Source organism: Anomaloglossus baeobatrachus, chromosome 2 (genome assembly GCF_048569485.1).
Source record: "Anomaloglossus baeobatrachus isolate aAnoBae1 chromosome 2, aAnoBae1.hap1, whole genome shotgun sequence".
In the NCBI taxonomy this organism is placed as follows: Eukaryota; Metazoa; Chordata; class Amphibia; order Anura; family Aromobatidae; genus Anomaloglossus; species Anomaloglossus baeobatrachus.
Window position 1 is genome coordinate 150,649,926 of NC_134354.1, and position 144,179 is coordinate 150,794,104.

Sequence of the window (144,179 nt, forward strand, 5' to 3'; positions counted from 1 at the left end):
TACCGTTGGGCCCAGAAATCGAGGAGAGGGAAAGGAAGAAGGCGGAGTTGGTGGCCCGTGCAATCCGGGAGAAAGAGAACCTCCGTCAGGCAACCTTCCGTGTCCGGGGCCCGCTGTATGAGGGGCAGGTGAGGCGGTTTGATGTCCGCCGGGGCTATGGTTTCATCTATGAACCGGGCCTGGAGGCCGAAATCTTTATAGCTCGGCGGGATGTTAATGCCCACCTGCCTGAAGAGCACCCAGGCCGTAACCTGATGCCAGGAGACCTGGTGCAGTACACCCGGCACTGCGGGGAGAGGGGGTGGTTTGCGTTGGATGCCAAGCTGAGGGGCAGCAATGAGGCCCGAGTGTGTACCGCGCCCCCTCCCCCAGCCGATGCAGAGGACTCAGAGTAAGGGCAGCGGAATGCCGTTGTCACCGTCCCCGTTGGGACCACCAGAGAAGAGATTTTATGTGTGTGTTAAAGTTGAAGAGTTTGGAAGTTTTGAAAATGATAAGTGAATGAAACCGTGAAAGAATTACCTGATTGGCAACTCTGATTGAAACCAGTCGTAGCCGGCAACTGGTCCCCGTTGGGACCCCCTTCACCATTTTTACATAGAAACTACTCTGAACATGCCTGAGAACTTGCAAGGCAACCACAAACTTGTGGCCTGTAAATAAAAATGTTTTGTTACAGCTTCCACCGTTACCGCCTCCGGAGAGGCAGATTGGAGGAAGGGCCCGCAGTGGAGCAGGCTGGGGCCCAGCCACCACCGGAACCGGTGACAATCCTCTGGGGGTTTCAGAGGGTCCCCATGGACGTGGGTCCCCTGAAAAGGACAGAACCCGGTCGGGCAACTTGTGCTGGACTGGGGTCAAGGGGTGCTGCCCATTTGCTTAGGGGCAGCATCAGGGCCAGGTTGCTTGGGTGGGAGAGAGCGGAAGACGTAACCGTTTACGCAACGTTTAAGTAAGAGTACCTCCCGCTGTGGGAAGAAGTTATTATAATTGTATGTGTGTTACCGTTTTTTATATTTTTCAGTTGGTAAAAATAAAACCGGTGATGGACGAGCAGCCCGCGGACGGTCTGCATTTAACTAAGGGGGAATGTGGCGCCCTGGACAACCCAAGGGCCACAGAGAACAACACCACACACCCCACACTCCCAGCAGGCACATCAAAGTCAGACACAAAACCCTTGTTGCCTTCCTCCAGGGGCTGATGTCCACACCAGGGGGTGGGCCAGGCGGTTGGTCCCGCCCACCAAGGAGTTCACAGTCCTGGAGGCGGGAAAACAGACAGATCAGTTTTGACAGTGACAGTGGAAGGAGGAAAGTGTAGTAGTGGAGCAACTGACTGACAACGTCCGGGTGTGTGGCCCGGGCGGACAGCAAGGTTGGCAGACGGTGGTGACCGTCTGCAGGAGTGGCCGATTGGAGTCTACCGTAAGGACCGTGGATGGGCGGTGGCCCGGCGGTACCGGACCGGTACACGAAGAGAAACCAGCACCATCTGGCAGGGGCTTTTTGGACCCCGGCAAGGCTAGGAGTCGCCGTGAATTTGCCGAATCCATTAGTGAAGGGGACCTCCTGGGTTTCCAAACAGTCAAGTCCCGATAGAAGGCAACAGTCCAACCAACAGAGGGAGACACCGCCACCGCCAAGGCAACCGTTTCTCAGGGCCAGCGCCTGCGGGCAAAAGGGGCTCCTCCGGCCCATATCCAAGCCAGGGAGCGGGTTACCGGTGGGAACCCATTGGAACCGTATAAGCAACGTAGGTGCAGGGAAAGGCAGTTACCACCAACCTGCCGGGAGCAACAACACCGCAGTCGTCTGTGGGACCCGTCCATCCAGCCGAGTGTTTTACCGAGAACTGTGTCTTCATCATTGGGCTGAGTGAGTACACCCGTGCCGTGCGGCACAGCGCTGCCCCTGCGACCCTGCACCTCACCAGGCCCTGCAACCCACCTGCCATTCATCCCTACCCCATCACTGGGCCCCGGGACAACCAACCCCCTACCCACGGAGGGGAGAAATAACAACTAAGCTGCTCCCTGTCACCGCTCCCGGGATCCCCATCCAGAGCAGCGGTGGTGTCACCAAAATCACCACAACCGTGGGTGGCGTCACGGACAATATCCCTAAACCAAACCACCCCCTTTTCACTCACGGACGAGGAGCGCCGCTTGAGTCCCCGGGATCCGGCCCATCGCTCGAGCCACCGAGCAGCAGCAGCGGCAGCCGGACCCGAGCAGTGGGAGAGCGCAGCGTCCCCTCCTCCGCCCGCGACAGTTGACACGTCACTCCAAATCATAATGTCGCTGGTGTCTCATTGCGCAGGTTGTTCGTCGTTCCTGCGGCACCACACATCTGTGTGTGACATTGCAGAAACGACGAACATCATCCTACCTGCGTCCATTGGAAAGGAGGAAGGAAGGAGGTGGGCGGCATGTTCCGGCTGCTCATCTCCTCCCCTCCTCTTCTATTGGGCGGCCGTTTTGTGACGCCGCTGTGACATCGCTGTGACGCCAAACGCACCTCCCCCTTGAAGGAGGGATTGTTCCGCAGCAACAGCGACGTCGCTGAACAGGCATGTGCGTGTGACGCTGCCGTAGCGATATTGTTCGCTACGGCAGCGATCACCACATGTGGCACGAATGACGGGGGCGGGTGCTATCGCTCGCGACATCGCTAGCAATCGCAATCGATGTCGCAGTGTGTAATGCACCCTTAACACTGAGAGAAATGAAGCAGGAGCAGTGAGGAATCGGAACAAGGAGCAGGTGCTCTGATGGATTTGTATCTGTTTTACATATGTGCTCAGCCTCAGCTTGTTATAGGACTTAGGCTTTGTGCCCACATTGCTTTTTGTGTGCGTTTTTTCTGCACACAAAAAAGCAAGGAAAAAAGCAGCTGAAAAAACGTGCATTTTTATTGCGTTTGCATGCTTGTCACTTGCGTTTTTTCCTACTTATTTGGTATTTTGTTTTTTACTTATGTTGATCGCGGGGGCTCAGGTGCTGCACCCCCGCAATCGCCTCTGGGTCTCCAGCTGATCTTACAGTCGGCACCTGGCTCTCACTGCCCGGAGTGGTGCCCGAGCCGCTCCTGGCAATTTAATGCCCTGAATGCTGTGATCAGTGCGATCGCAGCATTCAGAAGGCAGGAAGAGGAATCACTTACCTCTTCCTGGCGATTGGGTCCCTGTAATGAGATCACAGGGACCTGATCGCTGCCATGGTAACCCTGGGTCATCACCATGATGACCCTGGGTTACTGAGCTACGAAGAACCTCACACACCATGCTGTGTGCATGGTGTATGAGCAAAGTGCTGCACTATAATCCACTGTAGTGATAAAGCATTGCAAGGAATTATAGAAACGCAGAAAAAAAAAATTGCAGAAACAATTGACATGCTGCTTCTTTTTTCAGCAACAAAATCTGCAAGGAAAAAAGAAGCAGCCTGTGCACAGCAAGTCATGATTGTCATAGACTTTGCTGGGATGCTTTTTCCTTGATTTTATTGATTAAAATAACAAGGAAAAACGTATGAAAAAAACACAAAAAAAGCCAAGTGTGCACATAGGCTAAAAAACACTCTATAGCAAAATGGTAGAAAATTTTTCAGAAAGACTATTCAGAAACATAATCAACTTACATTTATGTAGCAAATTAACTATAAATAAAGTGGTTTGTGATTAAGCACATAGCCATTAAACTCATAGCAAGGTGGTCCCGTGAATAGAGCTGCTGTTATGCATCTTTATGCCCATTGGTTCAAATCTAGCATGAGTATGAAGATTATACAGTCATGGCCGAAAGTGTTTGCACCCTTGAAATTGTTCCAGAAAATAAAGTATTTCTCCAAGAAAATTATTGCAATTACACATGTTTTTTCCTTTGTGTGTATTTGAACAACAAAAAAACAGAGATAAATGGCAAATTGGACATAATTTCATGCAAATCCCCAAAAATGGGCAGGACAAAATTGGCACCCTCAACTTAATATTTGGTTGCAAAAAAACCTTTTTACACCTCTCAACTGGAATTTTGGACCACTCAACATTTGCAATCTGCTCCAAGTCTCTGATATTTGAAGGCACCTTCTCCCAACAGCAATTTTAAAATCTCATGGGACTCATTGCTGCCACTTCAGAACTCTCCAGCACTTTGTTTCCATCCATTTCAGGGCACAACATTGCAACCCAAAATCCTTTGACAATACCAAAACACCTTTGAACCTTCACCATATTTGACTGTAGGTACTGTGTTCTTTTCTTTGTAAGACTCATTTTGTTTCTGGTAAACAATAGAATGATGTGCTTTACCAAAAAGCTCTATCTTGGTCTCATCTGTCCACATTACACTTTCCCAGAAGGATTTTGGCTTACTCACGTAAATTTGGCAAACTGCATTCTAGCTAATTTATGTCTCTGTGTGAGGAGTGGTGTCCTCCTATGTCTCCTGCCATAATGTTTCATTCAATTCAAATATCGACAAATAGTTCTCACTGATACTGATGCACCCTGAGCCTGTAGGACAGCTTGAATTTCTTTGGAACTTGATTAGGGCTGCATATCCACCATCCGGACCATCCTTCATTTCAACCTTTCATCAATTTTCTCTACCGTCCACGTCCGGGGAGATTAGCTACAAAGCCATTTTTTGTAAACCTCTTGATTATGTTGCGCACCGTGGATAAAGGAACATCAAGATCTCTGAAGATGGACTTATAACCTTGAGGTTATTCAAATTTTTCAATAATTTTAGTTAACAAGTCGTCAGAGAGTTCTCGTCTTCTCTTTCTGTTAGACATGCTCAATGTAGCACACAAAGACACACAATGCAACGACTTAGTCAACTTCTCCACTTTTTATCTGGATTCGGGTGTGATTTTCATATTGCCCACACCAGTTACTTGCCACAGGTGAGTTTGAATGATTTTTCTTTGTGTTGTTCCAATACTCATAAAGGAAATAAACCATGTGTATAACAAAACGTATAATAGCAATAATTTTCTGGGAGAAATACTTCACTTTCTGGAATAATTTCAAATCTGCCAAAATTTTCGGCCATGACTATATATGTTGCTTGCATAAGGGTTCTCCCTGTATGCATTGGTTTGATGTTACACTTCACAAGCATACAAATAGCTACAATGACCATATAATTTGTATAAATAGAGACAATAAAATTATAGGTAGATGGTAAGCTCCCCTGGAAAAGAGGCTGATGAAAGAAAATGCACACCTTATACACAGTTTATGAAAAGCAATAGAAACAAAACACAATTCCACTAACCATATAGGAAGCCATGCGCCATACCGGATATATTAAACAAAGGTAGGCAATCCTTAACTAAAATAAAATTTTAGCATGGATTTTTTTCATTCGTTTAAAGTAGTGAATTGTATCTATTTTACATATAAAAAGTATTAAAAGTATAAAAAAAAGTCTTAGAAAAAGAAGATACAAAAATCACTAAAATAGTGTGAAAAAGTAAAATAATAGGCATTAAATCTACTCAAGTGTAAAAGTTTTATGTCAAAGATCTAACCTCTGGTATTAAAGAGTAAATACAAGAGCGGACATACCATTGGTGCAACCTGTGTAGATGCACATGGTACCATGAGGTAAGGAGGCCACTACTACCTCCAAAGTAGGTGGAATTCTGCATTATGATAAGATACTGGACTGCAAAGGGCTCATAATTGCTCTTGCACAGGGGTCCTCTTCTGTCTGTGTGTAAATATATGCCTTTTTGTAGCTGGTGGGACTTTAGTTAGGTTCACTGGTTTAACTTCACCCTTAAGACGGCTTTACACGGAGCGACATCGCTAGCAATATCGCTAGCGATGGTACCCGCCCCTGTCGTTTGTGCGTCATGGGCAAATCGCCACCCGTGGTGCACAATCTCGCTTGTCCGTGTCACACGTACAGCCCTCCCTAACAACGTCGCTGTGGGCGATGAACAACCTCCCCTGAAAGGGGGAGGTTAGCTCGGCGTCACAGCGACGTCACAGAGTGGGCCGCCAATAGAAGCGGAGGGGCGGAGAGCAGCCGCATCTCGGTGATCGTTGAGGACACAGGTACGCTGTAGTTCGTCGTTCCCAAGGTGTCACACATAGCGATGTGTGCTGCCTAAGGGAACGACAAACAACCTGCGTCCTCAACAACCAACGATTTTTTTAAAATAAACGACATGTCAATGATGGACGATTTGGTGAGTATTTTCCATCGTTAATGGCCGCTCGTTGGTGTCACACGCAACGACGTCGCTAAAGATGCCGGATGTGCGTCACGCAATCCGTGACCCTGGCGATATATCGTTAGATACATCATTGCGTGTAACGGGGCCTTAAGAGGTAATTTTGGAATTTACTTACACCTAAAATTATAAATTGGAATCAAAGTACAGAAAAAGTAAAAGTGCAAAAGTGATTGGAGTCCCCCTGGTGACTGTATCTGTTACATCGTCTATTACAACTATTAAATGAGTCAGAAACAACCCAAGTTTGTGTACTACAGCTAGATAACTGATTTACAACCTGCTTTTATCTCCTCTGGTTGATGTTTAGCTGAACTTGCCTTGGCTTTAAGACTTGTACAGCCAAGTATAAGAAGCTCAGAGCAGCAGGAGAGTCCGCCCCAACTTGGTAAAACTTTGTTTTCTTTTGCTATTTCTTTAGACAATCTGCCTGTTGTACAACACAGACTTCCTCTCGAGAAACCAGAGAAGCATTGTCTTTTAATCGGACGTCTCACAGAAGAGAACTCTGGACTGTCAGATTTGGCACGAGGAAGGCAAGGAGCAAGAAGGAAAAAAAAGTGTGTAGGATCTCCAGAAAATGGAAGACAACATGGATGTAATAGAAGGAACCCAAGAGGTGATCTCAACGGAGACTCCAGCTGTAACTCTTTTCAACCCAATCTGTAGGAGCAGACAAGCACCATTCGCACATGAAATTATTGCACGTAAGTACAGTTCATTCTACTTTAATAAATTTTAGGCATACTACATGTGATACATAGTTGTTGTTTTAGAAGAGGGATATTTGTTTAATCCCAAACAATTAGGATTTACAGTCATTTTAAACTTGTGTTACCACCAGATCACCCTATTGCTTTTCTTAAGGATATTCCATTCACACAAGGAAACAAATATCAGAAGATGAGTCATTGAGACGAGCAGATAAGTTTATCTCAGCTAAAGACAGTTCACATGTATATACATGACTAATTAATATAGGCATGGAAACTGAAAATCACTACACTTCTGTATCATACAGTGGGTACGGAAAGTATTCAGACCCCTTTAAATTTTTCACTCTTTGTTTCATTGCAGCCATTTGGTAAATTCAAAAAAGTTAATTTTTTTTCTCATTAATGTACACTCTGCATCCCATCTTGGCAGAAAAAAACCCCTAGAAATGTAGAAATTTTTGCACATTTATTAAACAAGAAAAACTGAAATATCACATGGTCATAAGTATTCAGACCCTTTGCTCAGACACTCATATTTAAGTCACATGCTGTCCATTTCCCTATGATCCTCCTTGAGATTGTTCTACTTCTTCATTGGGGTCCAGCTGTGTTTAATTAAACTGATAGGCCTTGATTTGAAAAGGCACACACCTGTCTATATAAGACCTCACAGCTCACAGTGCATATCAGACCAAATGAGAATCATGAGGTCAAAGGAACAGCCCAAGGAGCTCAGAGACAGAATTGTGGCAAGGCACAGATCTGACGAAGCTTACAAAATAATTTCTCAGTACTCCAGGTTCCTAAGAGCACAGTGGCCTCCATAATCCTTAAATGGAAGAAGTTTGGGACCACCAGAACCCTTACTAGACCTGGCTGTCCAGCCAAACTGAGCAATCGTGGGAGAAGAGAGTGAGAGAGGTAAAGAAGAACCCCAAGATCACTGTGGCTGAGCTCCAGAGATGCAGTATTGAGATGAGAGAAAGTTCCACAAAGTCAACTATCACTGCAGCCCTCCAACAGTCGGGCCTTTACGGCAGAGTAGCCCAACAGAAGCCTCTCCTCAGTGCAAGACATATGAAAGCCCACACAGAGTTCACAAAAAAACACACGAAGGACTCCCAGACTATGAGAAATAAGATTCTATGGTCTGATGAGACAAAGAGAACGTTTTGGTGATAATTCTAAGCTGTATGTGTGGAGACAACTAGACACTGTTCATCTCCTTCCCAATACAATCCCAACAGTTAGACATGGTGGTGGCAGCATCATGCTATAGGGGTGTTTTTCAGCTGCAGGGACAGGATGGCTGGTTGTAATTGAAGGAAAGATGAATGCAGCCAAGTACAGAGATATCCTGATAGAAATCTTCTTCCAGAGTGCTCTGGACCTCAGATTTGGCCAAAGCTTCACTTTCCAACAAGACAATGAGCCTAAGCACAAAGCTAAAATAACAAAGGAGTGGCTTCAGAACAACTCTGTGACCATTCTTGACTGACCCAGCCAGAGCCCTGGCCTAAACCCAATTGAGCATCTCTGGAAAGACTTGAAAATGGCTGTCCACTAACGTTCACCATCCAAGCTGACGGAACTGGAGAGGATCTGCAAGGAAAAATGGCAGAGGATCCCCAAATCCAGGTGTGAAAAACTTGCTGCATCATTCCCAAGAAGACTCATGGCTGTACTAGCTCAAAAGGGTGCTTCTACTCAATACTAAGCAAAGGGTCTGAATATTTATGATCATGTGATATTTCAGTTTTTCTTGTTTAATAAATTTGCAAAAATGTCTACATTTCTGTTTTTTTCTGTCAAAATGGGGTGCAGAGTGTACATCAATGAGAAAAAAAATGAACTTTTCTTAATTTACCAAATGGCTGCAATGAAATAAAGAGTGAAACATTTAAAAGGGGTCTGAATACTTTCTGTACCCACTGTATATGTACTGTATATTTTTTTCTTCTTCTTCTCATGACTTGATTAATGAAAGAAGAACAGGCTCTGTTCCTAATTTTGTACCATGTACATGGAATAAGAAGTGTTCAAATGTGTGAGAATATGTGCAATATGCTTTATCTGTCATCACTTTTATGACCCTACACATCGTCAGCCTCTATGTAATTGCTTAGACTGTAAAAAAACAGGCATCTGTTGAGTTGGTTTATATACGTGACATGCTATGATATTATACCACATCCTCCATCTGAAACATTCCAGTGCTGCCTTTTCATGGGGACCTATCAGGCTAACAACATAGGTTTCGGCATCTGAAAGTGCTGAGAGAGCCTCCAATATAATTGTAGATGTACCCTGAAATATTTTTTTCTGATAATCTTCTTATTGGGAGTGTTGGAAGCACAAAACACAATCTAAATTGTGATATAGAAGCTATGTTTGTGTTTATTACGTACTATCCTATGGTAATTTTGATGCCGTAAATCCCATAGTGACCAGGAAAAAGTGAGAAAATGAAGGGGTGTAATGGTTAATTATGTATTTTTATGAATAATACTCATGTTCAATGACCACATGTGATTAATACCAGTATATACAGTATTTCTAATTCTAATGTATATGGGTGCAAACTGACTATCCATTAACATCTGCTCTCCATCAGTAGCACTGACATTGGGGGTCCACTACGCAGCTACATGCAAATATTACATTAGCCTCATTCACACATTTTTCTGTAAAGAATAGGAGCTGTTTGACATTACTTGGCAGCGGCCAGTTTACATTGAATGAAGTGTGTAGTGCAGCCCCATTCCATGTTTTTACATCCAGCTGCCAGCAAATCATGTAACAGTTGATCAGTGGGACTGTCAAGTGTTTGATCGCAACTGATCTGACAACTTAGTGATAGGTCATCAATGTATATTTGCCCTGACAACCCTATAAATAGTCCTATTAACCTCTTTTGTCATAGAGCAGGGTGGTAACAACCGTGGTCGTAGAGGGCGCCATTGCGACCGGGCCTGGCAGGTTAGTGGCCCGGCGGCCGCCCTGCATATCAGCAGCCAGCTCCTTTCTGTGAGAGAGGCGTTGCGCTGTTCTGTCGCAGATCACGCTGCCGCTATATGAAACGGTGCTGCCGCTGACATCAGGCCCCCCTGCTCGGTGTCAGCGGTGGCGGCATGCCTCCCTCCCCCGTTATCGCACACAGCAATAATAAAGCATCGAGCGGCCCGCGCAACTCCATGCTCCATCATTCTCCCCCTGTGCCTGCTTGGTGACGTCACTCCTGTGCGACTGCTGTGCTGAGGCATGCAGAACGCAGGACAGGAGGATGTTGACTGGAGCAGTGTGGGAATGGAGGAGAGAGGTGAGGACAGAGCAGCGGTGGAACAAGGAGAGAGGTGATGACAGAGCAACAGTGGACCGAACGAGAAGAGAGGTGAGTTCTTGTTTTTTTTTTTTGTAAATCAGTGAGTACACGGTGGCTAGAGGCCTGCAATATATATGGAAGCTTGGTGAGCTGCATTATACATGGATAACTGGGGGCTGCATTATACATGGAGGCCTGGGGGGGCTGCATTATACATGGAGGCCTGGGGGTGCTGCAATATACATAGAGGCTGGGGGGTGCTGCATTATACATGGAGGCATAGGGACTGCTTTATACATGGAGGCTTGGTGGGCTGCATTATATATGGAGGCCTGGGGGGCTGCATTATACATGGAAGCCTAGGTGGCTGCATTATATATGGAGGCCTAGCGGGCTGCATTATACACGAAGGTCTATAGGACTGCATAATACAACATGAAGGACACCTTATATATGGACTATAGGGGTGCATTATACATGGAGGTCTATAGGGCTGCATTATACATGGAGGTCTATGGGGCTACATTATACATGGAGGTCTATGGGGATGCATTATACAACATGAAGGACACCTTATACATGGACTATAGGGGTGCATTATACATGTAAGAGTATGGGGCTGTATAATACAAAATAAAGAAAAAGGCTCTTTCCCTCAGCACCCAACTTTCCCATGCTCTGCTATACATCTTCTCTCAGCACCCAGCTTCCCCGTGCTCTGATATGGGAAAGTTGGCTGCTGAGGGAGACACTATCACGTGTTTCTCAACGCAGTGATTCTAGAACAATGCCCCCTGGGAAATATACAAAACAAGAAAGCCGCGGAGACATTATCACATGTTTCTCAACGCTGGCAGGAAACTAGCCAGGTCTTTCACCGGGAAGGAACAACCAGGGAAGGGCAGTCTCCAGTCAAGGAAACCGCCTCCACACTGATGAGGGGCAAATACCCTGAAACAGCTGTCTGTGGATGGATACCATGTTTGGCATAGGCGGTTTCCTTGACTGGAGATGGTGATGGTGTCTCCGCGGCTTTCTTGTTTTGGCTGCTGAGGGAAAGATGTATAGCAGATCATAGGGAAGCTGGGTGCCGAGGACAAGATGGATATCAGAACATAAGAACGCTTGGTGCTGATAGAGGGATTTCAGATCATGGGAAACTTGGGTGCTGCAGGTAAGAGCCAAGTGTCAGTGTCATTATCCCATACCCCGAGTGTCAGTGTCATTATCCCATACCCCAAGTGTCGGTGTATGTGGAGGGGGGCCCAGATCTGAATTTTGCACCGGGGCCCATCAAACTCTAGTTACACCACTGTCATAGAGGGACCAGGAAGCCTGATCACTAGTTATGAGAATGCACTAAAATGCTTGAGCGCTCGTTACATGGAGAGACAGAATATGCCGGACAGGAAATCAAGTACATTTTTCACCCGAACGATTCTCGATCAAGCACTCTGAAACTTGTACGAGCACCGAGCAGTGCCAAGCACACTGATACTCGATTGAGCACCCTGAAACTTGTACGAGTACCGAGCAGTGCCAAGCACAATGATACTCGATCGAGCACCCTGAAACTTGTACAAGTACCGAGCAGTGCCAAGCAAACTGATACTCGATCTAGCACCCTGAAACTTGAACGAATACCAAGCAGTGCAAAGCACCCTGATACTCGATCGAGCACTCTGAACTCATACTAACAAACAGTGCCGAGCACCCCGATACTCAATCGAGCACCCAGAAACTCGAACGAGTACCGAGCAGTGCCAAGTACACTTGCTCATCACTACTGAGCACCAGTTCAATGTGTGACTTTGGAATGATGGAAAGGAATCTGACTACAGAACAAACATGATCTCACTTCTTCAATAAGATCAATAGTATTTTACTTCTATATAGCCATAATTCTTTTAGAATGCATTAAATGTTGGCATTTATGGTATTTATTACCATTTCTGCTAACCTTTGTATAATATATCTGCCATTTTTGGGGGCTTATTATTAAGCCTGCTTTACACCTTACGATCCAGCATACGATATCGTATGCGATCGTAACCGCCCCCATTGTATGTGCGGCACGTTCAATTTGTTGAATGTGCAGCACAAACGATTAACCCCCGTCACACGTACTTACCCGTCCATACGACCTCGCTGTGGGCGGCGAACGTCCACTTCCTGGAGTGGGAGGGACGTCCGGTGTCACAGCGACGTCACGCGACAGCCGGCCAATAGAAGTGGAGGGGCGGAGCTGAGCGGGACGTAAACATCCCGCCCACTTCCTTCCTTCTGCATTGCTGGCCGCAGGGCGCAGGTAAGATCTGTTCATCGTTCCTGGGGTGTCACACACTGCGATGTGCGCTACCCCGGGTACGATGAACAATCTGACGTACAATTCATGAGGAATGTACGACGTGTGTGCGATGAACGTTTTACCATTCAATCGCAATCGCACGTACCTGTCACACACTGCAATGTAACTTACAATGCCGGATGTGCGTCACTTACGACGTGACCCCGCCGACACATTGTAAGATACATTGCAGCGTCTAAAGCGGGCTTAATAACATCAATATTGAATTAATGGGGTCCATCTCCCAGAAACCCTGTTAATGGGCAGAATGTTTAGAATTTAGAATTATGTCAATTATGCAGCCGAAGGGAGACTCAGTATGTACTGCTTTAACTCTTTCGCTTCCTTCTTTTTTTTTTTTTTTTAATAGTGGGCAATCACAGTATGCCAATACTTGACAAGGCTGTGATGGGCAGGGAGAGAATGGTTTTTGCCATTTCTTCGTCTTTTTACGGTGAATGCTCAAATATCCAATCCCGAACTGATGGGGCCAAACACTGTACGATTTTAACATTTTCCGATCTTTCCCGATCAGGTTCGCTAATCTCTATTCATGTACCTCTGAAAGATCTGTATATGATACAATGCACATTATAAAGCGACAGTCATTCTAATTTATATTTCTGTAAAAATCTGTACTCACTGAATACAGATTATTTTTATTACTGAGATAGGAGATAACAGTCAGCACTATTCAATTCTATGAAGAGATTGGAGTAGGCAGAAAGAGCTAGATAAAAGGGTACTTTATACGCTGTGTATCCGCCCCCGTCGGTTGTGCGTCCCGGGCAAATCGCTGCCCTTGGCGCACAACATCGCTTACCCCCGTCACACGGACTTACCTTCCCTGCGACATGACTGTGGCTGGCGAACCGCCTCCTTTCTAAGGGGGTGGTTTGTGCGGCATCACAGCAACGTCACACGGCAGCCGTCCAATAGCAGAGGAGGGGCGGAGATGAGCGGCTGGAACATGCCGCCCACCTCCTTCCTTCCTCATTGCCGGTGGACGGAGGTAAGATGTTCATCGTTCCTGCGGTGTCACACATAGTGATGTGTGGTGCCGCAGGAATGAGGAACAACATCGCTACTTACCTAACAACGATTTTTTATAATTAAACGACCTCTCATATACCAACGATTTTTATCTTTTTTGCAATCGTTTTAGGTCGCTCCTAGCTGTCACACGCTGCGATGTCGCTAACAACGCCGGATGTGCGTCACAAACACCGTGACCCCGACGATATATCGTTAGCGATGTTGCAGCGTCTAAAGCACCATATAGGCTAGAAGGAGCTAGAGGCAGACGCAGGCAAATTGCTGCAAGTTCTCCTGAAATGATAGCTACAGTTCTCCACAGAACCTTATAAGTACCAACTGTCCTCTCCTACCTCACTCATGGGAAAGTCTGTATTAACTCAGAATTAACTGGAGACAGATTTTACCAATGAGAATTTTTGAGACTGAGTCAGGAGGAGAAAGGAGCAGATTTCTCTTACATTTATTAGAAAGTTTCTTCACTTGAATTATTGATTTCTGATAACAAGTTATAACAATGGTTACTCTTTAAGCTCAAGTTATGGAATCTATAACCTCTATGTTTTCGTTACATTCAGGTTTCGTACAGAAGTCATTTAGGGGTTGATGTATTTTTTATTCTGCATTGGTACTGACTTAGCTGTACTTAGGGAGAAAGATGGAAAGGTAAATAACCTGTGATGACAGAAGAACGCACCGTCACACCTCTTTATGGTGTTCTTCAGCTCTATTAAAGGTGATTGACACATGCAAAACTTAACTTTCACCTTTCTCAATGTCAGTCACCAGCTATTACACATGATAAATATTCAGAGAGTTTATGATACATGTAATGCTGTGATGTGCTCAGTACTCTGTGATATTGTCAAGGTAGATGTAATTTGTTGGCTCAAAGCATATTAAAGTAATATAATTCTAAATCTAATTTATTTTTTACACAACATATGACAGGACTGAATAATTACATATAAATATACAGTACTGAGGAAAAGTACAATTTAAAAAAATCAGTCACCATCGCACCTGGGGGATTTCTTGAGAAAGAGAATATAAATCAATCAATTTTGGTGAGACCATCCTTTACCTTCAATAGTTGAGTCAGTTGGCCTTGTTTCCATGTCAAAGAAGTGGCTTTTTGGCAGAAGATTTTCCATAAAAACTACTTCCAGCCAGACATCTTAACTGTAGATGGGTGCAGCTCGTTACTATTGGTTGCTGCCAGTTCTGAGCTGATGGCACTGCTGGACATCTTATGATTTTGAAGGGAAAAGTAAGTATGATGTGTCTTTCATCTGCTGCATCAAGTTTTCTTGGACAACTCTTGCATCTCAATTTTGCCCATTTCTTGGAATTTTTTGAAAAGAGTTTGAAAAGTAAATTTTGAAACCCCAGTTTCCTTTGAAATCTTTGCCTGGTAGAGACCTTGCTAATGCAGTATAACTACCTTGGGCATTGTTGCTGTGTTCAGTCTTGCTATGGTGCATGACCTGTAGCAGAGTTGGGCTGTTTCTTACCTAGTTTTAGAGAGGTACTCTGGGAGATAAAAAGTGTTTGTACTGTCCCTGCACTCATACAGAATAAAGCTGTTGTACCGCCCTGGTGTCGAGCTGCTCAGATCTGGGATCGTGGCTCGAGGGGGAGGTCCGGACCCGACTTGGCGGACACTTTGATACGTAAAAGGGGATATTTACAGAGGATATGTTTGTGACGCCCCCTGCGGGTTGCGGTAATGGGAGTACCGCCGCTGCTGAAGGAGTACCGGGGCAGATGGTGATAAGCAGCAAGATGTCAGTCCCTCCACAGGTAGGGAAGGCCCCGGGCTCAGGGGGTTGGTAGTTATTTGGGAGGACAGGGTGCAGGGAACCAGGGTACTCACTGTGGGTAGTCGTGGTGCTGGATGAGGTTTAGAAAGGAGACACACGCTGTCAGTAAACCGAAATCTCTGTGTACAGCTGCCGCTGCCGGGAGCTCGTCCAAGTACCCGGTCCCACCGATGTCACTTATTGATCTGGAGCCTGCCTCCATGCTCAATTTATTGTCCATTGGTGGTCCCCGTGGCTTGAAGCTGTTGGGTGCCCTGCTCACTATGTGTAGTGTAGCTGTGCTCTTGAGGGCTGGCACTTGGGACTTTAATGGGTAACTGTGTCTGGAAACACCCCTGTCCCCCTCGTTGTGCTGATGTCCTCAACCTCTAAGCGTCTAGGGAAGTCCTTGAAGATCCTCTCCCTTTCAGGTGAATTGCCAGGACGTTGAATCGTCTACTGACCTACGGTCCTGTACCCCGTCGTGCTCGGTACCGGTCAGTTCTGTTGGGTGCTTCTGGTGCCGACAGTCCTGCAAGACTACATTCGTCACACCCTTGTCCAATGTCCCTGCTACTGGTCCCCGACTCCTCTGGACCCGAATCACCGCTTGCGACCCAACCAGTCCTCCTTACCTCCCCAGGAGCTCACTTCCCAGCTCCTCTCTCTTTGGAGCCTACTTCTCAACTCTCCCTCTCACAGTCTGTTCAGTCCCCCAGTGGCTGGCCCATTTCCATTTAGTCCAACCCCCCTGGTGTGTCTGGCACTGACTCATGTGAGGTGATTAGGTTTTGTGGTGCAGATGGGAGTGACATCGGTTTCTTGGGTACCTGGAGCCTTGGGGGGTAGGCCCTGCACCCTGGGTAAGGATACAGTTCCCTGTGGCACCCTGATGTATTCAGTGGCACCACACTGTGATACCTAGTATACTTGTATTATCTTTAGAACACTTGTAATTCAGTTATACAGGAGCTTCTCCTCACCCCTCCCATCTGGGACGTTACATCACACATCATTGAGCAGCTCCATGCTGCATCAGTCTCCTATAATAGCTGCTTTCACAGTTCAAGAACAGGGGGTGTGACGTCCCAGAAGCTCTGTGTTGTATCAGTCTCCAAATGCTTCCGCAGTCTGAGAAGAGAGACATGACATACCATAAGCTCCGTGCTGTATCAGTCTCCTGATACTTCTGCAGTCTGAGAAGAAGGGGCATGATGTTCCAGAAGCTCCGTGCTATATCAGTCTCCTTATGCTTCCGCAGTCTGAGAAGAGGTGGGCAGGCCACGCTTCCTGTTTTCCGCATGGAAGCAGATATCAGGAGACTGATACAGCACAAAGTTTCTGGGATGCCACACCCTCTGTTCTTGAACTGCAGAAGCAGCTATTATAGGACAGATACAGCATGGAGCAGCATAATGATGTGTGATGTAACGTCACAGATGGGAAGAGTGTGGAGCAGCTACTGCATAACTGAATTACAAGTGTTCTAAAGATAATAGAGGTGTACTAGGCTTTGTAGTGTATGAGTGCAGGGAAAGTACAAAAATGTATTATGTCCCCGTAGTACCCCTTTAAACCTCCTATAAAGCTGTTTGATTCAGTTAAAGACTGTGTTTAAACTAAAATATGAAAATGATGATCATTATCACCTGTTTGGTATAATTGATTACTCCTACACTTGACTATACATCTGCAAAATCCATGACTGTGCAAGTGTTCGTCTGTGACCTGCACGCCTTCTAAGCGCCACCCTACTCACTGTCTGTTTTGCTCTGCTCCACCCAGTACCTGACTATTGTTCTAAGTTGCCTTGTGCTGGTTGTGAGTCATAGGGTGGCACAACTAAACCAAAGGAATTTGTATGTACCCTATCCTGCAGAGATTTGCCTCCTTAGCCTATCTGTGGTTTCCTGGTGCTATGTAAGACAGCTCCTCCCCTCACACCTTTGCCTGATTATAGGTACTTGTCAGTTCCTATTTGCACTCTGTCTTCCAGTATCTTTGTTTGACTTTCCTGATAGCGACCCGGCTTGCCCCTCGTTTATCCTGACCTCTCCTCTCCTGATGACAGCTACATTTCTGAAACCTGTGCTGCCTGCTTCGACTTCAGTTTTCTTGACTACGTCTCTGTTTTTGCCCATGTACTTTGCATGCCTGCCTTGACCTGTTGGTCAGCTGCTGCATGCCCATGGATTGCTTTGAGACTAGTGTGAAGCCCCGCCGGTGCAGTTGATGCAGTGTTGGTGCATTACCTTCAGGGACTCCACGGTCAGTCTGGATCCTGTCACAGGTAGGAGATCTTCTTCTAGTCGTGATGCCACTCTCAGATTTGCGGTCAGTGGAGACCGCCACTGCAGGTTAGGGTGCCTGGGGCTGATGGTGGGTGCAGTCAGATGTAGTAGCCTCCTGAGAGTGAGGCAAGCCCCAGGGCCCTGTATAGATGTGTAGTACCACAAGGCGCAGAATGACTCCACACAGGCAGGATGTCTTTTAGGGTTTTTACTCACATTTGATGGCAGGGTGAGTAACCCGGGCGTAGCTGGGATGAACCAGGTGGGAACCAGGTATCCTTCAGGCTGACTTTTTGAGGGTGACTACTGACTCGCCTTCCTTAGCCCTTGGTGGTTTGGGGTAACCCCGACTTTTAGTCCCTATGGGGGTCACCCAGGGAAGATGCTGCAGCCTCTCTCCCCTTCGTTCGCCGTTTGCTTGTTCCCCGGACCAGGCCACTCCAGCTGCTTGCCTCCTGTGACCTATGGGCCCTAACTGTGGTTACGTGGCTGCGGCTTTTGTGGTGTTGTGGTGTGGGCTTTGAGAGCCCCACACCGGCAGGTTTAGCAAAAGAAGCTGGATCTATCTTCGCTTCGGGATCTGCCGCCCGTTTGGGCCTGGTACTCTCTAGCAGTCTCCTTACTTCCCCACCCTGCTCTCTCTCTAGCTGAGAGGGGTTTCAGGTAGCACTCCTAGTTGACCGTTCTCCCCCGTCTGTAGCCACTGCGCGGGCGCTGTTAGACAGCAACTACCCCACAGGTCTGCTCCTCACTGAGCCCTAAGGAGTTCTGCTCTAACTGACTCACTGCCCCTCCTCTCCTGTTCTTGCCTACGCCACCTAGCAACCAGACTCTCTTACCACACCCCTTGAGAGGAGATGGAGGCCGTGCTCATGCTTCGCCCCCTCCTGGGTTCCCCAGGGGTCCTCTCATAGGTACATGTGTGAGACCTGATCACTATGCGCCTGTGTTCCACACCCCGGTCAGCCTTCTGGATTACCTGTATTGTACTGTCCCCAGCATGGGTGCAGTACTCAGTGGTGCCTGACCAGGTCAGGGGCGCCACATTCCCCCTTAGTTATCACCAGCACGTCCTCGGGCTGCAAGACAACATTTTAAAATGCATAAAACATTAAAACATGTAAAACTTTTAAAACCACCAGGTACTATACATCACCACCCTCCACCCACAAGTCCGTTAACCCACCCAAAACCCTTTCAGGAGGCAGGTCACCGGTCCTGTTGGTAACCAGGTCTGGGCCATCCACTTCCCCAGACCTTTCCTCCAATCTTCCTCTCCCGTTGGCCGCGCCTTCAGCCACTTCTGGCAGGATGTAGAGGCGGCTTTCAGGGTCTGGTGGTTTCAGGGTATACCTGGCCTGGTGGATCCGCGCCTTCAGCCTCTTCTGGCAGGATGTAGAGGCGGCCTCCACAGTTGGTGCTGACCAGGTACCCTCTTTGTGGTGGAGAGCCAGGCCCCATAAACAGGCATGCTCTCTGGTCGCAGGTGAGCCAAGGCCCTATATACGGACGGGCCCCTCCTGGTTGCAGACGAGCCAAGCCCCTAAACAGGCTGGCTCTGGTGGTGGTGCCTCTGGTGTAACTATTTACACTGCAAGAGTTTGTGGCTATAGCCAGTTCATAGCCTTAAGGTTTATGGTTTTCTCACAATAGTTTTTGTGGGCACATTACTTGAACTTGAGAACGTTGCAAAACAAACTTTTTCAAAACTTTAACTGATAACTTCTTTCTTTACTTTACTTTACTCCTCTTTACCAGGGCTTTGGCCTGTTGGGCTGCGGCACCTGCTGCTTTCTTGCTCTTTGTCGTCGTCTGAGGTAGTTTCATCTGTAGGTTCCTTGTCTTTTCTCTCTTGATCTTCATCTGTGTCTTTATCTCTGTCTTTTCTTTCTTGTAGCATGGGGTGGCTGTAAGGTTTGCTGGTACATAGTGCTACGTCAAGCGCGTACAGTCCTCTTTCGCCTTCATGCATAGTGAATTGTACTGAATCCCCCATCTTTAGGTTTCTGCCAGGGTGTCCTCTAGGCAGATGAGCGCTCACATCTCTTCTGTTGACAAATATCCCTTCTTTGATACCAGGGGCTACAATAAAGCCATATCCGCTTTTCAAGTTGAAATCCTCCACTACTCCTCTGCAAAGGGGTCCTCTGGCCTGTGCTTTGGCTCTTCTCAGGAACCTTTTTTCTTGTAGGTCTCTGGCCGTGACTTCTCTCTGCTCTGGAGACTGTGGTGCAGGGGACAGCGTTGTTCTGTTGCGACGCCTGGTCTTGCGGGCTGGGTTCTGCTGGGCTGTTACCTCAATGCCTGCAGGGCCCCAGGTGAGGTTTCTGGGCTGGTCTTCATCAGCAGACGGTGTCAAGTCCTCCTCATCCCAACGGGAATAGGGTAACATCTCCGGCTCTGAGTATTGCTCCACTGCCGGTGGCTCCGGAGTCAGCTCCTCAGCTTCCTGGCCTCCTCTCCCCCTTAGTTCTTCTTGGCACTCCTTTGGTGGCAGTGCTGGGGATGGGCTTTCTTCAGCAGGCCCAGGCGGGGGACTCTTTGGCGTGGTTGCTGCAGGGGTTGCCGGAACCCTCTTGGGGGTGTGCGGAGGGAGCAGATACCGATCCACCATCTCTTGTGGGAACTGGGCCTCTAGGTCAGCCTTCAGCTTCCAGTATTCGGGGTCCTCTCCTATCAGGGACTTCCTAGCAGGGACCTCTTTGGACTGGGGAGCGGTGTCTGCTCTGGCCTTGCAGGCCGGGGTAAATGGTGATGCAATCTCTTTGCGGGCCGCGCCCTGTATGGCGGCGGCCTGGTCTTGGCGGGCCGCGCCCGGCATGGCAGCGGCCTGGTCTTGGCGGGCCGCGCCCGGCATGGCGGCGGCCTGGTCTTGGCGGGCCGCGCCCTGTTTGGCGGCGGCCTGGTCTTGGCGGGCCGCGCCCTGTATGGCGGCGGCCTGGATCGGCGTCGCAGCTGTGATGGGATCTGTGCAGGCTGGGCTGGGCGTCGCTGCAGGGACCGGGTCTTGGTGGGCCGAGCAGGGCATCGCTGCGGCGGCCGGGGCTTGGCGGGCCGAGCAGGGCATCGCTGCGGCGGCCGGGTCTTGGCGGGCCGCACCTGGCGTGGCTGCGGCCTGGCTCAGCGTCGCCGCGCCGGGCGCCTCTTCAGGGACCGCGGGCGTGGCAGCAGGGGTCGGGGCACTTGCGCTGGCCGGGGCATCACTCGACTCACCCACCGGTGGCAGCATCGGGGTCTGCGTCATCGCCGTCCTGTCTGGCACTCGGCGCGCGGCTCTCCTTTCATAGGCCCGAACCGCCGCGGTCATCTCCAGCATTTCCATTCGTTCTTCCCGGATCTGCTCCACAACCCGGGTCTCCAGTCGGTCGCAGAACTGGGCCAGCTCCCGATACCACCAGGCAGCGGAGCCCGGTTCTGGATTTCTGCGGTCAGACGCCATTTCTTCTGCGCCCTCTTCTGCACGACTCTCCAGCTGTGGACTCGCCGTTGCCTCTGATAGCAAGCTGTTCAGTTTCCGCTCTGCCTCTTTCAGCAGCTCCTCTCCCAGCAGCAGGCTTCTGGCTCCCTTTCTGTCCCGACGTCTCTGGACGCTTCCGCTCTCTTCACAAGCGAGGTCAGAACCCTGCAGGGGATCTCTGGGTAGCCACACCTCTTCGTGGGCGGTAACTTCTTCCAGCGCGGGCTGCTGTTGTTTTTCAGCGCGCTTTTCATGGTGGCAATATGGCGGCGCTTCCAATTTTTCAAGCGGACCGCCCAGGCACATGGTCACCTGTCTGAACAGGTCTAGTCCTTATCCTGTTCGTGACGCCAGATGTGAAGCCCCGCCGGTGCAGTTGATGCAGTGTTGGTGCATTACCTTCAGGGACTCCACGGTCAGTCTGGATCCTGTCACAGGTAGGAGATCTTCTTCTAGTCGTGACGCCACTCTCAGATTTGCGGTCAGTGGAGACCGCCACTGCAGGTTAGGGTGCCTGGGGCTGATGGTGGGTGCAGTCAGATGTAGTAGCCTCCTGAGAGTGAGGCAAGCCCCAGGGCCCTGTATAGATGTGTAGTACCACAAGGCGCAGAATGACTCCACACAGGCAGGATGTCTTTTAGGGTTTTTACTCACATTTGATGGCAGGGTGAGTAACCCGGGCGTAGCTGGGATGAACCAGGTGGGAACCAGGTATCCTTCAGGCTGACTTTTTGAGGGTGACTACTGACTCGCCTTCCTTAGCCCTTGGTGGTTTGGGGTAACCCCGACTTTTAGTCCCTATGGGGGTCACCCAGGGAAGATGCTGCAGCCTCTCTCCCCTTCGTTCGCCGTTTGCTTGTTCCCCGGACCAGGCCACTCCAGCTGCTTGCCTCCTGTGACCTATGGGCCCTAACTGTGGTTACGTGGCTGCGGCTTTTGTGGTGTTGTGGTGTGGGCTTTGAGAGCCCCACACCGGCAGGTTTAGCAAAAGAAGCTGGATCTATCTTCGCTTCGGGATCTGCCGCCCGTTTGGGCCTGGTACTCTCTAGCAGTCTCCTTACTTCCCCACCCTGCTCTCTCTCTAGCTGAGAGGGGTTTCAGGTAGCACTCCTAGTTGACCGTTCTCCCCCGTCTGTAGCCACTGCGCGGGCGCTGTTAGACAGCAACTACCCCACAGGTCTGCTCCTCACTGAGCCCTAAGGAGTTCTGCTCTAACTGACTCACTGCCCCTCCTCTCCTGTTCTTGCCTACGCCACCTAGCAACCAGACTCTCTTACCACACCCCTTGAGAGGAGATGGAGGCCGTGCTCATGCTTCGCCCCCTCCTGGGTTCCCCAGGGGTCCTCTCATAGGTACATGTGTGAGACCTGATCACTATGCGCCTGTGTTCCACACCCCGGTCAGCCTTCTGGATTACCTGTATTGTACTGTCCCCAGCATGGGTGCAGTACTCAGTGGTGCCTGACCAGGTCAGGGGCGCCACACTAGTACCTGATGGCTGCTTGTGTCCCAGCCTAGCCTCACTACCAGAGACTTTAGTGAAGACCAGGTAGTCACTTAGCTATGCCATTCTAGAGTAAGCCCAGCCAGTGGCACAGTGGTTAAACATCCACCATTGGGACATTACATTTGGACTATGGAACCTGCTGACAGATCAGGACCTAGTAATGCAAGGTCAAACGTGAAAAACCTGTATGACGAAGTCCATTTGCAACAGGAGTGTCTGTCCTAGCTGATGCAGGCAACTAATGTCACAGTTACCCAGATACAGGATTTATCTACCTCGGTTTCCACCTTGTCCTGTGCACCTGTTGTATCTGGTCATCCTTGCTCTGAACTGGCTCCCTCTCCCACCAAACCACCAAAAGCTCTAGAGTCTGGTGGCGCAAATAAGCTTGAGCTGCGACTTCTGTCCCGCTCCGATTGAGATCCCAAAGAGAGGCACGGCTTTATTAACTAGTGCTGGATCCATTTCACTCTCCATGCTTATCTGTTTCCTTTTGATCAAGCTATGGTTGCACTTGAAGTTTCTGCCCTGACCCTCACCTCGGCAAATTCTACTTGGGAGCATGGAGGTCCAGAGACTCACGATTTCGAGTGGTCTCTGGAGATATTCCAAGTATTGTTCAAGGCTACTGGCTGCCCCTCCTCTGCTGCCTTGTCTCTTTTGACTCTTTTAAGACAAGACGAGTACTCTATGTTTTATGCTTTCGTACCCTATCTGCGGAGATGGCTTGAAATGAAGAAGCCCTGGTAGCAACCTTTTGGTATTGCCTGTGCAGCCGTAATAAAGATGAATTGGCAGACAGAGATCTACCTTCTTTACTTTATGCCCTGATACACCTGGTTTCTAAGATTGACCTCCAATTCCATGAGTATGGCCTGGAACAGTCTCAACAACCTTCTCATATTCTAGAACCACTGAGGCAGGCTTTCACCTTCTTGCACTCCTTGCTGTCACAGACTGGACCTCTTGATTAGAGTTGAGCGCGGTTCGTGGTTCGTGGTTCTCCAGTTCGCGGCTCGAGTGATTTTGGGGCATGTTCTAGATCGAACTAGAACTCGAGCTTTTTGCAAAAGCTCGGTAGTTCTAGAAACGTTCGAGAACGGTTCTAGCAGCCAAAAAACAGCTAAATCATAGCTTGGTTTCTGCTGTAATAGTGTAAGTCACTCTGTGAATCAAACTATTATCACATTTCAGTGTATAGTGTGCGTGAACAGCGCCTTCAGATCACTGCTGTTTCTATAATGGCGATCGCCATTTTTTTTTTTTTTTTTTCTTGTCTTCCTTCCCTAAGTGCGCGCGTCTTGTGGGGCGGGCCAGCATGTCAGCCAATCCCAGACACACACACAGCTAAGTGGACTTTGAGCCAGAGAAGCAACGGCATGTGTGATAGGATCTGCATGTCACATGTCCCTGCATTATAAAACCGGACATTTTCTTCACGGACGCCATTATCTGCCTTCTGCGTCTTTGGTGTCAGACATCACTGTCGCAGCTCCGTCTTCCTGAGTCCTATAGCCGATACAGCTGTATGCGCTGCATACACAGCGTTAGACAGCTTAGGGAGAGCACTTTATAGCAGTCCTTTTAAGGGCTCCAACCGGCAGGGTCAGAGAGCCATAGGTGACAGGTCCTGCAAACAGCAACAGCGTCTGTGTAGCCCAGGTCAGGGATTTCCTACCTGCATTTCACCATTAGGAGGGAATAGAAAGGCAGTCTTCCATTCCTCTACCCAGAGCACCACAATCCTGCCACTGTACCCTCTTGTCCTCTGCACACTCCAACTGATAACTAAGCCATTATACTAGCAAACACTCAGTGTACCTAGTGGCATCCTATACGTGGCTATTGGACTTTGCTATAGTCCCACTAGTGCAAAGACATTTGCAGAGCGCGTCTGCCTGCATTGCACACTACAACTCATTCTAACCAAGCCATTATACTAGCAAACACTCAGTGTACCTAGTGGCATCCTATACGTGGCTATTGGACTTTGCTATAGTCCCACTAGTGCAAAGACATTTGCAGAGCGCGTCTGCCTGCGTTGCACACTACAACTCATTCTAACCAAGCCATTATACTAGCAAACACTCAGTGTACCTAGTGGCATCCTATACGTGGCTATTGGACTTTGCTATAGTCCCACTAGTGCAAAGACATTTGCAGAGCGCGTCTGCCTGCGTTGCACACTACAACTCATTCTAACCAAGCCATTATACTAGCAAACACTCAGTGTACCTAGTGGCATCCTATACGTGGCTATTGGACTTTGCTATAGTCCCACTAGTGCAAAGACATTTGCAGAGCGCGTCTGCCTGCGTTGCACACTACAACTCATTCTAACCAAGCCATTATACTAGCAAACACTCAGTGTACCTAGTGGCATCCTATACGTGGCTATTGGACTTTGCTATAGTCCCACTAGTGCAAAGACATTTGCAGAGCGCGTCTGCCTGCGTTGCACACTACAACTCATTCTAACCAAGCCATTATACTAGCAAACACTCAGTGTACCTAGTGGCATCCTATACGTGGCTATTGGACTTTGCTATAGTCCCACTAGTGCAAAGACATTTGCAGAGCGCGTCTGCCTGCGTTGCACACTACAACTCATTCTAACCAAGCCATTATACTAGCAAACACTCAGTGTACCTAGTGGCATCCTATACGTGGCTATTGGACTTTGCTATAGTCCCACTAGTGCAAAGACATTTGCAGAGCGCGTCTGCCTGCGTTGCACACTACAACTCATTCTAACCAAGCCATTATACTAGCAAACACTCAGTGTACCTAGTGGCATCCTATACGTGGCTATTGGACTTTGCTATAGTCCCACTAGTGCAAAGACATTTGCAGAGCGCGTCTGCCTGCGTTGCACACTACAACTCATTCTAACCAAGCCATTATACTAGCAAACACTCAGTGTACCTAGTGGCATCCTATACGTGGCTATTGGACTTTGCTATAGTCCCACTAGTGCAAAGACATTTGCAGAGCGCGTCTGCCTGCGTTGCACACTACAACTCATTCTAACCAAGCCATTATACTAGCAAACACTCAGTGTACCTAGTGGCATCCTATACGTGGCTATTGGACTTTGCTATAGTCCCAGTAGTGCAAAGACATTTGCAGAGCGCGTCTGCCTGCGTTGCACACTACAACTCATTCTAACCAAGCCATTATACTAGCAAACACTCAGTGTACCTAGTGGCATCCTATACGTGGCTATTGGACTTTGCTATAGTCCCACTAGTGCAAAGACATTTGCAGAGCGCGTCTGCCTGCGTTGCACACTACAACTCATTCTAACCAAGCCATTATACTAGCAAACACTCAGTGTACCTAGTGGCATCCTATACGTGGCTATTGGACTTTGCTATAGTCCCACTAGTGCAAAGACATTTGCAGAGCGCGTCTGCCTGCGTTGCACACTACAACTCATTCTAACCAAGCCATTATACTAGCAAACACTCAGTGTACCTAGTGGCATCCTATACGTGGCTATTGGACTTTGCTATAGTCCCACTAGTGCAAAGACATTTGCAGAGCGCGTCTGCCTGCGTTGCACACTACAACTCATTCTAACCAAGCCATTATACTAGCAAACACTCAGTGTACCTAGTGGCATCCTATACGTGGCTATTGGACTTTGCTATAGTCCCACTAGTGCAAAGACATTTGCAGAGCGCGTCTGCCTGCGTTGCACACTACAACTCATTCTAACCAAGCCATTATACTAGCAAACACTCAGTGTACCTAGTGGCATCCTATACGTGGCTATTGGACTTTGCTATAGTCCCACTAGTGCAAAGACATTTGCAGAGCGCGTCTGCCTGCGTTGCACACTACAACTCATTCTAACCAAGCCATTATACTAGCAAACACTCAGTGTACCTAGTGGCATCCTATACGTGGCTATTGGACTTTGCTATAGTCCCACTAGTGCAAAGACATTTGCAGCACGTCTGCCTGCGTTGCACACTCCAACTAATTATAACTAAGTTGCATTGTCAGGGATATTTATTCTTTATTATTCTGCTGTTAATAAAGCTAGACCACCACTGCAATCTTCACCACCTCTCAATTTTTACTACCACATTTTCAGTCCACAATCTTGTCGCAATCAACATGAGTGGCAAAATGACAGATGCTGGTGGAAAGGGGAAGAGGCGTGGTGGAAAAGGCAAAAAAGGTTTTGTCCGTGGGGAAGGTGGCAAAGCTCCATTATCATCTGCTGAAGATAGACCATCTACCAGCAAAAGTAAGATGTCTACTACTTACCGTGGACAATCCGATGTGCTCCCTTTGTTACGGACACGAACAACAGGAACAAAGGTAGATGATGGGCAAAAAAGGAAAATGCTTGAATGGATCTCAAGTGGTCCAACAAGTGCCCTCTCTGCCACTTCAAGTACCGCATCCAAAAAACACCAGTCCTCTGAGTTGTCATCCCAATCAAACTTGCTTTCTCCCAGCTCTGAAGTCTCCATCAGCCCTGCACAGTATGGTGGAACTGAGATGGCTGAGTCTGCAGAGCTGTTCAGTCACACTATAGCCTGGGAATCAGAGGTCTGCTCCCAAGCTACAGTGAGTACAGAACAGGAAATGGTCTGCAGTGATGCCCAGAACCTTTGTGACTCAGATTCAGGCCGTGAGGACCAAGTTTCTGAGCATAATGTTGACCCTTTGTCACAAACTGTAACACCTGTGGTTATAGACAATGAGGAACATACTGATGAAGATGAGACGCAGATACCCGATTGGGATGACAACTTAAATATTCGGTCAGGGCAAGAAGAGGCTCGGTCTGAGGGGGAGGGGAGTGCAAACACAACAATTGATGATGACGTTCTAGATCCCACCTACTGTCAACCCCCAGTCAGGCACTCGAGGAGGTCAACAGAGGCGGTGGAGGAGGATGCAACCGACGACGAAGTTACCTTGCGCCTTCCTGGACAGAGTCGGAGCACTGGTAGCACGTCTACAACTGCATCCTCAGCCACCACTCTGCCTATGAGCATTATTCGGGGTGGATCAACAGGTCGCATGGCCTCTAAGCCTTGCCTAGCCTGGTCCTTTTTTCACATCGAAAAAGATCGCCCAACTCATGTGATATGTAACATTTGTCATGATTCTGTTAGTAGAGGTCAAAACCTCAGCAGTTTGACAACTTCTTCCATGAATCGTCACATGACTAAATATCATAAGTCCCGGTGGGAAGCTCACCGTGCTGCAATGCGGCCTAGTGGAGCGAACCATCCACCGCCCGCCCCTTCCACTGCATCCGCGCGCTCTTCATCTTCTAGGACTGTGGGGACAGCTGCCACACCTGTTTTTCCACGCAAAACTTCCACCACTGTAACCGCAACAGGCAGTTTGCTTGTAAGGTCGTCAGTTGGTTTGGAAGGGGAAACAAGTGAGTGTGTACAGCTCTCTCAGACATCGATAGCACCAACGTTGGATGAAGGCAACATCATGTCTCCGCCTGCACTTTCCTCACAAACCTGCATTTTTCAAGGGACACCCTACTCAACACCGTCTACACACAGCAGCCAGATCTCTGTCCCTCAGATGTGGTCAAATAAAAGGCCACTTCCTCCGACCCATGACAAAGCTAAGAGGTTGACTCTATCCCTCTGTAAGCTGTTGGCTACCGAAATGCTGCCTTTCCGCCTAGTGGACACACAGGATTTTAGAGACCTTATGTCTGTCGCTGTGCCCCAGTACCAGATGCCTAGTCGCCACTACTTCTCTAAGAAAGGTGTGCCCGCGCTACACCAGCATGTCGCACACAACATCACCGCTTCCTTGAGAAACTCTGTGTGTGAACGGGTGCATTTCACCACCGATACTTGGACCAGTAAGCATGGACAGGGACGTTACATGTCGCTGACTGGGCACTGGGTAACTATGGTGATAGATGGTGAAGGGTCTGCTGCACAAGTCTTGCCGTCCCCACGACTTGTGTGTCAATCCTCTGTCTGTCCAAGTTCCGCCACTGCTTCTGCATCCTCCACCTCATCTGGGTCCTCCACCTCCGCCCCAAGCCTGCCTGGTCAGGCCACCAGCGTTCTCACTGCGCAGAAGGAATCACGCACCCCTCATTACTATGCTGGCAGCAGAGCGCAACGGCATCAGGCGGTCTTTAGCTTGACATGTCTTGGTAATAAGAGTCACACAGCTGAGGAGTTGTGGTCAGCTTTGCGGTCCGAGTTTAATAAATGGTTGTCTCCACTCAAACTGCAGCCTGGTAAGGCCGTGTGCGACAATGCTGCAAACCTGGGTGCGGCACTTCGCCTGGGCAAGGTGACACACGTACCTTGTATGGCTCACGTGTTGAACCTTGTCGTGCAGCAATTTTTAACACACTATCCCGGCCTAGATGGCCTTCTGAACAGGGCACGAAAACTGTCAGCTCACTTCCGCCGTTCAAGCGCCGCAGCAGAGCGACTTGCATCGCTCCAGAAGTCTTTCGGCCTGCCGGTTCATCGCCTGAAATGCGATGTGGCGACACGCTGGAATTCAACTCTCCACATGTTACAGCGACTGTGGCAGCACCGCAGAGCCCTGGTGCAATACGTCATGACGTATAGCCTGGGCCAACGAGATGCAGAGGTGGGGCAGATCACCCTGATGGAGTGGTCTCAGATCAAGGACCTATGCACCCTTCTGCACAGTTTCGACATGGCGACGAATATGTTTAGCTCTGACAATGCCATTATCAGCATGACGATTCCAGTCATTTACATGCTGGAGCACACGCTAAACACTATTCGGAGTCAGGGGGTGGGACAACATGAAGGGGAGGAACTACAGGAGGATTCATATGCGCAAGGGACAACAACATCACGAAGGTCCAGACGTTCATCATCACCAACGCAGCAGGCATGGGACCATGGGGGACAGGGATCGACAAGGGCGCATAGTAGCAGGCGAAATGTTGAGCAAGGTGCAGGAGAACATGAAGAAATGGAGGACGAACTGTCCATGGACATGGAAGACTCAGCGGATGAGGGAGACCTTGGTCAAATTTCAGTTGAAAGAGGTTGGGGTCAGATGTCAGAGGAAGAAAGAACGGGTAGCACCTCTATGCCACAAACACAGCATGGACTTGGTCCGCATGGCTGCGCAAGACACATGAGTGCCTTTTTGTTGCACTACCTCCAACATGACAGTCGTATTGTCAAAATTAGAAGTGATGATGACTACTGGATTGCCACACTATTAGATCCCCGGTACAAGTCCAAATTTTGTGACATAATTCCAGCCATAGAAAGGGACGCACGTATGCAGGAGTATCAGCAGAAGCTGTTACTAGATCTTAGCTCGGCTTTTCCACCAAACAACCGTGCAGGTGCAGGGAGTGAATCTCCCAGTTGTAACTTGACAAACATGGGACGGTCTCGTCATCTTCAACAGTCTACCCGTACCAGTAGGACCTTTTCTGGTGCCGGTAACAGCAATTTTATGGAATCTTTTCATAATTTTTTTAGACCCTCTTTTGCAAGGCCACCAGAGACAACAAGTCTGACACATACTCAACGGCTGGAGAGGATGATACAGGAGTATCTCCAAATGAACATCGATGCCATGACTGTGCAACTGGAGCCTTGCTCCTTTTGGGCTTCAAACATAGAAAAATGGCCAGAGCTCTCCAGTTACGCCTTGGAGATTTTGTCGTGTCCAGCTGCCAGCGTTGTCTCTGAACGTGTATTCAGTGCTGCTGGGTGTGTGCTGACAGATAAGCGCACGCGTCTGTCCAGTGACAATGTGGACAGACTGACGTTCATCAAAATGAACAAGTCATGGATCCAGAAGGAATTTACTACCCCTGTGTCATCCTGGGGAGAGTAAATGCTTGTGGATTTGGAATGTGCTTGATGCAAATCAAAACATCCTGTTTGCAACTAGGGCCCAAGTGCTGCCACTGATGGGGTGGGTGTCTGTGTGGCCCAATTTTTGGAAAAAAGGGAGACTCCGCTTGGAGTAACCCTTGCTTGCTGTGTTTTTAAAAGAAGCCAAGATGAACAGAGCTGGGATCAGGAAAGACTTTGCTACCTACCCCGGTGTCATCCTGGGGACGGATAAGAATGGCGTATTTTTGAATGTGCTTGATGCAAATCTAGCTGTGAAGTGTACAACTGGGGCACAACTGCTGCCACTGAATGGGTGGGTGTGTGTGGGGCCCAATTTTTGGAAAAAAAGGGGAGACTCCGCTTGGAGTAACCCTTGCTTACATTGTTTTTAAAAGAAGCCAAGATGAACAAGTCATGGGTCAGCAAAGACTTTGCTACCTACCCCAGTGTCATCCTGGGGACGGCTAAGAATAGCGTATTTTTGAATGTGCTTGATGCAAATCAAAACATCCTGTTTGCAACTAGGGCCCAAGTGCTGCCACTGATGGGGTGGGTGTCTGTGTGGCCCAATTTTTGGAAAAAAGGGAGACTCCGCTTGGAGTAACCCTTGCTTGCTGTGTTTTTAAAAGAAGCCAAGATGAACAGAGCTGGGATCAGGAAAGACTTTGCTACCTACCCCGGTGTCATCCTGGGGACGGATAAGAATGGCGTATTTTTGAATGTGCTTGATGCAAATCTAGCTGTGAAGTGTACAACTGGGGCACAACTGCTGCCACTGAATGGGTGGGTGTGTGTGGGGCCCAATTTTTGGAAAAAAGGGGAGACTCCGCTTGGAGTAACCCTTGCTTACATTGTTTTTAAAAGAAGCCAAGATGAACAAGTCATGGGTCAGCAAAGACTTTGCTACCTACCCCAGTGTCATCCTGGGGACGGCTAAGAATAGCGTATTTTGGAATGTGCTTGATGCAAATCAAAACATCCTGTTTGCAACTAGGGCCCAAGTGCTGCCACTGATGGGGTGGGTGTCTGTGTGGCCCAATTTTTGGAAAAAAGGGAGACTCCGCTTGGAGTAACCCTTGCTTGCTGTGTTTTTAAAAGAAGCCAAGATGAACAGAGCTGGGATCAGGAAAGACTTTGCTACCTACCCCGGTGTCATCCTGGGGACGGATAAGAATGGCGTATTTTTGAATGTGCTTGATGCAAATCTAGCTGTGAAGTGTACAACTGGGGCACAACTGCTGCCACTGAATGGGTGGGTGTGTGTGGGGCCCAATTTTTGGAAAAAAGGGGAGACTCCGCTTGGAGTAACCCTTGCTTACATTGTTTTTAAAAGAAGCCAAGATGAACAAGTCATGGGTCAGCAAAGACTTTGCTACCTACCCCAGTGTCATCCTGGGGACGGCTAAGAATAGCGTATTTTTGAATGTGCTTGATGCAAATCAAAACATCCTGTTTGCAACTAGGGCCCAAGTGCTGCCACTGATGGGGTGGGTGTCTGTGTGGCCCAATTTTTGGAAAAAAGGGAGACTCCGCTTGGAGTAACCCTTGCTTGCTGTGTTTTTAAAAGAAGCCAAGATGAACAGAGCTGGGATCAGGAAAGACTTTGCTACCTACCCCGGTGTCATCCTGGGGACGGCTAAGAATAGCGTATTTTTGAATGTGCTTGATGCAAATCAAAACATCCTGTTTGCAACTAGGGCCCAAGTGCTGCCACTGATGGGGTGGGTGTCTGTGTGGCCCAATTTTTGGAAAAAAGGGAGACTCCGCTTGGAGTAACCCTTGCTTGCTGTGTTTTTAAAAGAAGCCAAGATGAACAGAGCTGGGATCAGGAAAGACTTTGCTACCTACCCCGGTGTCATCCTGGGGACGGATAAGAATGGCGTATTTTTGAATGTGCTTGATGCAAATCTAGCTGTGAAGTGTACAACTGGGGCACAACTGCTGCCACTGAATGGGTGGGTGTGTGTGGGGCCCAATTTTTGGAAAAAAGGGGAGACTCCGCTTGGAGTAACCCTTGCTTACATTGTTTTTAAAAGAAGCCAAGATGAACAAGTCATGGGTCAGCAAAGACTTTGCTACCTACCCCAGTGTCATCCTGGGGACGGCTAAGAATAGCGTATTTTTGAATGTGCTTGATGCAAATCAAAACATCCTGTTTGCAACTAGGGCCCAAGTGCTGCCACTGATGGGGTGGGTGTCTGTGTGGCCCAATTTTTGGAAAAAAGGGAGACTCCGCTTGGAGTAACCCTTGCTTGCTGTGTTTTTAAAAGAAGCCAAGATGAACAGAGCTGGGATCAGGAAAGACTTTGCTACCTACCCCGGTGTCATCCTGGGGACGGATAAGAATGGCGTATTTTTGAATGTGCTTGATGCAAATCTAGCTGTGAAGTGTACAACTGGGGCACAACTGCTGCCACTGAATGGGTGGGTGTGTGTGGGGCCCAATTTTTGGAAAAAAGGGGAGACTCCGCTTGGAGTAACCCTTGCTTACATTGTTTTTAAAAGAAGCCAAGATGAACAAGTCATGGGTCAGCAAAGACTTTGCTACCTACCCCAGTGTCATCCTGGGGACGGCTAAGAATAGCGTATTTTGGAATGTGCTTGATGCAAATCAAAACATCCTGTTTGCAACTAGGGCCCAAGTGCTGCCACTGATGGGGTGGGTGTCTGTGTGGCCCAATTTTTGGAAAAAAGGGAGACTCCGCTTGGAGTAACCCTTGCTTGCTGTGTTTTTAAAAGAAGCCAAGATGAACAGAGCTGGGATCAGGAAAGACTTTGCTACCTACCCCGGTGTCATCCTGGGGACGGATAAGAATGGCGTATTTTTGAATGTGCTTGATGCAAATCTAGCTGTGAAGTGTACAACTGGGGCACAACTGCTGCCACTGAATGGGTGGGTGTGTGTGGGGCCCAATTTTTGGAAAAAAGGGGAGACTCCGCTTGGAGTAACCCTTGCTTACATTGTTTTTAAAAGAAGCCAAGATGAACAAGTCATGGGTCAGCAAAGACTTTGCTACCTACCCCAGTGTCATCCTGGGGACGGCTAAGAATAGCGTATTTTTGAATGTGCTTGATGCAAATCAAAACATCCTGTTTGCAACTAGGGCCCAAGTGCTGCCACTGATGGGGTGGGTGTCTGTGTGGCCCAATTTTTGGAAAAAAGGGAGACTCCGCTTGGAGTAACCCTTGCTTGCTGTGTTTTTAAAAGAAGCCAAGATGAACAGAGCTGGGATCAGGAAAGACTTTGCTACCTACCCCGGTGTCATCCTGGGGACGGATAAGAATGGCGTATTTTTGAATGTGCTTGATGCAAATCTAGCTGTGAAGTGTACAACTGGGGCACAACTGCTGCCACTGAATGGGTGGGTGTGTGTGGGGCCCAATTTTTGGAAAAAAGGGGAGACTCCGCTTGGAGTCACCTTGCGGTGTTTTACATGACTTTAGAAGGGCGTGCCATGCCTATATCTGTGTGTCCTCCTCTTTTTCCTTGTCCAGCTGTTTTGTTTTCGCATGAGTACATGTCCTTGTCACTTTCCCATGTGTTTGTGTTGTGTTGTGAGTTGTTTGTCACCTTTTGGACACCTTTGAGGGTGTTTTCTAGGTGTTTTACTGTGTTTGTGATTGCCTGCCATTGTTTCCTATGGGCTCGAGTTCGGTTCGTCGAACGTTCGACGAGCCGAACTCGAGCCAGACCCCCGTTCGGCGAACCGCCTCGAGCCGAACCGGGACCGGTTCGCTCATCTCTACTCTTGATATTGAGCCAATGCAAGTTGGGCAGGTCCAACTTTACGTACAAGAGTGATAGTAAAGGTATAGAGAGAACGTGTGCCTGTGCTGTGGAGGCAAAGGACATTATGTCCATCAGTGTCCAGTAAGGCCTGGAGAACCCCAGCCCTCAGGGTTGGTTAGAGAAATGATCCAGGTGCTTGATTTGGTCCCATGTTGGCTACCATCTGCATCGCCAGGGTTGTGCACAAAATTCAGCCTTTTGTGTCTTCGAAGATGTCATCTGGGAAAAGGGTGCTGAGGTTTCGCATTCTCATGGGCCTTACAGTTGTTCCATTGATCTTCTGCCTGACTCTCGCCACCTCGGGACCGGGTATGTCTCCTATCTCTGTCAGAGACCTGTGCCATGTAGAAGTAACTCCAAGAGAACTTAGCCATGTCCCGAGTGATGTCCAATATAGACAAGAAGAGAGATACTCCTGCCTCTACCTCTATTCCTGAGAAGCATATTGCAGTCACCTGCGCCCTTACTATTTTTAAGGTTTTTAAGGGGTTTCGACAGCCTGGCAAAAAAGGCAGGGGACATAACGGGAGGGGGTACTTTCACGTCTTGACTCAAAACACTATTTAAGCTCTGCTGTGTTTACTGTGTGTCTCACTCTGCAACACCCAGTAAATGACCATCACTCCGAGTTGCCTTTGCTGTTTCGGAGTCATAGAGGGTGGCCAAACTCTGCTAGATTTTGTATCCACCCTACCCTGCAGAGATTTGCTTCCTCAGCCTATCACCTGCTAGCAGGTGATATATCAAGTGACTCCACCGTCCATTCCTGGCCTAAACATTGGTTCCTAGTTGCTCGTTTGCTCCTGTTCACGAGTATACTTGTGTTGATTCTCCTGTGCTTGACCCAGTCTGTTTACCCATTCTGTCCAATCTCTACTTCTGACCTCAGCTTTGTATTCCCATCCTGTGTTGCCGGGCCTGACCTTGGACCATCTAACTATGCCTCTGTCTCACGCTCCTGTACTTTGCTCCTGCAGACTTGACGCTCTGGTCACCTTTTGCAGATCCAGGCACTGATCTGGAATGGTACCTGGCGACTACCTGCAACCCAGGCTATCCTCACCATCAGGGGCTCTAGTAAAGACAATGTAGTCCCTTAACTACACCCCTCAAGGGTAAGCCCGTTGTGCAGTGGGTCCACACCCAACAGCGTGACATGTATCTAGAAGAAATGATGTTGTTTTTAAAGTAAAGGGCGATCACACAAAATATATCACACCAAATATTGAATTAATCTAGATTTTGGTAGGGTTTTAGAGTCACACCAAATGCAACACTTTGCTAAATTTGTGTTTAAAAAACTTATAAGGTCAAGGAACAACCTGGTATCATCTTGAGCCTATGTCGTCATCATCAATATGCATGGCTTATGGAAAGATACTGATACACCACTTGCAGTATTAAAAGATTTGTTAACTTTCATGTTTTTTTTAATCTACAGACATGCTGTTTTAAAAAATAACAGAGTCAGCCTTTCTTACTCACTACTGCTCCAGTACTGCATTCCTCCACCAGCGGTGGCATCACCACTGCAGCCTTGTCAACAAATACTGGGAAAGTGGCAAAGATGCAGTGCTGGAGCGTCAGGAGGTAGGTAAGGCAGATTTTTTTTTTACAGAACATGGACTAAAAAAAATGAAAGTACAAAACCTCTTTAAAACTTCCGTATTATTTTTTTTTAAAAAAAAATGATTTGCTATTTTGCCATGTTATCACTACAGGTGCTTAATTTGACCATTTTAGAAAAAACTACCCAAAAATCCACAATTCCAGGACAGGAAGGGAAGGTAATCCTTTCCATTCCATCCATTCTTTGCTAATGTTACAATGACTGTCTAAGGGGCACTTTGCACGCTGCGACATCGCACCTGCGATCTCGTTGGGGTAAAATTGAAAGTGACGCACATCTGGCGATGTCGCAGCATGTAAAGCCTAAATACATTGATCACCGATCGCAAAAACGTCACAATCGGGTGATCGGTGTAGCGTCGGTCATTTCCATAATTTGGAAATGACCGATGTTGCGATGTTGTTCCTCGTTCCTGCAGCAGCACACATCGCTGTGTGTGAAGCCGCAGGAGCGAGGAACATCTCCTACTTGCGTCCCGGCTGCAATGAGGACGGAGGTGGGCGGGATGTTTATGTCCCGCTCATCTCCGCCCCTCCGCTTCAATTGCCTGCCGTGTGACGTCGCTGTGACGCCGCACGACCCGCCCCCTTAGGGAGGAGGCGGATCGCCGGCCAGAGCGACGTTGCAGGACAGTGTGAGTGCATGTGAAGCTTGCGTAGCGATAATGTTTGCTACGGCAGCTATCACTAGATATCGCAGCTGCGACGGGGCGGGGACTATCGCACTCGGCATCGCAAGCATCGGCTTGCGATGTCGTTGTGTGCAAAGTGCCCCTTAGGCTTCTCATAACCACAAGGCCTCACATCGTTTCCAAGGCCCGCAGCCTCTCTGGCACATACACATTTTATTTGGTTCATTCTCATAAAAGCCATTTGATAGCTCTTTATTGAAGTTCTATAAAATGTACCAGTCAGGTATGAATATGCCTATAAAGTTATGAAGTCTACAAAATGTTACAGTAACAAATTCTTACAAGGTAATAAAATGATGACAGGGTGAATGACCCCTCCTCAGCTCATAAGTGTAAATGTGCAATCATGTTCTAGCTAGTAAAATGTCTGACGGTGCAGTTTGGAAACCATTTGTATCATTTTACCTTTGTGCTGACTATCCATTATATTATTTGTTTCTCCAGAGATGGATGTGACGGCAATGCTGTTGTTTGCTATGTTAACATTTATGACGGTAGTCACTTTGCTGGTATTCTTAGAAGAAGCATACTATATGTACACCAAAATGTCCGGCTCCATTAAGGCAATACTTATCTGGATAAATTCTGCTGCACCGGTACGTACTTGTACAATCAAGGCTATTAACAGTACATTATCATTCTGAAGTAAAATGGGAAATTATAAACCCCAAGAAATAGCGGTCTTTACATATAATCAGTATTTACGGGAATATATCATATACATGGTGTCTGATCTGCAGGCAGCATAGTATAGAGCTGGAGGAGCTGAGCAGAGGGAAATATTCAATATTACCTGTGCTATATTTATTTTAAGCCACACCTTTTCTCTCCTTAGGAGTCCAGTGGGCGGTCATATTGATTAATTTATAGCCTTCCCTGAATGTTGTGCATAAATAGATATTTATCAATCATTAACACTGCCCAATGGTCTCTTAAAGGGATTGTCCACTACTAGGACAACCCCTTCTGATTCCACATGTTTCCCCCAGGTAAAATATTAAAGTCTATACTCACCTCCTGTACTGGCGATGTTCCAGCGGTGCCGCGGCTCGCAGGTCTGGGGTTCACATGACGTTGTGCAGTCTCTTGAGCCCCCACATCCAATCAGCACTGGCTTCTGTCTCCCCGCCTTTATACCAAATGGGCAATCAACAGGAAGTGAGCACAGCCGCAGCGCTCACTTCCTGTTGATTAACTCGTTTGATCTGAGGGCGGGGAGATGAAAGCTGGTGCTGATTGGATGTGGGGCTCGTGTGGCGTCACAATGTCATGTGAGCCCGGACATCGCTGGAATGGTGCCAATATGTGGTGTGGGTATAGGCTTTATTATTTCACCTAGGGCAAACATGTGGAATCAGGAAGGTTGTCCTAGTAGTGGACAATTCCTTTAAGTATAAGTCATACTAAATGTTCCCAACAAAACTATATTTATCAATATAACATGCTACCTATAGGAAGGTGCTATGGGCACCATTGAAATGTGAACTTATACTAGATAAAACTTTTTTGCTTTAAAATGAATATATTAAAAAATGTATGTAGATGTTATAATGTATTTCTTCTGTCTTGTGAAATCACTGGTGATCAGATGGGCAGCTCAAGAATGGCGTAAGTGCAGAGCCACAGAGACATCTAAGGCGAGTCTGGTCCCATCATAACCATGTTATAATATCTGCTAGCTAGACAAGGATATAAACAATGTATAAATGTCAGAATGGCAGGAAGATGCTATGGTTGGCAAGAGGAATGGTAACACTCAGGCATCAGTTTAGGCATCCATTTCCAGGAGGAATAACAGAGGAATAACAAGTTATAGGAAAAGATGATACAGCATTGTAATTTAATAAGAAATGCAGAAGTGGTTATATACTATTGTAATTTACATGACAATATGTATTAATGAAATCAGTATTAACTAATAAACATAAATACATACATTTTACTAACAGGCTCTTCCATTACAGGTAATTGCAATAACGTGCTGTGTTGGAATGTGGATTCCCAGGAGTACAATGTTTACAGATTTTACTGCCTCCGTGTAAGTATTAGAAAATGTATTACATATATGAATAATTAACCCCTCAGGAACTGAGTCTGCTCCTTGAAGCGAGAGTGCCAGCTGTTTTCTAGCAAGCACTCAACATTATCTGATATATTGGTTCTGGGTAGCTCCAACCATATCCATTTGAGCTCTTGAATGCCACTGTCAAGTGTAACAATGTCATTTAACTGGTTTCAAAATGGCATCTGTCCCTTCTGTGATCTCGAGGTGCCAATCAGTTGCCATGACAGCTGGGACCTTCAGAGCCCCCATGTCTTCTATGTCAGATCTCCTTTAAAACCCTATCTTATGCTAGTCTTCATAGGATATTGTCATTTTTACAATACACTGCAATACTATGTGTAACGCCGGCATTCCTGCACTGTCCTGCTTCCTTCTTTAGGCAGGGACACCGACGTATTCACCTTCGCAGCTGGACATCTGTGTCTCCTCCACCTCTGACTCCTACTCCTTCTCCGGCTTCCAGGCACCAGGGATTGTGCACGTCACACAGGTCTCCTGGCAACATTCTTAGTGCATGCACATGTGACGCCCTGGACTAGTCAGGTCGTCCCAGGTAGTCCCATGCACACACACCCCCTCCCTAAAAAGGTGACAGCAGCCAAACTTCAAAACCTTGTCACCACCCTCCAGGTTTGATGTCCACACCAGGGGGGTGGAGCCAGGTGGTTGGCTCCACCCACCAAGGAGTTCACAGGCCTGGAGGCGGGAAAAAGCAGTGGAGTTCTTGAGAGTAGTTGGAGAGAGTAGTTTGACAGTGGAGGAGAGAAGTCAAGTTCAAGGGCAGACCTGTGACCAGGCCTGCCGATAGTCTACTCAGGTGGCTGGGTTGGAGCCCAGTCACCTCTGGAAAGGAAGCAGACGGTGGTGGCCGCCTGCAGGGGCTGGGATTACAGCCGGTGGAACCGTAGGGACCGGGGTCGGGCGGTGGCCCGCCGGTACCGAACCGGGGAACCGACTGGAAACCGGAGCACCAGGAGGGGTACTCAGACCCAGTACAAAGCCCAGAATCCACAGGGCTGAGTCGAATCAACTGATTAAGGACTGGACTTTAGGACCTTTCCCACACAAGACCCAACTGAAGACAACAGCCCAACCATTAGGGTAAAGCCACCGCCAAGGCATAGAGACCCAAGGGGCCAGCGTCTGCGGGCAAAGAGGGCTCTCCCGACACCCAGCAAGCCGGGGAGTGGACTACCGTTGCTTAGGCATAGGAGTCAAAACATTCTCATAAGGAAGTGCAGGAGAAAGGCGGAAACCACCAACCTGTTAAGGGAGAAGCTGCAGCCGGCTGCGGGCGCCGTTCATCATCCCGTTTGGTTTACCAGAGACTCCAGTGTGTTGTGTCATAGTGAGAACAACAGTGCCTTCGGTCCGCACATCACGCCGCACCGCACCAGCACCCAGCACGCACCCATCCCCACTCCTCAGAACTTCCCTCGGGCCCCCGGGACCATCACTCCCCTACCCACAGAGGGGTCAACACCAGGCTGCGCAACACCGTTCCCGGGAGGCCTAGTCAACGACAGCGGTGGTGTCCATCCATTCACCACAACCCGTGGGTGGAGTCATGAACTTATATCCCTTACAAACCACCGCGGCCCCAACCGTGGAACTCCCCACCGAAGTCCCTGCATGTAGCGCCAACCCCCTTGCAGAGCGACGTGACCCCCGGGTCCGTGAGGAGCTCGAGCCACCCACCGTACGAGCACGGATCCGAGCGGCTCGGCAGCCAGCCGAGCCCGCGGGGCGGTGCACACATGCGTGCTACCTGCCTCTGAAATGGGCAGCGTGCACACTCTAAAATGTCCCCAGCCTATGGCAATAAGTCACTCATTTAAGGTACCGTCCCCTGTAGTGAGGTGCCTGAGGAATTGGGTTCCTAGTATGCCAGTTTCCGCTCATACACCAGTCTGCTGTCTGTCCTTGAATCTGATCCTGTCCTGCCTGTCTACAGTATCTGCTCCATCTTGCCTGCCCCCCCATACCTGCGTTCCTGACCTTTGGGTCAGCTGCTGAAGTACCGGGTACTGCTCTGGAGTAGTACCTGGTGTCTACCCACAACCCAGTCCCTTCACACCATCAGAGGTTCTGGTGAAGCCCAGTCTGTGGCGCAGCAGGTCCACACCCGCTAGCATAACACTATGGTACGAAACAGTCACAGATTCAAATCACTCAACCAGTCCAATTAAAAATGTAAAAGATAATAAAAAATATATTGAAAAAACTTACATTTTTTCCCCAATGGTAAATAGCAAAATATAAAAAGTAAAAAAAAAAATAGAACATTTAATATTGCTGCACATGTAACTGCTTTAACTAAGAAATTATGTAAACATTTATTGTATACCATGAACCCCAAACTGAAAAAAAACAAGACAAAAACCCCAGAATTAGTAATTTTTGGTTCCTCAATTCCCGAAAAATGCAAAAAATATCTCAAAATAATAAATATAACACAAAGACCAAAAACAATAACTCACAAATGTCTATTGACAGAAGAATAGAATAAAGAGTTACAGGTCACGCAAAACGGTGACCCAAACAATTTTTTTTACCATTTTAAAAAAAAAAACTAAACTAATAATATACTGTGTGAATATATAATTATAATAATTAATATATATATATATATATACATATATATATATACAGCGCATATATATATATATATATATATATATATATATATATATATATATATATACACATATATATACATATATATATATATACATATATACACTTTTTTATATATTTTTATACATATATATATATATCTATATATATAATTGCTTTATTCTGTCTGTCTGTCTGTCTTGCTCCAAAATTGTGTCCTTACGGTGACAAACAGCGGATTGGCCGCTGGGCTCGCCATGGCTCCGCCCCCTCGCACGGATTGGCCTCTCGCCCCGGCCCCCTGCACGCATTGGCAACTCGGCCACGCCCCGCCCCCCCTCACGCATTGCACGCTCGCTCTGGCCCTGCCCCCCGCACGCATTCCCCGAACCGACTCCCAGGTGAGTGCTGTACCCCGGGAGCCCACATCAGCGTACGCCAGCGTACGCTGGTGTGGGCTCCCGTGCAAGCGGGGGGCGGGGTACGCTGGTAACCATGTAATATTCTAGCATGGTTACCAGCGTACACCGGCTCCCAGGTGAGCGCATCAAGGTCCTGCAGCGGCGGAACACACACACACACACGCACACACATAAGAACAGACACACACACACGCACACATCAGATCACACTCACTCTCACACACACCTCACACACACATCAGATCGCATCCACACACTCACAACATCCCGTGATATCGCTTGCTTCTCGGCGGCGATGCTGTGCGTGCAGTGACCTTCCAGGACCTGCTGGAGGATCACATGGCCGGAAGCATGTGGTATCTCCGGATGTTGTAATTGTGTGAGCGCGTATGTGCGATATCGTCAGTGTGTGTGTGCGTGTATGCGATCGGATGTGTGTGAGTGTGTTCTGATGTGTGAGTGTGTGTGTGTGAGTGTATGCGATCGGATCTGTGAGTGTCGGCAGAGGAGCACGGCGTGCAGCACAGCTGCTGGGACCGCCCACCGGTGGGCACAGGGAGAAGCGGGGTGTGTGTGTGAGTGTATGCGATCAGATGTGTGCGTGTATACTGTCTGATGTGTGACTGTGGAGCACGATGGGGGGTTCACAGCATGGGGGATGGAGCACGATGGGGGGTGCGCAGCATGGGGGATGGAGCACGATGGGGAGTGCGCAGCATGGGGGATGGAGCACGATGGGGAGTGCGCAGCATGGGGGATAGAGCATGATGGGGAGTGCGCAGCATGGGGGATAGAGCACAATGGGGAGTGCGCAGCATGGGGGATGGAGCACGATCGGGAATGCGCAGCATGGGGGATGGAGCACGATGGGGGGTGCGCAGCATGGGGGATGGAGCACGATGGGGGGTGCGCAGCATGGGGAATGGAGCATGTTTGGGAGTGTGCAGCATGGGGGATAGAGCACGTTTGGGAGTGCGCAGCATGGGGGATGGAGCACGATGGGGAGTGCGCAGCATGGGGGATAGAGCACGATGGGGAGTGCGCAGCATGGGGGATAGAGCACGATGGGGAGTGCGCAGCATGGGGGATAGAGCACGATGGGGAGTGCGCAGCATGGGGGATAGAGCACGATGGGGAGTGCGCAGCATGGGGGATAGAGCACGATGGGGAGTGCGCAGCATGGGGGATGGAGCACAATGGGGAGTGCGCAGCATGGGGGATGGAGCACGATGGGGGGTGCGCAGCATGGGGGATGGAGCACGATGGGGGGTGCGCAGCATGGGGGATGGAGCACGTTTGGGAGTGCGCAGCATGGGGGATAGAGCATGATGGGGAGTGCGAAGCATGGGGGATGGAGCACGATGGGGAATGCGCAGCATGGGGGATGGAGCACGTTTGGGAGTGCGCAGCATGGGGGATGGAGCACGATGGGGAATGCGCAGCATAGGGGATGGAGCACGATGGGGAGTGCGCAGCATGGGGGATGGAGCACAATGGGGAGTGTGCAGCATGGGGGATGGAGCACAATGGGGAGTGCGCAACATGGGGGATGGAGCACAATGGGGGGTGCGCAGCATGGGGGATGGCGCACGATGGGGGGTGCGCAGCATGGGGGATGGAGCATGATGGGGAGTGCGCAGCATGGGGGATGGAGCACGATGGGGGGTGCGCAGCATGGGGGATGGAGCACGATGGGGGGTGCGCAGCATGGGGGATGGAGTACGATGAGGGGTGCGCAGCATGGGGAATGGAGCATGTTTGGGAGTGCGCAGCATGGGGGATAGAGCATGATGGGGAGTGCGCAGCATGGGGGATGGAGCACGATGGGGAGTGCGCAGCATGGGGGATAGAGCACGATGGGGAGTGCGCAGCATGGGGGATAGAGCACGATGGGGAGTGCGCAGCATGGGGGATAGAGCACGATGGGGAGTGCGCAGCATGGGGGATAGAGCACGATGGGGAGTGCGCAGCATGGGGGATAGAGCACGATGGGGAGTGCGCAGCATGGGGGATGGAGCACAATGGGGAGTGCGCAGCATGGGGGATGGAGCACGATGGGGGGTGCGCAGCATGGGGGATGGAGCACGATGGGGGGTGCGCAGCATGGGGGATGGAGCACGTTTGGGAGTGCGCAGCATGGGGGATAGAGCATGATGGGGAGTGCGAAGCATGGGGGATGGAGCACGATGGGGAGTGCGCAGCATGGGGGATGGAGCACGTTTGGGAGTGCGCAGCATGGAGGATGGAGCACGATGGGGAATGCGCAGCATAGGGGATGGAGCACGATGGGGAGTGCGCAGCATGGGGGATGGAGCACAATGGGGAGTGTGCAGCATGGGGGATGGAGCACAATGGGGAGTGCGCAACATGGGGGATGGAGCACAATGGGGGGTGCGCAGCATGGGGGATGGCGCACGATGGGGGGTGCGCAGCATGGGGGATGGAGCATGATGGGGAGTGCGCAGCATGGGGGATAGAGCACGATGGGGGGTGCGCAGCATGGGGGATGGAGCACGATGGGGGGTGCGCAGCATGGGGGATGGAGCACGATGGGGAGTGCGCAGCATGGGGGATGGAGCATGTTTGGGAGTGCGCAGCATGGGGGATAGAGCACGATGGGGAGTGCGCAGCATGGGGGATGGAGCACGATGGGGAGTGCGCAGCATGGGGGATAGAGCACGATGGGGAGTGCGCAGCATGGGGGATAGAGCACGATGGGGAGTGCGCAGCATGGGGGATAGAGCACGATGGGGAGTGCACAGCATGGGGGATGGAGCACGATGGGGGGTGCGCAGCATGGGGGATGGAGCACGATGGGGGGTGCGCAGCATGGGGGATGGAGCACGTTTGGGAGTGCGCAGCATGGGGGATAGAGCACGATGGGGAGTGCGAAGCATGGGGGATGGAGCACGATGGGGAGTGCGCAGCATGGGGGATGGAGCACGTTTGGGAGTGCGCAGCATGGGGGATGGAGCACGATGGGGAATGCGCAGCATAGGGGATGGAGCACGATGGGGAGTACGCAGCATGGGGGATGGAGCACAATGGGGAGTGTGCGGCATGGGGGATGGAGCACAATGGGGAGTGCGCAGCATGGGGGATGGAGCACAATGGGGGGTGCGCAGCATGGGGGATGGCGCACGATGGGGGGTGCACAGCATGGGGGATGGAGCACGATGGGGAGTGCGCAGCATGGGGGATGGAGCACAATGGGGGGTGCGCAGCATGGGGGATGGAGCACGATGGGGGGTGCGCAGCATGGGGGATGGAGCACGATGGGGGGTGCGCAGCATGGGGGTTGGAGCATGTTTGGGAGTGCGCAGCATGGGGGATAGAGCACGATGGGGAGTGCGCAGCATGGGGGATGGAGCACGATGGGGAGTGCGCAGCATGGGGGATAGAGCACGATGGGGAGTGCGCAGCATGGGGGATAGAGCACGATGGGGAGTGCGCAGCATGGGGGATAGAGCACGATGGGGAGTGCGCAGCATGGGGGATAGAGCACGATGGGGAGTGCGCAGCATGGGGGATAGAGCACGATGGGGAGTGCGCAGCATGGGGGATGGAGCACAATGGGGAGTGCGCAGCATGGGGGATGGAGCACGATGGGGGGTGCGCAGCATGGGGGATGGAGCATGATGGGGGGTGCGCAGCATGGGGGATGGAGCACGTTTGGGAGTGCGCAGCATGGGGGATAGAGCACGATGGGGAGTGCGAAGCATGGGGGATGGAGCACGATGGGGAGTGCGCAGCATGGGGGATGGAGCACGTTTGGGAGTGCGCAGCATGGGGAATGGAGCACGATGGGGAATGCGCAGCATAGGGGATGGAGCACGATGGGGAGTGCGCAGCATGGGGGATGGAGCACAATGGGGAGTGTGCAGCATGGGGGATGGAGCACAATGGGGAGTGCGCAGCATGGGGGATGGAGCACAATGGGGGGTGCACAGCATGGGGGATGGCGCATGATGGGGGGTGCGCAGCATGGGGGATGGAGCACGATGGGGAGTGCGCAGCATGGGGGATGGAGCACGATGGGGGGTGCGCAGCATGGGGGATGGAGCACGATGGGGGGTGCGCAGCATGGGGGATGGAGCACGATTGGGAGTACACACCTCCCCCCAAAACACACACACACACTGCCACACACGCACTGCATAACACACCACACACACTGGGAATCCCAAACACTGCCCTACACAGACACCCACACACACAGACAACGCCGCACACACACACAACACTCAGCACACAAACACGGCGGCACACACAAATATACGCACATACCGCACAACACACACATTGCACAAAACATACCTCCCCCCAAAACACACACACACCCCACACCAACACAAACCGCGCAACACACACACACAACACTACAGACACACAGCGCTCTACAAACAACGCAACACTCAAACAACACCCCCCGCCACACCCAGACAACACCCAGAACATGTACAGCGCCCTACACAAACACTTGGTAACTACACACAACAACATATATATATATATATATATATATATATATATAACAGAAATCATACATTAACTACACAATACGTAAATTCTAGAATACCCGATGCGCAGAATCGGGCCACCTACTAGTATATATATATATATATATATATATATATATATATATAACACAAAAAATAGTGGAATTGTGTTTTTTTTTCCATCATTTCGCTGCACTTTGATTTTTTTATTCTACTGCTTTTCAGTACAATACATGCTAAAATAGTTTCCTTCAAGTCTACAACTCAGCCTATTCAGCTTCCATAGGAGTAGTCACCCATCTTTGCACTTTTCTACATAGCTTACATTTATGATGAAGCCACCATTTCTATATTGTGGCTTTGTTATAAAATTGATATGAAATACTAAACATATATTTGCTTCAATAATTATTGCCTTATGGGACACAATATTCTGTTTTCTTCTCTCTATTAGGTTTCTGTCTGTCCTTATACACAAATTTCAGCTGATGCTGGTGAGTGAAAGTGGCGGTAGCAGAGCATTCCTCGCGAAGTATGCTGACACAAAGCTTCAGCTTCACACCGGACCACTGTGCTGCTGCTGTGTGTGCTTTCCGAGAAAAAATATTCACAGGTTGGTGTACAAGCTGTCACAATACACCTACCCTTCCACAGCTATGTTATCACAGGAGATAATCTTCTCGGTTGGCTGTACACACATTCATTCTGATATGTTATCTGATTATTATGATATAGGATATATGGTTTTTATGTGACAGTCTTTCTAGTAGCCAATGATTCTTTTACAACACTGATAGGGATCAGAAATCCTCTCTTCCCTCTCAGGGAGACCTAAAACATCTCCATACAGTTATAAAGGTGGCCACACGTCATAGATAAATGCTAGCCAAACCCAACATTTACAGCAGAAACTACCAACCATCTAAAGTTAAATCCAGAAATATTTGACAATGACACAAGTTTTGGCATTTTAGCTGTTTACCAAAATATGTTCAAGGTACAGTTATATAATCAATATGGGCTTAAAGTGCAGAATCTCAACTTTAATTTGTGGGTATTCACAATTAGGGTTGGAATTTAGGCTCTTTAATATATAGCTGCCTCTTTTTCAAGAGACTCAAGGTAATTAGACAATATCTCAAAATCTTTAATGGGCTGCATGGGCTATTCCTTCATTAATCCATAATCAATTAAGCATGTAAAAGTTCTGGAGCTGATTCCAGGTGGGGCATTTCCATTTGGAAGCTGTTGCTGTGAAACCACAACATGTTGTTAAAGAAGCTCTCAATGGAAGAGAAACAGATCATCGTTAAGCTGAAAAAAAGGAATAAATCCATCAAAGAGAAAACAGAAATGTTAGGCATGGCCAAATCAACAGTTTGATATATTCTGCAAAAAGAAAAAAAAAAGGAATGCACTGGTGAGCTTGGAAACTAAAAAAGGCCTGGACGTTCAGGATAGAAAGCAATGGTGAATGATTGCAGAATCCTTTCTATGGTAAAGAAAGTCCCCTTCACAAAATCCACCCAAGGGAAGAACACTCACCAGGAAGTAGATGTTTCAGTATCTAGGTCTACCCACATATATAAGAATTGATAAGAGCAAATGCAAAGTGTTCACCAAAACCTTAAACATAGAAAGACCGCATTAGATAGAAAACAAATCTAAAAAATCCAGCACAGCTCTGGAAAAACAGTCTTTGGAAAGATACTAAGATCAATCTGTACCAGAATGATGAGAAGAAGAAAGTATGAAAAAGGCTTGAAATGGCCTATGATCCAAAGCACAGCACATCCGCTATAAATCTTGGTTGCCGTCGGTGTTATGGCCGGGCATACATGGCTTCCAATGGCACATGGTCACTTTTGTTTATTGATGATGTGATTGAAGACAAAAGCAGTCGGATCAATTCTGAAGTGTACAGACCTATACTATCTGCTCAGATTCAACCAAATGCAACAAGGTTGATTGGATGGCGCTTCACAGTACAGATGGATAATGACCCAAAACATACTGCAAAAGACAACCCAGGAGAGTTTTAAGACAAAGAAGTGGAATATTTTGCAACATTGTCAACCCCATCAAGCATGCATTTCACATACTATATGACAATATGTGATTGATTGATTAATTGTGTGGACAGGTGTCTTTTATTAACGAGTCCAAAAAGGCGCAACTAATACAGGTAATGAGTGCAGAGTGGAAGAGCTTCTTAAAGAAAAAATAACAGGTCTGTGAAAGCCAGAATTCTTGTTGGTTGGTAGGTGATCAAATACCTATTTCATGCAATAAAATGCAAATTAATTTTTTATACAATGGTTTTTTTTTGGGGGGGGGGTTCTTGAAGTGTGCCTACAATAAAAATTACAGACCTCTCCATTCTTTGTAGGTGGGAACACTTGCAAAATCAGCAATGTAGCAAATACAAGTTATTTTCCCTACTGTATAATAAAAATTAAATTGGTAATAATAGTATTAACTATTATGCTAAGTAATTAAAGAATTAAAATACAACAAACAGAACAATGTGAAAATAATTGAAATATTGTATTATTCTGATTTATTTTCCATTTTTTTCAGTCGTACTTTATTTATCCTGAAGTTGGGAACCTTTCAGTTTGCTTTGTTGAGGCCAATATTAATGTTTTTGGCAATCGTGCTTTGGACTAATGGAACATACGCCATTGGTGATGTAAGTATTGTACTGTTACTGGATACAAAACACTCACCTTCTTCCTTAGGTCTCAATAAATTTAAGAATATGACTGAGCAGTCCAATATAGATTAGTTTAAAGTAGAGTTAACATAAGGTAGCCTTGGTTTACAGTCTAAGGTCCCTTTCATGCTACATCTTGGTGCCCGTTTCCAATAAGTGTATACAGCTGAACATGATGCATTACAGTGCGTATGGTGACTCTGCTGCATGATTATAGTCAGTGACCCTTCAGCACATATGCCCAAATCCCATTTTGCAAGGTGTTCTGGTGTAAGATTGATATCAAAACAAACATTAGATCACAGAGATTCAGAAAAACAGATTGAACCCCCTGGATAAACATGTACACCTGCAATACATACATTGACCACTAAAGGCCCCTAGATAAAGCTTTCCAATAAAACATGTTGGAAGCAATGGGTCCTACTGACTTACTGGTCTGTTTGTCTTTAACTGCTTGGCAATATCAGTTTTCATATTTAAGGGTGCTTTACACGCTGCGACATCGCTAGGGATTGCTAGCGATGTCGCGAGCGATAGCACCCGCCCCCGTCGTTGGTGCGATATGTGGTGATCGCTGCCGTAGAGAACATTATCGCTATGGCAGCGTCACATGCACATACCTGTTCTGCGACGTCACTCTGGCCGGCGAACCGCCTCCTTTCTAAGGGGGCGGTTCGTGCAGCGTCACAGCGACATCACACGGCAGCCGTCCAATGGCAGAGGAGGGGCGTATATGAGTGGCCGGAACATGCTGCCCACCTCCTTCCTTCCTCATTGCCGGTGGACACAGGTAAGGAGATGTTCAGCGTTCCTGCGGTGTCACACACAGTGATGTGTGCTGCCGCAGGAACGACAAACAACATCGTACCTGCAGAAGAAACGATATTAAGGAAATGAACGACATGTCAACGAGCAATTGGTGTCACACGCTGCGATGTCGCTAACGGCGCCGGATGTGCGTCACTAACGACGTGACCCCGACAATATATCGTTAGCGATGTCGCTGCGTGTAAAGCACCCTTTACTCTTAGGTGTTCTTCTGATTTCCATATCATTTCTTACTGGCCCCTATACATAAGCCTACACTTTTACCATATATTTGTTTGATTTTAAAGTGAATCTGTAAGTAGGATAATACATACTAAGTCCTCTGTATGGGCATGAAGATGATAAAAAGTTGAATAAATGATCCCTTGATATCTGCAATTTGATGACTTATTCCAGAGAAATCCACTTTTTTTTGTATATGTAAATGAGCAGTTGTGATCTATGGGCGGGACACAGATTTGTATGAGAATCTGAGAATGTGATATATGATGGCTGTGTAACGCACCTGAGCCACTCAGAGCACTACTAGGAACTGCATCCTCACCAGAATGCAGGGCCTACCCCCTGGGACCTGGAACACCAGTGCCAGCAACACCTAGACACACCAAAATCCTAGTTACCACTCCACACCAGGGGTAATTGGCTAGTCAGACACAAGGGAATGGCCATCTAGAGGGCGGAGCCAGACCAGAGAGACTAGACAACCTGGTGGGAGGGGACAGCAGCCAGTCTAGAGGAGTCAGTAGTAGTAGAGAGGGAAGTGGAAATACGTGCCTAGAGCTGGGTCTTGTAACGGTGACCCAAGGGCACAGGTAAGTGGTCGCCAGGGCAGGTACACCCGAGTACCGCTGGGACCAGAGCATCGACGGGGCACAAGACTCTAAGTCACACACCAGTTTAATATGGTCTGGCAAATACCTGCACAGTGAGGGGACCTCCACGGACCTCACTGACCCACAGATCCGGGGGCACCAGCAGTAAAGCAAGGATCAGGGTTCGGGACACAGACCAGCCCTACAGGGGCCTGCCATACGGACAAGGAGACTACCACAAAATGGGACAGTCGGGCCCCAAACTGCTCCATGCTACGGGGACCCATCCACACTGATGGTGCCGGGGACAGAGCCACTGAGTCATCAACTGGTACTGGAACTACAGGGACCTGAACCAGCCGTCTGAGGGTCAAGAGTGAGTAGAGACTGTTAATTACAACCCACATGTAGCCTCCCTTATTACTCCATCATACATCTCCCGGGCTCAGCCCTACCTGTGGAGGGCCGACCACCACAGCTGCTAGTACCACCAGCCCTAGAGATAATCAACTCAGCAGCGGCGGTTCCACCATCTTAACTGCAACCCGCAGGTGGCATCACACAAATGACTTTAATCTCCCCTGTAAATACCGTACTCCCCATTAAAAAGTTCCCAGGACACGGGACCGGGCAACGGCCACCAAAGTGACATTCCCCAGTGATACACCGCCCGGGACTGAGTACACAATTCCCTGGGCATCACAGCTGCTCTATGTTCTCCTGATCCCACTGCAGAGCTGTGTGTGATTATTAGGCCTTGGTTCCACTTGCGTTTTGCAAGGACGAGTGCAATCTGATAAAACATCTGATTCCACTCACACCAGTGCAAAACTATGTGGCAGTGGCAATCTGCGATTGATTTCTCATTCCCTATCGGCATGAAAACTGAATCACAGCATGCTGCGTTTAGCAGCGAGTCTTGGCTCACACGCACACATACAAGTCTATGTGAACGTGTGAAACATCGCACTGCACTCCCATGTCATCTGACCCCAGTGTGATGTATGCAGAGACAGGCCGCGGAGGAGAGGGAGAAAGTGCTGCCTCCTTCTTTTCCATAGCTTTGCTCTGATCGCAAGATCGCATCAGTCGCACGACCTTCGGCTCACACCCGCAGCAGAGGGTCATTAGCATATCTCTTCCAATGCTCCCACATTGGAAGCTATGAGCAAGTGGAACCGAAGACTAATTGACACATTTGTAGATTCCTCTTTGTGTTTCAGCTTTTCTCACAGACAGGCAGTGCTACAGTACAGCAGAGCTGTGAGCTGCAGCAAATCTGTGTACTGTACTGTACACAGTGTACTGTGTACTGTGTTAGTTACATGACTCACACCGGTAACGCCCTCTTTTATTAAAAATAAACTTTTCCTGGTAATGACAAGTTAGTGGCATAGGTTTTTGAGAGTTAGGCTGGAGTCACACTTGCGAGAGACTCGCGCGAGTCTCACATCACATCACCCGGCGTGGCCACACACTCTCCTGACAGGAGCGGGTCAGCTGCATGTATTTCTATGCAGCTGAGATGCTTCTGTCTGGAGAGCTGCAGGCCATGTCGGGTGATGTGATACAAGACTTGCACGAGTCTCTCACAAGTGTGACTCTGGCCTAACTGTCAGTAGAAAATGACTGTTCAAACTAAGCCTATCACTCCATACACCATTAATGTGGTCAAGCAGTTCACTGCACCTTCCGCCCTTTTGTTTTTCATTTATCTTCGAACTTCTCCAGCTTGTGTAGAGACAGAACTGAAATCAAGGAAGAGAGGATGGAGATAGATGCAAACAAGAAGATGGGAAGGTGAACTAAAATGTTTGCTTTTCAAAAGGTTTTCATCTTGTAAAAGTGTTCCCATTAGGCTACTTTCACACATCCGGTTTGAGCACTGCGGCTCAATCCAGCTGTAAAAACTATGCAACGGATGCGGCGAAAACACCGCATCCTTTGCATACGTTTTTACATGCGGACCGTCCGTTTTTTTCCGGTTGCGGCATGCTACTGAGCATGCGCAGTGGAAAAAAACGCATGCAGCGACCGGATGCGTTTTTTTCCGCATCACGCCGCATCCGGCCTCCATAGGTATGCATTGAAAAATGCGCCGCAGCGGCCGGATGCGGCGCGATGCGGTTTGTTTTGCCGGAGCAAAAAACGTTGCAGGGAACGTTCGATCCGGCCACGGCATCGGCTAAATCTGCCGCATGCGGCAAAAACCGGACCGAACGCAAGCCCCTGCGGCACTATACGGCACTAATGTAAGTCTATGCAAAAAAAAAACGCAACCGCCGTCAAAAAAAACGGTTGCGGTTTTTCTACAGAACGCCGTATTGTGCCGCAGAGCAAAAAAACGGATGTGTGAAAGTAGCCTTAGGCTCTCTCGATCATCCTAAATCAGCAAACTTCATATAAGTAACTGGTGCACTCATAGGATTATATACAATATTCAACAGTGTACATGACAGCAGAATGACTGCACATAGTATAGACAAAGAACCCACATGTATTTCCAAGGAATTTTATCTCCACAAGAGTTTGCAAAAATACTGAAGTCTGTATGAGCCACATCAGCTATAGCGATGTTTCGGGACACACCTCACTCTCAAGCTTGTGGTTTCCGGGTTCATTATGGCCTTAAATCATAAAAACCATGTGACCACCTCCATCAATAAATATACTACAAATAATTGTACATTAACAATATAAATATTTTGAACAGTATTATGTAATCACTAATCATCCTTACAAACATTTTTTCAATTTTTATTTCTTTTTTTACAAAAAAACATATATTTATTTTTAATTCTTAAACCTATAGGACTAATTGTATCTAACATGTATATCCAGATTCCCCTTGAATATCAAAACCTCCACTTCTTGTTGATCCATGCCTCTTGCTCTAATATCAGCCACCGCAGCTCACACACCTGATATCTGTGTTCAAAAAAGGGTCAAGCAACAGTTGTTTCTCCATATCCTTTCTCAGTGTCTTTAAGGCTTGCAGTTTTTATTGGAATCTTTAATTTATTTTTATTTTTCCTTTTGTTCAACCGTTTGGTCAAGCAAATTTTTAGCATTCTTGATGCTTGTCCCATGTATGCATTACCGGATGGGTATTTTGACAAATAAGTAACATTCTTGCTATTGCAAGTAAAAACCTCTTGTAGTTTTTTCCACATGTGGGATGGAGTACGTGGTCACCTTTAATTATCGCAAAGCAATTCTGCCAACTAAAGGGGGCTTTACACGGAGCGACATCGCTAGCGATATAGCTAGCGATGGCTCCCACCCCTGCCGTTTATGTGTCACGGACCAATCGCTGCCCATGGTGCACAATCTCGCTTGTCCATCTCACACATACAGCCCTCCCTAACGACGTCGCTGTGGGCGGTGAACAACCTCCCCTGAAAGGGGGAGGTTCGTTCGGCGTCACAGCGACATCACAGAGCGGGCCTCCGATAGAAGCAGAGGGGCGTAGAGCCACCGCATCTCCGAAACTCTCACCTCGGTGCTCGTTGAGGTCACAGGTATGCTGCAGTTCATCGTTCCCGAGGTGTCACACATAGCGATGTGTGCTGCCTCGGGAATGACGAACAACCTGCGTCCTCAACAACCAACGATTTTTTGAAAATGAACGACGTGTCAACGATGAGCGATTTGGGTATTTTCCATCGTTAACGGCCGCTTTTTGGTGTCACACGCAACGACATCGCTAACGATTCCAGATGTGCGTCACGAAATCAGTGACCCCGGCGATATATCGTTAGATACGTCGTTGCGTGTAACGGGGCCTTTAGGCATGGAAATGTGTCAGGCTTGCATGCTGCTGAAAAACTCTGGATTTTCTTACTTTATTAAATCTGCACAAATATGTTAACTGGACTGGCATCCACCCTTGCTATATTCAAAATGTGGCAGTTGTTTAAACAATTTACCATATTTATCATCTCGCTGAAATAAATGCCAATGTTTAATTATTGTGAGCTTCATTAGTCCTGCATGGTTATCCACCATTGATAAAAAGAGACATTTTTCTTTTTATTGTTACTAGTTTTAATTATTTCCTCTCAGGTTTTGTCTTCAATTTCTTGACAAGTATCCACTATTATATTATTTCTGATAGCCTCTTTGAATGAGCTTGTCAACCATTTTGCCTTTTTCTTCCTGAAAATTTGCATTGGTTGAACAGATACCATGGACTCTGGTGACTTAGCTTTTGGGATGCCCTTTAGGCCATGTGCACATGTTGAGTATTTGATTAGTTTTTACCTCAGTATTTGTAAGCCAAAACCAGGAGTGGCTAAAAAATGCTGACATGGTGCTCGTGTTTCTATTAAAGTGCAGTCAGATGGCCGTATAACGCAGATTAAGATCACATCAAAATGCCCAAACTGGCAGCGGCTCTCTTGACCCGAGCGTGATAGCTGCATAGAAATTCATGGAGCTGTTATGCTCAGGTCAAAAGACCCGAGGCCAGTCTGCGAACTGCGATACAATCCTCGTCCTAGTTAGACGACCATCTCACCCCGACCCTATGCTTTTCCTCTGATTGTTCTACTCCTGGTTTTGGCTACAAATACTAAAGCGGGCTTTACACGCTACGAGATCGCTACAGGGATCACGGATTTTGTGACGCACATCCGGCCGCTGTAGCGATCTCGTTGTGTGTGACTCCTTGGAGCGATTTTGGATCATTGTAAAAACATCCAAAATCGCTCCTCGTTGACATGGGGGTGTTCTCCCAATTATCGCTGCTGTCACTTGGGGGAAGTTGATCCTCGTCCCTGCGGCAGCACACATCGCTACGTGTGACGCCGCAGGAACGAGGAACCTCTCCTTCCTGCCACACGCCAGCAATGAGGAAGGAAGAAGGTGGGCGGGATGTTCGTCCCGCTCGTCTCCGCCCCTCCGCTTTGATTGGGCAGCCGCTTAGTGACGTCGCTGTGACGCCAAGTGAACCGCCCCCTTAGAAAGGAGGCGGTTCGCCGGTCACAGCGACGTCGCCGAGCAGGTAAGTACGTGTGACGCAGGCGTAGCGATAATGTTCACTACGGCAGCGATCTTCATATATTGGCATAACGATAGGGGCGGGTGCTATCACGCTTGCCATCGCTAGCATCGGCTAGCAATCTCGTAGCGTGTAAAGCCACCCTTAGGTAAAAACTTAACAAATACTCAATGTATACACGTAGCCTTTAAAATCTGCATGGAGTGAACACTTTATCTGTGGAGCAAATTAGTCCTATGTCCTTAGTATATAATGTTGTCTTTCAAAACTTATTTTGTCTTATCATTTTAACATCCAAAAAATTAAGTGATTTTTTAATCTTTTTTGAGATTAAATCTTATTAATGAATGTTGTTCATTATGAAAAACATGAAATAATTCAACCTCGCTCTTTACTAGTCCACAAAACAAACATGTGAGGACAAATTAAATTAAAGCATTCATTAGCATAGATCTACTGTCTTTGTACAAATTCAGACATAAAAATATCTGCAAAACTTGGTGCTACAGGGCACCCCATTGGGGTCCCCCATACATGCAAGTAAAAATCAGTGCAAAATCTAAAATAATTATTCTTAAGGAGAGGGTCCAGTAAAGAAATAAAAAAAATAGATCTTAGAATTGGTAATGTTAAGACGTTTACAAAGCCTGTTACTAACAACATTAAGGAGGTTGTCCACTACTTTAGCATTGATGGCCTATCCTTAGGATAGGGCCACAATGTCTAAACAGTTTTCTGTGCCAGCGATGGCAGCAGGCAGGCGGAAATGCTTAGTTCGAGCGCTGCCCCATTTTCTGATAGCGGCCGCAACCGGATACTGCACATCCGCCTCCTAAAGATTTGACTAGGCGACGGATGTTCAGTACCCAGTTGCGACCAATATGAAGATGGGGCAGCTCCGGAACTAATCATTTGGACCTGCCGGCTGCCGCCGCCAGGACCGTGTACAGCAGATCAACGGTCATGCGGGATGTTGAACCTTGGCCAATCAGACATTGATGACCTATTCTAAAGGATAGGCCAACAATGTTAAAATAGTGGACAACCTCTTTAACTCCTTCTTTGGGATATTTGCATATAAGCTTTGTATGTCAAATGAAGAGAACTATGTTATTTTGAGAAATATCTGTTATGGCTATCTTTGAGAAAAAAAAACATTAGTGTCTCTCAAAGAGCAGTGGCTGTATATGAAGATAGTTTTTTTTCAGGATATAGTTGACGGGTACAGGACAGAATTCACACCAGAAGCAATTGGTCTTCCCGGAAGGGATTGCAAGTAATTTGTAAATGTCTTTTGGCTTCATTAACGTACTACAGTGGCCCCACCTTTGTCAGCTTTTTAACTATAATTTAATCATTATTTTTTTAATGTTTCAATAGCTTTTTTTTGTCTTCATGTGTTATATTGGTGGAGGTGGTCACAAGGTTTTCATGAATTTCATCAGCAATGATTAATAAACTAGGAAACCACAAGATGGAGAATGTGGTGTGTTCCAAAATGCTGTTACAGTTGAGGTTGCTCATGCTGACTTCACAGTCTCTGCAAAGTCTGGAAAATTTACAAATTCCTTGGAAATACATGTGGGTGAATATTTGTCTGTACTATATGATATCTTTCTGCTGTAATGGCCATTATTGAAAGAAGGTTTCAATAAAATCCTACGAGTGCATTGATCTCTTTGGCCACGTCAGGGGTGCTCACCGATACAGTCACTAATCAGCTGATTATTCTTTTATTCTAACAATCAGTGGTGGTTCAATAATAAAACTCAGTAATGAGACTGTGGTGTATCCATGATGTATTACTTCATTTTCACTGATTTTCCTTTTTAGGATGATTGTGTCGCATTCTCTGGCCAAGAATTCTTCTTTGAAATAAGGCAGGAGTGTCATTAGTCGCTAATTTTCCAATTATACAAAAAGCAGTGTTATTGAGATAATATGGACTACATTTTTTATTGTTTTATCTTAATGAAAAGTTGCATTAGTAATCTAATAGAGACTGCATACAGCTCCTTGTGGAGAAGATTTAGCTTAATCAAAGTCATTTTAGCATTCAATAATGTAGTACGACATGACCTCTAAAAATAATTGCTCTCTGGTCTTTTGCAGGCACGCGCAGAATCTTCTACAATTTACATTAATGTAATTGTTGGTGTGGTCACTATTGTTGCTCTCTGGGCTGTGGGAATCATGTTTAATCTCGTCAGACCTTCCTTACTGGACAGAAATATTATTCCAAAATTTGCCTGTTACCAGGTGAGATACCAAATTCTTATACTTTTTTAACCTGTATAACGATGACTAAAAGTCAAACATTGAGTTGTGAGTTGAGTTAAATCCAAAATATTTAGTTATGCCCTAATTTACTGGTCACCGAGGGTCCAATTGCTGGGGCCTGCTGCAATTTTGAGAAATGAACTCTTGTACTTGGGAATGAGGCTCTGCAAAGCCGCACTTGAATGAAGAAGAGGGGCACATACTCCACCTCATCTTCATCTATTGTATATAGCAGGGTTCCCAAAACTCCAGTGCTCCAGGCCCACCAACAGTGTATGTTTTCAAGATTTCCTTAGCATTGCACAGATGTTGGAATAATCACCTGTTGAGGTAATTACATTATCACCTGTGCAATACTAAGGAAATCCCGAAAAAATGCACTATTAGTGGGCCTCATGGACTGGATTTGCTGAACTCGGGTCTATAGGACTGCTGGAAAATGGCGTGCATAGCACTTGGTTATCCCATAGACAATGAATACAGGAGTAGAGTATGAGCATCTCCGCTCCATACTGCTGAGCCCGCTTCTTGTGTTCCAGAGCACCAGTCTAGGAATATTTGGGTAGTCCCTGTAGTGGGACCCCTAGCAATGTGTATGTTATCCCCAATACTGGTAATACCAACTTGGTGCCACCATCACATCCTCCCAATCACTGGCACTAATGGTCATGATCACATTTATATCAAAGGATCCCCCAATTTTTATGATTAACTGCAGTATTCTCATGAAAGATAAGTGTGATATCATATATGGAAGACCAAGGAGACTACCGGGATAGTGATGCAGAAGCTGTGGGGGATCGAATTGTTGACAAATTGTTATTTTATAATGTTGCTTACCTTTAGCTCATTTAAAAAAAATACTCTGACAAATCATGAAAAAAAGCAGTAGGCAGTAAACTTTTAAAGAGGACCAGTCATGAACAGACATATACACTTCCTTGAAAAAGTATTCATACCCTATGAACTTTTCCAGAATTCTTCACGCCACACCCACAAACTTAAAAGTATTTTATTGGGATTTTATGTGATTTACAAATCCAAAAGAGCAGGTATTTATGAAGTGTAAAGGAAATGATGCATGGTTTTCTAAATATTTCACAAATATACATTGGAAAATTGGGATGTGCATTTATGTTCTGGCACCACCTTTTACTGCAATTATTGCTGCAACTCTTTAGGGCATGCTTCTACCAGCTTTGCACATGTAGAGGCTGAAATATTTGCCCATTCTTCTTTGCAGAATAACACTAGCTCAATGATAATGGATGGAGAGCGTTTGTGAACAGCAATTTGTTTAAGTTTTGCCACATATTCTCAGTGAAATATACGTGGCTATATATGGACTTTTACTGGGCCATTCAAACAGATGTTATGGGTCATTGTCCTGCTGGAAGGTGAACCTATGCTTCAGTATCAAGGTCTTTGCAGCCTCTAACAGATTTTCCTCCAGGATTGCCCTATATTTGGCTCCATCCATCTTCCCATTAACTTTGACCAGCTTCCCTGCCCCTACTGAAGAAAAGCATCCCATAGCATGACAGTGGAGGTGGTGTTACAAGGTGATGTACAGTGTTATATTTCCACCACACATTGGCTTGCATTTAGCCAAAACATTTCTACTTTGGTCTCATCTGACCTGGGCACCTTCTTCCTCATGCTACATATGTCCCCTACACGGCTATTTGCAAATTGCGAGCATGACTTGTTATGGTTTGCTTTCAAAAATAGATATTTTCTTGCCACTCTTCTAATAGTTATTCTGTGGACAGATTCTCCCACCTGAGCTGTGGATCTTTGCTGCTCCTCCAGAGACCATGGGACTTTTGCCTGCTTCTCTAATTAGGGCTGTCCTTGCTTGGACATCAGATTAAGTGGACGGCCATATCTTGGTAGGTTTGCAGTTGTGCCATAGTCATTCCATTTTTGTATATTGGATTGAACAGTGCTCCTTGAGATGTTCAGTGCTTAGGCTATTTTTCATAACCTTACCCTGCTTTACTTTTTTCCACAACTTTATTCTTGACCTGTCTGTTGTGCTCCTTGGTTTTCATGATGCAGTTTGATCCCTAATGTTCTCAAACAAACCAGAGAAACCTTTACGGAACAGCTGTAGTTGGAAAGAGGATAAATTGCACACAAGAGGATTCAATTTACTAATTAAGTGACTTATGGCTTCAATTGGTGATTCAGGATTTATTTTAGGGGTATCAAACTGTGGCGCCCTGGACTAGCCAGGTCGTCACAGGTAACACACACACACACACACACCCCCGGACAGTTACATTAGTCAGACACAAAACCCTTGTTGCCTCCCTCCAGGGTCTGATGTCCACACTAGGTGGGGCGGAGTCAGGCAGTTAGCCCCACCCACCAAGGAGTTCACAGGCCTGGAGGCGGGAAAAGCAGTTAGTTAGGTTTGGAGTTTAGTTCAGGAGGTTGAAGTGAGAGGAGTAAAGTGGAGAGTGTCTGGGTTTGTGGCCCAGACACTGACAGCAAGGCTGGCAGATGGTGGTGGGCGTCTGCAGGAGTGGTGGATCAACGTGGAACCGTAGGACCGGGGTCGGGCAGTGGCCCGCCGGTACCGACCGGGGAGCGAAGTGAAGCTAGCACATACAGGCAGGGCCATCGGACCCCGACCAGGCTTGGAGCCGCCGACAAAAGTCAAATCCGAGTGTCACCGGAACCCCAGGGGTTTCCTAACAACCAAAGACCCGTTAGAAAGCAACCGTTCGCACCGTGAGGGTATACAGCCATCGCCACAGGCTAGAGACCCAAGGGCCAGCGCCTGCAGGCAAAACGGGCTCCTCTGGCATCTATACACCAGGGAGCGGACTACCGTTGGGGACCCATCGTAGTCAAGACAGTACACAAAGGTGCAGGGAAGGACAGCCGCAATCACCTGTCTGGGGAGAGACACTGCAGCCAACTGCGGGATCCGTCCATCCAGCCGTTTGGTTTACCGGAGACTTTGTGCATCTCTTGCTGAGTGAGCACACCCGAGCCATCCAGCACCGCGCTGTCCCTGCAACCCTGCACCTCACCGACCCTGCCTCCCCGCCTCACCACCGGGCCCCCGGGACCACCAACCCCTACCCACGGAGGGGGAAAACAACATCCCAGCTGCTCCCTACCATCCCTCCCAGGATCCCCGTCACCAGCAGCGGTGGTGCCCATCTTCACCACAACCCGTGGGTGGTGTCACGGACTAAATCCCCAAAGCAAACCACCCCCTTTTCACTCACGGGTGAGGAGCGCCGCTCGAGTCCCCGGATCCGGCCCACCGCTCGAGCCACCGAGCAGCAGCAGCCGCAGCGCCGGACCCGAGCGTTAGTGAGCGCAGCGCCCCGCCGCCCGCGACAAAACTACAGAGGGCTGAATAAAAATGCATGTCATACTTTTCAAATTTATACTGTATTTTTAAAATATTTAGAAAACCATGTATCATTTTGTTTACACTTCACAAATACTTTCTACTTAAGGTACCGTCACACTAAGCGACGCTCCAGCGATCCCACCAGCAACCTTACCTGGCAGGGATCGCTGAAGCGTCACTACACGGGTTGCTGGTGAGCTGTCACACAGGCAGATCTCACCAGCAACCAGTGACCAGCCCCCAGCCAGCAGCCACGTGTGGAAGCGATGCTGCGCTTGGTAACTAAGGTAAATGTCGGGTAACCAACCCAATATTTACCTTGGTTACCAGCGCACACCGCTTAGCGCTGGCTCCCTGCACACCTAGCCACAGTACACATCGGGTTAATTACCCGATGTGTACTCTGCTACGTGTGCAGGCAGCAGGGAGCCGGCTTCTGCGGACGCTGGTAACCACGGTAAACATCGGGTAACCAAGAAGCCCTTACCTTGGTTACCCGTTATTTACCTTCGTTACCAGCGTCCGCCGCTTTCAAGCTGCCAGTGCCGGCTCCCTGTTCCCTGCACTCCTAGCCACAGTACACATCGGGTTAATTACCTGATGTGTACTCTGGCTACGTGTGCAGAGAGCAGGGAGCCGGCACTGACAGCGTGAGAGTGGCGGACGCTGGTAACGAAGGTAAATATCGGGTAACCAAGGAAAGGGCTTCTTGGTTACCCGATGTTTACCGTGGTTACCAGCGTCCGCAGAAGCCGGCTCCTGCTGCCTGCACATTCAGTTGTTGCTCTCTCGCTGTCACACACAGCGATCTGTGCTTCACAGCGGGAGAGCAACAACTAAAAAATGGTCCAGGACATTCAGCAACAACCAGCGACCTCACAGCAGGGGCCAGGTTGTTGCTGGATGTCACACACAGCGACATCACTAGCAACATCGCTGCTACGTCACAAAAGTCGTGCCTCAGCAGTGATGTTGCTAGCGATGTTGCTTAGTGTGACGTGGCCTTTAGTGTTGGTATGCCACATAAAACCACAATAAAAAAGTTTGTAAATGTACAGTAACATGAAAAAATATGGGAAAGTTCATAGGGTATGAAAACTTTTCAAGCCACCTTTTTAGATCAAGAGCTTTGCTTAGAGTAAAGATTCAACAGAAGCTATAAAACGGTGTACAAACAGTGGAAGTCTGGACTCTTGTTCTATGTAAGCTTAACTGAGATAGTATAACAAATTAATCTGGTACCTCTCATTATAAACACATGTATGTCAAATGAAAGGCAATTAAGAGTCCCAAAATTAAATGAAGAAATATTTATACTCCAGATCTAAACATATAGTAATAAACATCAAAATAGTATAAATCCACTTACCCTATTAAACCAATAAAAAAACCCTCACAAACTATCAGAAAAAAAGCTAAAAATACACCACTAAATACTTATTGGAAAGTGCAGTTTTCAGTTTATGGGCTTAATATGATCTGAACAATAGAGTTTCTGGAGGTATTAAATATCATGGAGACTAACAAGTGTAAGTCCTGGCAACAGGACCACTTAACACAAAAAGATCTATACAAGACTATCTAATGTGTGGCGCCCCTGAGGCTTCAGTCGCCACAGAGGTACTGTACCTCATCCAGAGGTGTGGTATTCCATCCTGGGTAAGAAGGAGGTCACAACCGGTTTACACAAAAGCACAACACCCAGGCTCAGAAACACCTCATCAGACATGGCAAGGGTGTGATTATACCCGAAGCCAGGCTGGGGGGGGTGGAGTCTTAGGAGTGGAAACACAGTAGTACAAGTGGGAACAGAGTGTGGAGTGTGGAGTTGGAGAGTGAAGAGCAGTGGAGGAGCGAAGACCTGTGGCCTGGACCTGGTGCAGCTCGGCCCGGGCACAGACAGAAAGGGTCCTAGAGACCATGGGAGCTAACCTCTCGTAGCCTTATTCCACATAGAATCTACAGTTGGAGGGACTTGGTCGCAACACGGGGACTGGTCCCTAGTCTAGAGGAGAAAAACCTACGGGCTCCGCTAGCAAAACCAGCGGCTCAGGTGACTTCACGCACCGCAGCCACACACCGCACATGAATTCACTGGAAGGTGACCCAAAAGGACCAAGGGATAGAGCTTCACGCCAACCCAACAGGATCCATGGGTATGGACACAGGGTTCAGTGAGCGAGAGCGCAAGGCAGGAGGGCGAAGCAAGTGCAGAGATGACCAGGGAAGGTACACTTAAGAACGGTGCACCGGATTCGACCTCTGAACTACTTGGGATCGGCTGGAGCTGATCACAGTGAAACCCAGCACTCCAAAGGTGGTCACTGGCATGTCAAGTTACTTTGGAACCTGCTACAGTGATTAAAGACCTTGAGACTGCATCCCTGTGTTGCTCCGTTATTCACCTGTGCCCGCCCGCTATCATAGACTACTAACACCCCCATCCGCCCTGGGGCCCAGCTCTACCTGTGGAAAGCTACACCATCCAAGCTGCGTCACCATCTGCCCCAGTGAGCCCTCTCACCGCGGCGGCACCTAACTTGTCGGATACCACAACTGGCGTCACAAATAAACTGTCATAATCCCCTTCATATTTTACAAACAGTCCCCATAAACCAACTGACCATCCCTAATATAGACCCATACCAGCCATAAACCATGGCTCCAAAACACTGTATTGGACAATACCCAACACGCGTTTCTTGTGCTGCTTAATCAGTGAGACAATAATCTATTTATTTAAATAATAAACTATTTTGAAGTTTATTATATATTTACATCTGATCATGTTCCACATAATCTACAGCCAGATGTATTGTGCATCTAAGCCTACATTCTACAATGTTCACAACTTTCTCTAAATAACATATGCTAAAATGAATAACACCATTTCCAGAAATAGTACTTACTGATGATAATATACAGTTAGGTCCAGAAATATTTGGACAGTGACACAAGTTTTGTTATTTTAGCTGTTTACAAAAACATGTTCAGAAATACAATTATATATATAATATGGGCTGAAAGTGCACACTTCCAGCTGCAATATGAGAGTTTTCACATCCAAATCGGAGAAAGGGTTTAGGAATCAGAGCTCTGTAATGCATAGCCTCCTCTTTTTCAAGGGACCAAAAGTAATTGGACAAGGGACTCTAAGGGCTGCAATTAACTCTGAAGGCGTCTCCCTCGTTAACCTGTAATCAATGAAGTAGTTAAAAGGTCTGGGGTTGATTACAGGTGTGTGGTTTTGCATTTGGAAGCTGTTGCTGTGACCAGACAACATGCGGTCTAAGGAACTCTCAATTGAGGTGAAGCAGAACATACTGAGGCTGAAAAAAAAGAAAAAAATCCATCAGAGAGATAGCAGACATGCTTGGACATGCTTGGAGTACCAAAATCAACAGTCGGGTACATTCTGAGAAAAAAGGAATTGACTGGTGAGCTTGGGAACTCAAAAAGGCCTGGGCGTCCACGGATGACAACAGTGGTGGATGATCGCTGCATACTTTCTTTGGTGAAGAAGAACCCGTTCACAACATCAACTGAAGTCCAGAACACTCTCAGTGAAGTAGGTGTATCTGTCTCTAAGTCAACAGTAAAGAGAAGACTCCATGAAAGTAAATACAAAGGGTTCACATCTAGATGCAAACCATTCATCAATTCCAAAAATAGACAGGCCAGAGTTAAATTTACTGAAAAACACCTCATGAAGCCAGCTCAGTTCTGGAAAAGTATTCTATGGACAGATGAGACAAAGATCAACCTGTACCAGAATGATGGGAAGAAAAAAGTTTGGAGAAGAAAGGGAACGGCACATGATCCAAGGCACACCACATCCTCTGTAAAACATGGTGGAGGCAACGTGATGGCATGGGCATGCAAGGCTTTCAATGGCACTGGGTCACTTGTGTTTATTGATGACATAACAGCAGACAAGAGTAGCCGGATGAATTCTGAAGTGTACTGGGATATACTTTCAGCCCAGATTCAGCCAAATTCCGCAAAGTTGATCGGACGGCGCTTCATAGCAGATGGACAATGACCCCAAGCATACAGCCAAAGCTACCCAGGAGTTCATGAGTGCAAAAAAGTGGAACATTCTGCAATGGCCAAGTCAATCACCAGATCTTAACCCAATTGAGCATGCATTTCACTTGCTCAAATCCAGACTTAAGACAGAAAGACCCACAAACAAGCAAGACCTGAAGGCTGCGGCTGTAAAGGCCTGGCAAAGCATTAAGAAGGAGTAAACCCAGCGTTTGGTGATGTCCATGGGTTCCAGACTTAAGGCAGTGATTGCCTCCAAAGGATTCGCAACAAAATATTGAAAATAAAAATATTTTGTTTGGGTTTGGTTTATTTGTCCAATTACTTTTGACCTCCTAAAATGTGGAGTGTTTGTAAAGAAATGTGTACAATTCCTACAATTTCTATCAGATATTTTTGTTCAAACCTTCAAATTAAACGTTACAATCTGCACTTGAATTCTGTTGTAGAGGTTTCATTTCAAATCCAATGTGGTGGCATGCAGAGCCCAACTCGCGAAAATTGTGTCACTGTCCAAATATTTCTGGACCTAACTGTATGTCATGGTGCCAAATCCACTTCCCAGAATTCTGAATTACGTGTTTTGTAAAAAAAAAAAAAATATATTAATTTTTAACAAAGAGGAAAATTCCACTAGGGATCTCATGAGATCTTACATCAGTGAAAGAAAACATGAATGCCGGGCAGCTTCTGTAACATCAAAAGAAAAACTCCTGTAAAATATACAAAATTAGCCATCTTATACTCATTGTAAGGACTGAGCAAAACACTCTAAAGATGTAAAACATTCAAAGAGGCAACCTAACACCAGATTCATGCTGCCCGAACCACAGGAAGGATAAATCCAGCAATTCCAGTCGCGTATCTTTTACTCTGAAACACTGTGGCTTTTCAGAGTAATCATACTTCAGATTTAGGGCCCGATCCATGGAGACTGGGAATATAATTGCCAGTCTTAATTAGAGAGCATTTTGGAGAAGCCTATGCCAAGTATATAAAGAGGTTCATGCCACTTAATGAATACGGTGCATCTTCTCAGAGTCATGCACCAACTTGAACTTCTGAAATGCTGCTTTTGTCAGGCACAGGAGTAATGTAGGCAGTTATTACCACGACCCATCCCAGCTCCTTACCAGTTCCCTCCATTTGATGGAGCTGCCTGAAACTGGCATGACAACACCAAAAGTCACAGAAGCTTCACACAACTCCACATTGCACAAACATTGTGCGACTTTTTGAAGCATTTTATGGAAAACTGGAGTAAACACGTTGATAATTTGGGTCTGTGTGTCTCAGATGACAGGTCTGTTCCTTGGCAACTTCTCCTTGATCCCTTTGACTGACAGATCTTTCTTTATATACACACATAGGGAAAAACCTCTTAGGCATCTAAAGTAAGGCAGGGAGAAGCCACGAGGCACTTAGGGGTACTTTGCACGTTGCGACATCGAAAGTGACGCACATCCGGCGGCGGTAACGACGTCGCAACGTGTAAAGCCTAGATGTGCCGATAAACGATCACAAAAGCGTCGAAAATCGGTGATCTGTGTAGCGTCGATCATTTTCATAATGTCGCACCAATAGGAGATATGATGTTCCTCGTTCCTGCGGCAGCACACATCGCTGTGTGAAGCCGCCGGAGCGAGGAACATCTCCTTACCTGCCGCCACCAGCTATGCGGAAGAAAGGAGGTGGACGGGATGTTTACGTCCCGCTCATCTCCGCCCCTCCGCTTCTATTGGCTGCCTGCCGTGTGACGTCGCTGTGACGCCGCACGACCCACCCCCTTAGGAAAGAGGCGGGTCGCCAGCCAGAGCGATGTCGCAGAGCAGGTATGTGCGTGTGAAGCTGCCGTAGCGATAATGATCGCTACGGCAGCTATCACAAGATATTGCATGTGCGACGGAGGCGGGTACTATCGTGCTCGGCATCGCTAGCAATGCAAAGTACCCCTTACACTTACCATCTGGACTAGTCATCCAAGACATATAGTCCCCAGCCGGCTTTTCAAACTATGTTTACTATGAAACGCTACAGTGTTTCAGAGTAAAATATACCTGGCTGCAATTGTGCAGCACGTGTCTAATTCATGGAGCTAGTGGTTCTCTTTAAAGAAGACCTTGCACCTCTCCTGGTCTTAGTAAATGCTTTCATTACCCATAAGATAACAATTTTATAGCATCTATTCTTAGAACCCCGTTGTTCCTCATGGAAATATATGAATAAATTAACAGCTGGGTGTCACCATTGCACTTCTCTGGGGTATTTCACTGTACTGTCTGCCATGATCTAATCATCACTGACAGTGTTAAGCGGTATATGGACATCCAATATTGATGAAGAGAATGAAAATTCACAATTGATAAGTTTTGTTCATTCATTTCAGGAATGACACAACAAAGAATTCTAAGATAAGCTTCTCTTTCATTTAGTAATACATGTACTTAATAAAACTGTATTATGTCCATGATGTTCTATTAACTTTATTCAATAGCTAAGACTAAACTTATCTCTTGTCTAGCTCTATCAATAAATGGCATGACAAAGTTATAAGCAAAGCACTAATTTTCCAAACATACAACAAAAGCCAGACTTTCTTTTACTCAATGCTCATCTCTTACAAAGTAATACTTAAAAATCCCATATGGAACAATCATCAGTTAAAGGGAATCTGTCACCAGGTTTTTACTCCCTCATCTGAGAGCAGTATAATGTAGAGACAGAGAGCCTGATTTCAGCGGTGTGTAACTTACTGGGCTGCTTAGGGTAGTTTTGATAAAATCACTGTTTAATCAGCAGATTATAATTAGAGGCCTACTTTTCCTGCTGCCAGGTATTCCAGAATATTCGTGAGCTCTGTAAAGTCCTGCCCACACCACTTATTGGCAAATTTCTGCCCATGTATAATGTACAGACAAAGCTGCCAATCAGTGATGTGGGTGAAGTTATAGATCTCCAAATTCAAAAACAAAAATCAAATCTTTATTTTTATATAGCGCTAACGTAATCTGCAGCGCTTTACATACATCAGGAACACTGTCCCCATTGGGGCTCACAATCTAGAGTCCCTATCTGTATGTCTTTGGATTGTGGGCAGAAACCCGAGTACCCAGAGGAAACCCACGCAAACACGGGGAGAGCATACAAACTCCTTGCAGATGGTGTCCTTGGTGGGATTTGAACCCAGGACCCCAGTGCTGCAAGACTGCAGTGCTAACCACTGAGCCACCGTACCAAATAGATGCTAGATCTACAGCAGAAAAAACATTGATTTTAACAAAATGACAGCAAACAGCTCAGTAAGTGACACATCGCTGGAGTCAGGGTCTCTGTCTCTACATTATGCTGCTCTCAAATGGGGGAGCAAAAACCTGGAGACAAATTCCCATTATTAGATTCTTCCTAATATGGAATAGAAAAACAAAAAACATTAGAAAATACCTGATCACTCATCAATGGCTGCAATTCAGGCATGGGCTGGCTCACAGGGGAATAGTTGAATCCCTTAGTGGGTCCCTAGGCTCCCTACATGAGCATTTATTATCACAGTACACTTACAGGTAGTATATAGTATATCCTTACCATGGAATGTGGCCTATCAAAAGTGCCATAAATGGCACCTCTAGGTCCATCACTTGTCCACAGGTTAAAAGTCCACCAATTCCACCCCACTGCATCCCCATATACTTCCGTGGAGATGTGGCTGCAGCCGTCCTTCCATTAAAGTGTAACGAGATTGTGTTGACTGGAAACTTGAGCACAATGGTCAAGTAATATTTGCATGTAGCTGTGGAGTGAACCCCTTAAATCAATTTTCGTGGTGAGCTCATGGCACCCCAGTTCGACAGTTCTGGGATTTATTTGTAAATGCAATAACCACCAAACAAATTTAGGCCAGAGAGATATTAATTTCGATTTCTGCAATGCAAATTACCCATGAAAATCACTTTCTGGTAAATTCTAGGTTGAAAGTCATGATTTGCTATTATTTTCTTCTTTTAAGCAATTGATGTAACAGTTTAATTTCCATTGTTTTAGTTTATTGTTATTCTGAGCCAACTTCAGACATCAATCATCAATATTCTTGGATCTACGCGTGTTATTTCTTGTGTTCCACCACTTCCCGGTCCGTCCAGAGCATCATGTGAGTAAATTTGGCTAAATATTTATATTTGTATCTATTAAATCAATATATAAACTTGTTTGGATTATGTAAAGGGACTTTAAAGGGAACATGTCAGGTCCAATATGCACCCAGAACCACGAGGAGTTCTGGGTGCATATTGCTAATCCCTGCCTAACCGTCCCTGTATACACCAGCATAGATAAAGAGATCTCTAGACGAAATATTTCTAAAGATGTTATATCATATGCTAATGAGCGCAGGGACAAGGCAAAATGGACAGCTGGGGGTTTGAATCATCAGGCTTGGAAGGCCCATGGTTATTTGTTCCTTCTCAGCCTAAAAATAGTAGCCCGCAGCCGCACCAGAAGTGGAATATTACATTATATCACATCACATGTATGTGGAGTCGGGAAGGAATTTTTCCCCTACTGTGGTGCTTACTGTCTGCCGTATGCATTTTTTTTGCCTTCCACTGGATCAACATGTTAGGTTAGGTCATATGTTGAACTCAGTGGACTTAAAGTGAACCTGTCAGATGCAATATGCACCCAGAATCACGAGCAGTTCTGGGTGCATATTGCTAATCCCTGCCTAACCGTCCCAGCCCATAGTAGCATAGATAAAGAGATCTTTAGAAAAAGTGTTTCTAAAGATTCTTTATAATATGCTAATGAGGCCAGGGACTAGTTGCAAGGGCGTTACTTCCCTCGACTAGTCCACTCTCTTATCATGGTAGCACGACCACAGGGGCGTACTAACATGCTACTCAATGCAGCATCGCCAGCAGTTACATGCATACCTGTGTCTGCTGTTCAGAAGTCCCCGGTACTTCCCGTCATGCGTAGTATAATGCCGGGTGTGCATGTCTCGGCTTCAGCAAGGTCTAGTGCGCATGACTGAAAGTGCCAAGGACTTTTGAACAGCGGACACAGGTATGCACATCACCGCTGGTGATGCTGCATTGAGTAGCATGTTAGCACGCTACCATGCTAAGGCGGACTAGTCGGGGGAAGTAACGCCCTTGCGATTATTTGCTAGCCTCATTAGCATATGATAAAAGATCTTTAGAAAAACTTTTTCCAAATATCTCTTTATCTATGCTACTAAATACAAGGATAGTTAGGCAGGGATTAGCAATATGCACCCAGAACAGCTCATGATTCTGGGTGACTATTGTACCTGACAGGTTCCCTTTAAGTTTACCTTCAACCTTAAACACTCTAAAGATATTACCAGGCTCTTTTAGACTGCTGTAGGGCTTTGGCGATTGGCATAATGGTGTATGCGGTTGATGTCAGCTGTGAATTGACAGCTGGCATCATGCGCAGGGGTTTGTAATGGACATGTGTCTATTAGACATACACACAATCAGAAATAAATAGTTAATTTCAGTAAAGACTCCCCACACTCTCTCATTCACCAATTTATTAATTAAAAGAAATTCTTGAAATTCTACATAATCCAGTGGTGTAATGTCCCATGACGCCCATTGAATCCTATGTGTACAAACCTGCCCACATCACTGATTGAATGTTTGCTGGATGTTTGTTGTACAGGCAGCAACTCAAAACAAACTCAATTTTGTCCATACAAGAAGTCTTGACAATGACTTCAGCATTTGCGCACAACTTATTTAAAGGGGTTGTCCAGCACTTTATATTGATGGCCTAAGCATAGGATAGGTTATCATTTTCAGATCAGGGGGTGTACGACACCCGGCACCCCTGCTGATCAACTGGTCCTTGTGCCAGCGGTGGCCAGATGTGTTTAGTTGAGGAGCAGTACTACACAGCTACATGAATTGTACAGCGGCCACAACAAGTACTACTGAGCCATGCCGTTTTGTTTGAAAAGGAGTTGATTTGCAGTAGTCCGCTGTGGTTACTATGAAGTTCACAAATCTTTGTCTACTGCTAAGCAACTGATCACTTCAGGATGCTGCCAACAACGGGAACAGCTTATCAGCGAGGGTGCTGGTGTTGCATCCCCACCAATCAGATATTGCTGACCAATCCTAAGGACAGTCCATCAATATAAAGTAATGGACAAATGGACAACTCCTTTAAGGGAGCTCTTAAGGTGGCTTTACACACTGCAACATCGCAAACGACATCGCTGTAACGTCACCGGTTTTGTGACGTTATAGCGACCTGCCCAGCGACATTGCAGTGTGTGGAACACATCAGCGACCTGGCCCCTGCTGTGAAGTTGCTGATCGCTACAAATCGTTCAGGACAATTCTATGGTCCTTTGTTTCCCGCTGTGCAGCAAAGTCTGTGTGTAAAGGGGACTTTACAGCGACTTCGTTAGCGACTTCCCTTTCAAAAAGCTGCTTTACAACGTCCCCAATGACTAGCTAGGTCGTTCTGCAGGTCCGGATCACTGTTGCGTCGTTGGCCAGGTCTGCCTGTTTGACAGCTCACCAGAGACTTTGTAGCGATCCCGACCAGGTTGGGATCGCTGGTGGGATCGCTAGAAAGTCTCAGTGTGTAAAGGGGCCTTTACAGATTCCCTGGATGGAGTGAAATCTTCTCTTGTCTTCACATCAAACAAACAGAAAAGAAGACACTTTCTCAAGGAAAGCACTCCATGTATATCACACTGTGACAACAATCTGTATCTAATTGCATTACTTCTACAACTGTGCCAAGAATATAGAGGGCTTGACCCAGAGATTGAGATAGGTAGAGATAAGATAAGAAATGATAAGAAGCATTTGTGAAACCATGATGATCCGATAAGTGGGATATCTGATCTGAAATCCCTAGTAGGCACTAAAAGATAAAGCTGGTCATAGACCTTAAAGGCCCCGTCACACTAAGCAACATCGCTAGCAACATCGCTGGTAACGAACAACTTTTGTGACGTTGCTAGCGATGTTGCTGTGTGTGACATCCAGCAACAACCTGGCCCCTGCTGTGAGGTCGTTGGTTGTTGCTGAATGTCCTGGGCCATTTTTTAGTTGTTGCTGTCCCGCTGTGAAGCACAGATCGCTGTGTGTGACAGCGAGACAGCAACAACTAATGTGCAGTGAGCAGGGAGCCGGCTTCTGCTGAGGCTGGTAACTAATGTAAACATCGGGTAACCAAGAAGCCCTGTCCTTGGTTACCCGATATTTACCTTTGATACCAGCCTCCGCCGCTCTCACTGTCAGTGCCGGCTCCTGCTCTGTGCACATGTAGCTGCAGCACACATCAGGCAATTAACCCGATGTGTGCTGTAACTAGGAGAGCAAGGAGCCAGCACTAAGCAGTGTGCGCTGCTCCCTGCTCTGTGCACATTTAGCTGCAGCACACATCAGGCAATTAACCTGATGTGTGCTGTAAGTAGGAGAGCAAGGAGCCAGCGCTCAGTGTGCGCTGCTCCCTGCTCTGTGCACATTTAGCTGCAGCACACATCGGGTTAATTAACCTGATGTGTGCTGTAACTAGGAGACTGGGGGCTGGTCACTGGTTGCTGGTGAGCTCACCAGCAACTCGTGTAGCCACGCTCCAGCGATCCCTGCCAGGTCAGGTTGCTGGTGGGATCGCTGGAGCGTCGCAGTGTGACAGCTCACCAGCAACCTCCTAGCAACTTACCAGCGATCCCTATCGTTGTTGGGATCGCTGGTAAGTTGCTTAGTGTGACTGGACCTTAAGGCCCAGTCACACACAACTACTTACCAGCGATCCCGAAAACGATGTGACCTGATAAGCATCGCAGGTAAGGGTACCTTCACACTTAGCGATGCAGCAGCGATCCAACCAGCGATCTGACCTGGTCAGGATCGCTGCTGCATCGCTACATGGTCGCTGGTGAGCTGTCAAACAGGCAGATCTCACCAGCGACCAGTGAACAGCCCCCAGCCAGCAGCGACGTGCAAGCGACGCTGCGCTTGCACGGAGCCGCCGTCTGGAAGCTGCGGACACTGGTAACTAAGGTAAACATCGGGTATGGTTACCCGATGTTTACATTAGTTACCAGCGCACACCGCTTAGCTGTGTGTGCAGGGAGCAGGGAGCCGCGCACACTGAGCGCTGGCTCCTTGCTCTCCTAGCTACAGTACACATCGGGTTAATTAACCCGATGTGTAATGCAGCTACATGTGCAGAGAGCAGGGAGCCGCGCACACTGCTTAGCGCTGGCTCCTTGCTCTCCTAGCTGCTGTACACATCGGGTTAATTAACCCGATGTGTACAGCAGCTACATGTGCAGAGAGCCGGAGCCGGCAGCACAGGCAGCGTGAGAGCTGCAGAGGCTGGTAACTAAGGTAAATATCGGGTAACCACCTTGGTTACCCGATGTTTATCTTGGTTACAAGCTTACCTCAGCTGTCAGACGCCGGCTCCTGCTCCCTGCTCGCTTCATTTGTCGCTCTCTTGCTGTCACACACAGCGATCTGTGTGTCACAGTGGGAGAGCGCCTTTGAAGAAAACGAACCAGGGCTGTGTGTAACGAGCAGCGATCTCGCAGCAGGGGCCAGATCGCTGCTCAGTGTCACACACAGCGAGATCGCTAATGAGGTCACTGCTGCGTCACAAAAAGCGTGACTCAGCAGCGATCTTGGCAGCGAGCTCGCTGTGTGTGAAGCACCCCTAAGTCGCTGGGAGATCTCAGGTGAGATGTCACACAGTCAGATCTTAGGGGTGCTTCACACACAGCGAGCTCACTGCCGAGATCGCTGCTGAGTCACGCTTTTTGTGACGCAGCAGTGACCTCATTAGCGATCTCGCTGTGTGTGACACTGAGCAGCGATCTGGCCCCTGCTGCGAGATCGCTGCTCGTTACACACAGCCCTGGTTCGTTTTCTTCAAAGGCGCTCTCCCGCTGTGACACACAGATCGCTGTGTGTGACAGCGAGAGAGCGACAAATGAAGCGAGCAGGGAGCAGGAGCCGGCGTCTGACAGCTGAGGTAAGCTTGTAACCAAGATAAACATCGGGTAACCAAGGTGGTTACCCGATATTTACCTTAGTTACCAGCCTCTGCAGCTCTCACGCTGCCTGTGCTGCCGGCTCCGGCTCTCTGCACATGTAGCTGCTGTACACATCGGGTTAATTAACCCGATGTGTACAGCAGCTAGGAGAGCAAGGAGCCAGCGCTAAGCAGTGTGCGTGGCTCCCTGCTCTCTGCACATGTAGCTGCATTACACATCGGGTTAATTAACCCGATGTGTACAGCAGCTAAGAGAGCAAGGAGCCAGCGCTAAGCAGTGTGCGCGGCTCCCTGCTCTCTGCACATGTAGCTGCATTACACATCGGGTTAATTAACCCGATGTGTACTGTAGCTAGGAGAGCAAGGAGCCAGCGCTCAGTGTGCGCGGCTCCCTGCTCCCTGCACACACAGCTAAGCGGTGTGCGCTGGTAACTAATGTAAACATCGGGTAACCATACCCTATGTTTACCTTAGTTACCAGTCTCCGCAGCTTCCAGACGGTGGCTCCGTGCAAGCGCAGCGTCGCTTGCACGTCGCTGCTGGCTGGGGGCTGTTCACTGGTCGCTGGTGAGATCTACCTGTTTGACAGCTCACCAGCGACCATGTAGCGATGCAGCAGCGATCCTGACCAGGTCAGATCGCTGGTCGGATCGCTGCTGCATCGCTAAGTGTGAAGGTACCCTTACCAGCGATGCAGGAACAATACAGGTCGCAGTAGCGACCTGTATAACGATCTCAGCAGTCACTGTGACCCTGTCACACAGTGTCAAACACAGCGATGTGTCCTGCTCAGCAGGACATCACCTTTGAAGAAAATGGCCTGGACCATTCCGAAACGACTAGCGATCTCACAGCAGGGGCCTGATCGCTGGTAGGTGTCACACATAACGAGATCGCTAACGGGATCGCTACTGCGTCACCAAACGGTGACTCAGCTGCGATCTCGCTAGCGATCTCGTTATGTGTGACGGTTAAGGCCCAGTCACACTAAACAACTTATCAGCGATCCCAACAACGATACAACCTTATAGGGATCGCTGGTAAGTTGCTAGGAGATCGCTGGTGAGATGTCACACTAAGCGATGCTCCAGTGATCCCACCAGCAACCTGACCTGGCAGGGATCGCTGGAGCGTCGCTACACGGTTACCCAATATTTACATTCATTATCAGCGTCCGCCGTTCTCACACTGCCAGTGCCGGCTCCCTACTCTCCTAGCCACAGTACACATCGGGTTAATTACCCGATGTGTACTCCGGCTACGTGTGCAGAGAGCAGGGAGCCGGCACTGACAGCTGAGAGCGGCGGACGCTCGTAACTAAAGTAAATATCGGGTAACCAAGGAAAGGGCTTCTTGGTTACCCTCTGTTTACCGTGGTTACCAAAGTCCACAGAAGCCGGCTCCTGCTGCCTGCACATTCAGTTGTTGCTCTCTCGCTGTCACACACAGCGGTGTGTGCTTCACAGCGGGAGAGCAACAACTAAAAAATGGTCCAGGAGATTCAGCAACAACCAACTACCTCACAGCAGGGGCCAGGTTGTTGCTGGATGTCACACACAGCGACATCACTAGCAACATCGCTGCTACGTCACAAAAGTTGTTCCTCAGCAGCGATGTTGCTAGCGATGTTGCTTAGTGTGACGTGGCCTCTAGGTAACCAACCTTCTGCAAGACTATTTGTCTACTAGTTCTGCTGTCCCCATTATAATACAAGTGACATGGTCAAACCTGAATATTATTCTTGTCGAGCAGAGAGAGAACCATTAGGCTGGTTACCATGTTAGGGTGGCATATAACAGTCCCAAAAAATCCCGGTGCAGTGGATCCGTTTGGTTATTTAATATTCCACAATGAAAATCTAAACCTGAAACATTTTCTGCTGATTTAGTCGAGTTCTGTCTATGAGGTAGAGCTTAGCCTAGAGGTGAGACTTAACAGTTTTTCTGTCCTACTACTAAAGGTGGAAACTCCTGCTGCTGATAGTAGACACATAGAACAGTGAGGAAGAGGAGAAGGATCAAATATAAAAAATTGGGAATGCACAGCTGAATCCCTAACAACAATATAAAGCGATGGTGCAAAGCCTACCAATACACATGGGCATAAAAAAAAAGAAGTAGGAAAAAGAGCACTCAACCCTCCAAATATAAAGAAACAACTTTATTGATTTGCGCAAATTGTTAAAACCATCAGGCAATTGGGACCTAACAATAGAAACAATAGCAAGATGAGGCCGGTTTCACACATCCGACATTTCGGCGCTTTGCCGGTTTCCGTCACACTCCAGTCCAGTACAATACAGTACAATGGCATCGCGGCAAGCTCTGGTCACATGCTGTCATGTGACCGGGGCATTTGACCGGAGCTTGCCGCGATGCCATGTGTGAAACCGGCCTAACACATTATACACAATGATCAAATTAGCAATATAAATGGAGCAAAATTGATCAATATTAGGGATGATCGAATACCTCAAATATTTGGCTTTGTGAATAATTTACGAACAGGTCGCCGCTATACTAATATTTGAAGCGCAATGTAAGTCTATGGGAAGCCCGAATAGTTCCGAATAGTTGTTATTCGGGTTTCTCATAGACTTACATTACACATCGAATATTCGCGAATAGCGGCAACCTAGTCGAAAAATATTCGTGAAGCCGAATATTTGAGGTATTCAATCATCTCTAATCAATATATGTGTCCAGAAAATGTGCAACAATGTGCAACACTAAGGCAGAGTCCAAGAATGTATATCAAGAATAAAATGTATGAATTACCAGGTCAAAAAGACTCCCAAAAGAGAGGACACACAGAATCCATGATGAAGTATACAGGTCCCAATACAATAAATAGCGGCTAGCAAAGTGTGCAGCCACAAAGCATGATGGAGATAAAAACAGCCACCTAACGCGTGTCGCTACAGGAGCTTCATCAGGGGATGGGAAGCTCCTGTAACTTCATTTTCTTGAGAATGGAGAGCATTTTTAATAAGAAGTAAATTGCAGAGGTATTGGTTTTTACAAGCACTTTGAAATTTTACCTATTTACCAATAATTAAATAGAAATAAAATAACATTTGTGTGGCAATAGAAATGGAAAATGTCACTGAAACACGTTAGTCTGGGGTATGATTATTTTGACCTGTTATTAAGGTTGCAGTATATTTTGTAACAAAGAGAATTGGAAAATGTTTCATTGTGTAACAATACTAATAATAGGAACTATAGAAGAGCTTGATTGTTTTTTTAACACTATCCTCAATAGCTATAAAACATGTAATATGCTGTCAGACTCACAATCAAACTTGTTGTATGGCTCTTGTCCTTTCTCTATTATCATCTCATTCCGACACACGGTATTAGTGGGCGGGTTAGCTAGACAGGGCTACTATGCACTTTGGAAGTGTGATCGATGATTAGTTATCACCTCACAACAAAACATGGGAATGAGGTGATAAGACAACTATGTCACCTGGGATTACAGCAATAGCTACAGTCTACATAACGTATAGAAAAAGGAAGGAAGGAGGAAATGAATAAGAAAGAGAGAGAGAAAAAAAGAAAGGAATTAGGTTAGAAAGAAAGAGAAAAAGAGAAGGGATAGATTAATTAAGTAAGGAAGAGATGGAAGAAGGATGGAAAGATCATAGGGAGAAAGGAAGGAAAAGTTGAAGGAAGGACTAGGGAAGGAAGGCAGGAATGCAGGAAGGAAGAGATAGAGGTAGGAAGGGAGGTAAGAAGGAATTAAAGAATGAAGCAAAGAAAGAGGCAAAATAATACAGCTATAAAAATTTTTTATTCCAATGAATTTTTAACTAGTTTTTATAAATGTTCAATTTTAAATATACCTACACACTGCAGCTGATATGAAGCATTAGGTCCAATACTAGTACATGTATTAAATATGAACTCTCAAAACTTTTACACAATAATTTAAAAATGTGAAAAGAGCTCCTATGGCCACATGATAACACTTCTTGCTTTGTTCTCCAGCCACTGAACACTGCCCAATCTCAATCCAAATAAAGTTGTCCAATTGGAAACATTGACCCAGTGGCTCACCAACAGATTTGGCTTAGTAATAAACCTTGATGGAGAGTCCAAGGGATTCTATATTCTTTATCATGTAGCCTTGCAAGGTATTGTGTAATCACCTACTCAGAGAATTCCCAGGTTGATAGCAAAGGAGATGAAAAAAAGTTTCTAAGCCCCAGTTACAAAGCAGATGGCAGGAATTCTAGTTAGAAGGAACCTAGGTCAGTCAGAAGTGAAGACCGGGAAGAGAACAGAGACTGCAGCAGATAAGTGAAGTCAAGAACATAAGCCAGGTCTTCACTATTTGGAGTGAGAAGACATCTTAACAGTCTCATAAATAAAAATGTACTTGTCATGGTTCTGATTTGCGGTGCTCTGTTGGTGTTTGTGTTCCTGTGAACGGGTTGTTCCTAGCCTCGTGTCCTGTGTTGGTGCCGGAAGGAGTCTGTTCACTGGCGCCTCGCTCCAGGTGATTGTTCTGCTTCATTAGGGAGCAGCCTCACCTGGAACAACACCAGTCGTAGTTCCTGCAGTAAGTGCTTCTGGCTCCCGTAGTGTACAGTTCAGATCTTGTCTCTCGACCCTGGACCTTAGCTACCCTTCTCCGCCCGTTCCCCTGACTCAGACATTACCTACTGGCTCCTGACTTCTGGCTCGTACCCCGACCTCGGCTCTGCTTTCTCCCTGTGTGCCATACATGGCCTCCTGTCTCCTGACCTCCAACTATTACCCTGACCTCGGCTTCACTTTCTCCCTGTTTTCCTTATGTGACCTCCTGGCTCCTGACCCCAACTTGTTGACTTCTACTCTATTCACTACTTACTAGTTGTATCTAGTGACATCTAGTGATTGAGCATCACAGTACTTTGTTGCTTCATTCCATATCAGGACTGTTGTGAAATCTTGGGTTTTGGCTGGAGTCAGGGGCAATCAGTGATTTTTGTCCTTTAAGAAGTCAGTAACTGACACATGCAGAGTGGTGAAAAGCAGGAGGAGAGTGACAGGAAGGAGGAAAATGCTGGTCATTTCTTTTGAAAGTTCTTCAAAACCCTTACCTTCTTTTTAGGCATTAGTGGAGATTATCATTCAATACAACCTTTAAAACTTTGTTATGATGCCAAGCCTTTTCAGCTCTACCCTGGGCAATTATCATTATCATACATGGTGTACACATTGCTTACCTATAATATCCCCACCTCAAAGGGGTCATCAGGAGGACATTCTGCCTGAATTTGTGATTAAGCACACCATTTTTGTTAACTTAAAAAAAATCATATGTATCTACAGCTGCCTATAGAATGGTTAGAAGTTGGTTTTTACAATATGTTTGCAAATGTATGTGTTCATTTTCAACTTTGCAGCTGAATTACATTTTATTTTAAGTAATATAGAAGTAAAACATCTTAACTATAAATCACCCTAAATCTTATATTGTGCGAATGTCATTTTTATTTCAGACATGAATCAGCAACTTCTAATCATTGAAATGTTCCTGACCACAGTGATCTGCCGAATGCTCTATCGAAGGAGATACGATCTGAGACCTGCACTTAGTGAAGATGAGGGGACCAAGGATAATCTGCAGAATAGTACACTTTGTCTAAATGGAAACGCAATTGATGAAGGATTTCAAAAGGTTTAAAAGATACCCCAAAACAATTACGGAATTTTAAACAGAATAACGCGTAGAAATTCTATGGCGTTTCGTCACCTCCTTGTACAGACAATTATGTTCAACTTTTATTGGACTAATGGCAATACCTTTATATAACTTTGTAGTCTTGTATATAACATTAATGTTTTCTTTGATATTATGTATAGTCTTCTAATTATCAGTATCAAATCTAAATGTTGTAAAGCAAAATTGTGCATTTCTGCTGTTGGTTCTGTCTTATTGGCTTCACTTACACTGATAAAAATATACTGAATTAATTTATAACATCAGCTTAAGTGGATGATAATATTCCAACACATCTGTCACCAATCTACAGTATCTATCTTTATATCTATCTCACTTCATCTAATCTGTACAATATGAGCAGCTTTTTCCTAGAACATAGGTGCTCTGGGTTTCAAATTTTTCAATTCTAAGGTTTTATATCAAGAATGCTAATGATCTAATGAGATTCGTATAAAAAGGTTCTCCACCTGAACAATGCAGCCCTTTAAGGGTTTCTTGACCACAAACTGATCACCAAATGTATCCTTGCTGTGACCAGCAGTGATCAGATTAAAATTTGAGAGGCAACCTGTTAATTTTCCCTACAGCACCACCACTGGAAAAAATAAGCATCAAGGGGTTGTCTGTGTAAAGGCCCTTTTACACACAGCAACATCGCTAGCGATATCGCTGTAATGTCACCGGTTTTGTGACGTAATAGTGACCTCCCCAGCGACATTGCAGTGTGTGACATGCATCAGCGACCTGGCCCCCGCTGTGAGGTCGCTGATCGATACAAGTCGTTCAGGACCATTCTTTGGTCCTTTGTTTCCCACTGTATCGGTGTGTTTGACACCGTTACAACGACATTGTTAGCGACCCAGCCCATAGGCGTGCTAGCGTTCCCTTTCCAGCGAGATCGTTCTGCAAGTCTGTATCGCTGCTGCGTCATTGGCCAGATCTGCCTGTTTGACAGCTCACCAGTGACTGTTAGAGACTTTCCAGTGATCCCGGCCAGGTCGAGATCGCTGGTGGGATCGCTAGAAAGTCTCAGTGTGTAAAGGGGCCTTAACTCAGGACATAACAAGTCCTCTAAAAAGAGAAATGATCTTTATTGCCACTCTGCACAGGATCAAAGGCCTCCGAGCTCTATAAACTCACATTAAAGCAAAATCACCCCCTTAAATAGAGACTCTGGCAAAGGTTAAAGAGGTTGTCCACTAATTTTACATTGATGGCCTATCCTTATGATACGTCATCAATGTCTGACCAGGCAGGGTCCAAAACCCGTCACCCCCACTGATAAACTGTTCCCGGTTCCGGCAGCGGCAGCAAGCAGCCAGGAATGAATGCTGTTATTGATTTGAATAGGAGGCAGATGTATCAAAAGACGGTGCGCGCTCCGTAACTGAGCATTGCGGCCGACACTGAGAACAGCGGCTCTGTTGGGGTGCCAGGAGTCGGACCGTGGTCATTGATGTATGGGCCATCAATGTAAAATTAGTGGCCAACCTCTTTTAGTAACATTTACTATTTCGCTGTGCACAAGAATGAATATTTTTAGTCATGGGGGCAGGTACACTTAAATATGCTTGAAAGACTCTACTTATGCAGTTTTATTGTAAAACCACTTTGCTTTTCAGATGTTCTGTGTTTTGGGCATTTGTCCTCTTCTTTTGAAAAACTTCTAGTTTAAAACTAGAAGCTGTAGGTCACTTCTTTGTCACAACTCCTAATGGAATTCACTCCAAAGTAGACACCTTTAGTCAAAAGGCTGCAGAAAATCTGTAGGAAAAACCTCTTCAAAAACAATTTAAGGGCATGTGCACATGATGTCTTTTTCAGGCAGATTCTGCCTGGAATCCATCCGAAAAGTGACGTAAAACCGCTGCAAAAAATTGTAATGTAAAAACGATATTGCAATGAGCCTATTCAGTGTTTTATTACTTCTTTTCATCTAAATAAAAATGTGGAAAAGATGAAGCGGTTAAAAAAAAAGTAGCATGCTTAGGTTTCCACTGGGTAGCCACTCACCACTGTAGTGCAAAGTACAGAGAAAAGCCGCCAGCATCACAAAAAAAGAAAAGACTGCTGGCATTATCCTGAAGCCGGCTTGTGCAGAAAAGCTTAGAGGCTCTGCCACCGGTAAAGGGAAGTCGTAGTCGTATTCACAAACTCTAAAAATCTTGACAATCGCTATAGGAAATGCGTCAGTAAATGAAAAACTCAACCAAAAACTCCCAAAAGAAGAAGTGTTTTCTGAAGAAGTTTTCATAAAAGCATAAAAATCTTTATTATCTTTACATATAACTCATATTTCTGATACCACAGCACAATATGTCCATATATGCATAACCGATATGTTTCTGCAAATCAAGTCATAGGCTTTATTATCCAATTACATGATCCCTTCTTATCAATGGAGTCTGTGTGAATAGTATACATCTTATCCATGTAATAATATACAGTTATAGCAAGCCCCAAACATACAGCGCACTATACTGCTAACTTAACATGTGAATGTATGCTGATCTATGCTATATTCATGGTGCATGTGTTAAGTCTATGAATTACGGTCCCTGAAAATAACCACATCAGCTAAGACAAACTTATAAATACGGTATACCTGTTTGCAATCTATGAGTAATTTTGCCAAATTATATAATTCACTGCAAAGTCGGCTTGTAAAAATGGTCAAATGCATTATACATCTGCCATAATCCTTGGGTAGCTTATCTTTTTAGGCTTCAATAAAAAAAAAAGAAAAAAAAAGTAAAGTGTATGGTGGTAATAATGCAATATATTTAATATTAAATATTATAAAATGATTTGGCTTATTTCTCTCTTTGTATCAGAATTAAAGGGAATCTGTCATCACTTTGACCTTTTTAAACTGTTAATAAGTGCAATCATGTTATGGAATGCTGAAGAAAAAAAAAAGCCATACCTTTATGTCTCCTATCAGATACCGTTGTTGAAATATCATCTTTTATCAATTTATGTAAATGAGCTGTTCCAGGCTATGGGGCAGATGCTGCCTGGAAGATAACTCCGCCTCCAGAGAGTATTTAAATGAAAGGGGCGTTACCAGTGTGATGTGGGATGGTCGCTCTCTGCTCTCACTGCAGAGCTTTGTGTGATTATAAGGCTGCTTTCACACATCAGTTTTTTTGCATCAGGCACAATCCGGCTCAAAAACCTATGCAACGGATGTGGCGAAAAAAAACGGATCCGTTGCATAAGTTTTTCCATGCGGCCAGTCCGTTTTTTGATGAATGCGGCATGATACTGAGCATGTGCAGTTCAAAAAACCCCATCCGGTGGCCGGATGCGGTTTTTGCTGCAGAACGCCGCATCCGGCGTCCATAGGCTTGCATTGTAAATCGCGCCGCATCGTGCCGGATCCAGCGCGATGCGGTATTTTCACAGCACAAAAAAAACGTGCCAGGCAACGTTCCACCCGGCCGCTGCATGGGCTAAATATGCCGCATCCGGCAAAAACCGGACGCAACGCAAGGCCATGCGGCACAATATGGCGCCAATGCTAGTCTATGCGGAAAAAACGCAACCGGTGACAAAAAAACGGTTGTGTTTTTTTCTGCAAAGCGCAGTATTGTGCCGCTCAGCAAAAACCGGATGTGTGAAAGCAGCCTAACTGACACATCTGCACCTCTCAGCTTCAGCCTCCAGCTTACAGGCAGACAGGATTGCAACATTGTTGCAATAAAGGAGAGCTCAGTGAACTGCAAGAAATGTGTATGTGTATGGGATGTGTGCGGACTCTTAGGGTATGTGCGCACGTTGCTTTTTACCTGCTTTTTACCTGCTTTTTTGCTGCTTTTTCTTCTGCGCTGTTTAATGCCAAAATGGATGTGTTCTTCTATTCAAGCAAAGTCTATGGGAATTTGGGTTTCTTGTTCACACTATGTTGTTCAAAATGCTGCCTTTTTGTGGCAGAACTTTGGTCAAAAACTCAGCTTTGCAGTGCAAAACCCAAATGGCAAAAACAATTGACATGTTGCTTCTTTGAAAAGCTGAGTTTTTGACCAAAGTTCTGCCACAAAAAGGCAGCATTTTGAACAACATAGTGTGAACAAGAAACCCAAATTCCCATAGACTTTGCTTGAATAGAAGAACACATCCATTTTGGCATTAAACAGCGCAGAAGAAAAAGCAGCAAAAAAGCAGGTAAAAAGCAGGTAAAAAGCAACGTGCGCACATACCCTTAAGGGGGCTTTACACGCTACGATATCGTTAATGTTTAATCGTCGGAGTCACATTGTTAGTGACACACATCCGGCGTCATTAACGATATCGCAGCGTCTGATACTTACCAGCGACCTTAAGCGACCTTAAAAATGGTGAAAATCGTTCACCATGGAGAGGTCGTCCCAAACTCAAAAATCGGTAAGGGTTGTTTATCCATATTGTTCATCGCTCATGCGGCAGCACACATCGCTGTGTGTGACACCGCAGGAGTGAGGAACGTCTCCTTACCTGCCACCGGCTGCAATGCGGAAGGAAGAAGGTGGGCGGGATGTTACGTCCCGCTCATCTCCGCCCCACCGCTTTAATTGGCCGACCGCTTAGTGACGTCGCGGTGACGTCGCGGTGACGCCGAACGTCCCACCCCTTGAGGGAGGGATTGTTCGGCAGTCACAGCGACGACGCCGACCAGGTAAGTGTGTGTGACGCTGCCGTAGCGATAATGTTCCCTGCGGCAGCAATCACACGATATAGCATGTGCGACGGGGGCGGATACTTACACGCTCGATATCGCTAGAAATTGCTAGCGATATTACTACCGTGTAAAGCCCCCTTTACTGTATGTGAAGGCTCAAGCTATTTATAGGAAATTATGTGGGAGATTGTGCTGTGTATAGGGCCATGTGTTGGGGCTCTTGTTGTATATAGGAGACTATATAGTGGCTCATACAGTAAATAGGACACTATGTGAGGGCTCATGCTGTATATAGTGACTATGTAGGGGATCATGCTGTATATAGGAGGCTATGTGGGGGCTCATGCTGTGTATAGGAGGCTATGTTGGGGCTCATGCTGTGTATAGGAGGCTATGTTGGGGCTAATGATTTATATTGGAGGCTATGTGGGGGCTCCTGCTGTATATTAGAGACTATGTGGGGGCTCATACTATAATTTAGGGGCTGTGTGAGGACTCATACTGTATATAGGGGGCTGTTTGAGGGCTCATACTGTATATAGTGGTGTCAGCATACTTAATTCTGCTCAATATTTTGTGATACAATTAATATAAAATAATATTAATATTGAACAGAATCAATATCAGTCTTTTGGTTCAGCCCTCCCCAACTGTCATGGTCTCTCATATGGCCTCTCGGGAAAACTAAATTTCCCACCCGTGCTCCCCTGTTCTATTACGTATAGCACTATTTTATGTATAGCGCTACACATACTATAAAACATTTGCGCTGTACGTTATGTGTGACATGCTCTTTCTCATAATATGTCTGCAGATGTGCACTTATGCGTTATCACATGGTCTGTCAGGTGGATCGTGTGGCATATCACATGACCCACCAAGGTTGGGGGGGCCAAGTCTTCTAAACTGGCCTTGGCTACTCTCAATTCGCCCCTGATTGGACACATGAAAACAGGCTAAGGAAGAGTTATGGTGTTGTCACAACAGTTATTTTGCTCAGCATTTTATCAGTAATTGTAAACCAAAAACAGGAGAGGGACCCAAAGAGAGAGAAATTAAGATTGACAGATTCACTCCTGTTCTGTGTCTTGGAGCCACTCTAATTTTAGCTTATAAATACTGATTACATTCTGACAATGAAAACCCTGATATGTAAATAATGCATGATGGTCAAAGCAATATTGAATTTGATTAAGTGTGGATCTGTTCACGCTGTGCGCACGTTGCTTTTTACCTGCTTTTTACCTGCTTTTTTGCTGCTTTTTCTTCTGCGCTGTTTAATGCCAAAATGGATGTGTTCTTCTATTCAAGCAAAGTCTATGGGAATTTGGGTTTCTTGTTCACACTATGTTGTTCAAAATGCTGCCTTTTTGTGGCAGAACTTTGGTCAAAAACTCAGCTTTGCAGTGCAAAACCCAAATGGCAAAAACAATTGACATGTTGCTTCTTTGAAAAGCTGAGTTTTTGACCAAAGTTCTGCCACAAAAAGGCAGCATTTTGAACAACATAGTGTGAACAAGAAACCCAAATTCCCATAGACTTTGCTTGAATAGAAGAACACATCCATTTTGGCATTAAACAGCGCAGAAGAAAAAGCAGCAAAAAAGCAGGTAAAAAGCAGGTAAAAAGCAACGTGCGCACATACCCTTATGCTACTTGTGCAGCACTATTCTTACCATCAAGCACAACAAAACTTTTATAGACTATTTAAAAATCAATGAAATCTATTAGGATTTATTAGGATGTTTTGAAAATGATTTGTCATATCTGACATAAATCAATTCAGAAAGGACGCTGTAGCACTCAAGTCAACAAGGCCTTAAGACCCCGTTACATGCAACGACATCCCTAACGAGATATCGCTGGGGTCACGGAATTCGTGACGCACATCCGGCATCGTTAGCGACGTCATTGCATGTGACACTTATGAGCGACTGCTAACGATCCCAAATACTCACCAAATCATTGATTGTTGACACGTCGTTCATTTTCAAAATATCGTTGCTCGTTTGGGACGCAGGTTGTTCGTCGTTTCTGAGGCAGCACACATCGCTACGTGTGACACCTCGGGAATGATGAAGAACAGCGTTCCTGCGTCCTCCGGCAACGAGGTGGGAGTGACGTTTCATACGGCTGCTCTCCGCCCCTCCACTTCTTTTGGTGGCCTGCTGTGTGACGTCGCTGTGACGCCGCACGAACCGCCCCCTTAAAAAAGAGGTTGTTTGCCGGGCACGTCGTTAGGAAGGCAAGTTGGTGTGACGCGTACCGGCGATATTGTTCGCCACGGGCAGCAATATGCCCGTGACGCACAAACGACGGGGGCGGGTGCTATCACTAGCGACATCGCTAGTGATGTCGCTGTGTGTAAAGCAGCCTTTAGAGTCTGTCATTTAGCAGTTCTATAGGTGGCCTGGAGAAACGTTGAGCATGTGCAGAAAGACAATACAGTATTTCTTCACATCTGATAATAATGCAACTGAACAATCATTCAACAAGAAGTCTAAAGATTCCCAATGATACAATGGCTCACAATAGGCATACAGCGGGTCAAATAAGTATTGAACATGTCACCAATTTTCTAAGTAAATATATTTCTAAAGGTGCTATTGACAGGTTGTTACCATTCTGGCAAAAAAAGTCATATCTATTCCACACAGGCAAAAAAAGCAAACCATAGTTGTTTATAAATTAAGTGCTATGTAATAATGAGAAATAATTCAGGGAAAGTAGAAAGGGAGGTGCAAAAGCCAAGGAAAGCCATGACACCAGCTGAAATCTATCAGTGTCATAGTCGTTTCTCTGTCTTTGAAGACTAGTGAAAGGTTCAGGACTAGAGTCACTCATTAACATCTAAGGCTCTATATTTAAATGTAGTTGAATTTCTTTTGGTGCCTAAGGAGTTAATTACAGCTGTGTTCCTAGCAGCTCCTAGCAGAGCATTTCAGCTGCAGCTGCTTTGTAGCCATGTCCCTGTTGGTTTAAGTAATGGTGTTTCCCAGCAATCCCTGCTGAAGACACAAATCCTTTGTACTCAGGCCGACTTGGTGCACGGTCCTATTAAGGAGTGTTCCCAAAGCCAGACTTTATCCTTTTTGTTCTTGTTTTCCCCTATTTGTTTTACCTTTCCTTGTGTCATATTAGTGCAGCTGTGGGGCTGTAATTGAAGGAAGATGAATGAATGAATTTGCAGCCATCTACCAGGATGATGAAGATGAAATGTGAGTGAACATTTCAGCAAGACAATGATCCCAAACACAAGCCCAAGGGAACTTTCTACTGGTTTCAGAAAAAGAAAATTAAGCCCAGCCAATCACTTGACCTGAATACAATGTAAAATTTATGGAAGGAACCAAAGCTCAGAGTTGATAGAATGAGAACATGGAACCTTCAGGATTTGAAGAATGTTTGAGTGGAAAAATTGGCCAAAGTCACACAGGAATCTCATGGCCAGTCCAAATATTGTGGTCTGTACTCAAACCATGAAAGTTGGATGTATGAAATTTGGCTTTCCCGGAAATGGGTTATCATTTTATAATGTGTCAAAAATTTAGAGCAAACTAACTTGTAAATGTAAATTGTAAAAAGCAAACTTGTAAATTTAGACATCAACGTATAAAGATGTACTAAAGGCCGCTTTACACGCAGCGACATCGTTACCGATATCGCTAGCGTGGGTACCCGCCCCCATTGGTTGTGTGACACGGGCAAATCGCTGCCCGTGGTGCACAACATCGCTTGGACCCGTCACACTACTTACCTGCCTAGCGACTTCGCTGTGACCGGCAAACCTCCTCCTTTCTAAGGGGGCGGTTCATTCGACGTCACAGCGGCGTCACTAAGCGGCCGCCCAATAGAAGCGGAGGGGCGGAGATGAGCAGGATGTAACATCCCGCCCACCTCCTTCCTTCCTCATTGCGGGCAGCCGCAGGTAAGGTGAGGTACCTCGTTCCTGCGGTGTCACACATAGCGATGTGTGCTGCCGCAGGAACGACGAATAACATCGTACCTGCAGCAGCAACGATATAATTGGGAATAGGGGGGCATGTCACCGATTAGCGATTTTGAATGTTTTTGTGACGATTCAAAATCGCTCATAGGTGTCACACGCAGCGACATCGCTAACGTGGCCGGATGTGCATCACAAATTCTGTGACAACAACGACATCGCTTTAGCGATGTCATAGCGTGTAAAGCGGCCTTAACTTTATTATCATAAGCCATTGCTGCTGTGGTGGTGTGCTTGAGAGGTTGAGTAGCTTGGAGCCATGGGGGCTTTGCCTTGCAGCAAGTGTACTCTCCCTGCTGTTGCACTGTCGCATTAGTAGTGGTCGATACATGGTGCCGTCCCCTTAATTAAACACGCTCACTAGCTTTTTTTTATATAAAGGAAATGTAATGTAGTTCAAGTGTATTAATATACCATTTATAGTTTCCCATCTTACAGATTTGTAATGTATCCATAAAAATCGGATGCTATACTGATTGTCCGTATGGCATCTGATTTTTTTTTGCCTACTGGCATTAGACCGGTGCATGATTTTTGGATGTGCGGGCCATGTTTTTTTTCTACAGTTATAGCTTATCATCCTCATGAGACACTTTGATAAATGAGGCACATCAAGTCTAATTCTAAGCTGTCTAAGAGGAATAAAAAATCTGCTTTATGAATCTTTTAGTTAAAATTATTTTATTAATATAACCCAATTATCACATTTCTAAGAACATCACCTAAGAAACATATGTTTAATTATAAATTACAAATTCTAATGAAATCCATAATTTCCATTTCTGTTAATAGGATCACATTTTTGCATGTGTAATGTGACGGATTCCTTTTATGATATTATTTTGAAATCTAGGAACATGTCTGGATTCGGTAATGATATTTTTACAGATTGATGTGAACAAAGTGATGTAGTGTATGGTTCAAACAGAGAGAAATAAAAGCACATAGGTATATGAGCCAAGACACTATAATAAACAGTTGGGACCAAGAGGATAATTATATGACACTATTAAAGCGAAAAGCCAATTTCCGAATGGGCTGACTCATAGGATATCTTTCAAGAGCACAAAGTACACTGAGATCACACACATCTTAATGAGGTATTATATAAGGGCAATAAACAGTTTGATAAGTGTAATTCCAGCATCTACATCTAGATTTAATGGTCACCACAAAAATATTATACAGGCTCTTCCTGGAAAGACACATGGCTCCAGACTGTGATAGTATGGGAATAATAAGTCAACACAAGATGTAGAAAAACTTGGATTCTCTTCAATCAAAATATCTGTGAGATAATTACACAAATCTTTCAATGGACTGGGGGAGTGTTCTTGTTTTCATTAAAAGATTATCCATCCATTCAAATATATCTTAAAATTGAAAGATGTACATGTGACGCCCTGGGCAAACCAGGGGTCATAGGTCATAACACCACCCTCCCTACACCCCGGATAGGTACACCGAAGCTACACCAAAAATCCTTGTTGCCTTCCTCCAGTGGCTGGTGTCCACACCAGGGGGTGGGCCAGGCAGTTGGCTCCACCCACCGAGGAGTTCACAGTCCTGGAGGCGGGAAAACCATGCAGATCAGTTTAGGGAGAGTGTGAAGTAGGGGTGAAGTGGTAGAGGAGCAAGAGAGAAGAGTTAAGGTGGAAGAGAAAGTGACAGTTGAGAAAGCCTGAAGTTGGTCCGGGTGTGGGCTCCGGACTGAGAACAGCAAGGTTAGCAGACGGCGGTGACCGTCTGCAGGAGAGGCAGGGGCCCCCATTGGCAGGGGCCTTTCGGATCCCGGCAAGGCTAGGAGTCGCCGTGAATTTGCCAAATCCGTCAGTGAAGGGGACCTCCGGGTCTCCCAGCAATTAAGTCCCGATTGAAGGCAACAGTCCAACCGTTGGAGAGAGACACCGCCACCGCCAAGGCACCAGTTTCTCAGGGCCAGCGCCTGCGGGCAAAGAGGGGCTCCTCCGGCCCATATCCAAGCCGGGGAGCGGGTTACTGGTGGGAACCCATCGCTACCAACATTACACTAGGTGCAGGGACAGAGGCCGTCACCGTCAACTACCGGGGAAAAGCAACAGCAGCCGTCCGTGGGAACCGTCTTTCCAGCCGTGTGTTTTACCGAGAACTGTGTCAACGTCTCAGGCTGAGTGAGTACCACCGTGCCGTGCGGCACAGCGCTGCCCCCGCGACCCTGCACCTCACCAGGCCCCGAACCTGGCCTGCCATCCATCCCTACCCCATCACCGGGGCCCTGGGACAACCAACCCCCTACCCACGGAGGGGAGAAATAACAACACAGCTGCTCCCTGTCACCGCTCCCGGGATCCCCATACAGAGCAGCGGTGGTGTCCACACAATCACCACAACCGTTGGTGGCGTCACGGACAATAAATCCCCAAAACCAATCCCCTTTTCACTCACGGGCGAGGAGCGCCGCTCGAGTCCCCGGGATCCGGCCCATCGCTCGAGCCACCGAGCAGCAGAGGCCGCAGCCGCAGCGGCAGCCGGACCCGAGCAGTGGGAGAGCGCAGCGTCCCCTCCTCCGCCCGCGACATACAATTTATTAATATACTTCAATTAACAAAGGTGCCCCAGTCTTACAATAACAGCACTGGTCATGGCAGGTGTAGGAGGTGGTCACGCTACCGCCACTCCTACGGTGTTTTATGCTGAATGTATTGTATACTGTATATATATATTGCAGTTTATAGAGAACATGATAAGAAGTGCTGCTGCTAGAAGATGCATAATGTGTACTATATTATAACTGTAGTAATGATCAGTAGCGTAACTAGAGTTTGATGAGCCCCGATACAAAGTTTGGATCTGCCCCTCCCCCAACCGTACGAGACATGGTATGGGATAGTGTTGCTGACACTTGGATCTTTCCTTCAGGACCCATGTTTCCCATGATCTGAAATCTCTCTTATCAGCATCTTTCCTATGTCCTGATATCAATCTTGTCCTCATCACGTACCTTCCCCACGCTCTGCTATACATCTTTCCCTCAGCACGCAGCTTTCCCATGATATCAGAGCATGAGAAAGCTGGGTGCTGAGGGAAAGAGCCTCTTTTCCTTAGCACAAAACTTTCCCATATCATACTTTATCTTTGTCCCCCTCGTATATAGTTATCCAAATACTAAAATTACCCCCACATAGCCTTCCATATAGTATAATGGGTCCCACCTAACCCTTCATATATTATAATGCACCTCCCATAGTCCTTCATGTATTATAATACACTTCACATAGTCCTCCATATACTATAGTGTAGAGCATAGTCCTCCATATAATTTAATGCACATCCCATAGTCCTCCATTTAAGATAATACACATCTCATAGTCCTCCACATAATATAATGCAAATCCTATAGTCCCACATGTAATATAATACACATCCCACAGTCCTCGATTTAAGATAATGCACATCCCATAGTCCTCCATATAATATAAGGCACATCCCATAATCCTCAATATAGTATAATGCACACTCCATAAACCTCCATATAAATACACACCCCATAATCCTCAATATAGTATAATGCACACCCCATAATCCTCCATATAGTGAAATGCACACACGATAATTCTCCATATAGTATAATGCACACCCCATAATCCTCAATATAGTATAATGCACACACCATAATCCTCCATATAGTGAAATGCACACACGATAATTCTCCATACAGTATAATGCACACTCCATGATCCTCCATATAAATGCACACACCATAATCCTCAATATAGTATAATGCACACATCATAATCCTCCATACAGTATAATGTACACTCCATAATCCTCCGTATAGTATAATGCACACTCCATAATCCTCCATATAGTATAATGCACACTCTATGATCCTCCATATAAATGCACACACCATAATCCTCAATATAGTATAATGCACACACCATAATCATCCATATAGTATAATGCACACACCATAATCCTCCATACAGTATAATGTACACTCCATAATCCTCCGTATAGTATAATGCACACACCATAATCATCCATATAGTATAATGCACACACCATAATCCTCCATATAGTATAATGTACACTCCATAATCCTCCGTATAGTATAATGCACACTCCATAATCCTCCATATAGTATAATGCACAGTCCATAATCCTCCATATAGTATAATGCACAGTCCATAATCCTCCATATAGTATAATGCACAGCCCATAATCCTCCATATAGTATAATGCACACTCCATAATCCTCCATATAGTAAATGCACACTCCATAATCCTCCATATAGTATAATGCACAGCCCATAATCCTCCATATAGTATAATGCACAGTCCATAATCCTCCATATAGTATAATGCACAGCCCATAATCCTCCATATAGTATAATCCACAGCCCATATTCCTCCATATAGTATAATGCACAGTCCATAATCCTCCATATAGTATAATGCACAGCCCATAATCCTCCATATAGTATAATGCACAGTCCATAAACCTCCATATAGTATAATGCACAGCCCATAATCCTCCATATAGTATAATGCACAGTCCATAATCCTCCATATAGTATAATGCACAGCCCATATTCCTCCATATAGTATAATGCACAGTCCATAATCCTCCATATAGTATAATGCACAGCCCATAATCCTCCATATAGTATAATGCACAGTCCATAATCATCCATATAGTATAATGCACACTCCATAATCCTCCATATAGTATAATGCACACTCCATAATCCTTCATATAGTATAATGCACCCCCATAGACCTCTGGCCACCGTTTACTCACTGATTAAAAAAATAAAAACATTTCCTCACCAGAGGCGTAGCTAGGGTTTCAGCTCAGAGGGGGCAAAACTCAGTGGCCCCTAAGCAGGTAAACATTGTTACAACTATGGTGTTGTAACGCCCTGGGCAAGCCAGGGGTCACAGGTCATCACACCACCACACCCTTCACCCCAGTTAGGAACATCACAGCTAACCAAAATCCTTGTTGCCTTCCTCCAGGGGCTGATGTTCACACCAGGGGGTGGGCAAGGTGGTTGGCTCCGCCCACCGAGGAGTACACAGCCCTGGAGGCGGGAAGAATCAGGCAGAAGAGAGATAGAGTTTGGAGGAGGAAGTGGAAGGAGTAGGAGTTTAGCCCAGGCAGGGCTTGAGTGAAGTCCAGCTAGGGACAGAAAGGAGTAAACAGCTAAGATAAGTTAAGGAAGTGAAAGTAGTGAAGTGAAGGAAGTAAAGTGGAAAAGGAGGAAAGTAAGAGCGGTGACAGTAAGAAAGCCTGAAGTGGTCCAGCTGTGTGCAGGACAGAGTCAGCAAGGTCAGCAACGGCGGTGATTGTCCGGAGGGGTGACCGTTTGGAAGTTCCTGGAAGGACCGCGGACGGGTGGTGGCCCGGCGGTCTGGAGCAGTGTACAAAGGACAGTCAGCACCAGGGCAGGGGCTTCTCGGACCCCGGTAAGGCTAGGAGTCGCCATAATTTGCCAAATCCGTCAGTGAAGGGGACGTCGATCCCCCAACAATCAAGTCCCGATTGAAGGCAACAGCCCAACCATTACAGTAGAGACACCGCCACCGCCAGGGCACCAGTTTCTAAGGGCCAGCGCCTGCGGGCAAAGAGTAGAGCTCCTCCGGTCCAGCTTGAAGCCGGGGAGCGGGTTACCGGTGGGAACCCATCGAGACCATCAACAACATCAGGTGCAGGAAAAGGGACATCACCGTCACCTACTGGGGAAAGCAAGTGCAGCCGTCCGTGGGAACCGTCTTTCCAGCCGTGTGTTTTACCGAGAACTGTGTCAACGTCTCAGGCTGAGTGAGTACCACAGTGCCGCAAGGCACAGCGCTGCCGCCGCGTCCCTGCGCCCACCAAGCCCTGCATCTCCCACCTCATCACTGGGCCCCGGGATCACCAACCCCTACCCACGGAGGGGCAACACAACAACTTGCTGCTTCACACCATCACTCCCGGGATCCCCACACAGAGCAGCGGTGGTGTCAACAACTCACCACAACCGTGGGTGGCGTCACGGACAATAACCAATCCCTACACCCAAAATCCCCTTTCACTCACGGGCGAGGAGCGCCGCTCGAGAACCCCCCGGGATCCGGCCCACCGCTCGAGCCACCACTGAGCAGCAGCAGCCGGACCCGAGCAGAGGGGTGAGCGCAGTGCTGACACCCTCCTCCCCGCCCGCGACAACTTGGCGTCACGAACAGGATCTTACCGCTCTGCCGTCTGGTAGAGGTGCGCCTTGTTACCGCCGGAGGTGTCCGGCACAAAAATTTCAGAAGCCGCCATCTTTAGCGCGAAAATTTCCCGCTCGAGCGTCTGCTCGAGTAGCAGAGGCGCGAAGGCCAAAACCCTGCCCCGAGAGAGGAGGGGCCGGAAAGAGCTAAGGGGGACGCGATGGCGGCTGGCTGCATGTGAACGCAGCTATAAAAGCAGGGACGCCAGGAATCTGCAGACATCTTGTTCCTGGGAAAAGCCGCCAGCAACATGTGGATGCCGTCCCGCGACACCGTAGCCCCCGCACCTGGGACCGCGGTGTGGGTGGAGATCCGGACCGCGCAGCTCTACCAACGGCTGCAGGTCAAGATGCAGCTCCTCATGGAGGAATGGGAGACCGACATGGCGGACGTTATAGCAGCCGTGCGGAGACGCGAGGAGGAAGCGGAGGAAGGGAGGGTGAGTGACCCACGCCCCGATGCCCTGGAAGGGCCGGTCATGGCGGCTGCGGGACCCGGTCCAAGCCCTCTCCCCCCGCTGCCTCCCTCGCCACCCGTTCCGGAGGCCGTGACCCCGCCATTAGGCCTGCTACCACCGCAACCAGTAGCAATACCCAGCGTCCCCGCCCAGGCGGGCCGACCTGTAGCCGGAGCCCGTAGTCAACCGGAGGTGTTGCCATGGAAGGTCCCAAAGACTGAACCGGAGGCATCCCCTGAAAAGTCCCCCGAGCCGGAGCTGATGACCCGCTCCGAGCCGAAGGCCCAGCAGCGGAAAGCCCCTATGCCCATCCCCCACACCTCGGCTGAGGTAGCGCCGGGTTGTTGCTGTAAGGCAGCGCCCAAGGCCAAGACACCGCGGGACACGCTGCCCAGATTCCTGACAGTGGGCAACGTCCAGAATGTCCCGCGGGGCCCGACCCGTGCGCCAGAGCTCGCAGCAGTGCCGTATTGGGATAGGGAGCCGGTACCGTTGGGCCTGGAGATTGGTGAACGGGAGAGAAAGAAGGCCGAGCTGGTGGCCAGAGCCATCAGAGAAAAGGAGAACCTCCGGCAAGCAACATTCCGTGTCCGGGGACCGCTGTACGAGGGGCAGGTGAGGCGGTTTGATGTCCGCCGGGGCTACGGGTTTATCTATGAACCGGGCCTGGAGGCCGAAGTGTTTGTAGCCCGGCGGGATGTGAATGCCCACCTACCTGAAGAACATCCCGGCCGTAATCTAATGCTGGGCGACATCGTCCAGTATACCCGGCACTGTGGAGAGAGAGGGTGGTTTGCCCTGGATGTAAAACTGCGGGGCAGCCAGGAGAGCAGGGTGAGTCCCGCACCCCCTCCCTCGGAAGAAGCTGAAAGTCCGGAATAGGGCAGCGGATGCCCGCTGCAGCAGCCCCCGTTGGGGCCACCACTGAGTTTCTGTTTAAAGTTTGTTTGAAAGTTTTAAAAATGATGAAAAATTATGATCACCGAACAGTAACCTGATTGACCGTGATTAAGGAAACCAGCCATTGCCGGCACCGTTGTCCCCGTGGGGACCGTTTAAAAGTTGTTTTGCATGAGGAACTGCTCATGGACAAGCCCGTGAACTTGCAGGGCACCCACAAACGTTAAGTGGCTTGTAAATAAGTTGTTTACTGTTACCGTTTCCGCAATGCTGCCTCTGGAGAGGCAGGTTGGAGGGAGGGCCCTCAGCAGAGCAGGCTGGGGCCCAGCCACCAAAGGAACCGGTGGCTACCCTCTGGAGGGGAAGGACAGATCCCGCTCAGGTAACTTGTGCTGGACTGTGGGTCAAGGGGTGCTGCCTGGGTTTTAGGGGCAGCATCAGGGCCAGGTTGCTTGGGTGGGAGAGAGCGGAAACCGTAACCGTGAACCGTTTTGCAACGTTTAAGAAATGTGCCTCCCGTCATGGGAAGAATTATTAAAAATGTAAATATGTTACCGTTTACCTTTTTATGCATTTTCAGAAAAATAAAACCGGTGTTGGACGGGCAGCCCGCGGACAGTCTGCATTTTGCTAAGGGGGAATGTGACGCCCTGGGCAAGCCAGGGGTCACAGGTCATCACACCACCACACCCTACACACCAGTTAGGAACATCACAGCTAACCAAAATCCTTGTTGCCTTCCTCCAGGGGCTGATGTTCACACCAGGGGGTGGGCCAGGCGGTTGGCTCTGCCCACCGAGGAGTACACAGCCCTGGAGGCGGGAAGAACCAGGCAGAAGAGAGATAGAGTTTGGAGGAGGAAGTGGAAGGAGTAGGAGTTTAGCCCAGGCAGGGCTTGAGTGAAGTCCAGCTAGGGACAGAAAGGAGTAAACAGCTAAGATAAGTTAAGGAAGTGAAAGTAGTGAAGTGAAGGAAGTAAAGTGGAAAAAGAGGAAAGTAAGAGCGGTGACAGTAAGAAAGCCTGAAGTGGTCCAGCTGTGTGCAGGACAGAGTCAGCAAGGTCAGCAACGGCGGTGATTGTCCGGAGGGGTGACCGTTTGGAAGTTCCTGGAAGGACCGCGGACGGGTGGTGGCCCGGCGGTCTGGAGCAGTGTACAAAGGACAGTCAGCACCAGGGCAGGGGCCTCTCGGACCCCGGCAAGGCTAGGAGTCGCCATAATTTGCCAAATCCGTCAGTGAAGGGGACGTCGATCCCCCAACAACCAAGTCCTGATTGAAGGCAACAGCCCAACCATTACAGTAGAGACACAGCCACCGCCAGGGCACCAGTTTCTAAGGGCCAGCGCCTGCGGGCAAAGAGTAGAGCTCCTCCGGTCCAGCTTGAAGCCGGGGAGCGGTTTACCGGTGGGAACCAATCGAGACCATCAACAACATCAGGTGCAGGAAAAGGGACATCACCGTCACCTACTGGGGAAAGCAAGTGCAGCCGTCCGTGGGAACCGTCTTTCCAGCCGTGTGTTTCACCGAGAACTGTGTCAACGTCTCATGCTGAGTGAGTACCACAGTGCCGCAAGGCACAGCGCTTCCCCCGCGTCCCTGCGCCCACCAAGCCCTGCATCTCCCACCTCATCACTGGGCCCCGGGATCACCAACCCCTACCCACGGAGGGGCAACACAACAACTTGCTGCTTCACACCATCACTCCCGGGATCCCCACACAGAGCAGCGGTGGTGTCAACAACTCACCACAACCGTGGGTGGCGTCACGGACAATAACCAATCCCTACACCCAAAATCCCCTTTCACTCACGGGCGAGGAGCGCCGCTCGAGAACCCCCGGGATCCGGCCCACCGCTCGAGCCACCACTGAGCAGCAGCAGCCGGACCCGAGCAGAGGGGTGAGCGCAGTGCTGACACCCTCCTCCCCGCCCGCGACAGTGTCACACCATAAGAGCTTGTGTAGACACCCATATTTTTGGTCCGAGTGCGATCTGATAAAACATTGGATCGCACTCAGACCAATGTTATCCAATGAGGCAGTGGTTATGTTCAATTTTGTCCTCGGACCAAGTGGTCTGAGGAAACAAAAATTGCATCATGCATGGGCACAATGATACAGTTACGTGTAGCGGCAGAGCTGTAGTTGGAGTTCATGCTGCCCCTACCAGTAAGTAAGACTAAAGCCTCATGCCGATGTGGCTAGAAGTATGGAAATCGCACACTTGTGGTCACATGACGGCCCGCTCTCACCGCTGGCACTGGAAAACCCTGACCACTCGCTGTGTGCATGCAATGAAGATTCACTAGTCTGCAGTCACAGGCCATTAAACAACTGCCGATCAGCTTCATTTAACCAAATGGTCAACAATCATTTAAAGGGAATCTGTCAGCAGGTTTTTGCCCTCTAATCTGAGAACAGCATAACATTGGGGCAGAGATCCTGATTCCAGCGATGTCACTTACTGAGCTGCTTAGTGTAGTTTTGATAAAATCATTGATAATCAGCAGCAGATTATCATTACAGGACTACTTGGCCTGTTGCCAGGTAGTCCAGCATATTCAAGAACTTTTATCTGCAGCAGAAAAAACATTGATTTTATCAAAATGACAGCAAACAGTTCAGTAAGTGACAAATCACTGGAATCAAGGGTTCTGTCTCTACATTATGCTGCGCTCAGATGGGGGAGCAAATCCTAGTGACAGATTCCCTTTAAAGGAGGTGATTGTCCAGTATAAATGCTCCCTTAGATCCATGTAAGTTATTGGTGACTTCTTCTCAGATTGTAATGGTCTCATCCCATTCTTCTTCATCTGATCCATACTCCATAATGACCTTGGACATCCACAACTCGTCTCCGCAGACTTCCATCTTCTCTGATTTTCCACAACATATCCTAACATGATGCCCTAAAAAATAACAGTGTCATTATTACACCTAAATAAAAAATATCCATACATGCTGTGCACTAAATAACCCGTATACTGTGCACCTGAAAAAAATAATTCCCCCCACTATGCCCCTGACAAAAAAGTGACCCTGGATTGTCCCCCTTATGATACATGGCCCCCACACTGTCCCACTTATATACTATGACCACTGCACCATTCCTCCACCATGAATTATTACCGCAACACTGTCTTTCCTTATGAAAAATATCCGTAAAACCATCCCATCTCATTAACCCCTTCACCCCCAGGCGATTTTCCCCTTTTTTTTTTGTGCCCCTTCTTTGAAGAGCCGTAACTTTTTTATTTTTCCGTCAATCTTGCCATATAAGGGCTTATTTTTTGCAGGACGTGTTGTACTTTTAAATGAAACCAAGAGTTTTACCATATAGTGTTCTGGAAAATGGCAAAGAAAATTCCAAGTGCGGAAAAATTGCAAAAGAAAGTGTGATTGCATGATTGTTTTTAGGATATTTTATTCACAGTGTTCACTATATGGTCAGACTGATGTGTCAGTGTGATTCCTTAGGTCAGTACGAGTTTGTTGACACCAAACATGAATAGGTTTACTGTTATCTAAGGGGTTAAAAAAAAATCAGCCTTTTGTTAAAAAAAAGTTGCGCATTTTTTTGCGCCATTTTCCAAAAACCGTAGCGCTGTCATTTTTGGGATCTATGGCTCAGTGATGGCTTAATTTTTGCATCTTGAGCTGATGTTTTTAACGGTACCATTTTTGGGCAGATGCTATGTTTGATCGCCTGTTATTGCATTTTGCACAAAATTTGTGGTGACCTAAAAATGTCATTTGTAATTTGGATTCTTTTTGCCACTACGCCATAGATTAATTGATTTTACATTTTGATAGATCGGGCGTTTCTGAATGCGGCAATACCAAATGTGTGTATATTTTTTTTAACCCTTTAATTTTTAATGGGGCGAATGGGGAGGTAATTTGAACTTTTAGGTTTTTTATTTTTTTAAAACTTTTTTTAACTTTTTTTTCCATATATATATTGTACTAGTCCCCCTGCTGCATTGCTCTGATCTGCAGAAAAGCTGCTCTCCTCTTACACACGGCGGTCTGTCAGGTGTAAGAGGAACTGATTCATGATAGCTACAGGAGTCATCACATGACTGTGTTACCATGGCAACCATCGGCTCTGCGTGATCATATCACGTGACTTCCAATTGTGTCGGGTAAGTTAAAGCTTACCGCGGCTGGGATGTACAGCGCGCTGTGACATTGACAGCACAGTGTAAAGGGTTAACAGGCACGGGTGGAGAGTGGATCATGCACTCATGCCTGATAGCCGCACATGTCAGCTGTTCAAAATAAGCTGACATGTGCGGAACTCACCGCTGGCTGTCCGCAGAAGCCACCAGTGAGTATACCAACATGAGGCAGGACCTGCGATATAAGCAATGGCCTTCACAGTGTTCACATCTTCTGTGCCCCTCGCCACACGGCCCCCTCTCCATACTCTGCTGTCTTTTCACACCGTACAGCCTCCACAATGTGCCTCACATTGTCTTTCATATACTGCCCCCCTCATACTGTACCCTCACACTGTCCTTACTGCCTCCCATAATGTGCGGTCACTCTGTATACTGAGTGAATGCTCCTATTCCACCTCCCACACTTTACAGTAAAAGTCCCTTACATCTCCAGCTCCACGGTGGAGCACTTACCTTATCCCTCATCTTCACCTCCTTTGTGGTGCCCTAATCCACACACCCTGCTCCCCATACAACCTGCACCCCCCATATCACACACACTACACCCCCATATGTCACACATCCTGCTCGCCATACAGCCTGCACCCCCATATCACACACACTGCCCACCCTGCCTCACATATCTCACACAGACTGTACCACAACTTACTGCTCTCTCAAACACTCTGCACCCCTTCACATCCTTCTGTCACAGTCTGCACCCCTCATATGCCACTCACCCTGCACTCCCCTCCCCCTCATGTCCCCTCTTTTCTCATTACCAGTCATGTGACCCAATCTCCTTCAGGAATCAGTATCTTCTGATGCTTTCTGCCCGGCAAACCTGTGTCTCCTCCCACACAGTCACATGGGCATGACATCATCGCAGGTCTTGGTAGGATGTATTTTTGTCTTCTTGGCAGGAGCACTTCTGCTCTGCCGCAGCTCAGAAACACCTGGTGGGCCTCTCCAGGTCTGGGGCCCCTATGCCCCCCTGCTGACACCGGGCCCCCCTGACTCACAGGCCGGACCCCTGGCGGTCGCGTGGTCAGCCACTGAACAGCGCATCTCCTCTCTTACAGAGAGGAGCGGCTGCCGGGCCCCTATAACCCTGCGGACCCGGACGCAGTAGCGACCTCTGCGACCGCGGTTGTTATGCTCCTGGTAATGATATATAAATGTATAAGATGAGGGTATAGGTTTTATAGATGTAAGTGTTAGTAGTGTTAGACACTTCCTGGCTGTAAAGGAGCTTATAGGTGGGAGCAGTGACAGATGACCATTGGGTTGGTTAGTGAGATGGGCTTTTTGAGGTGCCAGTACTGCAATGGGGTTGCAGGAGTGAGGATGTGGCTTTGTACTTTGTACCAGTCAGGGAATCCTCCAAGGGTCTGGAGCTTATGGCTCACCTCGGGATGGGCTTAGAAGAGTCCAGGGACTAGATGACTGTCGGAGCAGAGAACCTGTGATGGGCCAAAAGAAGTTGAGTGACTACAAGCCGCCAGAGGCAGGGAGAGGACCACATGTAGCCGAAGAGAGAAGAGGGGGAAGCGGCAGCATAGGCTTAGCAGATGGAGGACTAGGTCCAAGTTGGAAAGCAGCATCAGGACCATAGAAGTGTGGCCATGTCTGTCATAAAAGTGAAAGACCAAATAAATTGTTCTACGTTATTTGCCAAGAGAACCCCAGTATCTTGTGTCTATCTGCTACATCCACAATGGTGATCGTCAATGGGGTGGTATACGCTGCTCTGAAGAGAATTGTAAGTGTCGCACTCCTCACCCGAAGCAGTTTACAACACCTGATTCTTTCTAACAAAGGAGTGTGGAGCCCTCAAGGCCCAACGGCCACATCTTCCTTCACTGAACTGCCAGTTTGGGCTCAACAGGAGACCATGACGTGTTTGAAGGGAAATCAGCGCCATATGCACACAGTGCATTTTTTATGTGTTTTTTTGGTGCAGTTTTGTCACAAATCTTATGCCAGCAAACTCAATGAGAATTCTGAATTGTTGTGCACATGTTGCTTATTTTTTCCTTGCAGATCTGGTGCAGAAAATAATCTGCAGCACGTCAAATCTTGGTGCGTTTTCAGGCCATCCACCCATTGACTACAATATGAAAAAAACATGGCAAAAATGCACCAAAAAAGCACTGCTCTTTTGGTGCGTTTTTCTGCAAGAAGATGCAGAACATTTCTGCTTCAAATACCCAGCGTATGCACTTGCTTAACCCCTTCACAACCGTGGGCAGTAAAGTTACGTCCTATTTTTATGTGACTTAACGACCAGGGACGTAACTTTACTGTGTAAAATTCATTTGATTGCCATGGCCATAGCAATGGCTTTCAAATGATGTCCCCTGCTGTTTCCTACAGCAGGAGACCTTCGCTTGACCCCGGGGGCGGGGGGTGGCATTGCCACCCCCCCATCGATGATCGTTTTGATGCTGTTCATATCTGAACCGCCAACCACATCGATCGCACTGGTTTCAGCTAACACAATGCCTCAATCAGTGCGATCCTGCTAAGAGGTGCTGCAGCAGATCATAGCTGGAGCTCAAACATGGTGCCCCCCACCTCCTGCAGCACTGATTGGAGCAATCATGCTATGAAGCGCAATCGCTCCAATCAGTGTGCAGTAGGGCGGTCTGATCTGGAGGTCACCACCCTGCATATCTGCGGCATGCCCCAGCAGGTACTTGTAGTACCACGCCGCCGCTGCTGCCGTCGCCACCGCTGCTCCTGCCGCTTTCTGATCGCGCTCTTGCTCCCCTTGAGTATTGCGCGCTTTTGCGATGTCCCTGCGTGCTCCCGTGATGGCCCCAGCGTGCTCCCATGATGGCCCTGCCCCCTGCCGATGTGCCCTCCCCGATCTGCCCCCCCTGCAATCTTTATTCTGCCTTTGCTTCTCCGGTCTCCCCCTCCCCATCTCCTGTCCCTCTCCGACATCCCCTACCTGCTGTCACCGGATCGTCCAAGATCTTCATTGGTCCGATCACATCTGCCTCTATTGCTGGGTCCTTCCTGGGTCCTCACACATAAGCTGTCCAACTTCCTGCCTGCTGCTCCTGTAATAAGCTGTCCATCTTGCTGCCTTCTATTCATCCTGCAGTTCCCCTGGTCAGGGATCCTCCTGCTAATCCTCTGGGTCCTATGTGTATAATTTGTATGTGTATAATCATTCGTCCGTGTGGGACATTTTTTTTGTCCATATCTTGCATCATGTGTTTGTACCTCATCCGTGTGTGCGTCCTGCAGCGGTTGAGCGCTGATGAGGGATGCACATAATAACGGATCGGCATCCATGCTCAATTTTCGGGGTGACTTTTTGTTTTTCAGTCTCCCCGGTCGCTTTTTGTATCTCATCCGTCCGTGTGTCCTGCAGCGGCCGATCAGTGATGCACATCACTGCATGGCGTCTGTGCGTTTGAAAAGTTAAATGGCGCTTCTTCTCTTCCAAGCCCTGCCGTGCGCCCAAACAATTGATTTCCACCACATATGAGGTATCTGCGTACTCATGAGAAATTGCACAATACATTTTATGGTGCATTTTTTCCTGATACCCTTGTAAATTAAAAAGCTACCTGGTTGAAGCAAAAATTTTGTGATAAATAAAAAAGAAAAAATGATTTTTACAGCTCAATGTTACCATCTTTTGTAGAGCCCCTGGAAGTACTAGGGGCTCTTCCAAAATGGGGTCACTTGTGGGGGACCTTCACTGTTTAGGCACCATAGGGGCTTCTCCAAATGTGACATGGCGTCCGCTAATGATTCCTACCAATTTTGCTGTCAAATGGCGCTCCTTCTCTTCTGAGCCCTGCCATGCACCCAAACAATTACTTTCCACCACATAAGAGGAATCTGCATACTCAGGAAAAATTGCACAATATGTTTTATGGTGCATTTTTTCCTGTTACCCTTGTGAAAAAAAGCTACCTGGTTCAAGTACCAGTTTCGTGGTAAAAAAAAAAAATAAAAAAAAAATAATTTTATATATATATATTCATGGCTCAATGTTATCAACTTCTGTGAAGAAAGCTACCTAGTTGAAGCAACAGTTTTGTGGTCAAACATGTTTTTTTTTTTTCTTTTCATGGCTCAACGTTATAAACTTCTGTGAAGCCCCCAGGGGTTCATAGTGCTCACTAAACATCTAGATACATTTATTGAGGGGTCTAGTTTCCAAAATGGGTTCACTTGTGGTGAAGCGCAATTGTTTAGGCACCTCAGGCGGTCTTCAAACCCGACATGGCGTCCGGTAAGGAGTGCAGTTAATTTTGTGTTCAAAAATTCAAATGTCGTTCCTTACCTTCCGAGCTCTGCCGTGAGCCCAAGCAATTGATTTTTACCACTTATGAGGTATCAGCGTACTCAGGAGAAATTGCACAATAAATTATGTGGTGCATTTTCTCTTTTCTCCCTTGTGAAAATGCAAAATTTTGTGGCTAAAATATCATTTTTGTCTAAAAAAGTAAAATTTTCATTTTTTCCTTTGGTTCCTGTTAAGCAACTGAAGGGTTAATAAACTTCTTGGATATGGTTTTGAGCAGAGTGAGAGGTTCAGTTTTTAGAATGGGGTAACGTTTGGGTATTTTCTGTCACCCTGGCCTCTTAAAGTCACCTCAAATGTGATGTGAACCCTAAAAAAAATGATTTTGTAAATTTTGTTGGAAAAATGAGAAATTGCTGATGAACTTTAACCCTTTCTAACTTCCTAAAGAAAAAAAAAATTGTTTCGAAAATTGCGCTGCTGTAAAGTAGACATGTGGGAAATTTTATTTAGTAACTATTTTGTGTGACATAATTCTCGGATTTATGGGCATAAAATTTAACAGTTTGAAAATTGCGAAATTTTAAAACATTTCTGAAATTTTCACAAATAAACGCAAAAAATATCGGCCTAACTTTACCAGTATCATGAAGTACAATTTGTCACAAAAAAAAAATGTCAGAATCACCGGGATCTGTTGGAGCGTTCCAGAGTTATAACCTCAAAGTGAAACTGGTCAGAATTACAAAAAATGTCCTGGTCATTAGGGTGTTTTAGTGGCCGGGGGTGAAGTGGTTAAAAAGACTATATCATCCCAAAATGACAGTATAAACTAAGTATAACCTTGTGGGTGATATAGCCCATAATCAAATTGCACTTTTAGGCCAGAGGTTCCCAACTCCAGTCCTCAAGGCACACCAACAGTGCATGTTTTCAGGATTTCTTTAGCATTGCATGGGTGTTGGATTCAGCACCTTTGCAGGTGATTAAATTGTCACCCATGCAATACTAAGGAAATCCTGAAAACATGCACTGTTGGTGTGCCTTGAGGCCTGGAGTTGGGAACCTCTGCTTTAGGGTATGTGCAGATGTTGAGTATTTGGTTGCAGAAATTTCTGCACCATTTCGGCATTTTTTGGCACGAAAAATGCAGCGCAAAAAAGCGCTTTTTTGATGTTTTTTTACATACGTTTTCCATTGCTTGCAATGCTGAAAAACGCAGGCAAAAATGCTGAAAGAATTGACATGACATGATGCAGATTATTTCTATACCAAATCTGCGAGGAAAAAAACTCAACATGTGCACTACACTTCAGGTTTCTCATTGACTTTGCTGACTCCCTGACGAAGCAACAGTACACAAGTGGTTTGTGACACGTACGTTGGAGTCATTCCTGGGGTTTAACCTCCCCCTCACCTGATTAACCTGCCTGATTAACCCCTCCTGCAGATTTTGTATTGTGGTATGTATGGGGTCCTTTTTCGCATTGTGGAGCACTGCAGCCAAAAATTTGAGCTGCTGCCCCCTGACTGCTGGCCCGCTGTTATGGTAACAAAAGAGGTGTCCCCTTTAAGAAAGATACATGTACCTGTTTGTTACTGGATGATGCGGGTTGCCAGCCCCTGGTCACGCCCCCTTTCGGTATATAAAGCCTGTGCGGCACAGCCTCTCCCTCTCTCTGTATGAACCTGGACCAGTCAGGGCAGCCGGTAAGAATGGACCCGCTTCAGGAAGCAGTGAGAGAGCGTATCGGCAGGGAAGGAAGCAGCTGGCTTTCAGCGCTTTTAGCTGTGAGCGGCTCCAACCCCGCCGAGGCTCAAACGTCAGACACTGCAGTGCGGCGTCCTAAGAGGAATACCCGCCCTCCAGTACGTTTGAGTGCATTTTCTCAGGCAAAAAAGAGCGGGAAAAAACATGCTCAGCGTCCTTTGAGTGTAGCCACGCCCACCCGCCCTCCTGAGGTAATTGCTATTGTTGAGGGCGCACAGGTGGGCCCCATAGGGCATTTGCGCAAGGCGAGAAGGAGTATCCTGATCTTAGGGACCGGCCCACATTAGAAGGGGGCACTAGTTACTCAGTGGTGCAGGGATTTCGGGTTCCCATTCTGGGTCGCAGCAATATTAGGGAGGCTAGTATTTCTCAGCAGAGTAATTTTGTTTTGGTCTCTCCTAAATTTGGTTTCTTAGGACCGTTTATGGGTAATAATCAAAGTGCGAGCCAGGGGTCTTCGGAGTCTGCTGGTGATCCCTCAGTACAGAGAGACAGCCAGGGTACAATGACAGAGATGGGGAGAGAAAGTGGTTTTGGGCATGAGAGGGTTTTTGAATTACCTCAGAATGCAGCCAGTCAGCAAGTTGATGGGATTCCAGCTTCACTAACCCCCACTACATCCCATTCTGCTGTACCGATGCCTTTTGCCCCGATAGCGCCCCCTATGCTGGTTCAAAGCAGTATTGCCCAGAGCAACTTAAGTACTCAGGGGGCGTCTTATACGGTGGGGGGAGGGGTAAGCTTACCATTACCCACGCGGGGCGATTTTCAACAGGGAATAGCATTGACAAGGGGTGTTACTGAACAGCAAATGCGGCAAGCGGGTGCAGGGACCCCGGCCATGGTTACAGCTCGAGGTGCGGGTACCCGCTATGATTACACCTCGTCCTCATCATTAAGTGATCGGTATGAACGCCGGCACTTAGGTCGGGGCGAACGTCGCCGCAGTAGCCATCACAGCAGGAGATCAAGATCCAGGCGACGTAGTAAGCGGTCTAGGTCGTCGCGCTGGCGCTCTCCTTCTTCGTCAGAGGACTCCCCTGTGGTATCCAGGGATCGGAGATCGGTGAGAGAGAAATCCATCAGGTCGGTTGCGCAGCAGCCAACGGCTAGTGATCATCTTCAGGACACAGTCTTGCTATCATCGCAACATGGTGAGTACCCATATGTGGGTGTGTGGAAAGGGGCGGATTCGACCCATGGGCCTGGGAGTCTTGTACCTTCAGGTCACAAGGTATTTGTTAACCCTAAAATGGTGACCAATGTTGAATCGGTACAAAAACTCCCTCCTCCCTTACGTCCAGATCTATACAAGGAGGGTCTGTTTTGCGGAGTTCCGCCGTTGGGCTCTCATCTGGATGAACAGGTGAAAGAGATTATTTGGGCTAACAAATACGTTGATATTTGGTCCCTGATAACCACGGACCAATTTGCAGTAGATAAGGAAAGGCGCTTTGGTGACAAGACCTATGAACGTAAACCAAAAGTAGCAAAAACGATAAATAATTGGCTGCAGGCTTTTGCAGTTTTAGGCCTCTGCCACACTCACGTGAATTTCACGCACGTGCCGAGAGACACGTATTTTCCCTGCGTGTTGTGTGCAGGTAAGTACGTGTCTCTGGTACGTGCGTGACACGTGTGTTCTACGTGTGCTATCCGCGATAGCACACGTAGAATCAGTAATTATTATACTCACCTGGTCCTTCCTGATGTCCGCGCTGCTGTCCGTGGTGCTGATCCTCAGGCTCCAGCCCTCCCGTCTCCCCGCTGCTGCTGCTGCCAGGCTGTGAAGTGAATATTCTATGTGATTAATGAGCGGCGGTCGGCAGCAAGAGGCAGCAGCGGCAGAGACAGGAGGGCTGGAGAAGGTGAGTTAATGTTTTTTATTTTTTTCCCTGACATGTGTGTTTACTCCGGCGCGTGTCACACGGGACCGCATCCACACTACACCCGTGTGGTACGGGTGCGGGCCGTGTAATACCCGTGCTGCCGGAGAAAACACTGACATGTCAGCGCTTTCAAAAACGCACACACGTACAAACGCACACGGACACACGTTCCGTGTGGTTTTACGTGTGTGTGCCTGCTACAATAGGGTAGCATTGGTTAAAGTGTCTCCGTGCCGCCGGTACGTGTAAAAAATGACAAACACGTGCCGGCAGCACGGATGTGTGGCACAGGCCTTAGGCCTTAGGCCTGTGCCACACATCCGTGCTGCCGGCACGTGTTTGTCATTTTTTACACGTACCGGCGGCACGGAGACACTTTAACCAATGCTACCCTATTGTAGCAGGCACACACACGTAAAACCACACGGAACGTGTGTCCGTGTGCGTTTGTACGTGTGTGCGTTTTTGAAAGCGCTGACATGTCAGTGTTTTCTCCGGCAGCACGGGTATTACACGGCCCGCACCCGTACCACACGGGTGTAGTGTGGATGCGGTCCCGTGTGACACGCGCCGGAGTAAACACACATGTCAGGGAAAAAAATAAAAAACATTAACTCACCTTCTCCAGCCCTCCTGTCTCTGCCGCTGCTGCCTCTTGCTGCCGACCGCCGCTCATTAATCACATAGAATATTCACTTCACAGCCTGGCAGCAGCAGCAGCGGGGAGACGGGAGGGCTGGAGCCTGAGGATCAGCACCACGGACAGCAGCGCGGACATCAGGAAGGACCAGGTGAGTATAATAATTACTGATTCTACGTGTGCTATCGCGGATAGCACACGTAGAACACACGTGTCACGCACGTACCAGAGACACGTACTTACCTGCACACAACACGCAGGGAAAATACGTGTCTCTCGGCACGTGCGTGAAATTCACGAGAGTGTGGCAGAGGCCTTAGGGTGTGTTATGGGTCAACGCCATCCTGAAAGATGCTCGGAACTGTTTATTTATATGGATATCATTTATAACTCTTATAAGTCGCATGGTGGGTCGGCTTGGTGGAAATATGACGAGGATTTTCGTCGACGCCTGGATATTCAACCACATCTGGGTTGGGGTGTCTAAGCTACGGATTCATGGCTTAGATTGATGATGGTACAGAAAGTTGCACAGCCCTTTCATGGGATGGCCGCCGGACACGGGAATCATAACCCAGGTGCGGTGGCCGTCCGTCGACCTGGAACATGCTGGGCCTTCAATGAGGGGTTTTGCAAGTTTTATGCCCTGTGTAAATTCAAGCATGAATGCTCCTCATGCGGAGCTGCACACGCAGCAGCTAAGTGCCCTAGATCTGGTCAAAAGCCAACAACGACTAAACAAGGCGCCCATAATGAACAACGTGACACCGGTGAGCGTGGTCATGATGGACCAATGGTTAGACAAATACCCCAATAAGCAGGCTGCTGCACAGCTTAGGTTTGGTTTTTCTTTTGGTTTCTTTATTCCTTTTATTTATTCTAAGTTCCCGTCTTCCGCCCCTAACCTGAAGTCTGCTGCAGAGCATCCAGAACTGATCCGGGAAAAGTTGATTAAGGAAGTTGCTTTTGGCCATTTCCGAGGTCCGTTTAAAGTGAGACCCTTTCGGAATCTGAGAGTATCTCCGCTGGGTGTGGTCCCAAAAAAAGAACCAGGTCAATTTCGGTTAATTCATCATTTGTCATACCCGAAGGGATCCTCAGTGAATGATGGTATACCGGAAGAGGACTCTTCGGTGAAATATGTGTCTTTTGACAAAGCGGTGGATTTAGTCAGGGCAGCAGGGCATGGGGCTCTCTTAGCAAAATCTGATATCGAATCAGCTTTTCGTTTTCTCCCGGTACATCCTGACTGTCATCACCTTCTTGGAGCTACATTTGAAGGCCAGTTTTATTTTGATACTTGTTTACCTATGGGTTGTGCGATTTCGTGCCAATATTTTGAAATATTTAGCACGTTTTTGGAATGGGTGGTACGGAATAAGTCGGGGTTTTCTTCAATCACTCATTATCTTGATGATTTTTTATTTGTCAGCCCGGGGGACTCATTGTTGTGCTTAGAAGTGTTGGAACAATTTAAACAACTTATGAGTTTATTCGGAGTCCCTTCGTCTCAGGAGAAGACTATAGGCCCTGTTACTGAACTGGCGTTTCTTGGTATTGTGATAGATTCCAAGGCAATGAAATTTAGGCTACCTTCGGAAAAAATGTCAGCATTGCTCGAGCTCATTACGGGCTTCCTTTCAGTTGGTAAGGTAACCCTGATTCAAATGCAGTCTTTATTGGGATCCTTGAATTTTGCATGTAAAGTCATTCCTATGGGCAGAATTTTTTCTAGACAGCTTTCCTTGGCTACTTGTGGCGTAAGACAGCCTCACCATAGAATCAGATTAACGGCCTCTTTGAAGGAAGACCTTGAGGTATGGCAAGCCTTTTTGGTAAACTACAATGGCCGTACTTGTTTCCAAGAAGATGCTAAGTCTAATGATGAGGTGGAGCTTTTTCCAGATGCGGCGGGGGCATTTGGATTTGGGGTTATTTTTGGCTCTCAATGGTGTGCGGAGTCATGGCCTCTCGATTGGGAGCAGCGTGATTGGACCAAGAACTTAACATTGCTTGAGCTATTTCCCATAGTGGTTGCTACTGAACTTTGGGGTGATTCTCTTAAAAACCGTCGTATAGTCTTCTGGTGTGATAATGCCAGTGTTGTGCACGCTATAAATCACTTATCGGCCTCTTCTACCCCGGTCATTAAGTTAATTAGGATTATGGTTCTAAAATGTTTAAGTTTAAATTCATGGTTTCGAGCAAAATTTGTACCTGGATATATATCTTTTATCATATATATATATATATATATATATATATATATCACCATACTTTGCACTGACGAGGGGCAAGCACCCCGAAACACCGTGTCTGCAAATTGGGATTCTGATCTGGCTTATATATCCTGAGTCATATTGCAAAGGATTGTTGAAAATCCACTTGTGACTTTTAGGATCGCTACTTCCAATAGGTGGCGCTGTGCTAGAGTTTGTCTCCTTTACTGGAGAGACAATTTGAATATTTCCTAGAGGGGCGTGGCAGCTATAAGTCCCCTTACCTGGCAGCCAGACTGGCTTGCAAAGTCTCCTTAAGGAGAATAGTGTTCCCCCGTGGTCCCCATATAGCTTTCTCATGAGCCAGCTCAGACACCACCATACTTTGCACTGACGAGGGGCAAGCACCCCGAAACACCATGTCTGCAAATTGGGATTCTGATCTGGCTTATATATCCTGAGTCATATTGCAAAGGATTGTTGAAAATCCACTTGTGACTTTCCGGGATCGCTACTTCCAATAGGTGGCGCTGTGCTAGAGTTTGTCTCCTTTACTGGAGAGACAATTTGAATATTTCCTAGAGGGGCGTGGCAGCTATAAGTCCCCTTACCTGGCAGTCAGACTGGCTTGCAAAGTCTCCTTAAGGAGAATAGTGTTCCCCCGTGGTCCCCACATAGCTTTCTCATGAGCCAGATCAGACACCACCATACTTTGCACTGACGAGGGGCAAGCACCCCGAAACACCGTGTCTGCAAATTGGGATTCTGATCTGGCTTATATATCCTGAGTCATATTGCAAAGGATTGTTGAAAATCCACTTGTGACTTTTAGGATCGCTACTTCCAATAGGTGGCGCTGTGCTAGAGTTTGTCTCCTTTACTGGAGAGACAATTTGAATATTTCCTAGAGGGGCGTGGCAGCTATAAGTCCCCTTACCTGGCAGCCAGACTGGCTTGCAAAGTCTCCTTAAGGAGAATAGTGTTCCCCCGTGGTCCCCACATAGCTTTCTCATGAGCCAGATCAGACACCACCATACTTTGCACTGACGAGGGGCAAGCACCCCGAAACACTGTGTCTGCAAATTGGGATTCTGATCTGGCTTATATAGCCTGAGTCATATTGCAAAGGATTGTTGAAAATCCACTTGTGACTTTTAGGATCGCTACTTCCAATAGGTGGCGCTGTGCTAGAGTTTGTCTCCTTTACTGGAGAGACAATTTGAATATTTCCTAGAGGGGCGTGGCAGCTATAAGTCCCCTTACCTGGCAGCCAGACTGGCTTGCAAAGTCTCCTTAAGGAGAATAGTGTTCCCCCGTGGTCCCCACATAGCTTTCTCATGAGCCAGATCAGACACCACCATACTTTGCACTGACGAGGGGCAAGCACTCCGAAACACCGTGTCTGCAAATTGGGATTCTGATCTGGCTTATATATCCTGAGTCATATTGCAAAGGATTGTTGAAAATCCACTTGTGACTTTTAGGATCGCTACTTCCAATAGGTGGCGCTGTGCTAGAGTTTGTCTCCTTTACTGGAGAGACAATTTGAATATTTCCTAGAGGGGTGTGGCAGCTATAAGTCCCCTTACCTGGCAGCCAGACTGGCTTGCAAAGTCTCCTTAAGGAGAATAGTGTTCCCCCGTGGTCCCCACATAGCTTTCTCATGAGCCAGATCAGAAACCACCATACTTTGCACTGACGAGGGGCAAGCACCCCGAAACACTGTGTCTGCAAATTGGGATTCTGATCTGGCTTATATAGCCTGAGTCATATTGCAAAGGATTGTTGAAAATCCACTTGTGACTTTTAGGATCGCTACTTCCAATAGGTGGCGCTGTGCTAGAGTTTGTCTCCTTTACTGGAGAGACAATTTGAATATTTCCTAGAGGGGCGTGGCAGCTATAAGTCCCCTTACCTGGCAGTCAGACTGGCTTGCAAAGTCTCCTTAAGGAGAATAGTGTTCCCCCGTGGTCCCCACATAGCTTTCTCATGAGCCAGATCAGACACCACCATACTTTGCACTGACGAGGGGCAAGCACCCCGAAACACCGTGTCTGCAAATTGGGATTCTGATCTGGCTTATATATCCTGAGTCATATTGCAAAGGATTGTTGAAAATCCACTTGTGACTTTTAGGATCGCTACTTCCAATAGGTGGCGCTGTGCTAGAGTTTGTCTCCTTTACTGGAGAGACAATTTGAATATTTCCTAGAGGGGCGTGGCAGCTATAAGTCCCCTTACCTGGCAGCCAGACTGGCTTGCAAAGTCTCCTTAAGGAGAATAGTGTTCCCCCGTGGTCCCCACATAGCTTTCTCATGAGCCAGATCAGACACCACCATACTTTGCACTGACGAGGGGCAAGCACCCCGAAACACCGTGTCTGCAAATTGGGATTCTGATCTGGCTTATATATCCTGAGTCATATTGCAAAGGATTGTTGAAAATCCACTTGTGACTTTTAGGATCGCTACTTCCAATAGGTGGCGCTGTGCTAGAGTTTGTCTCCTTTACTGGAGAGACAATTTGAATATTTCCTAGAGGGGTGTGGCAGCTATAAGTCCCCTTACCTGGCAGCCAGACTGGCTTGCAAAGTCTCCTTAAGGAGAATAGTGTTCCCCCGTGGTCCCCACATAGCTTTCTCATGAGCCAGATCAGAAACCACCATACTTTGCACTGACGAGGGGCAAGCACCCCGAAACACTGTGTCTGCAAATTGGGATTCTGATCTGGCTTATATAGCCTGAGTCATATTGCAAAGGATTGTTGAAAATCCACTTGTGACTTTTAGGATCGCTACTTCCAATAGGTGGCGCTGTGCTAGAGTTTGTCTCCTTTACTGGAGAGACAATTTGAATATTTCCTAGAGGGGCGTGGCAGCTATAAGTCCCCTTACCTGGCAGCCAGACTGGCTTGCAAAGTCTCCTTAAGGAGAATAGTATTCCCCCGTGGTCCCCACATAGCTTTCTCATGAGCCAGATCAGACACCACCATACTTTGCACTGACGAGGGGCAAGCACCCCGAAACACCGTGTCTGCAAATTGGGATTCTGATCTGGCTTATATATCCTGAGTCATATTGCAAAGGATTGTTGAAAATCCACTTGTGACTTTTAGGATCGCTACTTCCAATAGGTGGCGCTGTGCTAGAGTTTGTCTCCTTTACTGGAGAGACAATTTGAATATTTCCTAGAGGGGTGTGGCAGCTATAAGTCCCCTTACCTGGCAGCCAGACTGGCTTGCAAAGTCTCCTTAAGGAGAATAGTGTTCCCCCGTGGTCCCCACATAGCTTTCTCATGAGCCAGATCAGAAACCACCATACTTTGCACTGACGAGGGGCAAGCACCCCGAAACACTGTGTCTGCAAATTGGGATTCTGATCTGGCTTATATAGCCTGAGTCATATTGCAAAGGATTGTTGAAAATCCACTTGTGACTTTTAGGATCGCTACTTCCAATAGGTGGCGCTGTGCTAGAGTTTGTCTCCTTTACTGGAGAGACAATTTGAATATTTCCTAGAGGGGCGTGGCAGCTATAAGTCCCCTTACCTGGCAGCCAGACTGGCTTGCAAAGTCTCCTTAAGGAGAATAGTGTTCCCCCGTGGTCCCCACATAGCTTTCTCATGAGCCAGATCAGACACCACCATACTTTGCACTGACGAGGGGCAAGCACCCCGAAACACCGTGTCTGCAAATTGGGATTCTGATCTGGCTTATATATCCTGAGTCATATTGCAAAGGATTGTTGAAAATCCACTTGTGACTTTTAGGATCGCTACTTCCAATAGGTGGCGCTGTGCTAGAGTTTGTCTCCTTTACTGGAGAGACAATTTGAATATTTCCTAGAGGGGTGTGGCAGCTATAAGTCCCCTTACCTGGCAGCCAGACTGGCTTGCAAAGTCTCCTTAAGGAGAATAGTGTTCCCCCGTGGTCCCCACATAGCTTTCTCATGAGCCAGATCAGACACCACCATACTTTGCACTGACGAGGGGCAAGCACCCCGAAACACTGTGTCTGCAAATTGGGATTCTGATCTAGCTTATATATCCTGAGTCATATTGCAAAGGATTGTTGAAAATCCACTTGTGACTTTTAGGATCGCTACTTCCAATAGGTGGCGCTGTGCTAGAGTTTGTCTCCTTTACTGGAGAGACAATTTGAATATTTCCTAGAGGGGCGTGGCAGCTATAAGTCCCCTTACCTGGCAGCCAGACTGGCTTGCAAAGTCTCCTTAAGGAGAATAGTGTTCCCCCGTGGTCCCCACATAGCTTTCTCATGAGCCAGATCAGACACCACCATACTTTGCACTGACGAGGGACAAGCACCCCGAAACACCGTGTCTGCAAATTGGGATTCTGATCTGGCTTATATACAGTTAGGTCCAGAAATATTTGGACAGTGACACAAGTTTTGTTCTTTTAGCTGTTTACAAAAACATGTTCAGAAATACAATTATATATATAATATGGGCTGAAAGTGCACACTCCCAGCTGCAATATGAGAGTTTTCACATCCAAATCGGAGAAAGGGTTTAGGAATCATAGCTCTGTAATGCATAGCCTCCTCTTTTTCAAGGGACTCTAAGGGCTGCAATTAACTCTGAAGGCGTCTCCCTCATTAACCTGTAATCAATGAAGTAGTTAAAAGGTCTGGGGTTGATTACAGGTGTGTGGTTTTGCATTTGGAAGCTGTTGCTGTGACCAGACAACATGCGGTTCAAGGAACTCTCAATTGAGGTGAAGCAGAACATCCTGAGGCTGAAAAAAAAGAAAAAATCCATCAGAGAGATAGCAGACATGCTTGGAGTAGCAAAATCAACAGTCGGGTACATTCTGAGAAAAAAGGAATTGACTGGTGAGCTTGGGAACTCAAAAAGGCCTGGATGTCCACGGATGACAACAGTGGTGGATGATCGCCGCATACTTTCTTTGGTGAAGAAGAACCCGTTCACAACATCAACTGAAGTCCAGAACACTCTCAGTGAAGTAGGTGTATCTGTCTCTAAGTCAACAGTAAAGAGAAGACTCCATGAAAGTAAATACAAAGGGTTCACATCTAGATGCAAACCATTCATCAATTCCAAAAATAGACAGGCCAGAGTTAAATTTGCTGAAAAACACCTCATGAAGCCAGCTCAGTTCTGGAAAAGTATTCTATGGACAGATGAGACAAAGATCAACCTGTACCAGAATGATGGGAAGAAAAAAGTTTGGAGAAGAAAGGGAACGGCACATGATCCAAGGCACACCACATCCTCTGTAAAACATGGTGGAGGCAACGTGATGGCATGGGCATGCATGGCTTTCAATGGCACTGGGTCACTTGTGTTTATTGATGACATAACAGCAGACAAGAGTAGCCGGATGAATTCTGAAGTGTACCGGGATATATTTTCAGCCCAGATTCAGCCAAATGCCGCAAAGTTGATCGGACGGCGCTTCATAGTACAGATGGACAATGACCTTAAGCATACAGCCAAAGCTACCCAGGAGTTCATGAGTGCAAAAAAGTGGAACATTCTGCAATGGCCAAGTCAATCACCAGATCTTAACCCAATTGAGCATGCATTTCACTTGCTCAAATCCAGACTTAAGACGGAAAGACCCACAAACAAGCAAGACCTGAAGGCTGCGGCTGTAAAGGCCTGGCAAAGCATTAAAAAGGAGGAAACCCAGTGTTTGGTGATGTCCATGGGTTCCAGACTTAAGGCAGTGATTGCCTCCAAAGGATTCGCAACAAAATATTGAAAATAAAAATATTTTGTTTGGGTTTGGTTTATTTGTCCAATTACTTTTGACCTCCTAAAATGTGGAGTGTTTGTAAAGAAATGTGTACAATTCCTACAATTTCTATCAGATATTTTTGTTGAAACCTTCAAATTAAACGTTACAATCTGCACTTGAATTCTGTTGTAGAGGTTTCATTTCAAATCCAATGTGGTGGCATGCAGAGCCCAACTCGCGAAAATTGTGTCACTGTCCAAATATTTCTGGACCTAACTGTATCCTGAGTCATATTGCAAAGGATTGTTGAAAATCCACTTGTGACTTTTAGGATCGCTACTTCCAATAGGTGGCGCTGTGCTAGAGTTTGTCTCCTTTACTGGAGAGACAATTTGAATATTTCCTAGAGGGGCGTGGCAGCTATAAGTCCCCTTACCTGGCAGTCAGACTGGCTTGCAAAGTCTCCTTAAGGAGAATAGTGTTCCCCCGTGGTCCCCACATAGCTTTCTCATGAGCCAGATCAGACACCACCATACTTTGCACTGACGAGGGGCAAGCACCCCGAAACACCGTGTCTGCAAATTGGGATTCTGATCTGGCTTATATATCCTGAGTCATATTGCAAAGGATTGTTGAAAATCCACTTGTGACTTTTAGGATCGCTACTTCCAATAGGTGGCGCTGTGCTAGAGTTTGTCTCCTTTACTGGAGAGACAATTTGAATATTTCCTAGAGGGGCGTGGCAGCTATAAGTCCCCTTACCTGGCAGCCAGACTGGCTTGCAAAGTCTCCTTAAGGAGAATAGTGTTCCCCCGTGGTCCCCACATAGCTTTCTCATGAGCCAGATCAGACACCACCATACTTTGCACTGACGAGGGGCAAGCACCCCGAAACACCGTGTCTGCAAATTGGGATTCTGATCTGGCTTATATATCCTGAGTCATATTGCAAAGGATTGTTGAAAATCCACTTGTGACTTTTAGGATCGCTACTTCCAATAGGTGGCGCTGTGCTAGAGTTTGTCTCCTTTACTGGAGAGACAATTTGAATATTTCCTAGAGGGGCGTGGCAGCTATAAGTCCCCTTACCTGGCAGCCAGACTGGCTTGCAAAGTCTCCTTAAGGAGAATAGTGTTCCCCCGTGGTCCCCACATAGCTTTCTCATGAGCCAGATCAGACACCACCATACTTTGCACTGACGAGGGGCAAGCACCCCGAAACACCGTGTCTGCAAATTGGGATTCTGATCTGGCTTATATATCCTGAGTCATATTGCAAAGGATTGTTGAAAATCCACTTGTGACTTTTAGGATCGCTACTTCCAATAGGTGGCGCTGTGCTAGAGTTTGTCTCCTTTACTGGAGAGACAATTTGAATATTTCCTAGAGGGGTGTGGCAGCTATAAGTCCCCTTACCTGGCAGCCAGACTGGCTTGCAAAGTCTCCTTAAGGAGAATAGTGTTCCCCCGTGGTCCCCACATAGCTTTCTCATGAGCCAGATCAGACACCACCATACTTTGCACTGACGAGGGGCAAGCACCCCGAAACACTGTGTCTGCAAATTGGGATTCTGATCTAGCTTATATATCCTGAGTCATATTGCAAAGGATTGTTGAAAATCCACTTGTGACTTTTAGGATCGCTACTTCCAATAGGTGGCGCTGTGCTAGAGTTTGTCTCCTTTACTGGAGAGACAATTTGAATATTTCCTAGAGGGGCGTGGCAGCTATAAGTCCCCTTACCTGGCAGCCAGACTGGCTTGCAAAGTCTCCTTAAGGAGAATAGTGTTCCCCCGTGGTCCCCACATAGCTTTCTCATGAGCCAGATCAGACACCACCATACTTTGCACTGACGAGGGGCAAGCACCCCGAAACACCGTGTCTGCAAATTGGGATTCTGATCTGGCTTATATACAGTTAGGTCCAGAAATATTTGGACAGTGACACAAGTTTTGTTCTTTTAGCTGTTTACAAAAACATGTTCAGAAATACAATTATATATATAATATGGGCTGAAAGTGCACACTCCCAGCTGCAATATGAGAGTTTTCACATCCAAATCGGAGAAAGGGTTTAGGAATCATAGCTCTGTAATGCATAGCCTCCTCTTTTTCAAGGGACTCTAAGGGCTGCAATTAACTCTGAAGGCGTCTCCCTCATTAACCTGTAATCAATGAAGTAGTTAAAAGGTCTGGGGTTGATTACAGGTGTGTGGTTTTGCATTTGGAAGCTGTTGCTGTGACCAGACAACATGCGGTTCAAGGAACTCTCAATTGAGGTGAAGCAGAACATCCTGAGGCTGAAAAAAAAGAAAAAATCCATCAGAGAGATAGCAGACATGCTTGGAGTAGCAAAATCAACAGTCGGGTACATTCTGAGAAAAAAGGAATTGACTGGTGAGCTTGGGAACTCAAAAAGGCCTGGATGTCCACGGATGACAACAGTGGTGGATGATCGCCGCATACTTTCTTTGGTGAAGAAGAACCCGTTCACAACATCAACTGAAGTCCAGAACACTCTCAGTGAAGTAGGTGTATCTGTCTCTAAGTCAACAGTAAAGAGAAGACTCCATGAAAGTAAATACAAAGGGTTCACATCTAGATGCAAACCATTCATCAATTCCAAAAATAGACAGGCCAGAGTTAAATTTGCTGAAAAACACCTCATGAAGCCAGCTCAGTTCTGGAAAAGTATTCTATGGACAGATGAGACAAAGATCAACCTGTACCAGAATGATGGGAAGAAAAAAGTTTGGAGAAGAAAGGGAACGGCACATGATCCAAGGCACACCACATCCTCTGTAAAACATGGTGGAGGCAACGTGATGGCATGGGCATGCATGGCTTTCAATGGCACTGGGTCACTTGTGTTTATTGATGACATAACAGCAGACAAGAGTAGCCGGATGAATTCTGAAGTGTACCGGGATATATTTTCAGCCCAGATTCAGCCAAATGCCGCAAAGTTGATCGGACGGCGCTTCATAGTACAGATGGACAATGACCTTAAGCATACAGCCAAAGCTACCCAGGAGTTCATGAGTGCAAAAAAGTGGAACATTCTGCAATGGCCAAGTCAATCACCAGATCTTAACCCAATTGAGCATGCATTTCACTTGCTCAAATCCAGACTTAAGACGGAAAGACCCACAAACAAGCAAGACCTGAAGGCTGCGGCTGTAAAGGCCTGGCAAAGCATTAAAAAGGAGGAAACCCAGTGTTTGGTGATGTCCATGGGTTCCAGACTTAAGGCAGTGATTGCCTCCAAAGGATTCGCAACAAAATATTGAAAATAAAAATATTTTGTTTGGGTTTGGTTTATTTGTCCAATTACTTTTGACCTCCTAAAATGTGGAGTGTTTGTAAAGAAATGTGTACAATTCCTACAATTTCTATCAGATATTTTTGTTGAAACCTTCAAATTAAACGTTACAATCTGCACTTGAATTCTGTTGTAGAGGTTTCATTTCAAATCCAATGTGGTGGCATGCAGAGCCCAACTCGCGAAAATTGTGTCACTGTCCAAATATTTCTGGACCTAACTGTATCCTGAGTCATATTGCAAAGGATTGTTGAAAATCCACTTGTGACTTTTAGGATCGCTACTTCCAATAGGTGGCGCTGTGCTAGAGTTTGTCTCCTTTACTGGAGAGACAATTTGAATATTTCCTAGAGGGGCGTGGCAGCTATAAGTCCCCTTACCTGGCAGTCAGACTGGCTTGCAAAGTCTCCTTAAGGAGAATAGTGTTCCCCCGTGGTCCCCACATAGCTTTCTCATGAGCCAGATCAGACACCACCATACTTTGCACTGACGAGGGGCAAGCACCCCGAAACACCGTGTCTGCAAATTGGGATTCTGATCTGGCTTATATATCCTGAGTCATATTGCAAAGGATTGTTGAAAATCCACTTGTGACTTTTAGGATCGCTACTTCCAATAGGTGGCGCTGTGCTAGAGTTTGTCTCCTTTACTGGAGAGACAATTTGAATATTTCCTAGAGGGGCGTGGCAGCTATAAGTCCCCTTACCTGGCAGCCAGACTGGCTTGCAAAGTCTCCTTAAGGAGAATAGTGTTCCCCCGTGGTCCCCACATAGCTTTCTCATGAGCCAGATCAGACACCACCATACTTTGCACTGACGAGGGGCAAGCACCCCGAAACACCGTGTCTGCAAATTGGGATTCTGATCTGGCTTATATATCCTGAGTCATATTGCAAAGGATTGTTGAAAATCCACTTGTGACTTTTAGGATCGCTACTTCCAATAGGTGGCGCTGTGCTAGAGTTTGTCTCCTTTACTGGAGAGACAATTTGAATATTTCCTAGAGGGGCGTGGCAGCTATAAGTCCCCTTACCTGGCAGCCAGACTGGCTTGCAAAGTCTCCTTAAGGAGAATAGTGTTCCCCCGTGGTCCCCACATAGCTTTCTCATGAGCCAGATCAGAAACCACCATACTTTGCACTGACGAGGGGCAAGCACCCCGAAACACTGTGTCTGCAAATTGGGATTCTGATCTGGCTTATATAGCCTGAGTCATATTGCAAAGGATTGTTGAAAATCCACTTGTGACTTTTAGGATCGCTACTTCCAATAGGTGGCGCTGTGCTAGAGTTTGTCTCCTTTACTGGAGAGACAATTTGAATATTTCCTAGAGGGGCGTGGCAGCTATAAGTCCCCTTACCTGGCAGCCAGACTGGCTTGCAAAGTCTCCTTAAGGAGAATAGTATTCCCCCGTGGTCCCCACATAGCTTTCTCATGAGCCAGATCAGACACCACCATACTTTGCACTGACGAGGGGCAAGCACCCCGAAACACCGTGTCTGCAAATTGGGATTCTGATCTGGCTTATATATCCTGAGTCATATTGCAAAGGATTGTTGAAAATCCACTTGTGACTTTTAGGATCGCTACTTCCAATAGGTGGCGCTGTGCTAGAGTTTGTCTCCTTTACTGGAGAGACAATTTGAATATTTCCTAGAGGGGTGTGGCAGCTATAAGTCCCCTTACCTGGCAGCCAGACTGGCTTGCAAAGTCTCCTTAAGGAGAATAGTGTTCCCCCGTGGTCCCCACATAGCTTTCTCATGAGCCAGATCAGAAACCACCATACTTTGCACTGACGAGGGGCAAGCACCCCGAAACACTGTGTCTGCAAATTGGGATTCTGATCTGGCTTATATAGCCTGAGTCATATTGCAAAGGATTGTTGAAAATCCATTTGTGACTTTTAGGATCGCTACTTCCAATAGGTGGCGCTGTGCTAGAGTTTGTCTCCTTTACTGGAGAGACAATTTGAATATTTCCTAGAGGGGCGTGGCAGCTATAAGTCCCCTTACCTGGCAGCCAGACTGGCTTGCAAAGTCTCCTTAAGGAGAATAGTGTTCCCCCGTGGTCCCCACATAGCTTTCTCATGAGCCAGATCAGACACCACCATACTTTGCACTGACGAGGGGCAAGCACCCCGAAACACCGTGTCTGCAAATTGGGATTCTGATCTGGCTTATATATCCTGAGTCATATTGCAAAGGATTGTTGAAAATCCACTTGTGACTTTTAGGATCGCTACTTCCAATAGGTGGCGCTGTGCTAGAGTTTGTCTCCTTTACTGGAGAGACAATTTGAATATTTCCTAGAGGGGTGTGGCAGCTATAAGTCCCCTTACCTGGCAGCCAGACTGGCTTGCAAAGTCTCCTTAAGGAGAATAGTGTTCCCCCGTGGTCCCCACATAGCTTTCTCATGAGCCAGATCAGACACCACCATACTTTGGACTGACGAGGGGCAAGCACCCCGAAACACTGTGTCTGCAAATTGGGATTCTGATCTAGCTTATATATCCTGAGTCATATTGCAAAGGATTGTTGAAAATCCACTTGTGACTTTTAGGATCGCTACTTCCAATAGATGGCGCTGTGCTAGAGTTTGTCTCCTTTACTGGAGAGACAATTTGAATATTTCCTAGAGGGGCGTGGCAGCTATAAGTCCCCTTACCTGGCAGCCAGACTGGCTTGCAAAGTCTCCTTAAGGAGAATAGTGTTCCCCCGTGGTCCCCACATAGCTTTCTCATGAGCCAGATCAGACACCACCATACTTTGCACTGACGAGGGGCAAGCACCCCGAAACACCGTGTCTGCAAATTGGGATTCTGATCTGGCTTATATACAGTTAGGTCCAGAAATATTTGGACAGTGACACAAGTTTTGTTCTTTTAGCTGTTTACAAAAACATGTTCAGAAATACAATTATATATATAATATGGGCTGAAAGTGCACACTCCCAGCTGCAATATGAGAGTTTTCACATCCAAATCGGAGAAAGGGTTTAGGAATCATAGCTCTGTAATGCATAGCCTCCTCTTTTTCAAGGGACCAAAAGTAATTGGACAAGGGACTCTAAGGGCTGCAATTAACTCTGAAGGCGTCTCCCTCATTAACCTGTAATCAATGAAGTAGTTAAAAGGTCTGGGGTTGATTACAGGTGTGTGGTTTTGCATTTGGAAGCTGTTGCTGTGACCAGACAACATGCGGTTCAAGGAACTCTCAATTGAGGTGAAGCAGAACATCCTGAGGCTGAAAAAAAAGAAAAAATCCATCAGAGAGATAGCAGACATGCTTGGAGTAGCAAAATCAACAGTCGGGTACATTCTGAGAAAAAAGGAATTGACTGGTGAGCTTGGGAACTCAAAAAGGCCTGGATGTCCACGGATGACAACAGTGGTGGATGATCGCCGCATACTTTCTTTGGTGAAGAAGAACCCGTTCACAACATCAACTGAAGTCCAGAACACTCTCAGTGAAGTAGGTGTATCTGTCTCTAAGTCAACAGTAAAGAGAAGACTCCATGAAAGTAAATACAAAGGGTTCACATCTAGATGCAAACCATTCATCAATTCCAAAAATAGACAGGCCAGAGTTAAATTTGCTGAAAAACACCTCATGAAGCCAGCTCAGTTCTGGAAAAGTATTCTATGGACAGATGAGACAAAGATCAACCTGTACCAGAATGATGGGAAGAAAAACGTTTGGAGAAGAAAGGGAACGGCACATGATCCAAGGCACACCACATCCTCTGTAAAACATGGTGGAGGCAACGTGATGGCATGGGCATGCATGGCTTTCAATGGCACTGGGTCACTTGTGTTTATTGATGACATAACAGCAGACAAGAGTAGCCGGATGAATTCTGAAGTGTACCGGGATATATTTTCAGCCCAGATTCAGCCAAATGCCGCAAAGTTGATCGGACGGCGCTTCATAGTACAGATGGACAATGACCCTAAGCATACAGCCAAAGCTACCCAGGAGTTCATGAGTGCAAAAAAGTGGAACATTCTGCAATGGCCAAGTCAATCACCAGATCTTAACCCAATTGAGCATGCATTTCACTTGCTCAAATCCAGACTTAAGACGGAAAGACCCACAAACAAGCAAGACCTGAAGGCTGCGGCTGTAAAGGCCTGGCAAAGCATTAAAAAGGAGGAAACCCAGTGTTTGGTGATGTCCATGGGTTCCAGACTTAAGGCAGTGATTGCCTCCAAAGGATTCGCAACAAAATATTGAAAATAAAAATATTTTGTTTGGGTTTGGTTTATTTGTCCAATTACTTTTGACCTCCTAAAATGTGGAGTGTTTGTAAAGAAATGTGTACAATTCCTACAATTTCTATCAGATATTTTTGTTGAAACCTTCAAATTAAACGTTACAATCTGCACTTGAATTCTGTTGTAGAGGTTTCATTTCAAATCCAATGTGGTGGCATGCAGAGCCCAACTCGCGAAAATTGTGTCACTGTCCAAATATTTCTGGACCTAACTGTATCCTGAGTCATATTGCAAAGGATTGTTGAAAATCCACTTGTGACTTTTAGGATCGCTACTTCCAATAGGTGGCGCTGTGCTAGAGTTTGTCTCCTTTACTGGAGAGACAATTTGAATATTTCCTAGAGGGGCGTGGCAGCTATAAGTCCCCTTACCTGGCAGTCAGACTGGCTTGCAAAGTCTCCTTAAGGAGAATAGTGTTCCCCCGTGCTCCCCACATAGCTTTCTCATGAGCCAGATCAGACACCACCATACTTTGCACTGACGAGGGGCAAGCACCCCGAAACACCGTGTCTGCAAATTGGGATTCTGATCTGGCTTATATATCCTGAGTCATATTGCAAAGGATTGTTGAAAATCCACTTGTGACTTTTAGGATCGCTACTTCCAATAGGTGGCGCTGTGCTAGAGTTTGTCTCCTTTACTGGAGAGACAATTTGAATATTTCCTAGAGGGGCGTGGCAGCTATAAGTCCCCTTACCTGGCAGCCAGACTGGCTTGCAAAGTCTCCTTAAGGAGAATAGTGTTCCCCCGTGGTCCCCACATAGCTTTCTCATGAGCCAGATCAGACACCACCATACTTTGCATTGACGAGGGGCAAGCACCCCGAAACACCATATCTGCAAATTGGGATTCTGATCTGGCTTATATATCCTGAGTCATATTGCAAAGGATTGTTGAAAATCCACTTGTGACTTTTAGGATCGCTACTTCCAATAGGTGGCGCTGTGCTAGAGTTTGTCTCCTTTACTGGAGAGACAATTTGAATATTTCCTAGAGTGGCGTGGCAGCTATAAGTCCCCTTACCTGGCAGCCAGACTGGCTTGCAAAGTCTCCTTAAGGAGAATAGTGTTCCCCCCCGTGGTACCTGGATATAGTAATAATATGGCTGATGCGCTGTCACGTTTCCAATTTCAGAGATTCCGAGAGCACCATCCAGCGGCTCAGGAGCAAGGCAGGGTCTGCCCTGCATGGCTTTGGAGTGTCCCCGAGAACTAACATCTATGGTCCAGGCTTCTGTGGCTCCATCTACCTGGCGTTCATATGGTAAAACATGGAGGGAATGGAATAATTCTGGGGGTGTGACAACGGGTATGCCCTCAAGTCGGATCATACGCTTCAATTCCTAACATATCTTTACAACAGGCAAGCATCTGGGGCTGTGGTCAGGAATTATTTGTCTGGCCTGGCTTTTCATTTTAAATTACGGAATTGGCCGGATGTAACTAAAGCCTTTTTGGTGTCTCAGGTAATAAAAGGGTGGAGGAGGAGAGACAAGCCAGCAGTTTTTAGAAGACCTATTTCATTTATTTTGCTGGAAGAACTGATTAAGGGTGCTGCCACGGCTTGTTATTCGGTATATGAGTCCACCTTGTTTTCAGCAGCATTTGCGTTCGCATTTTTTGGCGCGCTACGTGTTTCCGAAATGATTCCGAAGACGCTGCGTACGGTTGGGGGTCTAAGGAGTGATGACGTGATAGTATGCGGTGACGGGCTCCGTCTTAGGTTGCTAAGGTCAAAAATGAATCAACTTGGAAGAGGTACATGGTTTCCATTGTTTTCCATGCCAAGCCCAGTATGTCCTTAGGTACTTGTCATGGAATTTTTGGCAACTAGGTTTAACGGGGTCCAATTTTTTGTTCATGAGGATGGTTCCCCCCTCTTGGCGGGTCAATTTTTGGTTTAATGCGTCAAATTTTAAATTCACTGGGTTTACCCTCTTTGGAGTTTGGTACACATTCATTTAGAATTGGGGCTGCCACTGAGGTGTCGCGTGCTGGAATGCAAGACACTGAGATTCAGCGGGTAGGTAGGTGGCAGTCAAAATGCTTTATGAGGTACATCAGACCTGACTTGGTTTTAAACCCCTTTGGTCTCCAGTGATGAATAAAAAAAAAAAAAATAGGCACAGTGGAAAAAGGTGTACGTATCTTAGTTGGTATGACGTTAAGATGCTGTTTCAGATCTAATACATTTTTCTTTGCAGGTGTAAATCGTCCCAGCATATGGATACTGGGACATTCTTTCGTTTATTGGGCTGAAAGGAGAGCCGAATCTTCCCCTGGTGGTCGATGCTTGGGTTTCTTCGATACGGATGTTAACTGGAGAGGTTACAGGGGGCTTTCCTGGCCACAGGTCTTGCCAGAGGTCATAAAGATTTCAAGAATCACCATGGTCCCGGTGATATTGGTCATCCACGCGGGTGGCAACGATCTAATTTCTTTTCCGCTAGCCGAACTCCTGACCCTGATCCGGTCGGACATGGATAAATTTCCATGTTTTTTTCCAGTGGTTAAAATCGTTTGGTCAGAAGTCATTCCTCGGATTAAATGGTATGGTGTTAGGGAGGTTGGAGCTATGGAACGGTCTAGGCGCACTCTTAATCAGAGAATATCGCGCTTTGTCCATTTTAAAAATGGGATAGTAGTTCGTCATCACCGGTTAAAGGGGGACAACGTGTTTTTTCTGCATCCGGATGGGGTTCATCTCAATGAGTATGGTCTGGATATGTTTTTAGCAGGTTTAAGAGAGGGAATAGCTCAGGCACTTTTGGCTTTGGGGGGTCGCAGCTCACTAATTTTCGCTGCTCCTTGGCGGAAGGGGTTTTGGTAAAGGTGTGGAGATACCCGCACCGGACGGCCGGTGGCGGAAAATGTCGCAAAAACCCGAGTTTTGAGTGTGGCCTTTGTTGAGGCCTGTTTTAAGTTCTAAGCTGCGACCATATAAAATACCCATTGGAAAAGATGAGAGTTAATTTTCCTAGCCTCTCCTTTGAAAAAAGTTGTATTCAATAAAAAAGATGTTGGTTATAAAATTTATTTGGTTGCGTTTTCTTTGTTAAAGGGGAATGACGTTTTAGGGTCCTGGCAGTCATGCCTTCACTCCTATAGCATTATGTGGGATATCAATCTGATACCTGATCTATGTGCAATCTATATATATAATTGCCTTATTCTGTCTGTCTGTCTGTCTGTCTGTCATGCTCCAAAATTGTGTCCTTACGGTGACACAAAGCTGATTGGCCGCTGGGCTCGCCATGGCCCCGCCCCCTCACACGGATTGGCCTCTCGCCCCGGCTCTCTGCAGGCCCCGCCCCCCTCACGCAATGCACGCTCGCTCTGGCCCAACTGACACGGAGCTCCGACTCCCAGGTGAGTACACACACACACATCAGATCACACTCACTCTCACACACACCTCACACATCACATCCACACACTCACAACATCCTGGGATATCGCTTGCTTCTACACCGGCTCCGTCACGATCCCAGCAGCGCCAGACATAACCTTGCGATGCTGGGATCTTGACGGAGCCCGTGAATGGAGGATGGAGCACGATGGGGAGTGCGCAGCATGGAGGATGGAGCACGATGGGGAGTGCGCAGCATGGGGGATGGAGCACGATGGGGGGTGCGCAGCATGGGGGATGGAGCACGATGGGGAATGCGCAGCATAGGGGATGGGGCATGATGGGGGGTGCGCAGCATGGGGGATGGAGCACGATGGGAGGTGCACACCTCCCCCCAACACACACACACACACACACACACACACGGAACCACAAACACCGCCATACACAGACACCCACACACACAGACAACGCTGCACACACACAACACCCAACACACAAACACCGCGGCATACATAAATATAAGCACATACCGCACAACACACACATTGTACAAAACATACATCCCCCCAAAACACACCACACCCACCCAAACCGCGCAACACACACACACACAACGCGACAGACACACAGCGCTCCACAAACAACGCAACACACATACAACACCGCTCTCACGCCCCGCCACACCCAGACAACACCCAGAACATGTACAGCGCCCTACACAAACACTTGGTAACTACACACAACAACATCTATATATATATATATATATACATATATATATATATCTATAACAAAAATCATACATGAACTACACAATACGTAAATTCTAGAATACCCGATGCGTAGAATCGGGCCACCTTCTAGTATATTTATAAGCGCTTAGCAGTGTTTGGCACTGTGCGGATAGGACCCTTTTACAACCATTTTTAGTGCACTAAATGTATGTGATGGTATTTCCATGAGACAAACGCTGCCTCTGGTATATTGTGGTGAATAGAGGCCCCCTGTATATATGCCTATACTGTTTTACATCTGTCTCAAAAACTTATGCATTTGTGATCCATTGATCTGATATTCTGATTTGTCTGGCGTAACAGTGTTTTTGCACTGTGCAGATGGGATCTCTATCAAACCCTGCTTACGCAACTATTTTATGACATTTACATGTTTTTAAATAACCAAACTCGTTGTGTGTTTAATACATTCTATCATGACGAATGCCTTCAGTCTCTTTATGAGATTTTACTCTGCACCTGATTGTTTCTTTGTTAGGCTATGTCCGCACGTTGCTTTTTACCTGCTTTTTTGCTGCTTTTTCAACTGCAGCGTTTAATGCTAAAATGGTTGTGTTCTGCTTTTCAAGCAAAGTCTATGGGAATTTGGGTTTCTTGTCCGCACTATGCAGTTCAAACTGCAGCCTTTTTGTGGCAGAACTTTGGTCAAAAACTCAGCTTTGCAGGGCAAAACCCAAATGGCAAAAACAATTGACATTTTCAAAGCTGAGTTTTTGCCCAAAGTTCTGCCACAAAAAGGCTGCAGTTTGAACTGCATAGTGCGGACAAGAAACCCAAATTCCCATAGACTTTGCTTGAAAAGCAGAACACAACCATTTTAGCATTAAACGCTGCAGTTGAAAAAGCAGGTAAAAAGCAGGTAAAAAGCAACGTGCGCACATACCCTTACTCCTGCAGGAAATATACCTAGGGGGTTGGCAGGTTATGTATGTGCTTCTTTTTAACATCTCCCCTCTTGGCCTCATTATCCATTCATCTGTATCTTCTATCTATTTATATATGTATTTTTGCTCACTTTTTGATATATTATAAACAAAAAATATAATAAAAAATATATATATTTCTTGAAGCAATCCTACTCGTCTTTCTCCTGTTTTTGAATTGTAGCTCAGGCACAAAATGCAGCGTCCTCATTGAGGGACTCTTGTATTTGTGTCAAAATTGATATTGTTGGACTATATGTATGTGCACTACACTTCAGGTTTCTCATTGACTTTGCGAACATAAGGATTTGCTTGCAGTTTTGTGACAAAATTGCACTAAAACAACATACAAAAAACACTATAAAAATGCGCTGTGGGCACACAGCGTTCTGTACCTTGCAGAAATGAACGCATCCTCTGGCAGAATTTGTCATTGTCAAATTTGGTTTTGACCACATAAACGCAGGAAATACGCATGCGTTTTTCTAGCGTTTTGTCCGCGATTTACATGCATTTTCAGTGCTTAAATTGAGATGCGTTTTCAATACAAATACACAACTAAATAAAGTTTGAACATTCAAACAGTAGGAAAAAAATGAAAAAAAAAAAAGTCATGCTTTAAATCATACACTATAATGTGAATTTTCAGGAAAAGATTATTGATATTTCATATTTATTTGAAAATTAAATTTAATTTTTTTTTTTTAAGTCGGGCTGGATGTGAGGGCAAAAGGAAACCTCTGGACCTCCCTATAACGCCAAAAACAAATGCTTGTAAAACGCTAGTATTTTGATTTAGGATGCGTTTTGATAATTCTCATTGACTTCAATATTACCAAAACGCTGCCAAAATGCTCAAAACAATTGACATGTTGCTTTTTCAAACGCAGAGATTTTGACAAATTTTTGTCACCAAAAACGCAGCGTTTTTGCACGCATAGTGCGCACACAATATGCCTATTTCCCATAGACTTTGCTTGGAAAACAAAACGCATGCATTTTGGCATTAAAACGCTGTAGTTAAAAACGCTGTGGAAACATTAAAAAACGCAACATGTGCACATGGCCTAATTGTTCTAATCATACCTCCATTGTGCAGAAACCGAAGTTTAGACAGTTTACGCCAATTACAGTAGTTGGTGCACTGTTGGTGTGGCCAAGAAATACAATGCACTATTCTGCCTACTGTTTTACATGCCCTGCCTCTCTCAGTGGTGATTGACAGCTTTGGCTTGCTTGGATCAAGCACTGTCTGCAGAGAAAGCTAAGGCAAACTGCGGAGTGGGGGTGAGAGTCAAATTTGTAACTATAGGTTCCATGCCTTTTTCTACAAACTTCACCATTACACACAGGGCTGTATTTTGCCTTCATGCTGCCCTAGGCACTTTAAGTGGTCGCGCCCCTTAGTGACAACGTAAAACTGAGTTTTCGCACACGACATCTGTTTAAGGCAGATCTACTCTGTAGCACACTTTAAAAAGTATCAATAAGAAACTAACCCCCCCCAATGGGAATCACCACAGGCACATCAAAACATAGCATGAGTATAAAATATTCCCACCACATCGTCCCCACTTATATACTGTGACTGTCACACTGCCCCTAATATACTACACACTGCCCCTAATAAACTAAAACACCACTCTGCCCTCCCTTATAAACTACTGTATATCCACCACACCTTCCTCGATTATGAAATATGATCTGTACATTGTGAGGAGGGAGCAGCATGATGTGAGGACAATGTCCCATGCATGCTGCCCCCTCCTCACAATGTCCCATGCATGCTGCCCCCTCCTCACAATGTCCCATGCATGCTGCCTCCTCCTCACAATGTTCCATGCATGCTGCCCCCTCTTCACAATATCCCATGCATGCTGCTCCCTCCTCACAATGTCCCATGCATGCTGCCCCCTCCTCACAATGTTCCATGCATGCTGCCCCCTCTTCACAATGTCCCATGCATGCTGCCCCCTCCTCACAATGTCCCATGCATGCTGCCCCCTCCTCACAATGTCCCATGCATGCTGCTCCCTCCTCACAATGTTCCATGCATGCTTCCCCCTCTTCACAATGTCCCATGCATGCTGCTCCCTCCTCACAATGTCCCATGCATGCTGCCCCCTCCTCACAATGTCCCATGCATGCTGCTCCCTCGTCACAATGTCCCATGCATGCTGCTCCCTCCTCACAATGTCTCATGCATGCTGCTCCCGCCTCACAATGTCCCATGCATGCTGTCCCCTCCTCACAATGTCCCTTGCATGCTTCCCCCTCCTCACAATGTCCCATGCATGCTGCTCTCTCCTCACAATGTCCCATGCATGCTGCTCCCTCCTCACAATGTCTCATGCATGCTGCTCCCGCCTCACAATGTCCCATGCATGCTGTCCCCTCCTCACAATGTCCCTTGCATGCTTCCCCCTCCTCACAATGTCCCATGCATGCTGCTCCCTCCTCACAATGTCCCATGCATGCTGCTCCCTCCTCACAATGTCTCATGCTTGATGCTCCCTCCTCACAATGTCCCATGCATGCTGCTCCCTCCTCACAATGTCCCATGCATGCTGCTCCCTCCTCACAATGTCCCATGCATGCTGCCCCCTCCTCACAATGTCCCATGCATGCTGCCTTCTCCTCACAATGTCCCATGCATGCTGCTCCCTCCTCACAATGTTCCATGCATGCTGCCCCCTCTTCACAATGTCCCATGCATGCTGCTCCCTCCTCACAATGTCCCATGCATGCTGCCCCCTCCTCACAATGTCCCATGCATGCTGCTCCCTCGTCACAATGTCCCATGCATGCTGCCCCCTCCTCACAATGTCCCATGCATGCTGCCCCTCCTCACAGTGTCCCATGCATGCTGCTCCGTCCTCACAATGTCTCATGCATGCTGCTCCCGCCTCACAATGTCCCATGCATGCTGCCCCCTCCTCACAATGTCCCTTGCATGCTGCCCCCTCCTCACAATGTCCCATGCATGCTGCTCTCTCCTCACAATGTCCCATGCATGCTGCCCCCTCTTCACAATGTCCCATGCATGCTGCTCGCTCCTCACAATGTCCCATGCATGCTGCTCCCTCCTCACAATGTCCCATGCATGCTGCTCCCTCCTCACAATGTCTCATGCATGCTGCTCCCTCCTCACAATGTCTCATGCTTGATGCTCCCTCCTCACAATGTCCCATGCATGCTGCCCCCTCCTCACAATGTCCCATGCATGCTGCTCCCTCCTCACAATGTCTCATGCATGCTGCTCCCTCCTCACAATGTCCCATGCATGCTGCTCCCTCCTCACAATGTCTCATGCTTGATGCTCCCTCCTCACAATGTCTCATGCATGCTGCTCCCTCCTCACAATGTCTCATGCATGCTGCTCCCTCCTCACAATGTCTCATGCATGCTGTTCCCGCCTCACAATGTCCCATGCATGTTGCCCCCTCCTCACAATGTCCCATGCATGCTGTTCCCGCCTCACAGTTTCCCATGCATGCTGCTCCCTCCTCACAATGTCCCATGCATGCTGCTCCCTCCTCACAATGTCTCATGCATGCTGCTCCCTCCTCACAATGTCTCATGCATGCTGTTCCCGCCTCACAATGTCCCATGCATGCTGCTCCCTCCTCACAATGTCCCATGCATGCTGCTCCCTCCTCACAATGTCTCATGCATGCTGCTCCCTCCTCACAATGTCCCATGCATGCTGCTCCCTCCTCACAGTGTCCCATGCATGCTGCCCACTCCTCACAGTGTCCCATGCATGCTGCCCCCTCCTCACAGTGTCCCATGCTTGCTGCCCCCTCCTCAGTGTCCCATGCATGCTGCTCCCTTCTCACAATGTCCCATGCATGCTGCCCCCTCCTCAGTGTCCCATGCATGCTGCCCCCTTCTCACAATGTCCCATGCATGCTGCCCCCTCCTCACAGTGTCCCATGCTTGCTGCCCCCTCCTCAGTGTCCCATGCATGCTGCCCCCTTCTCACAATGTCCCATGCATGCTGTCCCTCTCCATGAGCTCCTAATGCTGCCTTCCTCTTTTCCATAATGAGACCTTCATGTTGCCCCACTCATGCTAAGACCACCACACTAACGCTTATGCTGAGACCCCCCCACACACACACTACCCCACTCTTGATATTGACTCCCCTACATTGTTCCACTCCATACTGATCCCACACATGCTGCCCCTTCTTCACAATGAGCTCCCAATGCTGCCACCTCTTATTCTGTGTCCTTACACTCCCCCCACCCAATCGATTTTGTCATTGCACTATCCCTCATCCCTTGTCCTCTGTCTCTAGCATTAGCCCCTCTCTCCCACTCCCCCAGCATCAGCCTCTCTCCCCCAGCATCAGCCTCTATCTTCCCTCAGCATCAGCCTCTCTCCCCTAGTCTCAGCCTTTGCCTCCCCCCAGCCTCAGCCTCCCTCCAGCCTCCCTCCAGTCTCAGCCTCAGCCTCCCTCAAGTCTCAGCTTCAGCCTCCCTCCAGTCTCAGCCTCAGCCTCCCTACAGCCTCCCCCCAGTCTCGGCCTCAGTCTCCCTCCAGCCTCCCCCCAGTCTCAGCCTCCCTCCAGTCTCAGCTTCTGCCTCCCTCCAGCCTCCCCCCAGTCTCAGCCTCCCTCCAGCCTCCCCCCAGTCTCAGCCTCCCTCCAGCCTCCCTCCAGTCTCAGCCTCCCTCCAGCCTCACCCCAGTCTCAGCCTCCCTCCAGCCTCACCCCAGTCTCAGCCTCAGCCTCCCTCCAGCCTCCCCTCAGTCCCAGCCTCTGCCTCCCTCCAGCCTCCCCCAAGTCTCAGCCTCTGCCTCCCTCCAGACTCCCCCCAGTCTCTGCTTCTGCCTCCCTCCAGCCTCCCCCCAGTCTCTGCCTCTGCCTCCCTCCAGCCTCCCCCCAGTCTCTGCTTCTGCCTCCCTCCAGCCTCCCCCCAGTCTCTGCCTCCCTCCAGCCTCCCCCCAGTCTCTGCCTCTGCCTCCCTCCAGCCTCCCCCCACTCTCTGCCTCTGCCTCCCTCCAGCCTCCCCCCAGTCTCAGCCTCTGCCTCTCTCCAGTCTCAGCCTCTGCCTCCCTCCAGCCTCCCCCCAGTCTCAGCCTCTGCCTCCCTCCAGTCTCAGCCTCTGCCTCCCTCCAGCCTCCCCCCAGTCTCAGCCTCTGCCTCCCTCCAGCCTCCCCCAGTCTCAGCCTCCCTCCAGTCTCAGCTTCTGCCTCCCTCCAGCCTCCGCCCAGTCTCAGCCTCCCTCCAGCCTCCCCCCAGCCTCAGCCTCCCTCCAGCCTCCCTCCAGTCTCAGCCTCCCTCCAGCCTCCCCTCAGTCCCAGCCTCTGCCTCCCTCCAGGCTCCCCCAAGTCTCAGCCTCTGCCTCCCTCCAGACTCCCCCCAGTCTCTGCCTCTGCCTCCCTCCAGCCTCCCCCCAGTCTCTGCCTCTGCCTCCCTCCAGCCTCCCCCCAGTCTCTGCCTCCCTCCAGCCTCCCCCCAGTCTCTGCCTCTGCCTCCCTCCAGCCGCCCCCCAGTCTCTGCCTCCCTCCAGCCTCCCCACAGTCTCAGCCTCTGCCTCCCTCCAGCCTCCCCCCAGTCTCTGCCTCTGCCTCCCTCCAGCCTCCCCCCAGTCTCAGCCTCTGCCTCCCTCCAGCCTCCCCCCAGTCTCTGCCTCTGCCTCCCTCCAGCCTCCCCCAGTCTCAGCCTCTGCCTCCCTCCAGCCTCCCCACAGTCTCAGCCTCTGCCTCCCTCCAGTCTCAGCCTCTGCCTCCCTCCAGCCTCCCCCCAGTCTCAGCCTCTGCCTCTCTCCAGTCTCAGCCTCTGCCTCCCTCCAGCCTCCCCTCAGCCTCTGCCTCCCTCCAGTCTCAGCCTCTGCCTCCCTCCAGCCTCCCCCCAGTCTCAGCCTCTGCCTCCCTCCAGCCTCCCCCCAGTCTCAGCCTCTGCCTCCCTCCAGCCTCCCTCCAGTCTCAGCCTCTGCCTCCCTCCAGTCTCAGCCTCTGCCTCCCTCCAGCCTCCCCCGAGTCTCAGCCTCTGCCTCACTCCAGCCTCCCCCCAGTCTCAGCCTCTGCCTCCCTCCAGCCTCCCTCCAGTCTCAGCCTCTGCCTCCCTCCAGCCTCTCCCCAGTCTCAGCCTCTGCCTCCCTCCAGCCTCCCCCCAGTCTCAGCCTCTGCCTCCCTCCAGTATCAGCCTTTGCCGCCTCCCCCCCCCCCCGCATGCGCAGATTTCCGGTCTGCATTAGAGACACTCCCACGCTCCTTATGAATCCACTTACCTGCTCCAGTGCCCGCCGCCATCTTCCTGGCTCACGTGAGTATCCTCTTCTGACACCAGCTTCCATCACGGCGTTATCCGCGGCGTCCTGCTGTGAGCTCTGCATGTGACGTCCACACAGAAGTGGACGCAGCACAGAGGAAGGAGCTGATTGACGCGCGCCTGTGACCCCGGAAGTGCAGGCGCCGGCAGTTCCGGGGTCAATCAGCTCCCTGTGCTCGGCAGCCACAAAAAAAAAATGTAAAAAAAAAAAAAAAATTTTTTTTTTTTTGCTGCCAGAAGGTGCCGCCCCTCACAATCTGCCGCCCTAGGCACCGGACCACGGGTGCCTAATGGTAAATACGGCCCTGAATACACACACCCTTCACTCATAGAGGTAATGGGAACTACAATTAGAGGCACATTTTCCTGCAGGTTATTTAGTAGATGTTATATACCGTCTTATAAAACAGCACACACAATACACAGTTATATCTCTTTGAGTGCTGATTAGAGAGGAGTGAATCTGTTCGGTAAAGGTGCGCTAATTTCAAATTCAGTAGTAGCCTTAAGGCCACTTTACACTCTGCGACATGGCTCAAGCGATCTCGTTGGGGTCACGGAATTTGTGACGCATATCCGGTCGCTTTAGCGATGACGTTGCATGTGACACCTTTGAGCGATTTTGCATCGTTGCAAAAACGTGCAAAATCGCTCATCGGTGACATGGGGGTCCATTCTCGATTATCTTTACTGCAGCAGTAACGAAGTTGTTCCTCGTTCCTGCGGCAGCACACATCGGTACGTGTGACACTGCAGGAACGAGGAGCCTCTCCTTAGGCTGGTTTCACATCAGCGGTATTCTGCCTGTCAGCAAAAAAACGCAAACTGCATGTTGCCGGATCTGTTGTCTGCTCAATGCATTGTCAATGGTCTCGCAGCAACATGCATTTGCATCCGTTTGCATGTGGCAAAATCAGGATCCAGTGAGTTGCAGTTTTTAACCATCTTTCAAAAACGCAACGTGCAGCGTTTTTTTGTCTCAGACCAAAAACAGCAGCTCACCGCATCCTGTACATTGCAGCACTAGCTGCAATGTATTTCAATGGGCGGCGTATATATTTTTCACATTTGCAGTTGCCAGCGGCTGGAATGATCCTTTTTGCCGTTGCACACATTGTCTGAAGCAGATAGTTTTCTATCTAGATCTTCACAATCTTTAGTTAAACATAAAATATATAAATATAAATATATATATATATATATATATATATATATATGTATATATGTATGTATGTATGTATATATATATATATATATATACATAATGTTAAATATATCTATATTTATATTTAACATTATATCTATCAATATTCCCTCATCTATCTTTATCTATCTATAGCAATGTATCTAACTTTCCTTTTTTAAATTTTTGTTAAAATTTAAAATCAACTTATCTATTTATCTATCTACCGATCTATATATATTTCTTTCCATAATCTAGCTCACTTCCTATCTATCTATCTATATATATTTCTACGCATCTATCTATCTATTTATCTATATTTTTCTGTCTCTCGATCTATATATCTCTGTATCTCTTCATTAGCTAACTATTGGTTTAGCTAATTTTTTTTTAATTAATTTAAAGTTTCTATTCTCCCTGTCGGTCGGTCTCCCTCTTGGTCTCTATTCTCTCTCTGGTCATGTCGGTCTATCCCTCCCACCCCATCTCTCATACTCACTGATCCCCGATCACCGGCGCGGCGCTGCACGGCGTTCACACTGCTCTGGCGGCTTCTTCACTTTTGAAAAAGCCGGCCGCTCATTATTCCATCTCGTATTCCCTGCTTTCCCCGCCCACCGGCGCCTATGATTGGTTGCAGTCAGACACGCCCCCACGATGATTGACAGCTGTCTCACTGCAACCAATCACAGCTGCCGGTGGGCGGGTCTATATCATGAAGTAAAATAAATAAATAAATAATTAAAAAAAAAAAAACGCATGCGGTTCCCCCCAATTTTAATACCAGCCAGGGTAAAGCCACATGGCTGAAGGCTGGTATTCTCAGGATGGGGAGCTCCACGTTATGGGGAGCCCCCCCACCCTAAAAATGTCAGCCAGCAGCCGCCCAGAATAGCCACATCCATGAGATGCGACTGTCCCGGGACTCTACCCAGCTCATCCCGAATTGCCCTGGTGCGGTGGCAATCGAGGTAATAAGGAGTTAATGGCAGCAGCCCATAGCTGCCACTAAGTCCTAGGTTAATCATGGCAGATGTCTCTCCAAGATACCGTCCATGATTAACCTGTTAGTTAAAGAAAATAAAAACACACATTCAAAAATCCTTTATTTGTAATAAATGACAAAAAACAACAACCTCTTTCACCACTTTATTAAAGTCCCCAAATACCCTTCCATGTCTGACGTAATCCAAAAAGGTCCCATGACGCTTTCAGCTCTGCTATATCAGAAGCTGACAGAGAGCGGTCACAGACCATGACCGCTCTCTGTGAGCTCCCCACAGCGACTGAAGTGAGTCGCGCTATCAGCGGAGCTGTCACTCAGGTTACCCGCGGCCACAGATCTCAGCAGGAGGACTGCAGCTGTGGCCGCGGGTAACCTCAGTGACTGCACCGCTGATAGCGTGGCTCACTGCGGTCATTCAGGGGATTTGCGGTCACCGGTGAGACCTTCACCGGTGACCGAAAATCAGGCCATGTCACAGACAGAGCCGCGGGATGACAATGAAGTCGGGTGACGTTCATCCGACTTCATTCTGATCGTGCGGCTCTGTCTGTGTCTGCTGTCAGCGGCTATTCAGCTCTGCTACATCGCTCTGTCTGTGGCTGCTGTCACCGGCCATGTAGCAGAGCTGAATGGCAGATGACATAGAATAAACGGATCCATCAAAACTAAGCAGGAAAACAGGACCCAAACGCATGGAAACGCAAGTGAACGGTCCGTTTTTTTGCAGGATCCGTTCAATGGATCCAGTAAGAAAGCGTTCAGGTCACTAGCGGTGGCATGCGTTGTAATCCATAAAAACAGGATCCAGTGACATGCAGTTTGCATATAAATCGTGGACATGTTGCTTCATCGGCATTTTGTGAATGTCACATATTAGGGAAGCTGCTGCTGCCAGGGCTGCTAGACAGTGAGCTTAGCTAAGGGTTTAATGCTAGGTAGCTGAGATAGATAGGAGAGCAATAGTTTACAATAGGGACGTGCAATGTAGGGAAAGGTGTGTGTGCCACAAATCTGCATATATCATGATCAAAATAGGGATTGGTACTTGTAGTGCCTGCTAAAGAGTTGCCACTGAAGCATGCAAATAAGTATTGCTACGTATTACTGCCTGCTCAAAATTCTGCACACACAGTTATAGGTATTCTTACTTGTTAGTGTCTGGCCTAAAACAGTGGCTAGTGAAGTATCTAAAAAGTGGTTCTTGGCAATTTTAATTGCCTGGTCAAAATTTTGCAAACACAGTTATAGGTATTGTTGCTTGTTAGTGTCTGGCCTAAAAAGGTGCTAAGGAAGTTTCTAAAAAGTATTTCTTTGCGACTTTCATTGCCTCCTCAAAATTATACAGTGAAAACCATGTAAAGGTATTGTTAGCGATGCCTGCTGAAAATTTGCTATTGAACAAGCTAAAAAGGTCTTCTTGACACTTTACTGTGTTTGCTCTAAATTATTCACTGATCCGCATTCGTAGATAGTGGTACATTTTAGTGCCTTCACAATATTGCCAACTCAGGCAGGAAATAAATAATTTATCTTTTGTCAGGTGTCTGACAGGTGTGGGCATAGGGTTGGGAAACATGTTTGAAAGGGGAAGGGTACATTAACCATGAGGAGTAAATCACAACAATGTTGTCGTGGAAGAGGGAATAGGCGGGGTGTTGGAGTGGTATGTGGGGGAAGTTCAGTTAGTCAAAGGTCTAGTGAGGAAACGCTGGCTCATCTTATCCCCCAAAATTGACCCAAGTTTACAAATTGTACCTCTCAATGAATTAACCCAGGGCTGCAGTGAGCATATTGACACCACAAGTGTGTCATAAAATGTTATAGTATTGGGCGATGAACAAAAACTAATTACATTTTTACTACTATTATGTTGTTTTAACCCCAAATTTCCAATTTTCACATGGGGAATAGGTAAAAAAAAATGCCCCATAATGTGTTATACAATTTCTCCTAAACATTGCAATACCCCACGTGTTACTGTACTATTCTTTTTAGCCACACCACATGGCTCAGGAGGGAATGGGTGTCAATAGACTTTTGGAGCACAGATTTTCCTAGATTAGTTTGTGGCCTCCATTTGCAGAGCCTCTAACTGACAAAACCGCAGAAACCCCTTAAAGTGTCCACAAATTGGAAATTACACCACTCTGGGAATTCATCTATGGGTCTAATAACAATATAGTCTCTGGAAAAAAACACCCATGGACTCAGTGAATGTTGCAAATTTAAAAAAATTGCAAATAAGCCCTTTTAGGGACTATTATGTTCTAGTGCCTATAGATTATGCCAAACTTGTGCTTCGACAGTCATGGCCAAAAGTTTTGAGAATGCTACAAATATTAATTTTTACAAAGTCTACTGCTTAAGGTTTTCTAATGGCAATTTGCATATACTCCAGAATGTCATAAAGAGTGATCAGCTTAACAGCAATTACTTGCAAAGTCAATATTAGCTAAAAAAATGAACTTTAACCCCCAAAACACATTTCAACATCATTGCATTCCTGCCTTAAAAGGAGCAGCTAACATTGTTTTAGTGATTGTTCCATTAACACAGGTGTGGGTGTTGATGAGGACAGGGCTGGCGATCAATCAGTCATGATTAAGTAAGAATGCCACCACTGGACACTTTAAAAGGAGGCTGGTGCTTGGTATCATTGTTTCTCTTCAGTTAACCATGGTTATCTCTAAAGAAACACGTACAGCCATCATTGCTCTGCACAAAAATGGCCTAACAGGGAAGAGTATCGCAACTACAAAGATTGCACCTCAGTCAACAATTTATCGCATCATCAAGAACTTCAAGGAGAGAGCTTCCATTGTTGCCAAAAAGGCTCCAGGGCGCCCAAAAAGGACCAGCAAACGCCAGGACCGTATCTTAAAACTGTTTCAGCTGTGGGATCGGACTACCAGCAGTGCCGAGCTAGCTCAGCAATGGCAGCAGGCTGGTGTGAGTGCTTCTGCACGCACTGTGAGGCGGAGACTCTTTGAGCAAGGTCTGGTTTCAAGGAGGGCAGCAAAGAAGCCACTTCTCTCCAGAAAAAACATCAGGGACCGACTGATATTCTGCAAAAGGTACAGAGAGTGGACTGCTGAGGACTGGGGTAAAGTCATTTTCTCAGATGAATCCCCTTTTCGATTGTTTGGGACATCTGGAAAACAGCTTATTAGGAGAAGAAGAGGTGAGTGCTACCACCAGTCTTGCCTCATGCCAACTGTTAAGCATCCTGAAACGATTCATGTGTGGGGTTGCTTCTCAGCCAAGGGAATCGGCTCACTCACAGTCTTGCCTAAAAACACAGCCATGAATAAAGAATGGTACCAGAATGTCCTCCAAGAGCAACTTCTCCCAACTGTCCAAGAGCAGTTTGGCGCCCAACAATGCCTTTTCCAGCATGATGGAGCACCTTGCCATAAAGCAAAGGTGATCATTAAATGGCTCATGGAACAAATCATAGAGATTTTGGGTCCATGGCCTGGAAACTCCCCAGATCTTAATCCCATTGAGAACTTGTGGGCAATCATCAAGAGACGGGTGGACAAACAAAAACCAACAAATTCTGGCAAAATGCAAGCATTGCTTATGCAAGAATGGACAGCTATCAGTCAGGATTTGGTCCAGAAGTTGATTGAGAGCATGCCAGGGAGAATTGCAGAGGTCCTGAAGAAGAAGGGTCAACACTGTAAATATTGACTTGCTGCATTAACTCATTCTAACTGTCAATATAACCTTTTGGTACTCATAATATGATTGCAATTATATTTCTATATGTGATGTAAACATCAGACAAACACAATTAAAAACCAGAGGGCAACAGATCATGTGAAAATATAATTTTGGTGTCATTCTCAAAACTTTTGGCCATGACTGTAGTTTTGTTTTTGGGGGAGCCATAGCACGTTCCCGGGCCTTTGTGCTACTAGTAACATGGAAGCCCCCTCTATTTCCATTAACAGAAATTGAACCTGAATTGGGATTTTTTTTGTTGTTTTAGTTGATTGCTATTGGTGGCAATTTGAATATACTGTAGAAGATTTTAGACCAGTTCACATTTAGCCTGTGCTTTATGCTGAGCTCTTACATAAGAGTTTCCATCCATATCTCCAAAATAAGTGATTCAGGTGAAACCACCGATGTATCCATTAACTATAATGAGGCAGCAGAGTTTTCCTGGATTCTGGTCTCTGTTCAGCAGTGTCCGTCTAGGTGCAAAAACTGTTGTTGGCCACACTTTTGTGCATGGCTAAAAAAACAAGTAAAAAGATGGACACCACCAGACCACAGGCCAGATGAGAGTTCAAAGTGACTGCCTTTGCCTCATTACAATGAATTTTCAAGTGGACATTTTGTCAGAAGCATGTTTTTCAGAGATCTATACGTAATCCCTGGTGTAAGCACTCAGCATTTAGCGCAGGATAAATGTGATCTGAGCCTTACTACAATCTTTGGGAGGCAGAAAAAAATCATAAGCAGTTGAAGAACTGGCTTTATTACTATTTTTTACGTGTTCACTTTGTGATATAAGTGATTATGATTAGGCAGCTTTCCTCAGGTCAGTACAATTACAGCGATTACAGATTTATATAGTGTTTTAGGTTGGTCTACTATCACACTAAAACTCTATGCGAGTGTGCAATTTTTTTCTCGCACCCATTTCTTTGTTTTGGAAGTCTTGGTCGTTTTATGCAACCATACACAATGTGCTGCGATTTTTTTACAAAAAAAAAAACACAGGAAAATAATGGAAATCAGGATTTAGCTACAGGGGTCCAGGTTTCCTGTACATTAACCCGTTCCATTGCACAGGGCGAATTCTACACTGATATCCCCAGTAGAGATGAGCGAACTCGAGGTTCGGTGTTCGTTAAAAACACAGACTTTACAAACAAACAGAGTTCGAGTGTTTTACGTATGCAACCACTTGCGCGAGCATCACCCTGCTCAGGTATGCTCAGTGCTCAGCCCAGTGCGGGCCGCTTGCAGTGTTCGATTGGCTCACACTGGGAGTAAGAACAGCATGATCAAATATAGTGTGCACCAAAAAAAAAAAAATGGAAAAACCCCTCCCACCTGACCCCGGAAGTGATCTGTGTATGGCTGGCTGCAGAACTGCCCAATTACTGACTTCCAATGGGGTTCAGGTCAAGCCCGGGTCCCAAACTGAACTTTATCTAAAGTCTGGCTGAAACTTAATTTCAACCGGTCTGCTCATCTCTAATCCCCAGTATAAATGTAAGTGCTGTGGATTATAAATCTGTAGCACCTTTCATGTTGCAATGCTGATTTTCTTCTTGTGATTCCTCATTCTGAACATGGATTTTCTGTACATGATTCCTCAGTGGATTTTTTTTAGTCTTTTTTTCAGTAAACACTATGCTCCGCGCTCTTTGTATTATATCCTGATTGTCCTGTTCATAAATACCTGCATCCATCAATGGTCGATCTACTAGATCTGTTTCGGTGTGTTATTTATGCCTCCTTTTCACTGCTCTTTAATCTCGTACATAGAACTGTCCACTGTCTTAGGCCTCTTTCACATGCACGTGTCTCCGGTACGTGTTTGGCAGTTTTCTCACGTATCGGAGACATGTACACACGTAAACCTAGGTACTCCTATGGTTTTGGACACACGTAAGTGTTTGCGCACGGAACGTGTGTCCGTTCCGTACTTACGTGTGTCCGTATGTTTCTCATGCCGACATGTCCGTTTTCTCTCCGGCATCACGGGTGTCACACGGAATGCAAACGTGTCAAACATAACACACACGGCCCACACGGATGTGTTCCATGTGACACGCACCGGAGAGAAGACATGTGTCTGTGAGGAAAAAAAAACAAAACATTACTCACCTTCTCCTGCCCTCCTGTCTCTGCCGCTGCTGTCACTTGCTGCCGACCGCCGCTCATTGAATATTCACTTCACTGTGGCCGGAAGCAGCAGCAGCGGGGAGTCGACAGGACCGGAGACCGAAGATCAGCACCACGGACAGCGACGCCAGGGACAGGTGAG

At 47.0% G+C, this 144,179-nt stretch overlaps 1 protein-coding gene across 1 annotated transcript; it reads left to right on the forward strand.

The window, feature by feature from the left end:
- The first annotated feature begins 6,620 nt into the window (after positions 1 to 6,620).
- On the forward strand, positions 6,621 to 82,910 carry LOC142287240 (organic solute transporter subunit alpha-like). The gene is made up of 8 exons (XM_075333433.1): positions 6,621 to 6,957; positions 37,136 to 37,287; positions 38,656 to 38,729; positions 46,748 to 46,906; positions 48,874 to 48,985; positions 57,767 to 57,913; positions 69,396 to 69,501; positions 79,888 to 82,910. The coding sequence occupies exons 1-8, from the start codon at positions 6,831 to 6,833 to the stop codon at positions 80,070 to 80,072; spliced, it is 1,062 nt and encodes a 353-aa protein (XP_075189548.1). The 5' UTR covers positions 6,621 to 6,830; the 3' UTR covers positions 80,073 to 82,910.
- The last annotated feature ends 61,269 nt before the right edge of the window (positions 82,911 to 144,179 follow it).

Excerpts from the sequence above, each read along its gene's own strand:
- LOC142287240 (XM_075333433.1), top strand. The coding sequence starts at position 6,831 with ATGGAAGACAACATGGATGTAATAGAAGGAACCCAAGAGGTGATCTCA. Across the intron at positions 37,288-38,655 it reads GGATAAATTCTGCTGCACCG|GTAATTGCAATAACGTGCTG; the intron begins GTACGTACTTGT and ends CTTCCATTACAG. Across the intron at positions 48,986-57,766 it reads GAACATACGCCATTGGTGAT|GCACGCGCAGAATCTTCTAC; the intron begins GTAAGTATTGTA and ends GGTCTTTTGCAG.